Source organism: Myodes glareolus, chromosome 1 (genome assembly GCF_982192425.1).
Source record: "Myodes glareolus chromosome 1, mMyoGla1.1, whole genome shotgun sequence".
Classification (NCBI taxonomy): Eukaryota; Metazoa; Chordata; class Mammalia; order Rodentia; family Cricetidae; genus Myodes; species Myodes glareolus.
The window spans coordinates 67,477,514-67,601,426 of record NC_142026.1 but is presented as its reverse complement, the minus strand read 5'-3'; the positions used below and the strand labels follow the sequence as shown (position 1 = coordinate 67,601,426).

Sequence of the window (123,913 nt, the reverse complement as noted above, 5' to 3'; positions counted from 1 at the left end):
CAGGGGCTGAGCAATGCCCACAGGTGGAGACCTTAGTTCTCTCCTGCCGAGAGGGGGAGCAACAGTCTGTGTTGCTGGAGTTTATCTTTATTCTTCCATTGCTGGTGCAAACTCTGATTTTCTTCCAATTTCCTTGGTCCTTCCCTTTCAGCGTCCACCCTAAAGGCTTCCCACAGGCCTGACCTTCTCAGAGTGCAACTAAGGGCCGCCCTAAACCTTTCCATGTCTGCCCTGTCTTCCTGATGTACTCATGTGCGGGGAAGGACCATGAAAACTTGCTCCATTGAAACTGTGCTCAGAGAGCTGGAGAGATGGCTGAGTGGATGCTCTTTCAGAGGACTGGGGTTTGATTCCCAGCACCCATATGATAACTCCATAACTCCAGCTCCAGGGGTTCTGACGTCCTTTCTGACTGCTACAGGAACTATGTACACATATTATACATATAAGCACAACTATCATACATGTGAAAGGAAGAAACAAATTTTAAAAAATTTAAAGAGAAACAAACCAAAGAAACAATACTCAGGGAAAACCGGGAATGTCATTCAACTGGTGGAGTGGTTCCCTAACATGCACGATGTCCCAAGTTCCATTCCCAGTACCACACAAAGTGGTCTGGTGTTGCAAACCTGAAATCCTAGCACTGGGGAAGTGGAGGAGGTCAAAGTCATCCTCCTACTTAATGAGTTTGAGGCCAACCTGAACTACACAAGACTGACTCAGAAAAAAAAATGCCCAGCGTGAGGTGGGTTCTATGACACAGGTCTGTCCTCATCACACACAGGAAAACTGAGGCATGGGGCTGAAAATCAGAGACTGGCTTGGGATACGTGGTGAGCGGAAGGAAGACCTGGACATGGTGTGTTGTATGGGTCACTTTTGTATCATGTGACAAAATATGTAACTGAAATCAAATAAGAGGAGAGTAAATTTGGGATCACAGTTTCAGAGGTGTCTCTTCCCACCACGGTGGGTAAAGCAGGGCACAGACAGAATGGCTGTGCCCACCGGAACATATGTAGACAGTTCACATCATGGTGGACTAGAGAGCAGAGAAGGACTGTAACTAGGGGTATGTATAACCTGCATAGGCCTGCCTCCCAATGACTTACTTGAGACATACAGCTGTTTCCTCCAAGTGTCAGCACCTTCCCCAAACAGCACCACCTGCTGGGGAGAAAGTGCATTTTCAGAGAACCATTTTAAATGCGAATGCTAATGGGTGTATATATTCAATAAAACCACAGATGGGGATGGTGAGATGGATCATGGGTAAAGGTGCTTGCTGTCAAGCCCGATGACCTGAGTTCAATCCCTGGGACCCACATGGTAGAAGGAGAGGGCTGGCACAAGTTGTCCTCCACACATATGGTGTGGTATGCGGGAGCTCCTCCAAAATAAATGTGATTTTAAAAACACAGAGCAACATCTGGGCATGGTGGCTCATGCCCTTAATTCCAGCACTCGAGAAGAAGAGGCAGGCAAATCTCTGTGAGTTGGGGGCCAGCCAGGTCTACAGAGCGAGTTCCAGGACGGCTAGGGCTACACAGAGAGACCTAGAAGTCAGAGACACATGCCCGTTGTCTTCCTCAGTCACTCTCCACTTTACTAATCTATTTTTTTGTATTGATGGGGATTGAGCTCAGGGTCTCTGAATGAGAGACCATCACTCTAGTACCGAGCTATATCCCCTTTATTCTGCCTTATGTATCGACACAGTCTCTCTCTGAACCTGGACATTGCTTACTGGCCAAAGAGCTTCAGGGAGCCAGCTGTGTCTGCCTTCCCAGAGCTAGGATTACAAACACCAGTAGCTGTGCCTGGCTTCTTACATGGCTACTAGGAATCTGAGCCCAGAGCTTCACACTTATCAGCAGGTTCTTTAACCACTGAGGCATCTCTTGGATCAGTACATATTGTCTGGACTAATATGTCTGGGACCAGCCTTGACAAAAATACCTGTTGCCTGGGTAGGGGCACTGGAATTTAGAAATACAGTAAAGAATAGAAAGACATGTTTAAAAAGAATAAAACAGAAACATGTAGAATAGTACCAGGAGGAAGTTTCAGTGTATACTGAAATTGCCGTGTTTAATTTCCAATTGCTTAAAATACTCTTGACCCCAAGAGGTAGAAGACAAAAACAAAAAACAAAAAACAAAAAACAAAAAACAAAAAAAAACTGCATTGACCTGATACAAGGAAATGAACAGACCAGTGGAAGGCTACACCCACAGTTAAACATTCTGTTGTTAGAACAAAACAAGTCACGCTCACACCCGAGACCAAAACATTCTGTAAACAAACCACTCCTTGGGTGGAATCCAAGTGGTAAAAGGGAATTTAGTTGAATCCTTAAACTTTTGTTTGAGGTAGAAACACATCTACTTCTTTAGTCCTGAAATACAAGACCTGAATATTAGCCACACCTGTTGACAATAACTTTGAGCGAGCAGAACTCTCGGGTTTGAAGCTAGGTGGGACCTTTGTTGGAGGTAGAAACAATAACCTTGAAGGAGTAGAGGTAAGTTCCAACTCTCTGACCTTTGGTCAATGTGGAAATGGGCTGACATTTTTGGGCTTCCACACTGATAGTTTCATTTTCCTATGTTCTTAGATGTGTTTATTTACTTTATAAGAGTTTCTTATGCAGTTATGTGTGTGCACCAATGCATCATGTCTAGTGCCCCAGAAAGTCAGAAGAGGGCACCCTTCTTTTGAAGAAGAGGGTAGTTTTGGATCCCCTAAAACTGGAGTTACAGAATGTGAGCCACCGTGCGGAGGATGGGAACTTAACTTAGGTCTTCTGCAAGAGCAACAAGTGCTCTTAGCTGCTGAGCCATCTCTTTTAGCCTGTGAGTTATTTTTTGTTTGTTTGTTTGTTTGTTTTCGTTTCTTTTTTTTTTTTTTTTTTGGTTTTTGAGACAGTGTTTCTCTGTAGCTTTAAAGCCTGTCCTGGAAGTAGCTCCTGTAGACCAGGCTGGCCTTGAACTCACAGAGATCCACCTGCTTCTGCCTCCCGAGTGCTGGGATTGAAGGCGTGCGCCACCACCACCCAGCGCATTTTTTGGTTTTTTGAGACAGGATTTCTGTGTGTAACAGCTGTCCTAGAACTTGTTTTGTAGACCAAACTGGTTTTGAATTTACAGAGATCCACCTACCTCTGCCTCCAGATGCTGGGATTAAAGACGTGTGACACCAGTTCCCGTCCAGCCCCCAGGGATTTATGTTAAATGGATTTCAATTCTGGTCAAACCTAAGTGTCAATTTCATCATGGAAGTTCTGAGCAAGATGGGCCAGTGAGATGGCTCATCAGGTAAAGGGGCTTGCTGACTAAGTTTGATTCCTGAAACTCACATGGTGGAAGAAGAGAACTGTGGAAAGTTATCCTCTGTCCACATACTCTGTGAAATTTAGTGACACACACTAAATGAATGAAAGAATAATGATTTTTTTAATAAAAGATGCCTCTGCTTAGCTAAGCTGTGAAGCAGAGACAGGTCCAGAGGGACACATGTGTGAGCACTTGTCAGGTTATCTATCCTCTGTGTCTGACCCTCTTACCCCTTATCAGGGCCCCTCGGCTTAGGGCAGCACTGGACACACATTGGAGTCCTAGAAAATACTGGTGAATTTTTGACTTGTTCAGAGCTGGATACCAATTAACACAGAACAAAATTCTTTGGAGAAAGGGACCTCAATTTTTAACGAGTATCTCTATTCATTTCCACAGTAAGTGCACAGATTTATGTTTTTAAAGAAAGGTTTTATTTTGTGTGGGGGTTTTTTTTAATGGTTTTTTTTTGAGACAGGGTTTCTTGGTAGCTTTGGAGCCTGTCCTGGAACTACCTCTTGTAGACCATGCTGGCCTCGAACTCACAGAGATCTGCCTGCCTCTGCTTCTTGAATGCTGGGATTAAAGGTGTGTGCCACCACAGCCTGGCATGTTTTATTTTTGTTTTGAGGGCTGATTTTTACTGGGGCTGGAGAGATGGCTTAGAGAGGACTAAAAGACTTGAGTTCAGTTCCCAGCACCTACAACCACCTGTAACTCAAGCTCCAGGGGATCTGACAATTACACACATGAGCTTACACATAAATATACAAACATAAAAGTTTTATTTTTAAATTGTGTGTGTGCATACACGTGTATGTGTGTGCGCAGTGTCCATGGAAGCCAGAAGAGGACATAAGATGCATGGGAGCTAGAGTTACAGGCCATTATGAGCTGCCTAATATGGGTGCTGTAAACTGAACCCTGGTCTTCTATAAGAGTAATAAGCTCTTTTAACCACTAAGCCATAAATATTGCAACTTTAATTTTTGCTTGATACCTGTTTTGCTATATGTAATTTTTCTATGTTAAAGTTAAAACCTTATTTTTTATTTAAACAGAAAAGGGGAAATGATGTGGGAAGTTCCTCTCTATATATGTTGTTTTTATTGGTTAATAAGAAAGTTGTTTTTGACCAATGGCTTAAGAATATAGACAGGCTAGAAGAGATATATATGGAGAGAGCATTCAGAGTCAGGGAGAAGCCATGTAGCTGCCACTGGAGACAGACGCCTCCGTCAGAGCCCTCCAGAAGCTTGCCAGTAAACCACAGTCACGTGGTGATACACAGTTTAACAGAAATGGCTTAATTTAAGATATAAGAGTTAGCCAGAAATATGCTTAAGCTATTGGCCAAGCCGTATTGCAATTAATACAGATTTCTGTGTGATTATTTCAGGAGTCTGGGCAGCCAGGAAATTAACAAGTAGCCTTCCCCCAACAAAGCCATCTTTCCAGCACCAAGTTTTCATTTTAGAACATTTTTTAAAAATTTGTTGATGTATGTGTTTATACATGTGTGCCAGAGTATATGTGGAGGTCAGAGAATTTGAGAGTTAGTTGTCTTCTTCCAAGTAATTCAGAGAAGGAACTCGTGTTGCCATCTAGTGCTTTTACTTGATACCTGGCTTGTTTTGTTTTTAGAGAAGGACTCACACTACAGCCCAGGCTATCCTCAAACATGTGGTATTTCTCCTGCCACAGAATCCCAAGGCTGAATGGGAAGTATTTTTCACATAGCCATTAGTATGAAGTCTATTTATTTGTCTCCATATTTGTAAAATTACCAAAGATAGAAAAACTGAATGTAGCTGGGTGGTGGTGGCACATGCCTTTAATCCCAGCACTCAGGAGGTAGAAACAGGTGGATCTCTGTGAGTTCGAGGCCAGCCTGGTCTACAAGAGCTAGCTAGTTCCAGGACAGGCTCCAAAGCTACAGAGAAACCTTGTCTCAAAAAAACAAAACAAACAAACAAAAAGACTGAATGCAGTAAAATGTAGATTCCCGAATTTGCTGTGAGACATAAGGATAATAAATAGATCAAGGTAAAAAAAAAAATTGATCAAGAACAAAGGGGAAGGCCTAGAAACTACTTCGGGAGCTGAGGCACGAAGTTCACTGGTTTGAGGGCTGCCTGGGCTACAGATATGTCTCAAAAATGTATTAAAGGGAGCTAGGGATGTAGCTCGGTGGTAAAGCAACAGGGTAGAATTTACCACTAAGGACCTGGAAGTATGGATCAACAGCAAAGAACTTTCCTAGACTCTGCAAGTGAGGGGCTAGGGATGTGGCTCAGTGGTAGACCCTCCTGCCTAGAATCTCTGAGGTGATGGGGACGCGTCTCAATGCAAAAGCACTTGTATAATAATGCACAGGTCCTGGATTCAGACCATGGTATTGTTTAAAATTAAATAAAATACTTTAAAAAAAAAAAGTGAGTCTCGCAACTCCTGCAGCCAGGCCCTTGGCTTCCAAGAAGCAGCCTGCCCGTGAGCATGCGCAGAGTGGCTTTGCTAGTCTCCATCATCCAGGGAACACTGCTGAATCTATACGGGAGGGTGGCTAGGGCACATAGGCGTTGTTTTATGAGGACTCAGTCCCTCTGTCTCGCCCCTCCCCCTGCAGTCCTTTCAGGGCCTTGCCTTCCCTCTCCCACCTTCCAACCGCCCGCCTCCCAAAATGGCGACCAACCGCCTTCTTTCCCGCCCGGTGTCGGGTCATTGCAGAAGCCACGCCCCCTTTCTCTAAGCCTCGGGGAGTCTGGCCCAGGGGCACGCGCCACGAGCCCGGACCGCGCGTGGCACGCTCGCGACGACGCCGGGCCATGCATGCGCGCACACACAGTGGCAGGCGCACGCGCCCAGGGCCGGGACCGGGCTGCGCGTGCGCGCCGGGCGTCGTCCAGGAGCCTCGCGGCTGACGGGGGCGGCCGCTGGGAAGGCCCCGCGAGGCGCGAGGCACGAGGCCCGGCGCGCGAGCCCCCGGGGGCGGGTAAAACCCGGTTGCTGCTGCCCTTGCCCCTTTCCCCTCTCTCCCTATCCCTGTCTGCCCACTCTTTCCTCTCACCTCGACCCCTCTTCACCCTCTCCTTGGCTTCATCTTCCTCCCCAAGCGCAGGCCTCTGTGGCCCCTGTCTAAGGACGCCGCTCAGCTCCGCGTCGCGCACGCTCCTTCTGCACCCCCGCAGCCCCTTCCTTCTTGGAGAAGACTCTTGGGGTGCCCCCAGCCCACTGCACCCACCTTTATTTTCTACCCGGTTCCTGCCAGGTCCCCCAACTGCCCCCTCGCAGTGCCCCAGCTCGCGCCGCGGGCCCTACCCGACCTCTGTGCCTTCTGCACCGCGGCCTTGCATTCGCAGGCCCCTCTGCTGACTGCCCCCTTCCTCCTCAGGTGTTCTGTTTTTGGGAACCCGGATGTATCTCTTTTTGAGACTCTTCCAACAGGAGCAACAAACTCTCTTCTCTTTCTTGATCATGCCTCTGCCTCTCCTTATGCTTTTTCTAGCAAAATTACTATTTTTTTTCAACCAAGATCTCCCAGTTTCGAGCAAAAAATAGAATAATAGTAATACTATCTGGACTACAATCCCCCATTTTGGAATATTTTTCCAGTTACAAGAAACCAACTCATTTCTTCCAGTTTCTCATCTAATGTGTTTGCTCCTCCAAACCTTCCCTGCCCCCCAAATTCCTTTTCATCATCAATTCTCCCACAATTAGATTTTGCCCCCACAAAACCCTCTAGGTTCCTCTTACCTGGCTGGAGTGGTGGGAAAGAAATAAGGTTAAGAAAAGAAAAAGTAATTTCCTCCATCTTTATCTCTCCAGCTTAGTATTGCTTCACTTCCTCCCCAAATGGTCTTTCTCCTCAATTTCATACCTGTTTCCCTGCTTGTTTGGGGATCCAAGTTCTGATTGTCCCTTCCTTTTCACTCCCTGTTTTCAGGGCAAACGATATTGGATGAGTTTTCAAAAATTACCACCTCACCTTTCCAGGAGGAGATAGTGAAGGTCTGATTCCACCTGAACCCCCTTTCCTGTGGGACCTAAGCCAGGCCCTCCTGTTCCCTGGAGAGTCACTCACTTGCTTTTGGGGTGAGTTTCCTTCTTTCCTTCTTTATTTTTTGTTTTTTTTGAAACAGAGTTTCACTATAACTTTAGAGCCTATCCTGGAACTTGCTCTGTAGACAAGGCTGGCCTCAAACTCACAGAGATCCGCCTGTCTCTGCCTCCTGAGTACTGGGATCAAGGCGAGCGCCACTGCCCAGACCGAGTTTCCTTCCTTTGCACCTATTCAAAGACCACCTGCTGTGTCCTGTGGATCACTTTCCAGCATTTCTGAGCATCTCTACACCAGTGTGAAGACCATACACATTTCTGACAAAATCAGCAGAAGGATAAGTATAAGCATAAGGGAGTCATTGAAAGATATCTCAGGTCGCACGCCTGCTGATGTCTTCTGAGGAAGGTAGATTGAAGTATGTTTTCGTTGTTGATGTTCATTGCAAAACAAAAAACAAAAACCTTTTACCTTTTCTTCTGGTTCAGGGTAGCAACTCAGATCCCGACAAGAACAAGCAAGTGAGGGATCATAGTAGGAAAGATTATGGTAATCCAAATTATGTTCTCTTCATTGAGTGATGGCAGCTAGTGCAGGTAGCCAATCAAAAATACCAGTACAAAAAAAAATACCAGTACAGGGGGACTGGAGAGATGGCTCAGTGATTAAAAAGCACAGGTTTCCCTTCCAAAAGTCTTGAGTTCAACTCTTACCAACCAAATGGCTACTCACAACCATTTCTAATAGAATCTGATGCCCTCTTCTGTCATGCAAGCATTCATGCAAATAGAGCATTCATATATAATATATATATTTTTTTAAAAAAAAAAGAAATGCCAGGCCAGGTTTGCAAGAGTTTTTTTGTTTTTTGTTTGTTTGTTTGTTTTATTTTTTTTTAAGACAAGGCTTTTGTCTTATAAACTGTCTTTATGTGAAAGTTAAATTACCAATGCTAACAATGAATTTAATAGTTTTAAAATGGCAGAGCAGGGACTGGAGAAATGCCTTTTTTTTTCTTTTTGTCTGAGACAGGGTTTCTCTGTAGTTTTGGAGCCTGTCCTAGAACTAGCTCTTGTAGACCAGGCTGGCCTTGAACTCACAGAGATCCATCTGCCTTTGCCTCCTGAGTGCTGGGATTAAAGGCATGCGCCACCACCACCCTACTGGAGAGGTGTCTTATTGGTTAAGAATATTGGCTGCTTTTCCAAAGAATCTGGGGTCAATTCCTAGCATTCATATGATGACTGATAACCATCTATTAACCCAGTCCCAGGAGCCAGGACCCTCATCTGGCTTTCCTGCATGTGGTACAAAGACATACATACAGGCAAAACATACTCATGATTTTTTAAATTGGTAGGGCAGGAGATGTAGATCAGTTGTGAGTGTACTTGCCTAACATGAATGAAGCCCTAATGTGATCTTCAGCACTGTATAAAACCCAGTGTGGAGTACACACCTATCCTGCCAACACTTGAGAGATGGAGACCAGAGGATCAGAAGTTTAAGGTCATTCTCTTCTATGAGTTTGAAGCATGCAAATGGGATGCATATAACCCTGTCTCAAGAAAACAGTAAAAACAAAAAAACTTAAAGAGTATTGATCACACTAATAACCCCAACACTCAGAAAGCTGAGGTAGAAGGATTGTTAGAGTTCAAGTCTCAAAAAAAAAAATGAAGACAATGTGAAAATATATTTTTGAGTTAGTTGTGGTGGTGCTTACTTTTAATCCCAGCACTTGGGAGGCAAAGGCAGGCAGATCTCTGAGTTCTAGGTCAGCCTGGTCTACAAATTGAGTTCCAGGACAGCCAAGGATACACAGAGTAACCCTGTCTTGGCTGGGGCAGGGGAGTTGAAGGACTAGTGAGACGGAGATGGCCCAGCATTAAGGATAATGGCTGCTCTTCCAGAAGACTAGAATTCAATTCCCAGCACCCACATGGCAGCTCACACCTACCTGTGACTCCAGCTACAGGGCTTCTGACACCCTCACACAGACATACATGCAGGCAAAACACCAATGAACATAAAATAAATTATATATTTTTTAAAAAGAAAAAAAATGGGGGGCTGGAGAGATGGCTCAGAGGTTAAGAGCATTGCCTGCTCTTCCAAAGGTCCTGAGTTCAATTCCCAGCAACCACATGGTGACTCACAACCATCTGTAATGAGGTCTGGTGCCCTCTTCTGGCCTGCAGGCATACACACAGACAGAATATTGTATACATAATAAATAAATAAATAAATATTTTAAAAAAAAAAAGAAAAAAGAAAAAAATGGTTTTCTAGATTTTATTTTGTGTTTTCCTCTTTTTTTCAAAAAGGGTTCCAGGCTTAAACTCACTGTGTACTCGTGAGGATAACCTTGAACTCCTGGTGGTCCTGCTTTCACTCCCACCCCAGTGACTGGAATTGAGGTGTATGCCACCATGTCCTGATTGATATTCTAGATGTCAGTGTTTCTTTTCATTGCTAGGACAGCTTGTGGGAAGGAAGGAACTTTTCGGAGTCTCTTTTCCTCTTTTTTTTTTTTTTCCCCGAGACAGGGTTTTTCTGTAGCTTTGGAGCCTGTCCTAGAACTAGCTCTTGTAGACCAGGCTGGCCTCAAACTCACAAAGATCCACCTGCCTCTGCCTCCTGAGTGCTGGGATTAAAGGTGTGCACCACCACCGCCCTGCTTCCTTTCCTCCTTTAGTTGACAGGTGCCAGAGTTTTTCTTCTTGAATGTCCTTCAGATTCCTCTGTCTCTCTCTCTCTCTCTCTCTCTCTCTCTCTCTCTCTCTCTCTCTCTCTCTCTCTCTTTAAAATATGGCAGAACTTTGCTATATAATCCACACTGGCCTCAAACTCTCAATTCCCTGCCTCAGTTTCCCATGTGCTAGAATATAGTCATATGCTGCTGCTACACAAGACAAATCCAGTCTTTAAATAAGTGATCAGAGGAAATGAATCAGTTCTCTGGTTAAAGCCATATGGCTAGAGCAGGAGGTCTTCCTGGATTATTCAACTTCAGAATGAGATATAGAGTGCAAGGCAGGAGTCCAGTGCCACATGTGGGATAATAGCAGAGTAGAGTGCTTAAGTGTGAAGGCTTCCAGATCAGACTGCATAGGGCAGGATTCTAACCATAGGGCAGGATTCTAACTCTGAGTTGGAACAAGCTATTTATCTAGGTTTTCTTTATGTCACCCATGGCAAGGTTAATAATGTAGCACATGCCTCAGAGAGAGAGGAGCTGAGAAAACTAAAAATGGCGTGTGATTGATCCCGGCAGTGCTTGGCATGTAATTAAACCTCAATAATGGTCACGCTGTTAGCGTAAATGTGATTATTACAACGGTCTGCCAGGGAGACAAGTGGAGGCTATGGGCAGAAGAGGGCATGAGCCCTTGTTAGAGAGGACAGTTATCTCTGGCTCTGTCCTGTTGTTCACTGTCAGGGAATATCAAACCTAAAAGTTTTCAAGAGATGATAGAAATGTGCATATGTAGAGGAAAGACTCTAATTTTGCTGGGATAGAACAAGGGTTGTGCCTTTACACAGTGGTTTACCACTGAGATCTCTCTCCAGCCCTTGATTTTTGAGACAGAATCTAACTATGTAGCTCAGACTGGCCTTGATTGTCTTATGACCTTGGCACCCAAGTACTGGGAGTGTAGGCAAGTGCCACTGTAGCTAAAAATAAAAATCTCTTCATTAAAAAAAATGTTGTTGATTAATTCAATTTGTGAAAATTCTGTATAGGCCAAAGAAAATGGGTCTATAGTTTATAATAGACCCTATTTATTCATTTATTAGTATGTAGTTTGAGAGAGACAAGGTTTCATGTTGTCTTGCTATATAATAACTGAGACTGGCCTGAACTTCTGATCCTTCTACCTAAGTGCTGGGTTTGCAAACATCTGTCCCATGCTCAACTTTATTTTATTATAATTAATTTGTTTTGAGATAGTTTCTTACTGTGTCACCCTGGTTGGCCTTAAACTAACAGTGATCTTTTATGCTCTGCTTAGAGCACTGTCTCTCATATCGAGCAATGATATGAGCCACCATGTTTGGCTTGATTAGCCTTTATTTTTGTGTTATATTTCTTAATGTAAGTGTGTGCACATGTGTGTGTGTTACGTTGCATGATATGGCAAAGATACATCTCTTTTCAATTGTTCCACCTTTATTTTTGAGACAGGATCTCTCACAGAACTTGAAACTCATCCCTTCAGCTAGACTAACTGGCTAATGAGATTTAGGAACCTGGTCTCTGCCCCACCCCAGCCCCTTCAGTCATAGGGTTACAGGCACATGCCACTGTGCCCATCATTTTACGTTCATTTCAAGGATCCACACTCAGGTTGGCATGCATGCACAACAAGCATTTTACCAACTAAGCCCTCTCCTTAACTTGTGATGGGACTTTTTTTAAAAAAAAAAGGAAAAAAAGAAAAGAAAACATAATAGCATTGCTTCGGATCCCCACTGTTGAATTAAATTGTTTCCTAAACTATTCAGCAAGGCATCCATGATAATAAACAAGGCATAAGGTTCTAAAACTCACAGCCTTTATGCAACTAGAAAGCTAAAATTAACTTGGAAATGAAATGCAAACAAGGCAGTCCAGTCAGTTTAATCAAATTGCAAACATTAATGAGAGAACGGCTAGCTCACTGCCATCTTTAATGTTCCTAGAACATTAAGATGACTGACTGTCTTACTGGTCCTTTTTGGCTTTAGGCAAAACCTTGTGGTGTCTCAATTCTCTAACCACTTTTTGCATTTTTTTAAAAAAAGATTTATCTTGGCAGGGCAATGGTGGTGTATGTCTTTAATCATAGCACTCAGGAGGCAGAGGCAAGCAGATCTCTGAGTTTGAGGCAGCCTGGTCTACAGAGTGAGTTCAGGGACATCCAGGGCTACACAGAGAAATCCTGTCTCAAAAAAACAAAACAACAGATTTATCTTTGTACATATCTGTATTGGTTCCTGAGAGGCCAAAAAAAGGTCATTGTATCACTTGGACCTCAGTTAGCTGAATCTACCTGTATGTATTCTCCTCTCTCATTAGCCTGCAATAGTCAAAGTAGTACTTTCTGGCAGAAAACAAAAACAGACTGCCTCCTTAGTGCTTCCTTCCAAAGGGTCATTAGATGATCCACATATTCCTGGGCTTTTTCTTTTAGATTGTCTTCAGAGTAAAAAAAAAGTTATATGCATTGCCTCATTTCTTGCACTTGGGAGATGGAGGCAGGAGGATTAGGAGTTCCAGGTCTAATCCAGTTCCCTCTACTCCATATCAAATTCAAGGTCTCAAATTTCTTAGAAGGCATGACCTGTAGCTAGTGATAAAGCACCTGCCTGGAGTGTACAAGGCCCTCCATTCAATCATCAGTACTACCATCCTGACTAAAACACCTGTTGGATTAATTTATTTGTTGACAGAGCAAATCAGATGTGCACTACTGCCTGAGGCTCCGAGCAGGCTGAAGGTTCTGAACTCAGAAGTATGTTGAAAAGCAAATGTCAGCTGGGGGTTGGGGTGGGGGTGGTGGTGGCATATGCCTTTAATCCCAGCACTTGGGAGACAGAGGCAGGCAGATCTCTGTGAGTTTGAGGCCTTGTAGCCTGGTCTACAAGAGCTAGTTCCAGGACAGGCTCCAAAGCCACAGAGAAAGAAAGAAAGAAAGAAAGAAAGAAAGAAAGAAAGAAAGAAAGAAAGAAAGAAAGAAAGAAAGAAAGAAAGAAAGAAAGGAAAGAGAAAAGAAAAGAATGGCAAATGTCATCATGCCCCATGCCCCAACCCTGGAGATCTTATAGGTCTGCTTAGGTTATTGGTGTTGTTCTGGAATTCTCTGTGCAGACCAAACCAACCTTGCCCTTGCTGTGATTCCACTGTCTCCGCCTCCTAAGTGTTGTCACTACAGTCATGTTGTCATGTTTTTCTGTCTGGCTTTTACGCCTTCTAGTTTAATCGGAGCACTGTGGTGGCTGGGTTTTGTTTTGTTTTGTTTTGTTTTTAGGAATGCAGGCCCTAAAATCAGATGTCTAGGTTTCAAGTCTGGCTTTCCCACCTGTTCCCTAACGACTCCTGGTTTGATCATTTAATCCTTTACTTCCTCAAACTGTTCCTGAAGGAGTGATAACAGAATTACTTGTTGGTTGCTGTAATTTCTTATTGATGAGTTAAATGCTCAGAAAGCCCTTGGTTCCAAATCTGACTCAGAGAAAGTGCTTAACAGAAGTGATTTTTAAAAAATAATTTATTTTTATTTTATGTGCATTGGTGTTTTGCATGTATGTATAGCTAGCTGTGTGAGGGTGTCAGATCTCAGAATTATAGACTTGTGAGCTGCAGTGTGGATGCTGGGTCCTGTCGAAGAGCAGCCAGTGCTCTTAACCTCTGAGCCATTTTTCCAATCCCCAACAGGAGTGATTATTATGAGCTCATTTTTACTGGTTGATGAAGGGGATAGGGCCTTTTCTCGGCAGCTAGTAGCAGTGCTCTGTAGAAGCTGCTCTGCAAAGGTAGAGAGATCCTTTTTGCTTATAGGCGCACCCCCACTCTGCTTATCAGAAACCCAGGAAACTGAGAATCTGGAGGCATCTCAAGACTTATTTAGTTTCCAAACCTGAACTACATGGTGCTGTGTACATGTGTGTATATGTGTTTATGTGTGTTCAAGTGTGTGTGTCAGAGGTGTGTGGACATTTGTGTGCGTGTAGAGGCCTAAGGGTGACTATGGTATCCTCCTCAATCACTCTTCACCTTAAATTTTTTATTATGTGTGGGTGTACATTTGTACCTGTGTGAGGTCACAGGACAGTTTGTGGGAACTGATTCTATCCTTTTACCAGGTGGGTCCCAAAGACTTAACTCAGGTCCTCAGGCTTAGTAGTAAGTGTTTTTCCTTCTGAGCCATCTTGTTGGTCCATTTTTTTATATCACCTATTTTATCTATTTTATGTATTGGGGTGCATATGTGTGCTGTCATGTATACATATGTATGTGCTGTGGAGGCCAAAGGTTGATGCTGAGTATCTTCCTCCATCACTCTGCATTTTATTTGCCAAGGCCCTTGAATTGGAGCTCAGTGATTCAGCTAGTCTAGTCAGTGGAGTTGTCCCAGGGATTCCCCATCTTTGTCTCTGAGCCCTGGAATTACAAGTAGGCTACTAGCTCAGCTTTTTATGTGGGTGATGGGGATCTAAACTCTCTACGGTAAGCACTTTATCCACTAAGTCATATCCCTAGCCTTTCTACACCTTAATTTTAAAGCAGGGTCTCTTTCTGAACTTGGAGCTTATCAATTTGGTTAGACTAGTGGAGCAACAAGCCCTAGATCCTCCTGACCCCACACTCAGCACTGTGGTTTCAGATGTGTAATCACACTGCCACACCTGGCTTTTTACATGGGGGCTAGACATTAAAGTCAGGTCCTCATGCTTGATAAATTAAATCTAGAAGTGAGGCAGTGACAAAGATGTCAGTAAATGGCCCAACAATAACCAAACCAAATCAACTGGTGCTTGTAGCATACCTTGTTAGAGTATGAAACAGCCATCAGCACTGCTAGGCAGAGCTCTGCCTTAGCCTTACTTACTGCTTAAGTAGAGCAAAGCTTAGTTAGAGGGAACACTTGGAATCTTGCCAGGTCTTTTCGGAGTATGTACTCACCTTCTATAAGATTCCCAGGATTATGTCGAGCTGCCTCGGGAGTGAACGTGACTAAGTCCATGTTTACACTAGTACCGCCCCCCCCCCCTCGTGTGGTGTGATTCTGTGGTTTCTGGCTAAAATGTGTGGTGGTTTCACCATTATTACTATTTATTTTACATAAGTATTTTGCTTTCGTGTATGTATGTCTAGGCATGCCTGGTGCCCATGAAGGTCACAAGAGGGCATCAGATCCCCTGAAACTAGAGTTGTGGATGGTTGTGATCTATCATGTGGGTGCTGAGAATCAAACCTAGTTCCTCTGGAACAGTGATTCTTAACCAGTGGGTTATGACCCCTTTGGGGGTGAAATATCAGTTATTTACATTTCAATTATTGTGTTTTGTTTTGTTTGTTTTGAGACAGGTTCTCTCTACATAGCCTGGATTGTTCAGGAACTCACTAGACCACGCTGGTCTAGAACTCACTGAGATATGCCTTACATCACATTTTTTTTTGGTTTTTCAAGACAGGGTTTCTCAGTAGCTCTGGAGTCAGTCCTGGAACTTGCTCTGTAGGCCAGGCTGGCCTCGAACGTGCAGAGATCCTCCTGCCTCTGCCTCTGCCTCTGGAGTACTGAAATTAAAGGTGTGTACCACCACTGCCTGGCACATTACAATTTATAATAGTAGCAAAATTACAGTTATGAAGTGGCAACAAAATAATTTTATGGTTGGAGGGGTCATTACAACATGAGGAATTCTATTAAAGGGTTGCAGATTAGGAAGGTTGAGAACCAGTGATCTGGAAGAACAGCCAGTGCTCTAAACTGCAGAGCCATCTCCAGCCCTGCTTTTTTTTTTTAAAGATTTATTTTATTATATATATAGTGTTCTGCCTGCATATATTCCTGCACACCAGAAGAGGGCACCAGACCTCATTATAGATGGCTGTGAGCCACCATGTGGTTGCTGGGAATTGAACTCAGGACCTCTGAAAGAACAGCCAGTGCTCTTAACCTCTGAGCCATCTCTCCAGCCCTCCAGCCCTGCTTTTTGCTCATTTTTTTGTCTGATTTTGAGAGAGGGTTTCACTATGTCACCCTGGCTGGCTTGGAACTTGCTAGGTAGAGCAGGCCTCAAATTCATAGAGATCCGCCTGCCTCTGCCTCCTAAGTGCTGAGATTAAAGGCGTGCATCAGTATGCACAGCATTCACTTACTGCCTTTTTACTACTGTTCTCAATATGCAGCACAGTACACTGTCCATTCCCATCTGGGAGACCCTTGGTAGCTTCCAGGTTTGACTTGTGATTAGAAGTGCCATGAGCATGCGCATGCACGTTTGTGTGTAGTGATGACTTTGAGCTACATAGACTAGTTCCTGGGAAAGCAGTTGCTGGGTGGTGTGATATGATTGTGCCCAACTCTGTAAGAAACCTAAGGATGAAAGCTTCTCAGTCCTTATCCTGTGGGGCACCATCACCCCAGCTTTCTCACTTGCTTTACCAAGTCAGTTCTTTGCTGCAGGCTTCAACAGCTGTTCTCTCAAAACCAGTTTTTACCCTGAGGAATTTCCAAATTAGGCAAAAGAAGATCAAGACTTTTGCCATGGACTTTCAGGAGCCATTACACGTCAGATGGGAGGCTGTGGTTCTTTAAGAACAAATTCTACTCTTTTCCTTCCAGCACCAGGAACCCACACCAGATACACAACTGCCTCTTCAAGAACATTGCTGAGCCAGGGAGTGGGATGGGCTAGGGTAAGTTAGAGTATCCCAAGAACTCTGCTCCATCCAGTGGGTCACCTTTTCCTTCAGAGGCATACTAGGGGCTGCAAAACTTTCACCGTTACTGAGAGTTTTGATAAAGTTAATTTTTGTTAGTATTTCTGTGATGGGATTGATGGGATAGATGGGTAGTATTTGAATTACTAATTTAATATTTTCCTTCTTCCCCCTTTCTTTTCTGTACCTGTCCTCTTCTTACCTTTCCTTCCCCTCCCCATTCTCTCCTCTCTCTATCCTTCTCTTCCTTTCCCCCTGTTCTCTTTTCTTCTCCACCCACTTGTGTTTCCTAGGCCAGTCTTGAACTCCTGGATTCAAGGGCTCTTTCCATTCAGCCTCCGGAGTGCTAGGAGTATAGGTGGGCACCATGGCACATTTCCTAACTTTTTTATTTGCTAGGATCATTTATATGTTTTCTTCTTTTTGAGTGAGTTTTAGTGTTTGTCTATTTTGAGGAATTTGCTCATTGAACTTTTTGTGTTTGAGATGGATGACTTGGGTAATGGGTGTGCCTTGTAGCTGATCTACTGTGTGGACACACTGTCTAAACACAGTTCTTCATAGTACTTATTATGATCCTTTTTATTTTGTCACTAGCAGTGGTTAGTGATACCTCCTCTCTTACTCCTTTTATAGAGAGCAGGACGGGAGATGGCTAAGACTGTCTCAGCCTCAAATTGTCTATGTAGCCAAGGATGTCTTGCCTCCATCTCCCAAGTGCTGGGATTACAGGCATGCCCAGTTTATGTGATGCTGGGGGTGGAACCTCTAGAACTTTGTGCTAGACAAGCATTCTACTAACTGAGCCACATTCCCAGCTTAATTTCAACATTTAATCTATATCAAAATTCTTTTTTTTGTACCAGACTTTGCCAGTCTACGTTGTTTTACATAGACATCATGTCTCTATTTGGTCAGTGGTATTTCATGTGTCTCTTGGCCACATAGAACAAATGGATAAGCAGTCCCAAGCTTAAACCCAGGCATGAATTTTTCAATGTTCTGACTTGTGCCTCACATCTAGCTTTGCGTTTTTTTGTTTCTAGCACTTGGAGTTTCCTCACTTGCCTTTTCTGCCTGGACACACATTAAAGTCTATCTGATCTCTCCTGTGCTTATAGCAGGAGGGAAAGGACTCTACAGTTCACCATGTGCTGTTCTGTCCAGTTGACAGATAAGGAAATGGGGCTCATAGGACCTGCCCAAGGTCAGACAGCCAAGAATGGCCAAGAACAAACCCCTTTGGGCTGCTCCATTTCCAAGTCTACACTCTGCCTACCACACCTACCATCTCTTAATTCTGATTCATCCTTGTTCATTTTTCAGAAGCTAGCTGCCAGCAAGTGCTCTCTCCTTTCTGACTCTGAACACACCCTTGCTTGTCTGGAGACAGGCTCTGGCCAGGACTTGGCTGTGGAAAACTATGGAGTCATATAGCCTTGGGGAAGAGGGGGCCCTTCCATCAGAAGGGCACCTCTCTTCCTTCTCTGAGAGTCAAGGGCTCAACTGCAGTGACACACTCAACCGGGACCTGGGCCCCAACACACGGGACCTGCTCTATGCTGGCCTAAGCGGTTTGGATCTTGATCCCAGTCTCTCCACATCAGATATGCCCAGCGAGGTGCTGGAGGACAATCTGGACACCTTATCTCTGTATTCAGGGAAGGACAGCGACTCTGTAAAGCTGTTGGAAGAATATGCAGACTCCGAATCCCAGACCTCCTTACAAGGTGAGGCTCTTCACGGACAGAGCACCAATAGTTTCTGCAGCCAGCCAGGGATCAAATCTGCTGGCATTAGCTAGGAAAATTCTCCTCCTTAACTGGGGATGGTGGTACATGCTCATAATTTCAGCATGTAGAAGACAAATGCAGGAAAAAAAAACCTACAAATTTAAGGCCAGCCAGAGCTACATACACAGTCTCCAAAAACAGACATCCTAAACAAAAGGGAAGGAAGGAAAAAAAAGCAAAACAAAAATCTCTGCTTCTTTGGGAGCTTTTTTGCCTACTGTGGAATTGTTGCCAACTTCTGAAGGAAAGGGAACCCTAACCCTAGGGACCAAGATCGAGAAATGGGTGTGTAGGCAGACCATCAGGTTTGTAGGAGACCTTCCCATCATTGCTGTACCCTTCATTCTTGCAGAATGAACTGGGATCCTATCCATTAAGTTCTGTGCTTGTTTAACTTTTTCAGGCCTCATGTACTCATCTGTAAAGTAAGGGGGGGACCCCAATTCTCTCATGTCCCCTGTCCCAAAACAACCGTGGTGAGAAGTGAAAAAGACTGCAAAAGCCTTCCATAGACCATAATGTACCAGACAGGTATTAGGAGCTTGATTTGTTTCTGTTTTGTCTTTTTTTTTTTTTTAGACCGGATTTCTCTGTGTATCTCTAGCTGTCCTGGAGCTCACTCTGTAGATCAGGCTGGCCTCCAACTCATAGAGATCCACCTGCCTCCGCCTCCTTGAGTGCTGGGATTAAAGGCTTGCACCTTCACCACCCGACTTTGCTTTGTCTCTTTAAAAGAGGTCTTGCCATCTTTTCAGAACACCAAGGTTCCTGCAGACCTCTTGCCTCAGTCTGTCCAGGAGCCAAGGAGCCAAGACTATATACTTTATAGGTTGTGCCACCATTCCCAGCTAGCTGTTTGTTCAACCGATACTAGATGCTATCAGTAATACTTCATCTCAAAAGTATTCAGTTCCAAACTTTTCTCTTCAGCCATGGAAGAACAAGGGGAGAATTAGTAAAATAATTGAAATCTTGGGTAAGTCTCAGTTTGGTTTGCTGTTGTCCTCCTGTAGAAGTAAATTCTTTTGTTTGGCTTGGTTTGGTTTTGACCCTCTTTATTGATTCCTGGCAAGTTGCTTCAATGGGTTAACAGGGCTAGAGTTCCTGGGAGTTTATAGTCACACCTTTCACAGGGAAATCCACATGCAAATGCCAGTCTACACTGCTAGTAATCTGTTGGAATTGTGTCTGAGGAAGTGCTAAAAAAATTTGCTACCATGAAAGATTCTGAAAGTCCCACTCCACAAAAAAAAAAAAAAAATGACCAAGCACTGTCAGGCCTGAGTCTGTGTTGGAATGATGGCAAAACAGGACTTAGAATTGTGAGTGTTCACATGGGGAGATTTCTGCGGCACTAACCAGGCCCAGGGCTGTGGTATAGCACTCATCTTTGGACACACACTACTGAAAAACACTAGTGGTGGGGATGTGTACATTTTGCTGGGCACAAGAACCCTAATTGTAATCAGTTATTCTTAGAGTTCTGCTTAGTTTAGCCTTTCTTAATATCCAACTGTTATTCTGCCCCCCCCCCCATATTAAATTTTAATTCCATGCTTTTGAAATTAAATTTAGGTCCACATAAATGTATATGTTTGTGCCATTTTCCTCATTTTTGTGTTTGAGAAGGGGATCTCACTATGCTATTGACCAAGCTGGCCCTAACTTTCTGGGCTCCAGCAGTTTTCTTGCCTTGGCCTCCTGAGTACTTGGGACTACATGCCCAAATTTCATTTATTTTTACTTGTTTTTTTTTGAGACAGATTCTCACTGTGTTGTCCAGGATGTCCTCAGACTCTGAGTAATCCTCCTATCTCAGTTTCCCAAGTGCTGATAACTACTGGCATGAGCCACAACTCCTGTTTATATTAATTTTTTAAATTAGAGAAGTAAAATGTTCTAGGGTGGTTGCACATGCCTTTGATCCCAGCACTTGGGAGGTAGAGGCAGGTGGATCTCTTGAGTTTGAGGTCACCCTGACCTATAGATGAGTTCCAGGACAACCAGGGTAACACAGAAAAACCCTGCCTCAAAAACTAACCAACCAACCAAATGAACAAAGTAAAATATATTTATTATAGAAAATATTGTTATAAACAAGAGAAAAACACCTTTCAGTCATACACTGCACACATAGTTTGCTTTTGTTTTTTGTTTTGTTTTGGGGTGTGTGTGTGTGTGTGTGTGTGCGTGTGTGCAGGAGGTGGGGTACTATCCACTGTGTCTTCCAGACTGGTTTGAACTCAGCAGTTCTCCTGCTTTAGCTGGAACTACAGGTATGCACCAATAGGTCTAACTTATAAGTCTTCAAATGCATCATGGGTGAAACTGCCCAGATATATGTTGTTTCATAGAGTTAATTCATATGAAAGGCCCCGTATCCAGCAATATATTCATCCACTTAAATAATGTGATGGTGTTTGATGGTTTAAAAGCTTGGTGTTTTTGAGCCAGACAGTAGTGGTGCACATCTTTAATCCCAACACTCAGGAGACAGAGACAAGTGGATCTCTGTGAGTTCGAGGCTAGCCTGGTCTACAGAGTGAGTTCCAGAACAAGCAGGGCTACAGAGAGAGACCCTGTCTCAACCACCCTCCAAAAAAGTTTGATGTATTTGGATTCCTATGTAAGATTGAATTGATCATTATTGTCATAGGTGTTCTAGTGTGTTGTCAGATCACAGTCATGTTGGACTATTAAAGTGTTTCTATGAACTGCTTTAAAAATATTTTATTTATGTGTATGTGTTAATGGTGAGTGTGTATTCCACATGTATGTAGGTACCTGTGGAAGACAGAACAGGATATTGAATCCCCCAGAGCTGTAGTTACAAGCAATAGTGGATTGCCTGCCATGGGTGCTGGGATCTGGAATCTGTCTGGTCCTTTGCAAGAGCAGCCAGTACTCTCTCTTTCTCTCCAGCGCTTGTGAACAACTTTACATACTGAATCTTCTTTTGAGTTAGTTCGCTGAACATTCTTCTCACAATTTTCAACTTCATGACACTGCTTTCTAGAAAGCTCAAGTGACTGTTTAGGCCATGACTTTACCTGGTTTGGTGTCCTTAGCAGCTTTGTTTTGCTGTAGTTTTTTAGTTTTACAGTTGCTTTAATGTGTACTTAAAGCACCCCAGCAAGGCTAAGAACTGTATCCTGAGGGAGCCTGGTTTTCTTATTTATACTTTTAGAGTTGTTCAGTTTCTCACCACAGTGATTTTTCTCCCTTCAGTCTTGTCCCAAATCTCTCTCTGCCCCACCTGAAACAGGATAGAGGCAAGCTGCTCTTTCTCCATGTGCTGGTCTTTCCAGTACTTGATTATACCTCCCTTTCCCACCTGAGTGTCCCCAGTTCCTCATGAGACAGAATTCATAAAAATATCAGCTGTCATTTTACCAAGAGATACAGAAAATGTGGGTAATTAAGACACATACAAGGAGGGGGCTAAAACAAGCCCGTCTCTCTGCCGATAAACTCCAGTCTGACTGTTTCTACTTAAATTAACTTTTGTTTTGTTTTTGTTTGTTTGTTTTGTTTTGTTTTTGAGACAGGATTTCTCTGTGTTGCTTTGGAGCCTGTCCTGGAACTCACTCTGTAGACCAGGCTGGCCTCGAACTCACAGAGATCCACCTGCCTCAGCCTCCTGAGTGCTAGGATTAAAGGCATGTGCCACTACCACCCAGTTTAAATTTACTTTTTAGTTTTCACACCTAGGGTCATTCTATTTTCAAAAAGTTTGCTTTCTTTCTTTCTTTCTTTCTTTCTTTCTTTCTTTCTACTTAGTAGTATGATTGGAATACTTCCATGTTCTTGAATATTTCTACAACTTTGGCTTGGAATGCTGTTTCATAGGTCATAATACAGAGCTGGTGTATAGCCCACTTGTAGAGTACCTGCCAAGCATTAGCATGTCAGACCCTTGGTTCAGTCCCCAGTGAGTTCAAGAACACACACACAGAAAGAGAGCAAGAACAAATGATGTGTTCACCTCTAAATTCCCTTTTCAGATATAAGGTTGTTTTAACATTTTCTAGAAAAAGCAGATCGATTTTTGTAAAAAGTCGAAAACTCAGGAGCAGAGCCAAAGGGGTGAGTGCACAGTTGCACTATTTTCTTAGGTTTGGATAATGTAGCTCCAGATAGACCTTGTGTGAATATCAGTAACAGGGTAGATCAGCTTCCAGCTCTGCTTGTCTTGTCATGCTGCTGCCCTAAAAGTTCAGCCTTGTGCCATCCCTGCCCTCCACATCTTGCACCAAGACCAGGTGCAGTTCTATAGATATGGCCTGTTCTGGACCTTGGTTCCCTTTCAGCCACAACTTGTCTTCTGCCCATGCAGAGCTGCTGAGGTGGAGGGGTCTCAGGCAACCTGGACAGGGCTCTGTACTAAGAATCTATATTGCTTTTGGACTCCCAAACCCTAGCTTGACATAATCTGTACTTTCTCCCTTTGTTTAGACCTGGGTCTGGGAGCACTCAAGGTGCCTAAAGAGACTGATGAAGGAGGCAGGGCCACTGGGAGTACAAGGAAAGGCAAGCGGCAGCACAGTTCCCCTCAGAACCCACTCCTGGACTGCAGCCTGTGTGGGAAGGTGTTCAGCAGCGCCAGTTCCCTGAGCAAGCACTATCTGACGCACAGCCAGGAGAGGAAACATGTGTGCAAAGTCTGCAGCAAGGCCTTCAAGCGCCAGGACCACCTGTATGTCAAGAGTCTGGTCAGGAGGAGGGCAGGGGGCATGCACCTGTCTTTCCCTTATGCTCTTATCCACCCATCTTGTCCTGTCCTTTGTTGAGCTCCCACCTCTGTGGTACTCAGATGTGTGTTCCCCATCCTCTGGTATGGATTCTGTTCTCTTCATACTGCTATTGTCTGGGGCAGGTGTCTTCACTGAGCCCCCAAATTTATACCAGTGAGGAAATCCCTGCCTCTATTTGCAGACATGACTCTTGTGGTTTATAAATGTGATCAATTACCAGGCATGATGGCACACTGGGGAGGTGGAGCAGGAGAAGCAAGAGTCCAAGGGCAACCTCAATTTCATATATACCAAGTTTGCAGTCCACCTGGACTATATGAGAAAAAAAAACAATCAAATGAGTTTGGCTAACTTGGTGAAGAGATGCCCCAAGTCCCTGGCAGGTGTCTGAGGACTCTCGGTCTGCAACCCCTGAGAATTTTCTAAAATTAAAAAAAAAGCCTGTATAAAAGCTTAAGAGAGATCATGTGGGGGTGGTGGTAGTGATACACACCTTTAATTACAGCACCTGTGAGCCAGAGGAAGGCAGACCTCTGTGAGTTTGAGGCCAGCCTGATCTACAGAGCGAGTTCTAGAACAGCCAGAGCTACACAGAGAAACCCTGTCTTGAAAAACCAGGAAGAAAGAAAAAAAAGCTTAGAGCAATGCCCCCTTGTAGTTAATGTCTTGAGAATAACAAGTTTTTGCTATGAGGCTCGAGAATGGGAGGGGATGATGCCTAGCTAAGGTTCTGGGTGGAGGAAGGGGCTTTCTCTTCATCCTCTGGTTCAGCCTCACTTAAGGCAAAGGAGGTAGCTTTCTCCTGAGCCTAGTGCTTAGATCTTCTGAGTCCTCACAAGACATGGACATTCTTTGTAGAAAGTCATTAAAATGTCTCAGCCATATAACACTGGGATTTTCCAAAACTAGACTGTCAGGACCCCGAGGGTAAGGGCTCATTGTTGGTTATATCATTGTCCACAAAGACAGGAGTAGACACGACACACTTAGCATACATTTACACTTGCACAGCTTATTGACATACTGGCTTTTTGGCCCTAGGAAGGTTTTGTTGACTATTAGTAAGCTGATTTCTTGGCTGGAGTTGATGTGAGGGGGCATTTCAGGAAGCTGTCCCCATAGACAGTCCTGTGGTAGTTCCAGACTGGCATCTCCTCAAATGTATTCTGCAGAGCTCTGCTTCTCAGGAATGCTGGTGGAACTATATGAAAGCAAAAGTTAAACATACCTCCAACCCTGCATGCTTTGTTAACCTTCAAAGAGTAAAGTGGGGGTGGGTGGGGTGGGTGGTACATGCATTAACATATCCCAGCTGTGCCTGGGTCCCCAGAGTTCACCTTTAGAGAACTGCTGTCCCTTGTGATCCCACTTTGGGGAAACCTGATCTGGCTCTTGTGGGATTTATTTTTCCCCCAGTGTTTCTTAGTGATGAGGGCAGGGAAGTGAGTCCATCCCAGTTGGTTAGACAGAGTAAGGGGCCCAAACAGTTCCTGTATCAGTGTTTGGGGCCTGCCTGGTGACCTCCCTCCCATGTCTCACTGCAGGACCGGGCACATGCTCACCCACCAGAAGACCAAGCCCTTTGTGTGCATCGAGCAGGGATGCAGCAAAAGCTACTGTGACTACCGCTCCCTGCGCCGCCACTATGAGGTCCAGCATGGAGTTTGCATCCTGAAGGAGGCCCCACCAGAAGAAGAGGGCTATGGGGACCCGACCCACAACCATGATGTGGCCAACCAGCCTCCACCCAGTGGTCTGAGGTCCCTGGGGCCCCCAGAAGCTAGGTCCCCTAGCTCTGTCTTGCCCAACCGAGACCTCCTTCGCTGTATTGTAAGCAGCATCGTCCACCAGAAGATTCCCTCTCCTGGCCCAGCAGTGGGGCCTTCTGACACCGAAGCAAGGAGCTCAGCCTGTGCCTGCCCCACTTCACTAGGGTCATCATCCTGTACACCGGCCAGTGCCCCAGTGGCCTCAGGAACCCTGGGCTCTGAGGTTCCTGAGGAAACTCATCCTCCACGGAAGGAACCTGCCACTGAAGTGTTCACAGCTGTCCAGTCAAGGGTGTCTGAGAACGGTGCCCCTGAACCGTCAGAGTCAGAGTTGGAGTCAGAGTCTCCACGGCTTCAACGACCATCCTCCCTGGAGGGCTGGCCAGAGAGCAGCTCCCTGCCTGCCTGCCTGCCTCTCTTCCGAGGCCATTCAGTTCCCTCAGGATCCCAGCCACCCAGCCACAATTTCCAATGGCTCAGGAACCTGCCTGGCTGTCCCAAGAACAAAGGCAGCAATGTGTTTATGGTTCACAAGCCTCCTGCAGTGCCATCCCGGGAGGGCTCTGAGGGTGGCCCTGGGCCCAGCAGCATCCCCACTACAGTGGAGCCTTCACCCAGTCTGGGCACCAGCCAGGAGGAGCTGCTACCATTACCTCCTGCACTCCTGAAGGCACCTGGTGAGACTTCCAGTGATGTTCGACAGGCAGCTGGGGAAGATGATGGCTGGGCTCCCAAGAAGAGCAAATCTGACTGTGAATCATTCCCGTGGCAGAGCCCCACAGAGCTTGGGCTCCAAGACACACAGAACCCAGGTGGACTCCCTTCAGATGCCACACCCCTCTTCCGGCAGCTGTTCATGAAGTCTCAGGAGTCTCTGGTAAGCCACGAGCAGATGCAGGTGCTCCAGATGATTGCCAAGTCCCAGCGGATCTTCTCCCACACCCAGGTGGCTACAGCCTCAGTCCAGAGACCAGGGCCGGAGAGCAAGCAGTCAGCACTAAAGCCATTGCAGGGGCCATGGCCACCACAGACCCTGCCACCAGTACCCACTGTGGACTCTTTCCAGATAGGCCCTGGGCACTCAGAACCAGAGGGATCCCCAGTCCGCAGGAGGAAAACCATGCCAGCAGTGTCCAGAGAAACATCCCCTGGTGGCCCTAGGCGAGACACAAAAGGAGGACCCAAAGTGGCCTCTGCACCACCATCCCTCACAGGGCCAGCTCTGCACACCTCCCGGAATCCAGACAGCTCGTCTCTGGCCAAAGGGACCTTGGACCTGGGGGACATTCTCCCCAGTGCAGGCTCACGGCAGTCCCAGTTAGGTGGAGATGAGCCAGCTGGAACTCAGCTGGTTGGGAAACAGGGGCAAGGTGAGAATGCCCTGGCTTCAGGGGCCATGAGAGGTGAGAAGGGTCCAGCTTGCTCCCGAGGTGGAGGCTACAGGCTCTTCTCAGGCCACCCCAGGGCCCAGAGATTCTCTGGTTTCAGGAAGGAGAAAATAAAGATGGATGTGTGCTGTGCAGCTTCTCCCAGCCAGGTGGCCATGGCCTCCTTTGCATCGGCTGGGCCTCTGGCAGATCCCCCCCGAGACATGAAGTCCAAGCTGACAATCTTCAACAGAATCCAGGTATTTGTACCCCTCTGTCATGGTCTGTGTTGTGGCAGGGCTTTGTGTATGTCCTTGCATGTATAGCATTGGTTAACTGTCCAGGCACTTCCCCACAGCAGTGGGTCCTTAGATGTGATTTTTTTCAGGAAAATCACTGGTCATTGTTGTTCACTGAGCTCTCTTCCCTGCTTTCCTTTGCCTCCTGCTTTCCTAGATTTGCCTCCTTCAACTCTTGAGAGGAGATCAAGGTACAGGCCTCCTCCCTTAACTGTTAACTTCATGTGATGGCTGTGCCTTCCATATGCATACAGAACCTGAGTCCTTTGTGCATTATGCAGTGACCAAATGCTTTGAGTACTTAGCTACTCTTCTTAGTGAGAGCAGCATCTTTCCCACTATCTCACAGCTACTACTTTGTAAACATTTACATCTTTGTTAGCCAAATGTTGTTTGGAATTTTATGCTTTAGCAGATTTTGGTTTAGTTGCAGGTTCTGACACAACTATTACTGTTGGCTGGAACACTTCATCACTCAGAAAAGATACTCTGCATGCCTTAGTTGGCACCCCAGTCTTTTGGTCCCTTTACCATTATCCTTCCAGCCCTAGGCACTCACAAACCTGTCTCCATGGCTTAATTGCTCTGGGCATTTTATGTCAGCAGAGTCACGCATTGTGTGGTGGTTTGTGTCTAGCATTGTCTGCTTACATCACATGATCAAGGTCCATCCATGTGACAGCATCTCTCTCAGTGCTTCATTTTCTTCTGTAGAAATTAAAAGCTCTGGGTGGTAGTGGCACACGCCTTTAATCCCAGCATTCGTGAAGCAGAGGCAGGCAGATCTTTTTGAGTTGAGGACAACAAGAGCTAGTTCCAGGAGAGGCTCCAAAGCTACAGAGAAACCCTGTCTTGAAAAAACAAAAAAAAAAGGAAATTAAAAGCAATTTTTAATACGCTTATTTAGAGTAAGGGCATCAATATGTAGTATTAGCTGGCTTGGGACTTGCTATGTAGACCAGGCTGGCCTTGAACTCAAAGAGCTCAGCCTACCTCTGCCTCCTGAGTGCTGGGATTTTAAAGACCTGTGTCACCACACTTGGCATAGTGTGTGTGGAGGGATGTGGCTGTGATCATGAGAATGCCACAGAGCTCACGTGGAAGTCAGAGGACAGCTTGTGGAAGCTTGTTTTCTCCTTCTACCATGTGGATTGCAAAGATTAAACTCAGATCATCAAACTTGGCAGCAAGCCTCTACTTCCTGAGCTATCTTACAACCTTCCTCCATTCCTTTTTCTGGCTGAGCAATAGTCCAGTGGATAGACAAGTCAGATTTTTTTTTATTTTTTATTGGTATTTATTGAGCTCTATACTTTTCTCTGCTCCCCTCCCTGCCTCTCTCCTCCCCCCTTCAATCCTCCCACAAGGTCCCCATGCTCCCAATTTACTCAGGAGATCTTGTCTTTTTCTACTTTCTACTTCCCATGTAGATTGGATCTATGTAACTCTCTCCTAGTGTCCTCGTTGTTGTCTAAGTTCTCTGGGATTGTGGTTTGTAGGATGGCTTTCTTTGCTTTATGTTTTAAAACCACCTATGAATGAGTACATGTCTTTCTGTGTCTGGGTTACCTCACTCAAAATAATGTTTTCTAGCTCCATCCATTTTCCTGCAAAATTCAAGATGTCGTCATTATTTTCTGCTGTGTAAATGTACCACATTTTCCTTATTAATTCTTCAGTCAAGGGGCATTTAGGTTGTTTCCAGGTTCTGGCTATGACAAACAAAGCTACTATGAACATAGTTGAGCACGTGTCCTTGTGGTACGATTGAGCATCCTTTGGATATATACTCAAAAGTGGTATTATCAGGTCTTAAGGAAGGTTGTTTCCTAATTTTCTGTGAAATCACTACACTGACACCCAAAGGTGCTGTACCAGCTTGCATTCTCACCAGCAATGCAGAAGTGTTTCCTTTTCCCCACAACCTCTCCAGCATACGTTGTCATCAGTGTTTTTGATCTTGGCCATTTTTACAGGTGTAAGATGGAATCTCAGAGTTGTTTTGATTTGCATTTCTCTGATGACTAAGGATGTTGAACATTTCCTTAAGTGTCTTCAGCCATTTTAGATTTCTCTGTTGAGAGTTCTCTGTTTAGGTCTGTACTCCATTTTTTTTTTATTCAAAGTTTATTAAATTATAAAAGTTTCCATTTCCGCCCCTCCTCCCAACACCCTCCCACTCCCCCCACTCCCTTTCCTCCTTCCTCTCCATCCCAAAGAGTGTACTCCATTTTTTTATTGGATTATGTGATCTTTTGGTGTCCAATTTCTTGAGTTCTTTGTATATTTTGGAGATCAGACCTCTGTCTGATGTGGAGTTAGAAAAATCTTTTCCCATTCTGTAGGCTATCGTTTTGTCTTGTTGATGGTGTCCTTTGCTTTACAGAAGCTTTTCAGTTTCAGGTGGTCCTGTTTATTGTTTTTCTCAGTGTCTGTGCTGCTGGGGTTTTATTTAGGAAGTGGTTTCCTGTGCCAATGTGTTCAAGTGTACTTCCCACTTTCTCTTCTATAAGGTTCAGTGTGACTGGTTTTATGTTGAGGTTTGATCCATTTGGACTTGAGTTTTGTGCATGGTCATAGATATGGGTCTATTTTCATTCTTCTACATGTTGGTATCCAGTTATGCCAGCACCACTTGTTAAATATGCTTTCTTTTTTCCATTTGATATTTTTTGCTTCTTTATCAAAGATCACATGTTCGAAGATGTGTGGATTGATATCTGGGTCTTCTATTCTGTTCTATTGGTCCTCCTGTCTGCTTTTATGCCAATACCAGGCTGTTTTCAGTACTGGAGCTCTGTAGTAGAGTTTGAAGTCAGGGATTGTGATGCCTCCAGAAGTTCTTTTATTGTACAGGATTGTTTTGGCTATCCTAGATTTTTTGCTTTTCCATATGAAGTTGAGTACCATTCTTGACAAGTCAGATTGTATTTGGTCAGTCATCAGTGGATTACTTTCACTCTTTGGCTCTTGTAAGTGAGCTGCCAGGAAGGCTGTGTACAGCTTTTGTATAGGTGCATGTTCTCGTTTCTCTTGGGTAGTTTCTAGGACTGGAATTACCAGATCCTACAGAGTTTCAGCTCAGTGTCTAAGTAGTGGCCAGACTGTTTTTAGGGAGCAGCACTGTTTTTCAGCACCTCTGCCATGCACAAGTGCCCTGGCTTCTCCTTGCTCTTTGCTCTCATGGTCACTCTCGGGTGTACTGTAGTGTCTGCCTGTGCTGCCACTATCAAGCCCTGGCACTGCTGGAGTTTACATCCTCCTGTGTGCTTATAGGCCACTTGTGAACTGTTGTCTTACTAACTCGCAAAAATTGTGTGTGTGTGTCATTCATATATATATACTGTATGTACATCAGACATGTAACTTGCAAGTGCTTTCTCCCCTTATGTAGGTGTCTTTATATCTTTTGTGTGAATAGTTGTGGGTACAAAACTTTCAGTTTTAATGAATCCAGTGTGTGTTTGTTGGGTTTTCTGTTTTGCTTTGGTGTCAAACTTATGACACCATTGCCCAATCACCATCATGCAGGCTTCCCCAACACAATCTTCCTTGTTCCCTTGTCTGGGCTTTGCTGGCTCAGATATCCTCTCATCTCCAGGGTGGAAACATCTACAGGCTTCCCCATCCAGTGAAGGAAGAGAGCTTGACAGGCGGATGGTAAGTTCAGAAGCCCTCATGACCCACCATGGCAAGTCCTCTGGCTTCTCTGTACTGTCTTGGGTGAAGGAACCAGATGCCTCCAGCTCTGCAGAGGACTCTTCAGCCCTTGGAAAGTTGAATATGGTCTTACATTTTCATTGTTTAGATGAGTTGTCAGTGGACTGGTGTCACATACAAGAAACAAAACAAAAACAAACTAAAAAGCAAAAACAACAAAAGCAGCTGTCAGTAGACTAGAATCTCATTCTCCCATTCTTCCCCCCACCTTTTCTACCCACAGCCATCAGCCAAATGGGGGTCCCACAGACTGGATGGAGTCAAAGAGTACTTTTGTGTGCAAGAATTGCAGCCAGATGTTTTACACTGAAAAAGGGCTGAGCAGCCACATGTGTTTCCACAGTGACCAGTGGCCATCACCTCGGGGGAAGCAGGAGCAGCAGGTGAAGGGGCAAGATGTGGCTTCTGTGGTACAGGGTTGGACACTTTGGTGAATGGAGGAAGGAACAGTGTCATCCATCTCAGGTTAAAGGCAGCATTCTTGCAGGGATGACGGGGGTGGCCTGAGTGCTAGGACCATCTGTGCAGGCCCTTGCACCAGCCTCCCGGCCTTTCTGTGTCATCAGGAGCAGTTTCTTCTCCCTGGCTGCCCTTTCTCTTATAGCTGCCAACTCTCTATGCTCAGGTATTTTGCACTGTTTTTCACGGAGGCCTGATGGGTATAGAGGGCCCCAGGAGCCATAGCCAGAACATGGCTTAGGTAGGTGCTTCTCCAGCTGTTGTTTCCTACCTTCTGTGGAAGTTCTGGGGAAAACCCCAAACCAGAAGCACTCAGAAGTTCTTACTCTAGGAGTCTTGGTTTGCACCCACAGTTAACACTGGTTGAGCCCACATCAGGCCTAATGATGTGAGTGCTGGCAACAGCAATGACCTTGACAGGCCAGACCCTGACCCCAGATAGCAGTGACTCAGAGTTCACAGGACTGGAATATGGGGGAAGAAGGAACTGAGGAAAACTGAGGGAGCTGGCAGGGAGGAAGGAGCAATAGATGATGTGAGGAGTCACTGTGATGGGTCTGGGAAACTCATCTCTTTATTACTGGACCCTGAACTGAAGTTCCCATGGCAGTGCTAGGCTGCTGTTGTCTCATAAGAGCCACTGGCATCTGGGAAAATACATTTTTATTTTGTCACACCATAATAATACTATGTCTCTGGCTCCCTCTCTTCTTTTTCTTTTTACACATATTTTTGTTTTCTGCTTTTTGTTTTTTTGAGACAGCGTTGAACTCACAGAGATCCACTTGCCTCTGCACCAATATGCCCTGTAATTGTATATTACACTCTTGTAATGCGTGTCACTTGAACACTGCACTATCCTCATGCATCCCTGTGTGAGTGTATGAGGATACTGGGCTCCTGTATGAGAAAGTTCTGGGCTCAGGATGTCGCCATACTCAGTATATTAGTCAGCTCTGGTTCAGGTGGGGTTGGGCTGTGAGCAGAAAGTTCTGCTCAGCCTTCTGTGCTAAGGCCTGGGTATGGCCATGACAGGCATAAGTATCCTGCTTCCCTCTGTCACCATGACTAGCCCCATTTTTCCTAACCCTGAACAAGCTGAAGAATGATTTTGTAGGGCAGGTAGCCTCTGGTGACACCTGTGATTCTCTCCTCTCTTCTTCAGGGACAAGAGAAAGATGGGGAAGAAAGAGACAGCAAGGAGAGCAGCCAGTACAGAAAGCGGAAGAAGCGGCCCCAGCCTAAGGCCCTGTTTGCCCCTCCTGCACCCTCTGCCCTTGGGGAGTCAGGCCCAGGAGGGTGCCACCAGAGCTGCCTACGCTCTCCTGTGTTCCTGGTCGACCACCTCCTGAAGGGCTTGTTTCAGTGTTCTCCTTACACACCACCACCCATGCTCAGCCCCATTCGTGAGGGCTCTGGGCTGTACTTCAACACCCTCTGCTCCACATCCCGGGCTGGACCCCATCTCATCAGCCCTATGCTTGGTGAGTGAGGCCAGACCATGATTCTGACCCAGACTAGATGCACCTCCTATGACCCATAATCACTTCATTTTGTGGTGCCTGGTCCAGCCAATTTTTCCAGTGTTGTATGTGCTTGCTCTGGGGACTCAGTACAGAAACACAAGACCATTCTTGGACCAGAACCTTCTAGATGTTTTTTTAACAGCCAGAAAGAACACATAGATGCCATTTAGCTTAATCACCCTTCTGTTTGTTGTTATAGCCACCCAGCTCCCAAATAAATACACACATGGAGACTCATTCTTACTTATGAATGGCTGGCTTTAAGTTGGTTTATTTCTAGCCAACTTTTTTTTTAACTTAAATTATTCCATCTATCTTTGCCTCTGGGCTTTTATCTTTCTCTAGTCTGTATACTTTTCTTTACTTCTTACTCCATGACTTGCTGTGTAGTTGAGTGGCTGGTCCCTGATGTCCTCTCCTTTTTTTTTCTGGCTCCTTGATCTTTTCTTTCCAGATTTCTCCTCCTATTTATTCTCTTTGCCAGGTAGCCCCGCCTATCTTTTCTCCTACCTCACTACTGGCTGTTCAGCTCTTTATTAGACCAATCAGGTTTTTAGATAAGCAAAGTAACACAACTTCATAGAGTTACACAAATGCAACCTAAAAGAATGAAACACATCTTTGTATCATTAAACAAATGTTCCACACATAAATGAATGTAACATCTTAAAATAGTATTTTACAACACTTACCTACATAGATTTGCACTTGCATGCACAAATACACACCTCCATTAATCAGCAGTGCCTGGGTTTGCCTATTGGTCTGCATGCTTATTCTTATACTAGTACCACAGTGTTTTGACCACTGGAGCTTTGTGGTCAGCTTTCAAATAGGTGTATTTGAGTTCTCCTATGTTGTTCCGTCTTCCAGGATTGTTTTAGCTGCTATGGGTTCATTGCATTGCTGCAGAATTTTAGGATCAATGGTGATTTTGATAGTTACCCTGTTTAATATGTAGATAAGTTGGGAAGTTTTTACCATACTAAATAATTTAGCCCTTTCTATCTATGATGGACCATCTTCCTATTTATTTAGATCTTGATGCACTTTGTCTCAATCATTTTTGCCAGCATGTGTCTCTCATATCTTTGCTTGTTTTTTTTTGTTTTGTTTTGTTTTTGTTTGTTAGTTTGGTTGGTTGGTTTTTTTATTTTTTTGTTTTGTTTTGTTTTTGCTTGTTGCCTTTTTCAAATAGGATCTATATACATCCCAGGTTGGCCTAGCACTCACCATCCTCCTACCTATGTCTTCAAAGTTGTGGAGTCACAGGTACATTCCACCATATGCTGTGCAATAGACATCTTTTCTTAGTAGTCCATTCAGATTTGTGCTCATGTAGTAAAGGTGAAGAGCAGAGACACCGTGTTCTCCATCTGATGAGCTTTTCCTGCTCCAGCTGTTTCCTAAGCAGGTGTGTCAGCAGACCCCATTCTTCACTGTTGTCCTTACTACTTTACACACAATATTATAGATATGGCCACAGGAAGTCAGGGAAATAGAATAAAGCAAGCACTGCCTGCAGCGTTTGCTTTACCCTTCATTGCCATTCCATGTCTTTTCCATAATTCCTGTGAGCCCATTACCATCAGGTGCTATTCTTTGTTTGTATGCATGCATGCACTTTCATATATATACAGGTGCACATGTGTGTAGAGGCTAGAAGACACCCTGGCTGGCATGCCTCTTTCTTTAGAGAAAGGGTCTTTCACTGGCCTGGAGCTCACCCAGCAGAATAGATTGGGTGTCAGTGAGCCTTGGGACTTTGTTTTGCCTCTCCAGCACTGGGACTGCAAATATGCACCATGACATGTGGGGTTTTTGTTTTGTTTTGTTTTCTGTTGTTTTACTATAGGTGTTCTGGGGATTGAGCTGACTACACCACTTTCACAGAAGCACAGTTTTGCTCCTTTGTGCTGTTACTGTAACATATATTTCTAGATATTTTAGGCCCATAATATACATTACCTTATGCAGCTGATCTTTAAATTAATTAGGAAAAGAAAATAAATTGCAATGATTACAGTGTCTTTTATAATTAATTACCTGAACAATCATTTCTGCCAGCACTTAACTTTAGAGTATAGAGCCACACCATTGCCTGAGCACTCTTTACAATCCCTTTTTAAAGGTAATAATAGCTTTAATGGCATACAACTCTCATACTCCGCAATTTATTCTTGTTTGTTTTAAGGAAAAAATCTCACTATGCAGTGTTGGCTAGCCTGGAACTCACTGTTCCAGTCCAGTGTAGAGCAGGCTGGTCTCACATTCGAAGAGATCTGCCTACCTCTGCCTCCTGAGAGCTGAGATTAAAAGTGTTCACTACCATGCCTAGCTTAATTTTTTAAATTATGTGGTTGTGTATGTATGTTTCGGGATATTATATGCATATATGAGTGCAGGTGCCTGTATAGTTTAGTTAGGAGCATTGGTTCCCCTGGGGCTGAAGTTATAGGTGGGTGTGAGCTATTTCATGTGAGTGCTGGGAACTGAATTTGGACCCTCTGCAAGAATAAACTGTACTTTTAACCACCGAGCCACCTCTGCAGCCCTACAACTTATCATTTTAAACTGCATAATGGCTAAGTGGTTCTTAGTAATAATACAGGACTATGCACCATCATCCCATACTTGCTTTTCAGGTATTTTTCTCACCCAAGAAAGAAACTCTATTCTCTGCCACCATTTTTTTCTCATCTTCTTGCCCAGGTTTGGGCTAAGCTCATCCACTTTCTGTCTCTGTAGGGCTGACTGCTTAAAAGGTTTCAAACACATGGAGTCACACAGTATGTGGTTCCTTATGCTTGGTTTCCCTCACTCTGTCGTGTTCAGATTCCATCTGTGCTGTGGGATGTCTCAGTTTTTCTCCCAAGGGTGAAGAATATCCCCACTGTAGTATTTCTCATAAGCCAAGATTGGTAGCAACAGATTTTTCTCAATTTTCCTTAAATCTGGGAATCTTTTTCATTTTACTTTTTAAGGTTAACTTTCCGGCATAAGACTTGTTTGACATTTATTTTCAGCACAGTGTTATGTCCCTACCTTCTGACCTCCAATTTCACGAGAAATTAACTATGAGTCTTATTGGAGTTCCCTTGCATAGGGTGAGGTGGTTTCGTTTTTATTTTGTTTTGTTTTCCCATTTTGCTTTTGAGATTTGAATCTTTGTCTTTGCACCCTTTGCCTTTGTGTTTGTCCTATTTAGAATCACGGATTCTTGGATGTGCATATGTTTCTCACTAAATCTAGGAGACCTTCTACCATTTTCTCTTTAAATATCTGTCCATTCCCTTCTCTACTGTCCAGTACATCTATCACATGTGGTTTCAGCATTCAGTTGTATCTACCATTGTCCATTCTTTTTCCTCTGCAGGTTCTTTATTCATTCTCCTCCAGGTTTGCTGATCATTTCTTTCTACCAACTCAGTCAAACCTGTTGACTTTAACATTGGTCATTGTACTTTTAAAATCTAGAATTTCTACCTCTTAAAAGTCATTCCTTGGTGAGAATTCATCATTCTAGTTTCCTTACTTTTGATAATTGTACAGTTTTTAAAATTCATTTTCTTAAATTACATCCATTTGTGGTGGGGCACATGTGGATGTCAGAGAATAACTTGTAAGAGTCAGTGCTCCCCTTCCACAACATAGGTCCTAGGGATCAAACTCAGGTCATCAGGCTGGGCAGCGAACATCTTCACCCACTGAGCTATCTAACAGGCCCTTTTGCAATTTCGTTAAGCCTGTGAGATACGTGTTGTGGGGTGGCCTCATCTTCATGTGGAGTATTTGGGAGAGAGTTTCAGTTACCCAAGCCAGGAGCTTATGGGGAAGAAAGTCAAGCTTGCTTGGGAGTCACGGGCTCTCAATCTTATCAAGAGGAAGTCAAGTTGTTTTTAATTTTTAAAAATATCTATTTATTTTATGTGCTTTGGTGCTTTGCCTGTTATATATATCCATGTGAGAGCATCAGATACCTTGGAACTGGAGCCACAGATGGCTATGAGTTGCCATGTGGGTGCTGGGAATTGAACCCAAATCCTCTGGAAGAGTAACTAATGTTCTTAACCATCAAGCCATCTCTCCAGCCACTCCTTTTAATTTTTAAGGCTTACATTTATTGGTTGACTGTATGTGTTTGTGCATATGTTCATGAGTGCCACGTGTGGAGGTCAAAAGGCAATTTGTGAGAGTCAGTTCTCTTCTTCCATTATATGGGTCCTCGGAGTTGCATCAAAGTTGTCAGGGTCTAGAGCAAGTGTCTTTATTCCCTGAGCAATCCCACTCCTGTTAACTTACTGGTTTAATGCCTGTATGTGGTTTTTATAATTTTTTACATTTATTTGTGTCTGTCTGTCTGTCTGTCTCTCTGTGGGTCTGTCTGTCTGTCGGTAGATACGTGAAGTGAGAAGGCAACGTACAGCAGTCAGTTCTATTTCCACCATGTGGGCCCCAAAGATTGTTCTAAGCTCTTCAGACCCAGTGGCATCTTCTCAGCTAAGCCTTCTCACCAGCCTCATTAGGTTTTTTGTTTGTTTCATTGCTTTTCCCAAGACAGTGTCTATGAATCATGGCTATCCTGTAACTCGCTATGTAGACCAGACTGGCCTTCAGCTCACAGAGATTGCCCGTCTTTGTCCCCTATGCACCACCATGCCAGGCAAATAGTTTTTGTTTTGTTTTAAATTACTGAGTTTCTTCCTCTGCTTTTTTCAGAAATATTTCTCCTCTTCTGTGCCTTACAACTTATTTTTCACCTATGTCCACAAAGGCAGATAGAAAGTCCTGAGAGTCCTGTCTTGTTGAGGCTCTTCCCTGTGTGTTTTCTAGACCAAGTGGACGGCTCCCTTAGCATCTGTGTGGTGAAGGATGACACTAAAATCAGCATCGAACCGTGAGTTGGGACACTTAGTGCCAAAGTCCTTCTAGTGAGGGTATTTTTTTTTACCAGACTGGGCTCCAAAGCCTCTTTTTCCAGACTTGTCTTCCCAGGGAGGGTAGGCCAGATGCAGATATTCACTAGAGAATCTGTGGGCTTCTTCTGTAGTGGGTCAAAAGTGCCCACTGTGTTACTTCTGTCTAAACTTAGACAGATGGGCTTGGGGTAGGGGCAGAGCTTCTTCTATGGACTTGGGTTTCTGGACAGAAGTGGTGACAATGTAGTGCAGGAGGATAGAACATTTGTGGGATGTGGCTGGAACAGATGGTCAGTATCACCATGTAGCTCCTTTTCCTGGACCCCAGGAGAGGCACCAAGAAATCAGAAATGAATAAGAGTATTCTGAAATGCCTGTGTCTGTTGGGTAATAAAGGTAATGAACAGCCACCATGTCTGAGAGATGGCAGTAAGCTGTCATGGAGCAGGCAGTGACTTTAAGCAGGGTACATGGTACATCTCTGCTGTTTCCTGGCTTAGTCATTTGAATCCCCATATGTTTATGTGGCCTCATTTCAGACATATCAACGTTGGAAGCAGATTTCAGGCGGAGATCCCAGAACTGCAGGAGAGGCTGCTGGCCAGAGTGGATGAGAATATAGCTTCTCTGGTCTGGAAGCCATGGGGAGATGTGATGACCAACCCAGAGACCCAGGACAGAGGTGTCTGAGGCTTTGAGTCAGATCCCAAGGCTCCTCCTTCCCCATCCAACTCCAGGAATTGTGCCCTTGGCCTGGCAGCTTTCTCCATGTTTCATGGCCCTGCCCCACCTCTGACTTACCAGTGCACGTGGCAGGCCTGAGTTCTATGGTTCCTCCTTGTTCCCTTTACTAACCTGCCCTTACATGGGGATGTAAGGAAAGGGAAGTTGACTAGGAACTCCTGTGCTATGGAGAAGGCTACTTCCCTGGCATATCCTGACTCCATTTCTTCTTCCTAATGCTCTTGGACTTTGCTGGAACTACAGTGATGGAGCTCTGCAATGTGGCATGCTCCAGTGTGATGCCAGGAGGGGGCACCAACCTAGAGCTTGCCCTCCACTGCCTTCATGAAGCCCAGGGCAGTGTTCAAGTAAGACCCTCTGCATCCTGCACTCCTGGGGCTGGGCATTCTGGGCCTTAGATTGCCTGGATGAGGGAAGGTGAAGGTCGGTGTCTGTAGTCATTTGAGGCTGGTATAGCAGAGTGGGGGAGTGGAAGCTTTTCAGTTATAGGATTTGTCTGTCAATTATTGAGTCTCCAGGATAGTGGTTCTCAACCTATGCGTCAGGACCCCTTTGTGTGTGTGGGGGGGGGGGGGTGTCAAACAACCCTCTTCTAGGAGTCACTTAAGATCATTGGAAAACACAATTATTTACATTACAATTCATAACAGTAACAAAATAAAGTAATAAGAAAACTAATTTTATGGTTGGGGGATGGTCACCACAAGGGGAACTGTATTAAAGGGTTGAAACATTAGGAAGGTTGAGAGCCACTGCTCCAAGAGAAGGGATTCTGGAGCAATGCAGGAGGACCAATGTTCAAGACCTGAGACTCAGTCCTGGGCCATGCTTTTTGCCAAGTTGAGGGGCAGTACCTGGCATATGAATATTGAGTACTCACTGGATGTCAATCAAGTCAAGGCACTTTTTTTGATTTAACACTTCATTGTCCTCTTCTGGGGACTATGAGTGGAAATTCTGTTTTGTTTTTATTTTGTATTGTTTTTATGGTTTTTCAAGACAGGGTTTCTCTATGTAACCTTGGCTGTCCTGGAACTTGCTCTATAGACCAGTTTGGCCCTGAACTCAGAACTCTACCTACCTCTGCTTCTTGAGTGCTGGGATTAAAGGTGTGTGCCACCCAGTGGAAATCCTCGTTTTCATTTTGTACCAGACTCTAGAAAGTCCATGTCTGGTAGTTCGTATTCTCACAGGGCTTATAAGAGAGACAAATTTTGTTTATAAATGTATTGGTTGAGGGGTGTGGTCACGCACACCTGTACTTCCAGCACTTGGAAGGCTTAAGGCAGGAGGATAATAACTTTGAGACCAGCCTGGCCTACAGTATGGGGTTCTGTCTCAAAAAGTCAAAGGCTAGTGGTATAGCTCATATGTGAGGCCCAGACTCCATCTCCATCACAGCTGAAAGGTAAAAGTACTCCAATAAGGAGTTGTAGTGAGGAGGCAAGCAGGCCTGATTTTCGTCCCGCCTGGCTCCCACACGGCTAGCTTTACACCCGAAATAACAGCACAAATTCTTCTGTCTACTCCACCTATCTAAGCTGCTGTCCTATCAAAAGTCAAGGCAGTTTCTCTATTAATTAACCAATGAAAGCAACACATAGAAAGAAGACCCACCTACATCAAGGAGTGTAGGAGAATAAAATGTAGTGTTTTGTGGATGGCACTCTTCTAGGCTCTGGTGGGGCAAGAGTATGTGCCTCACAAACCCACATACTGTTCCCTTCATGGAAAAGTCATATTTTGAAGGCAAAGATGATATTCATAGGGGTGCTTAGTGAGGTTATCATGGGCTGACACACTGCCCACCAGCCCAAGAACCAAGCACTTGTAGGTAGCCTTGAACCAGATAACTCTAGAGACATTTGTTCTTCAATGAAAGAAGAATGGAGACAGCCCCATTTCCCATACCTTATGAGTGACCCACGTTTGCTGTCCTTCCAGGTTGCTCTGGAGACTCTGTTACTCAGAGGACCCCAGAAGCCCCGGACTCACCCGTTAGCTGACTATCGCTACACAGGTAACTGGAGAAAGGGTTGTTTGATACTGAGGCCTGGCTGATACCTCCCAGGCCTAATGGTAAAGTGCACCTCTACCTCTATCCCTCAGCCTTCTTTTCAGGGCCTCTGCCTGACTTCCTAAAGGGGCCTGTTCTTTCCAGAGGGACTCTGCAGGCACTGCCTTGAATTCTCTAGACCCCCATCAGCCCTGTTCCATCGTTCCCTCAGAGTTCTTCCCAGCAAGACTAGTGTTCCTGACAGGGGCAGGAAATATGGACTCAGTTTGAGCAGCTGAGCACAGAAAAGCCTGGCAGCTTGACCCACCCATCCTTGGTCACCAAAGCCCCAGCCAGTTGCACACATCTATAACATGTGGATAGTGAGACCCCAGCTTTGTGAGATTTGGGAAGACTGTCTGAGGTTAATACATTATTGATGTTCATAATGGCAGTGCTAAAAAGTATGGTCCATATGTCAGTCAGGCTATGGTCCCTTGAGAAAAACATCTTCCCTGGCTGTGTTCCCGGCAGGTTCAGACATCTGGACTCCCATGGAGAAGAGGCTCTTCAAGAAGGCATTCTGTGCCCACAAGAAGGACTTTTACCTGATACACAAAACAGTAAGATGACAGAGGGTGGGCAGCAAGCCCTGCCTCACATACCTGTCCCTCACCTGCCGACAGCAAAACCAATTACTGCTGCCTTGCTTCTCATCAGTCAGTGTTGATCACTCCAGCTCAGCACTTGCTGCCTTCATCTGTCCTGGTTTACTCATGCGTGCATGTGCTGAAACACACATGAATGTACAACCTAATGCTCTCCTGGTTTTGTTTTTTGGTGGTGGTGGTGATTTTTTTGGTTTTTGGGTTTTTTGGTTTGGTTTGGTTTGGTTTGTTGGTTAGTTGGGAGTTTTTGTCGTTGTTGGTTTTTGTTTGTTTATTTTCTTGGTTTTTTGGGTCAGGGTCTTTTTGTGTAGCTTTGGAGCCTGTCCTGGAACTTGTTTTATAGAACAGACTGTCCTTGAACTCACAGAGATCCACCTGCCTCTGCCTCTCAAGGGCTCTCTCTTCTATTCTTACATAAACTATACCTAAACAAGGTGCAAGGCTGAGTATGTTTTACACATGTATGTTCCCATAGGACTCTCAAGACAGCAAACTTCTCTGTGATGTCCAGTACCTCCTCCATCCCTGGCAGCCTATTATACATGTCATTGTACCTTTCCCCATATCCCTGGTCAGCCTGGTCTGTAAGAAAGTTTGTGCTTGGAGTTTTGTATCACTAGGGCAGTCAGACAGCATATGCTCTGCTCTTCATCTAGCTGCTTATACCCAGCATTCTTACTTGGAAGTTCCTATGTGTTGCACTTATTAATAATTCATCCTTTCTGCTGCTAAATAATAGTCTACTGCATGGATGTACCACAGTTGTATTTAATCATTTATCAGTTGATGGACATTTGAGTGGTTTCCGGTTTGGGCAATTATAAAATAAAGCTGTTGTGAGTGTCATGTACAAAGTCAGCTCTCAGAGTTGTTCCCTGCACTGTTTGTTTGTTTGTTTTGTTTTGTTTGCTGGAAGGTGGATCTGCTCCTGTTACTCTATTGTGTTCAGGAGCAGAAGTCAGCTGTCTTTTTTTAAACTTGGTATTGTTTCCTACACAGAAGGCATGCTGCCTTGACTCCTAGTTTCTGACAACACGCAAGCAGTTTCAGATTCTTGTGGAGAAAGTGTGCTCTGGCGCTCACTGACAGTTAATTTCTTGGGAAAGTTTCCTTTTAGGCAGCTCGACTTTCCCTTCCTTCTACCTCCCTTCATCCTCCCATCTTCTTGGTGCTGGGAAGGGGATCCACATCCTCTTTCATAGCAAGAAATCTCTCTACCACTAGGTCCAACTTCTAGCTCTCTGTTTTGTTAGGTGTTTTTGCAGAGGTTCTTTCTTTCTTGAGATAAGGCATCATCACTGTATAGCACAGGCTGGCCTCATACTCTTCAGTCCTCCTGCTGGAATTACAGTCCTATATCACTCACAGTCCTGGCTCCAGAAGTCATGCTTATTTGTTGAGACAGGGTCGCTCTACATACTCCTGGTTGTCCTGGAACTCACTATCAGAGATCATGCTGCCTCTGCCTCCAGAGGATTAAAGACATGCACCACCACATTCAGCCCAGGAGTCATATTTTACAAGAGCAAGTGGCTGGGCCTGAGTACTCTCAACTCCATTGCACTCAGAGCTGTCCTTCTCATGTGGCCACTTCCCTGAAGGATTTTTGAGGCTTTGTTTACTTTGATGGCTGTGTACTAACCACAGAGGAAGGACATTCTGTGTCACTCCCAATCTCACCAAGTGTGGCTATTGCCCGCTGTAACATGGCAGTGAGCCTCTTCACTTGTGGATCTTTATGTGCCTTCCTACATGGAAGAAGCATGCTGCACTTAGTGCTGGTGACTAATATATGGCTTCAATTTGGACCCTTCACCACCTAGAAGGACCAAGATCCTTACCTTTGCCCAGCCATGGGCGGAGGTGTTGGAGAAGGGATTTCCAAGGTGGAGTTCACATGTGAGGTACTGCCCACATTCTGCTTCTGTGTCTTCCTTCCCACTAGATCCAGACTAAGAGTGTAGCACAGTGCGTTGAATACTACTACATCTGGAAAAAGATGGTCAAGTTTGACTGTGGCCGAGCTCCTGGACTGGAGAAGAGAGGCAGGAGAGAGCTGGATGAGGTAGAAAGGACTGAAGACAAGGTAGAGGATGCATGAAGGAGTGGCCTGGGTGCATCTTTGGTCTAGCCAGAGGCTGTGGGAAGCTCCTAAGGGAAGGTCTCCCTGCAGAGGACATGTTTCCACACAAGTGTCTTAAGTCATCTTTACCCCTTCTGCAGATCACGTGCAGCCCTCGGGAGAGACCCACCCACCGTCCAACTCCTGAGTTAAAGATAAAGACCAAGAGTTACAGGAGGGAGTCTATTCTTCACTCCAGCCCAAGTGCAGCCCCTAAGCGTACCCCTGAGCCTCCAGGGAGTGTGGAGAGCCAGGGCGTGTTCCCTTGCAGAGAGTGTGAGAGGTACTAGCCTTCCCTCTGGACCTCCACCCTCTTGTTTGACTTGCCTCCCAAGCTCCTCCAGCTCTGACCCATATCCTTGTGACTCCTTAGAGTGTTCGACAAGATCAAGAGTCGGAATGCCCACATGAAGCGCCACCGCCTCCAGGAGCACGTGGAACCCGTCAGGGTGAAGTGGCCTGTGAAGCCTTACCCTCTGAAGGAGGAAGAGGAGGAGGAAGAGGAAGAGCTGGGAGCTGACATGGGTCCCCTGCAGTGGTGACTCCTTGCTGGAAGCTGGTTTGCAAGAGGGGATCCAGCCCTTTGCCAGTACCCTGGGCCTCTCAGAATGTTTGGGGCACCCTTCCCTCTATCCTCTCAATGTCCAGCTTTGCTAGCAAGCTTGGCTGGCATTTGGACATGAACAGGAGAAGCTGTCACAAGCAGCTCTGAAGTCATGTGGGTGACCAGAGGCTCCATTCTTTCCTGGTTAATAGTTGCGTATTTGTAGTCCCATTCACTTGGAGCAGGGGATCCTGGGAGGCAGGTTTGGTCTAGGTGGCTTTTAGATCTGAGCTGTAGGCATGGGACTAACATTGGTTAGAGAGAATCAGTGAGGACACCTGAGATTCAATGAGCTGGGCCCTCCTCTAGGTGGGGCCTCCCTGCATTCCCATCATCCCTAGTCTTGCAATGATTGTATATTGTTAGGTGTGTTTTTTATGTGTCTGCTTGTATCTTATTAAATTGGGTTCTTAAACAGCTGTTTTCCAACTTCCCAGCCTGTGTGCTCTGCCAAAGCTTCAGGGCCACAGCTGGGGCCAAGAGGTGAGCAGGGAGAAGGTGGGCATAGTTGTTAGCTGTGCTCTGTTAAGCAGCACACACCAGCAGTTCCCAGTCTGTAGGTGGGGGACATACACACAGAAACAAAAACCCCTTCCTCATAGAGCTTTGTTTTAGGAGAAGACTTGTTAGCAGTTGTGAATGAGCACACAACCTCAACTTGCAAGAGAATAGAGAAGAGCCCTCTGCTTCACCTCCTGTGTCCCAGGGCCCCATCCCAGAACTACAGAGGTCTCACCAAGGGACTACATCTCAGCTAAAGATTAAAGGCAGCGAGGGAATTAATTTTGGAGCTGTTGAGATGCCTTGTTTGAGGGAGGTAGTGCAGGGCAGCCCAGGAACCAGAATTGGCCCTTTCTTCTTAATAATCTACAAATTGATTTCCTGCTTGAACATGCTTTCCTAAGGCATGTAAGCTGGTAAATGAGGAAATACACTTTGTTTGCTGGGTGTTCCCAGTGACCTGAGCATGGCTATGAAGTGTGCATTCCACTGCTATGCCCTAAGTAGCCCAACTCCATGAGTGGAAATGCAAGTCTGACCATATGGGTGAGGATATATAGTCATCTATTGCTGCTCCAAAAATATGATACCTTATAGCAAACGGAAGTGGAACCAAAACTGATTGTGGTCATCCAAACTCACCAGCTCTGTGGTCAGAATACAGTGGTGAGCGTAGGGACATTCAAACAAGTATTCAATGAGAAACAGGGGGAGCTGTCTTTTGCCTTTTTCTGTCTCCAACACCCAACTCACACAACACTTTCCTCAAATGTTCTCTGCTAGCTAACCAGTAAAGTGCAGTGTGGATACAGATCCCTGCACCACACCGCTGTTGGGACTGGAATCATTGTGGGTCTGGCCCTGGAGGCTGTTCTTCTAGATGAGACTTTGAGAAACCTACAGAAACCTTACAGAAACCTAACATAGTACCAAAAATTTGAACATACCCAGTTTCCCCCATCAACATCTTACTATACTTTTTCATTAATTTTTAAAAATTTATTTTTTGTGTGTATGTGTTCTGTCTCTCTCTGTAGGCCAGTAGTTGATATCGGAAATCTTTCTCAAATGTTCATCTTTTTCTTTTCTTTTCTTTCCTTTTCTTTTTTTTTTTTTTTTGAGACAAGGTCTTTCACTGACCCTGGAACTCAGGAATATGCCTGTCTCCCACCCACCCACTGCTGTTATAGATACACGCTAACATACCCAGCTTTTTACGCCGGTCGAGGTATCCAAACCCAGGTGCTCCTGTATGTCAGTTGAGCGACTGAGTCATCTCCCCAGCTCGTCCTGTGCCCCTCTGACATGCCCATGCCATTCTATGTGTGGTACTGAAAGATCCCCTAACTGAGTGTGAGTGTGAGTATGTGTGTGTTGTGTGTGTAGGTTAGAGAACAACTTGGCAGGAGTCAGGTCTCACCTTCCACCATGTTGGTCCCAGGAATCGAACTGTGGTCGTTAAATTTGCTAGATAGTGTTTTTACCAGCTGAGCATCTCATCAGTCCTTTAGCTAGAAATGGAGACCTTCTGGACTCCCAAGCCAATTCCGGCGATGATCACCAGAGGGCGTAAGAAGTTTTCTTTTTTTCTTTTCTTTTTTTTTTTTTTTTTAAACTACCAAGCCTTTCCCAAGAGACTGAAATGAGGTAAAGCAGGAGGCGGAGCTAAACTGATGGATCTGTCAAACCCGGAGCGTGAACATTGAGGCATCACGTGAGCGTTGTGTCACTAGTCAGCTGATTAGTTCGTCCCAATTCCGCAGAGGCGTGGCAGAACGAGTCACTAGCGCCTGCTGATTGGTTGGAGGAAGTCAAAGGTCGTGCTGGAGGGGTGTATTTAGCAGTACGGAATCATGATTGGCTTGTGTGGCGTCACGTGGCAGTACGCGTCTGGGCTCTTAGGAAGCTAGTGGTGTCAGTCCGCGGGCGTGTGCTCGTGTTGCGGGTCAAGTGGTGAAGTGCTGTGGCAGGAGGGGGCGTAGCTAGAGAGGCGCCCTCCGCAGCGCGAGCCCGCTGGTTGGCCTGCACGGGTCACGTGGCGCAACAAGGCCGGGCGACGTCAACGCAGCGGGCGGAGCTCTTCCGAGTGCGCGGTGTCCGGGGCCTGTAAGTAATCGCCCGGCTGTGTCGGGCCTGAGCCGAGAAGCTTCGTGGCATCATGGACAACTCCGGGAAGCAGGCTGAGGCAATGGCGCTGCTGGCTGAGGCGGAGCGCAAGGTGAAGAACTCGCAGTCCTTCTTCTCCGGCCTCTTCGGGTAAGCGGCGGGCGAAGCTAGGCCGGAGGAGGGGGACAAGTGGGCTCGCATGCCCTCTGCACTGTGGAAGCCTCTCTACGGCCTTGCAGACCCTGCCCGGGGTCCTGTGGCCGACGACACCCGCTGAAGGTGGCCGCTCCTTTCCCAGGCTGGTGCCCATGGATCTGTGCGTTGCCCAGGCTGCCGGGGTGAGGATACTAGCCCCGGGGGACCCGGGCTGGGGCGACTCCTGGGCGTGATGAGCCGGAGTATGAGGTATGAGTGGGGCTCTGAGTAAGAGTGACTGATGGCAAAGAAGCCTGGCCTAAGACACGGAGACCCTCACCCCTCCCACCCCTGGGCGGGGCGTGAACGGACACTGACACTGTTTTGGCCACGGAAATGCCTGGTGATGGGAGCATGAGGCACCCAAGAGAACCAGAGGAAGGTAGAGGCCTACTGGGTGGTTCTCAAGTTTGGGGTCTGAACACATCCAGCTCATACAAAGTTCATGAAAGTTGGCCCTTTTCAGCCATTTTAACTTAGGAACAACAGAGCCCAAGCTTGACATGTAATTCAGAGGCTTCTTATCTCAGTGGAAATATATTTTCCTGAAAGGGCTTATTAGTTAAAAACTAACTGCAGGAGGTTTTTTTTTTTTTGGTTTTGTTATTGTTGTTAGTGTGGACTATGTATAATGCGCTCTCACTAGCCAGGAGGAAGCAGAGTACAAAGCTGATGGGAAGACTGGAGAGCTTAAGAGGATCTGGAGAAAGGCTATGAAGGGGAGAGGGCCCCAAGTGTTGGGGTATAGGATGGGTAAGGGGAGAGGACAGTACAAGGAGCAAGCACAGTTCCTGAAGAAACATCAGAGAGGCATTGGGAAAGGGGCCAGGCAGGTGGTGGTGAGGAAGATCCGTGCTATGGAGTGGGGCACAGAATCAGAAGCCTCCAAAGTAAGGACTGGAGAAGAAGGAAGAGCTTGCCAGAAAGCTGGGGAAAGGCTGGAAGAAAGGCCTGGGTTCTGGCAGAGACTGTCAGGAGCTGAATGGAGAACAGAAAGAAATGAAGGGGAGGGAGAATATGACGCCACCCTTGTTATTTGAGGTCAGATAATGTTTAGCAAAGGAACTTGCCTGTAGTTTGTACCTGCTGCAGAGTTATCCAGATTCTGATGGGCTGTGTCAGTTAGACAAGGAATGTTTCCCCTGAAAGGGGTGTGTGTGTGTGTGTGTGTATTTCTTCAATCCTCACAAGTTCGGGCGTGGTGTTGGAGTGTTGCCTCAGGCTCAGTTTTCAGCAGTAGGTTTCCTGAAGTCTGGTCTCTTTGGCGTAGAGAGATAAGTGTATAGTTGAGCTACACCCAAAGGAGCAGCTGTGAGTGTAAGTCCTACACTCACAAGTCTGACAGAGCAGAACTGTAAAGGCCAGCTTGTATCATTCACATAGTTCCAGAGTTGAAAGGAAAGCTTGAGGGAGGCTCTTGGTAAGGAATGAGGCAGGGAGCTGAAGCCTAGGAGGGCAGTCTAGACAGCAGGGATGGTGGGAACAGAGGTCTGGTTTGGGAGGAGTTTTTCCTGCCCAGGAAGGGACGGGGCAGAGATGGCTTCCTAAAGGAAGCTTACATCCACTGGCTGAGTAGGAGATCTAGGAGTTCTCTCTTTTGGTGAGCAGCAGAAGGAACAAGCTTGAGAAAAGGCCCAGAGCCTGCCTGCTGAAAAGTTAGTACAGGCTGAGTTCCAAGTCAGGCTGAGATCTTAAAAGGGAAGAAGTGGGAGGGGAGGCTGGTGATCGATGAGACCTGTGAGCAGGATTTTACAGGGGTCCTGTTCTGGTGGGTTCCTCTTTACCCTTTAAAAGGGAAGAGCTGCAGTGATGGGTTGGGGGACAGTGGTGTGGGAAGCTGTTACAGTATTGGTGGGTAAGGTCTGCTCACTCTGCTGTTCAGGCCTGCCTGGGTCAGGCAGTTAACCGTTTAGTGCCCACAAAATCACTGTGGAGATGGGTAAAGGATGAAGAGGGCAGCCTAAACTTGATTTGCCTAGCAGCACGGGAAGTAGAGGAGGTACCAGACAGTCATACCTGGTCCATGACGTTCTCCAGCCCACTCCATTAGCCTGGTGCTATGCCTCTGAAACTCAGATACTCCCAGACACTCACGCCTGCTTGTGGACACTGCAGGTAGGAAGGGCGTTGACAGACTAGTTTGGCAGGCTGCCTCCCTTAGACTGCTGCCTGTCCCCACAGCAGTTTTCTACAAACATTTGAAAGAACAGGTGAGTTTCTTCTGGTCCTCCAGGAAAAGTAGAGGAGGCATTGTAGGGAAGTGAAGGCTCACTGTAACTGGGTGGGGGTGGGGAGGGTTGGATATACCCTGCTATCTCCTGGAGAGAAACCACTCCACCACTAGATGTGCACTGCTCTGGCCCCTCCTCTTGGAGCTGGAGCTGCCAGGAAACATTTGACAAGTGGCCTTCACTCAGCCACTCCCTAAGGCTTCTTCTGCTCTTGGGAGTGTCAGTGGTGACAGCTTCTCTAGTTAAGAGGTCTCTGCTCAGGCTACGCGTGTCCTGTAGGCTGTCCTCAACTGGAGTGTGGTAGTCTTGTTGCTCACCCATTCACTTTTCTGGATTTCTGGGGTGATAGACACTAGGGGGTTTTGAAACACCAGTCAGTTTACCATCAAAGCCTTTTTAGCACCTTCCCTGGGTGATGGGCATTCCTGCCTGAGAGTCTGGGCATTCTCTATCTCTTTCCTGCTCCTCTGCTGTGCACCATGGGTACTGAACAGGTCCTGAAAGGCAGTTCTGTTCTTAGGGCTCTTCTTGATCCCTACCTTCTCCCTGTAGCCTTCCCTTCAAAAACAAACCCGGGTGGGAAGCAGAGGCTGGCAGATCTCTGTAAGTTTGAGGCCGATCTGGTCTATATAGGGAGACCCTTTCCTGTGGGATGCCATTGTTGTTAGGGGGTTTCTTCCTCTAGGAAACAAGGTCAGAGTGACCCCCTCTCCCACTGTTTTTCTATGGAGTAGGCAGGTTGATTTGGAGTATGATGAGTACTGTTGACTTTGAGTGTAAGTACGAAATGCTCGCCGGTGTGATTCTTAGTATCACTGCTGCAAATTGAGCTGGAGGCTCTGGAAAACTGGAGGAGGTGGCAGAATGTTCTGTATACACAAACAGCCAGTTTCTCAACTTGACTTGTTGACAAGTTGGTTCCGTTTGAACTGCCTGAGGGCACCAAGAGTCTCAAGGCCAGCTTTGGACGTAAGCTGGACTCCTTGGGGAGGGAGGACCTCCAACTGGGCCCACAGGCATTCTGCAGAGCTTAAGACAGGTTCTTCTTTGTATCTGCTCCCCTGCCATCTGCAGAAGCCCCAGTATCCTTCCAAGAAGGAACCACAGTGTTCACCAGCTGCCAGGATACACAGCTGAAAACTTGGCACCTCCTGTCCGGTCTGTAGGGCAGGTGAGGTTTCTGGGGGAATCCCAGAGCTCCTGACTTGATAGTAGGGTCCCTGCTGACTGGTTGCACAGATTTTTTTGTTTGTTTGTTTCTCCTGTGCAGAAGTTGCTGAGGGCCAGGGATTTATTAAATAAAGCAAATGTTGGCATTCTGGGACGTGATGAGTGAGATCCTGTCAGGGGCACAGAAAGGAGACCTTCCAGGCTGTGTGAGTGACATCTGTGACTATTCCCTGGGCTGGCAGTTTTGTGGGACAGCAGACTCGCTGTTAAGTACAATGTTGTCCCAGTGTGTCCTCCCTTAACCACCCTCCACCCCTCCCCAGCCCCACAGACACCAGCACCTGCTCAGATCCCTCCCATGAGAGGGTGTGGCATTTACATAAACCTACACACAGCCCCACTCCTGTACCCTTTGAGTCACCTGCAGGTTACTTCTTTATGCAATGTCAGTATGGTAGAATTGCCTGATATATGACGGGGGGGGGGGAAGCTAGGATATGTTGAAAGCAGGTATAGGTTTTTGGAATATTTGTGATCCTGATGGGTTTACTCCATGGGTACAGACCCAGAGACATCGCCCATTGCCTTGTCAGCACTGGGATATTGGTGCAGGAAGGGGAGACCTGGGACTCTGGAAACAGAGGAGGAGTGCACAGCTCACCGGAAGTGGGAGGCCTCAGAGCCCACGCTGAGCTGTTGAAGTGGGGAAACATTCCTGAGTCTGAGCTCTGTGAAGTCTGATGACAGTGACACCCTCACCAGCAAGGTGCAGAGCCCTATCCCTATGACAGGGAAGGCAAGGGTACAGTGCCCATTGGGAGGGGGATTGTTTCCTCTGTTTTGTGGCCATCTGAGTACCTGCTGGACACTGTGCCCAGGCAAGATGCTGGGTGTGTGTTGTCTCTCAGATTTCTCTCGGGTCAGGTTCAGTTTCCACTGTGCAGCTGAGGAGAGGCAGGCTCTTGGGTACTAATCCGAGGTCACAAACACAGCAAAGTACCTGAAACATATCCTGCCCATCACTGTCTTACACTTGTGAGAGGGTTCCAAGAGAACTTGAGGACAGAGTGATGAGCTGGTGATCCTTTCCCTTTGGGTCCTTTTGCATGTAGTGACCCCATAAGGGCTGGCTAAATGATGTGTCCGCTACCTAGAGGATGCTTAGCAGCTCCATCGGGGAGCAGGGTCCTCCTTCAGCAGCCTAGCAGTGCATACTGTTCTCTGGTAGACACTCAAGGCCAGCATGCTCATGGCATTTTGCAGAAGATTCTGGGGTGCTAAGCAAGGGACAAGCAGTGTAAGCTTAGACATACTCCTACAGGTCTCCCAGTATCATCACCAATTGAGAGCCATGCTGTGGAAGCCATGGGTGATTGTGATAGGCCCTATGTCCATCAGCTTAGTCAAAACCAAGAACCCTGGTTGGATAATCTGGCCAGTGAGCCTTGAGTCCTGGGAGAGAACTGGGGACCGACCAATGGCTGTGACTACCAGAGGGGCAGGAGGGAGTCTCAGACATGAACTGGGGGACTGCAGGAGCAGTGAAATGGTATGCTTCTGGGAGCCAGAAAATACCCAGAGGATGGAGACAGGAGGTAGGCAGGCTAGCCTGTCCTGCAGAAGCCCCTGGTCACTACCAACAACGCCTGCACTTTCCTGGCACCATTCAACACTCCATATGGCAGCTTCGCCTGGGAGGCCTGAAGCTGCTTCCTCCGCGCCTCTTGGGGGAGCAAAGCTGAGCAGTAATTATAGACAGCCTGCACCAGGCCAGCCCCAACCAGTTCCCTCTATTCCCAGTGAGGCACGGAGCTGTGGGCTGAAGAGTGCAACCGAGGCAGCTCGGAGGAGGTCAGTGGGGGAGGCCTGTCAGCTGTCACATGCAGCGCTACCCAGGCCCTTCAAGAGGCAGTGAGCTTGTGGTGCATCATGCAGGAGGCCTCCTTTCAGGGTCAGGGTCAAGGTGACTGAAGCAGCTTCCCCCAGCTGGGATGGGAAGCCTCAGTGAGCCAGCAGAGGATCAGCATGGATGTTGGCTCTGAGGGCATCTTCCATCTGGTCACTCTCTCTCATGTCAGAGCAAGGCCTCCACTCTTCCATGCATGTCCTGTCTGCTCCATCCTTGTTGTACCATGCCCTGCCCTATCCAGCTGACCCACTTCCCTTCCTCAGTTCCTCAAGCATGTTTCTGACTCAGTCTTTGCACATGGCATAAATCTCACCTCCAGTGCTCTTCTCTCCTCTGGGATAGCTTCTTGGCCACTGAGAGCTGAGCCCTGGCCTCACACCATCAGGTACAGCCCTCATGCCAAGCGTCTGTGAGCAAGCATGCTGATAATGTGGAGAGCAGGCTCTGTGAACAGCTGTCATCAAATCCTCAGATACTTGTTTCACAGCTAAGGAAATTGTACATGGCTTCTTCAGGATTTGCTGGGTAAACTGCACAAGTGGCTTTGCCCCTTGGGGACTTTTTTCCCATCTGTAAAAGGAGCTGGGACTCTGGAGATCTTCTGTTGACACCTCACAGAGGCACGGCAAGGACCAGGTTATCAAGACAGGAGGCAGCAGGAGGCAGCCTGGGGCCAGAGCAGGCAGTAATCCCTCTGGCTTTCACTGCAGTAGACAGGTCAGCCCAGCTTAGCCTGGGATCAGAGAGCTGCAGCCAGCAGCTGACAGACTTTGTGCTGAGCTGAGTCAAACCTAGCCAGCAGTGACTGCTCTCATTGCCACTCTGCCTCAGGCTTCTTGATAACACTAGACTCGTCTACTCTGCCAGGAGCGTCTGGGGCTACTTGGGGCTTAGTTCCACCCATCAAGAAGGGATGAACTGAGGGATCGCTGGGATGGAAAGATCTTTTTTTAATGTCTGTGAGCATGACTTGTTCAGACAATGTTCCAAAGAATGGAGAGATGCAGTTAAGAGCAGTTGTTGCTCTTGCAGAGGACCCTAGTTCGATTTCTGGCACCTCCTGGCACCCACATGGTAATTCACAACTGTCTGTAACTACAGTTCCAGTGTACCTGATGCCCTCTGCTGATCTCCTTGGGCATCAGGCACCAAAGTGGTGCACATCCATACAGGCAAAACACTTATACACATAAAATAAATGTAAAAATAGACATTGCAGGGACATAGTTCAGTTGGTAGTGAGTTTGCCTAACGTACTCAAAGTCCCAAATTCAGTCCCAGGCATAAAGGCTAGCCTCAGCATGTGGCAAGGGTCAAGGCGAGCCTGGGTATTGGGGTACATGAGACCCTGTCAGAGATAGAATATTCCTGGGGCTGGGGCTGTCAGTGGCAGATAAGACTCGTATCCAGAGACAATTTTCATGGGGGTGCTTTCCATCCATGACCAAGGGGCCCTCCTGATTTAATCTATGCCAACAGCAACATGGACATTTCTGACCTCATTATAATAGGGAGTGCCTAAAGGGAAACCGGGTCCCAGTAATGTGGGGGAGGGGCATGATGCCAGGGCAGCAGAGGGTGACTCTGACTGACGAAGCACTTCACTTGATGCTGTTTGGATTTAGGAGTCTTCCTTCAGGCCATTTGCTGGCTTGGCACAGCAGTCAGACTTGACTGGTCACCAAATCACCTGGTCTCCAAACTGTAGTAATTAAAAAGCCCAATCCATGCCCACCCACCTGCTGAGCAAGTGTGCAGGCATGTGGTTGTTGGTGCTGCCTCACAATGATCTGTGGTCTGGCTCAGGTCACACATGAACAGAATGACCTTCAGGGCCATGTAACTGATAGATAATGCCAAACTCCCAAGCATTATCCATGCTGGGTCCATTGACATGGAGTGTAGGACAGGTGGTGAGGACGGTGTTTGTGCCTTTTCATGGGGAAATGTCCCTTTCTGGTTTTTAAACACTGCCAGTGTAGGAAGGGTTTGAAATCCATTTGAGGATGCTGGGGTGTTAAATTTTGTTGACTGCTTGTGTGGGGGATGAGAGTTTTGAACAGTTGCTGGTCACAGACCCTACAGGAAGACAAAATCTGGAAGGGACTTAGGAGTTTGAACTAATAAGAAAGCCCCCTGTCCTCTGGCCAAGGAGGAGGCTCATATGAACCTCTTTGAGGTTGAGAAGCCAGGGTAAAGCCCAAAGAGGTGCCCTTTATTTTAAAATAACCACAAGCTACTGGGGCAGGAGATGTAGCTCAGTGGTAGAGTACTTGCTTGTTAAGTCAAAGCCCAGTGTGATGGTGCAAGCCTATAACTTCAGCACTGGGAGATGAGACAGTGGGATTAGGAGTCCCAGGTCACCTTCCTCAGTGTGCTATAAATTTGAGACCAGTCTGGACTGTATAAGACTCAGCAAACAGACTAAAATGTCCCCTCCACTTGTGTGTCTCTCAGGCTGCTACCCTGGTGGGTTTCCATTTTCAGAATGCTGTGCCAAATGTCTGGTTGTGTCTTCGGATTCATTGCTGAACTGCAGGTCAAATATAAATTCTGATATTAAAACATAGGGCTAGAGGTAGAACTGAGTTGGTGAAGCACTTGCCTATCATGCACAAGGCCCTGAGTTCCATCCCTAGCGCCACATAGTGCACACCTGTAATCCCAGCATGTAGAAGGTGGCAGGCAGTGGGAAGATTCAAGAGTTTGAGGCCAGCCTGAGCTATACAAGAGCCATGTAAAAATAAAATAATGAAATACATAAATTTTCTGAAAGAGATAAAATGTGCAGATGGTACAAAACAAACTAACAGAGCAAACATGTACAGTGAATGTCGCCCCCCACCAGTCCTGATGCTGTAGGCTCTATGTCAGGAAACAATGCTATTACTAGGTTTGGGTATATTATTCCAGAAACAGTGTTTATATAAATGTGTGTTTCTTTTCTTCTCACTCTCTTAATTTTTTTATGTAAACAGGAGCATTTTATATTTATGTCTTGTGATAATATTTCTCCGTATGGCTGGCATGTGCCTTGTCTGCCCTGTTCTGAAGTGTGACAGCATGCTCTGTAGTGAGGTCTTTTCATGGAACCATGGCCATATGCAAAGCACAGGTTCAGGATCGGGGGTCCTGGGGATCCCCCAGAATGCATTGCAGCCTCCTGTGAATTCACTGGGTCCATGTGATCACCTACGATCTAGGCAGGAAGTAGAAAAGGGAAGTCAGGCTGTGGAGGAGGGGAGATCAGGAACCACCACCATTATCATGGGCACCCACACTCCCTCCAGGAACAGTAGTAGCAGCCTTCCACCTGCAGACTGCCTGTTATGCAGGGGTCAAGGTGCAGTTTAGCTGTTGGCAGGGCAGAGTGTGGGTTTGCTTTCTGACTGGATAACTCTTTACTTCTTAAAGATAACAGGAGACTGGATGATCTCTTTACTTCTTACCTTCCCTTCTCCCCAGAGGTTCATCCAAAATAGAGGAAGCATGCGAGATCTATGCCAGAGCGGCGAACATGTTCAAGATGGCCAAGAACTGGAGCGGTGCGTGCACTCAGCCCACAGGCCCGGCCCTGACTATGGCCTTGAAGTCCCCTCTCCAGCATCAGGAGTACACAACATGAGACCAGTGGGATGCTTTGCCCCCTAAGTGGGGGGTAAATGTTGGGGGAAGGGGTTTCTTTCTGAGGAAAGGAGGCAGGGAGGGCATCCACTAGGCCTCCAGATGAGATCTGTTGGGGCAGCCCATCACTTCATTTCATAGTATGGCTTCCTCTGTCTGCAAGGTTGGTCCAAGGAACCAAAGCAAGCTCAGTTTGGGAGCTCAAGGAGGAGCTTTCTGGACATGGTGGGGATGACAGTGGGTACAGAGGTTCAAGACAGACTCATTTATTACCACATCCTGAGTGCAGTTACCAAAGTTCAGTTCTCCGGGGACTGTTACTTAATCACAGGTTGCTCTCCTGCCCTTCCCCATGTTCAACAGAAGTCTTAGGTCATCTGTCCCCTGCTCAAACTATTTGGAGTTCTTAAAAATAATTCGGGAACCTAGCATGGTATCCCAGCACTCCAGAGGTAGGGCAGGAGGGTCAGTGGTTCAAGGTCCTCAGGGAGTTTGGAATCATTCTGCAATAAAAGCAAGCCTGTCTCAAAACCAGAACACTACTGTGACAATGAAGAATAGTGCTACTGTAACTAAGGATAGGACAGTGTTTGGGCAGAGTGTTAGCCCAGTGTTTGTGAGGCTGTGGTTTCAATCCCGGGGCCCACAAGGTGACCATAATGATCAGATAATGGTAGAGCAAAGCCTTTGCAGGCTTTGTGTGTCCTGTTGTGCTCAGGAGAGAGGACAAGCCAGGCCTTCCACAGTTTGGAGGCTCCACTCAACTGGGACTGGAGGAGCATTCTCGGTAGCACTTTAGCTGAGGTGGTGTTGGAGTACTGCCCACTGCAAGGAAGACCCTGCTGCCTCTCCTTAGCCAGGCTAGGGGAGATAGGTGAACAAAACGGTGTGGGGCCTATGGGTGTTGACCAAGCACAGAATGACCTGGGCCTCAGGCATGAGCACTGTTCACATGGACTCTAGCTCTTGATGTCCATATCCTGTTTCCATTTCTAGGCAAGGACTCATAGCAGGGGTACACCTGAGAGCTTTGGGGAGTTGTGGAGGAAAGAAATGGGCTAGGGTAGGGAGCAAATGGGAAATGTCACGAGTTAATCATATCTGTAACTTCCCAGAGCACCCCTCCCACCCTGCCCCATCTCCACCTTCTGTTCAGTTTCTGGGCTTCTCGTTCAAAGGGAGAGCTCTAAGCCCAAGAGTCTAGGAGTCGTGTTTCATGTATTTCAGCCCTCAGTTCTCCCTGCCTTTCCTTCCTCTCTGTGGAAATGGTGGTTCTGGAGGTTCTGGCAAAGACTGGGTGAAGGACATGGGCTTGACACTGGGTTTACCCTGCCTGTTTCTGTGCACCTGGCTCAGCTCCCCCTGAGGCAGCTTCCTGATGTCGTCATTCTACCAGGTGCACCATCAGGAAGCTCCGCAAGGGGTTCAGGCTGCCGGTGGGCTGGAGTGGGCTGGACTCTGGCTATATTCTTGTGAGCCTGATGTACCTCTGGAGGCAGTGACTGCAACTGCATTAAAGCTGGGACAATCTGTTCTATTCTAGCTGCTGGGAATGCTTTCTGCCAGGCTGCCCAGCTGCACCTACAGCTCCAGAGCAAACATGATGCAGCCACCTGCTTCGTGGACGCAGGCAATGCTTTCAAAAAAGCTGACCCTCAAGGTAAGAACCACTGTGAACCACAAATGGCAGAGCAGCTGAGCACTGTCCCCTTATTCTTAGGTGTCTACACAGATCTGGATTTTTCCATTGACTGACACATGATAGACCAGGAGCAAAGCAAGCCCTAACTTCAGAATTGGCTGGTCCTTGGCTGGCATTGGCATCCTGCCCTATATCCCTACCTCCCCCACCCTGGTGTGCAGTTCTCACCCCCTCCTGGGCTTCAAACATTTGGGAGTGGGAGTTCCATTTCAGACCCACTGCTTGCCAGGGAGCCAGGCAAAGCTGTTCAGTTGTCAGAATTAGCATGCAGGAGGGAGCAGGGCAGTCCAAGATGAACCAGGTAGAGCGGAAATCAGCCTGATTTGCCTTCCCTGCACCCCAGAGAGGAAACATTGGATGAGTTGCCAGAGCCCAGCTCTTTAAAGCAGAGCCTATGGGGACAGGAGCCTGGTTCGGCCAAAGTACAGCCCATGGACCTCAGACTTGGATTTCCTGGGCTGGGAAATTTGCTTTCGTTAATTTTGTTCACTTATTTTTGTGATGCTAGGGATGGAGCCTGAACCTCTTGTGTGCTGAGAATGTCCCTAGTCTTTAGTATGGTTCTTTTTTAAACCTTAGAGCCACATAGATTACTAACTTTAAATTTTAGCAAGCAAAGATATTTGTTTTTTTAATTGACCATCTAAGCCAGTCATGGCAGTCCATGCCTGTCATCCCAGCATTTGGGAGATAGAGACAGAAAGCTCAGACACTCAAAGCCACCCTCAGCTTTTGGCTACATATTGAATTGGAGGCCAGCCTGGACTACATGCTACTGAACCTCATAGATAAATTTTTTAAATATCTAGGATTTTTCTCTAAGGAGAATGGGAAAGAAGTAAATATTCTTTCCCAGAGGAGATGCTCAGTATTTGTCTAAAGGCACACCTCTGGGGAGAAAGAAAACATCTCCTGCCCTCCCCAGAATCAGTGGATAGCTGCCATCATTGTGACAGGACCATTCCCAGTTAGAGAGATGACTGTTGACTCTTTCCCTGGACTGACTGGTCACTCCTGTTTGTTTAGCTGTGATGTTGTGGGGCTCAGGCCTGACAAGCAGAGAGGGATGGATGGCCTCTTGGCAAGGGAGGCCTTAGTTACACCCAGTGACTCAGGGCAGTCCTCTCCTTCACAGAGCCCTCCCCACAGTTTCCTTTCTGCTCCCCTGGGAAACAGATTGACCTAAAGATGCTGCCTGGCATCTGTGCCCTTCAGCAGCTGCTCCATCTAAAGTGGCTGGGGGCACTCATTCTTAGGTGGTAGTAGCTGCTAACCTGCAGGATGCCATAGCATCATGAGCTCTTTGAACAGAACTGTACCTCCCAGCTTGTGGTCATGTCCTTTTTCCCTGGGGACCCATGCATGGGCCCCAGCTTCAGCAAGTGAAAGCTAATATGAAAGTGTATTGGGGATGCTGTAGCCAAGGGTGTGCCGGCGGGGAGGGCAAACTTGCCTTACATGGTAGGAAAAGCACAGTTGTGAGAGGAGCACTTGTGATGTTAGGGCTAGGGACTCATGCGCTGGGCAGGGAAGGATAGCAGCTATGTGGCATCCAGCCCTACTGCCTGGGTGCCCTCCCCAGTCACAGTTCCACAGATGAGGGGAGTGCATTTGCATAAGTGACTGCGGTTCTGTCTAGGTCCAGTCAGGGCTCATAGAGAAGAGTGACCAAGCACAGGAGGTCATGTCCCGGTAGCCTGAGCAGATCACTCCCCAACCCCAGGAAACCCAGGGCCTTGTACTGCACCACTAAGCTGCAGCCCAGCCCATCACTGTTCTTGTTCTCTCCCTGGTGATAGCACAGACTACTGTGAGGTGAGCACCGCAGCTCCAGGCATCCCCGAAGGGGGGTAGCCTTGTGCTCCAGAGTCTCCCTGCATGCCTGGGTGTCCTGGGAAACAGCTGGATGGCCAGTGGAGGCTTAAACACCCAGTTTCTCCAGGAGGGACCTTCCTTAGCTGTCTGATCACCTGCCTGTAGTCTGGTACATCAGCTCTTTAGGAATCTCACCTAAGACTTTCCATTAGCAGCAGCTGCCTGCCTGAGGCCTGGGAGTTTCACCCTTTTATAGCAGGAGCTTGCTGTAAATGTACATGGGCAGAGAAGTAGTCTAGCCCCACATGTCCTCTCTACCCCCACACCGACTATTGTTTCCTGGGAGCCTACTTTCCACCCATCCCACCTCCTCATTGGAGCCTGCAGTCTGTCCCTAGTTTATTGTGGACAGTGCTTGCTTAGATCTGCCTGTGATCAGGGCCTTCAGGGTAATGCAGAGATGATCTGGGCTCTGTAACTCCCCACCTGCTCTAGACAGGCTGAGCACCCAGTAGGGCAGGAACAGACCAAAGACCCTACTACTTACCTTCAAGGATTCACTGAGGCCTGTGGAATCAGATAAACCTGTGGTGAGAGCAGCTCAGGGTGTCAGTTGGCAGCCTACCACTTTCCAAGCTGTTCTAGAGCAAGAAGCCAGCATGAGAGGACTAGGCTCTGTGAATCCATGTTCCTCCCCTGCTGCTGTGGGAGGGGGCTGTCTCATTAATAGAGTCTATGCCAGTGGGGCTTAACTACTGAAGTGCCCTCAGGAAGCAACCTTAGCATCCTTATCCCAAGAGAGTGCAGTCCACTGTCAGCCCAGTGGGCAGCCCTGGAGCCTTCCCAGCATATGCCCTATGGTTCACCTAGACCCTTGACCGTCAACTCTGTGACCACCCCAACTCTCTGCCTGAGGTACATTAAAGTACTTAAAAGATACTGAGAGTTTATTTCCATCTGCTGGAAAATGCCTCCCACTCACGCCTCTCTCCTTCAAATAACTTGTCCAAAAAAAAAAAAAAAAAAAAGCATCTTTCCCCAATTTAAAATCATGGAAGAGATGGTACAACATAGGTAGCCTAGTACCATCCTGGTGTTGGGTACAGCTTGCTATTTGAGCAGCCAGTAGGACTGGTGCCTTTTGGGGGCACTGGTGGGGGTGCAGAGCCCCCACAGAGAGGTTGCAGTGCTTGTGGCATCCAGCCTTCTCTGCCAAAGAGGCTAGTCAGACCAGTAACAAGGTTGGTACCTACTCAAGGTAGAGCCTCCAGGACAGGTGGTGGGCGTAGTAGCCTCTGCCCAGCTCAGCCCTGGTTATCAGTTTGCCCTTGACAGCTGTGCTAGTCTGATTCAAACTCCAGGAGTCTGGCAATGCCATTATACCCTGATCCTAACAGAAAGAAAGAAGTGTGGCTGCCTAAGGGAGAGGGCCTCCCTGGAAAGATGTGCCCATCATGTCTCTGTATGCAGACACCCAGTCTGACCAGATTGCCTGGGGCCTAGGGCTTCCGCCCTCTCCTTTCCAGTTGCTCTGAGATAGCCCAAGAGCCTTGAAACCAAGGCAGCTGTGTGCCTGTCATCTCCCTTGGGGAGAACATTCTACCTCCTGGCTCCAGGACCTGCTGTAATGACCTCTCCATCCTCTCTTTCCTCCCTAGAGGCCATTAACTGTCTGATGAGAGCAATTGAGATCTATACAGACATGGTAAGTGTTGCTTGCTGGTCCTGTCTTACTCAGTGTCCCACCCTGTTTGTGCTGTGCTGTAGAAGACAGGATTTGTCGCAGAGCTGGGCTACAGAATGGGGTGTCTGCTGTAGCAGACACAGCACCCCTCATATGCTGCCTCTGCCCCCTTGACCACCCTTTGTCCATGCAGGTGCTCCCCCTTGCCTAGCCCTTCCCTGGGGTCCCTAGGAACCTGAGGAATGCTCACCCTCTCCCTGTTCTAGGGATATTGTCCTGAAAGACAGCTGCTAGGTAGTAGCCCACACTAGGCCACTGCTCCTGTCAGTTCGTTACTGTCCACCCCTTCACATGGCACCTCCATCTTGTGGTCAGATCCTTTACTGAGGTGGAAACCCAAGGATGCTGGACGGGATGGCATGAGAGACTGATCATAGGCATTCCTTTCCTGTGTCCCCCAGGGAAGATTCACAATTGCGGCCAAGCACCACATCTCCATTGCTGAGATCTATGAGACGGAACTGGTGGATGTGGAGAAGGTAAGCTGGTATCAGGCTGGGTGTACTGGGTCCTCTGGTGTTCCCGTTCCCACCCACCATGATGCTCAGAGTAGGAGGAGGGGTCCCTGCGGGGTGCTTGCAGAAGGCAGATGCTGCTCCATGCTGTCCTCCACTCCAGTTGTCCCATTCTCCTGTCTCCCCAGGCCATCGCCCACTATGAGCAGTCTGCAGACTACTACAAAGGCGAAGAGTCCAACAGGTAGCCCCTCTCTAGCCTACCCCTCCTTGTGGGACCTGCCACTGTCCCTTCATGCTCCTCCTCCCCACAGCTCAGCCAACAAGTGTCTACTGAAGGTGGCTGGCTATGCTGCACAGCTGGAGCAGTACCAGAAAGCTATCGACATCTATGAGCAGGTGGGCTTCGCCTGGCTATCAGCTTCTGCCACCACCCCCTCTGCCCGCCCCACTCAGTCTTCACTCTCCCAGGCCACCTTCACCAAATGCTCTTCACCAGCGGCCTGTGCATGTCACCACCTTGTCCTAGATGGGTCCTGCCACTGCTCATAGGATCTGCCTCCAGAGCTGGGTGTCCTCTCCAGAAAAATTGGGGCAGAGGGAGAAGACCCAGCAGAGCAGGGATTCTGCTCCATGGGAAATAGCAGGTGTCATATGCCCCTGGGACACTGCTTGTGGGGAAGACCAGGGTGTGGCCTGAAGGCAGGCAGGCAGCTGGCCCTGGGAAAAGGGTGTGCACAGCTTCTCATACTCCCACAACTGCCACCCCTCTGCCCACCAAGTGCCAATTTCCTGTATGGCTGACAATGGTGCCTCCTCCCCCACTAACTTGGGCTGCCTGCGAGGCCTACAGACACCTGGCTTCCCCTATTCCACCCACACCCTCATTGTGTTCTGGTCATTCTGGCAACACTTGGTGACCCTGCTGAGCTGTCCCTGATCGCTGTCATCCTGAGGTCCCCGGACCTCCCCCTAGGGTACAAACTTAGCACCTAGCAGACTTTAGAGCTACAGTGACCTTCACCCTTGAGTTGCCTGCCTGAGCTCATGGTGATATGTGGCTACAGGTAGGGACCAGTGCCATGGACAGTCCCCTCCTCAAGTACAGCGCCAAAGACTACTTCTTCAAGGCGGCCCTCTGCCACTTTTGCATCGATATGCTCAACGCCAAGGTGAGCGCACACCAGCCAGGCTACCCCTGAAGGCTGCCATTGTTTGTTACCAGGCCAGATCACTTCTTGGTATTAGAGGACAGTTTCTCTACTTGGCCCTTGTGCCTTGGTTAGAATGGAAGATAATTTGGCATTGGTGTTATTCACCCTGGTGTCCCTGCCTAGAACTGGATGCTTTTGTGAGTTCCCAGCTGCTGGCTGGCTCCTTGCTGGCCTCTCTCCTTCATGGGTTACTGTTAAATCCTGACTGTCCCATCCAGTTGTATTGTGGAAGCTGCTGAGGCCAAGGCACAGTTCCTGCTAGATCCTGTGATCCCTGGTGGCATGTCTTTAACTTTGGCTCTATGCCTACTCTTGCTTCCTGGCAAGAGAGGTCAGGGATAGGGAGGTGGAAGGATCTGGAAACTGGCTGTTGGATTTCAATCCTCTGGTGCTTCCTGATCTGACCACTGGGGCTACATGGTGTCTGGCTGCCCCACAGTCTTCCCCACTTGTCTGAGGACAGCTGGCAGCTTTGCATTTGGGAAGGTGGAACAGTTTGCTGTTTTTACTTTTTGTGGTGGGGATGGAACTTGAGGCCTCATGCTTACTATGCAAGTGATCTTCTAGGGATGTGAGCCACATCCCTAGCCCTCACTGAAGAATTATGGTTGGGTTTTGTCAGGACAGGTCCATACCCCCCCACACACACATACCCTTAGCAATCCCAGTGTGTGTTTTCCCACTGTCAGTTAACTCACCCAAGGTACTCAGAAGGATTCTGTGTGTGAAGGCCCAGCTGTAGGCCTGGCGTGTGGGGTGGCCTCTTTTGTCTCCTTTCCCACCCTCTGCCTGGGAAGCCTGCAGCCTCTCTTGTGAGCTGGATTGAGTTGAGTTAGGGATGGTACCATCAGTCATGAGTCAGGTGACCCTGGCAGGGCCTAGAGCACCAAATCAGAACTGCCAATGAATGTTTCCAGTGCCCTTAGCTTTTCTCACCCTCTCCCATTGCTCAGCTTGCTGTTCAGAAGTATGAGGAGCTGTTCCCAGCCTTCTCTGATTCCCGGGAATGCAAGCTTATGAAAGTGAGTGCTGATCTGGCTCGCCCTGACATGGGGATGAGATGTGCCTGGAGGCCTGGGTCTCAGCTGGGGTAACCACATTTTCAAAGGGCTGTGTTTGGTTTGGTTTTCTCCTGCCATCTGCTCTCTTTTCTACATGAGACAAGTTAATACAGTGACAGCAGAGGGAAGTGGGTGTGGTCAGGAGCCTGCGCCCCCCCCCCCCCCAGCATCTGCTGGGTCTAGCTGACCCTGACTCTGTTTGCAGAAGCTGCTGGAAGCCCATGAGGAACAGAATGTGGACAGTTACACAGAATCGGTGAGTGACTGGCACAGGGGTTCTGACTGGTGGATCTTCAATGTGTTCTCATAAATCCTGCCCTACTTGAGCTCTAGACCCTAGGTCCTGGCTGTAGTTTCCCTCCCTGTGACTCACCCTGGAACACTCTGTGTTTGCCCCACTTTATAGATAGTGGCACAAAAGCTGAGGAGAGTCCAGTACTTGCCCCGATCCTTTGGGATTACAGTCCATCTCCGCCCCCCAAATCAAGGTTTTCATAATTCCTCAGAGCCCCTGGGGGCAGCGAGGCTATCTAAACTCTTTCTCTGCTCCTCAGCACCCAGCTGCCTTGGAGGATCGGGTCCCACTCCCACTCTGCTCTGAACATTCTGGAAAGCTATTTGTTTCCAATTATGTCCTATCCTGGCTCTCTAGCCAGTCTTGTCAGTGACATCTCTCACTGGGTGCCCCCAGTCATTTAGGTCCCTGAGGGAAGAGGTCAGACTGGCCATTTCCCACCAGTGTTTTCATGGCTTCAGGCCTCAGTTCCACCCACAAAGCCAAGATGCTGGGAGGGACTTTTAAACTACAAAATCTTTACTGCCCGCTCATGCTCCATGCTTTGCAGACCAAGAAGACAGGGTACCCTCTTGGAAACCTTGGAACTGGGGTCAGGGAGGGTGCCAGGAAGGAGTAGAGAGTGTCATGGATCACCCTCCCTGTGTTACAGGTGAAGGAATATGACTCCATCTCAAGGCTGGACCAGTGGCTCACCACCATGCTGCTGCGCATCAAGAAGACCATCCAGGGTGACGAGGAGGACCTGCGCTAGGCCTCCAGCCACTGCCTTCCACCCATCTGTCAGTAGAGAGGTGGGGCCCAATACCTCCTACCAGGAGTTTGAAGGCCGAGTGGGTGCAACGCGGGCCACATCCTCCAGGGCACCAGGCAGGCTCTGCTGGCTGGATGATCACCCTGTGCCCGTTGCATCCCTCACCCTGCCATTTATTTAAGCCCCCAAAGGTGTCCTCCTGCCCTGGAAACCACCTGGACAGAATCTCCAATACAGACCTCTCTGTGTGTGGCAGGAACCTGGGGTCAAGCATCCGGTCCCATCTTCTTACCAGCTGTGTGCTAAGGCTTTTTCTATCTTTCCTACCCTGTCCCCCAACAGAGATAAGAACACAGGTAGCCCTGAGACTTGCTTTTCCTGGCTGGTGGTGACCTCTACCCCTGGAGCCTTCCCCTGCCCCCCTACAATGGCAGCCTCTCAGGTTAGATCCAGCCTTGGAACTCAACAGGGTTACCTGGGCCCTGCCCTACGCCTGCTTTTTTTCCTGCATCCAGGTCTGTCTATCGACCTGAAGCTGCAGCTGGCCCAAAAAGGACAATAAAACCTGCCACTTTTGCATGAGTCTCTTCTGGTGTCCCTTTTGCCGTGGTGTCGTTCCCCTCGGGCCCTGGCTGTCCAGTGGGGAGTTAGTGGTTTCTCCAGCTGACCTTCAGACTCCGTTAAAGAGCAGACTGACATGCAGTCTGTAAGCTGTGGGCGGGCCCTGATTGCTCTCCCCACTCCCCTCCTTCTACACTGCCAGGAGAGATGGTGGGAGCCTCATACCCACTCCACCCCCACTTTGGGTCTGCCAGGGCTGGGTCCTTCCCTTTGGGATTGCCCTGGCCAAAGCAGGACCAGTAGAAAATGTTGGCCTTCCAGACATCCTGCTCTGCTCAACTATCAACTTCGGTCAGTTGATAACTGAGTGGTCCTCAGCTCTAGAGAAATCTGAGGCTGGAGACTGACCATTCATTGTCCACCATAAGCATTGCTAAGGAGACTTGTGAGAATCGGCTGTCCATTCCTAAGTCCGAGTCTCAGCCCTTCTCTGCTTCCAAACCACTGACCCATCTACAAGCCAGGGCCACATCCTGCTGCTCTGTGCTTAGATCAAAGTCACCACCCTTCTGGTGTTTTAGAAGCTTCATAAGTGGCTCAGATACACAGTAGGGTTTGAAATTAAGTGAACATAGATTATAAATTGTCACTTGAGTCAGAAACAGCCTGATGAGAATAAACTGCACAGCTTGGAGAGATGGCTCAGTGGGTAAAAGCACTTAACGCATCCACGTTAAAAAGCACTGGCATGGCTGAGCATGGTGGTGCACACCCTTAGTTCCAGCACTCAGGAGGCAGAGGCAGGTGGATCTATGTGAGTTCAAGGACAGCCTGGTCTATAGAATGAGTTCCAGGACAGCCAGGGCTACACAGCAAAACCCTGTCTAAAAAACAACAAACTGGAATGATCGCACGTACCTGTAACCCAGGAAGTTGGGGCACTGACAGGATTGCTGGAGCTTAGTAGCCAGAAGCATAGGCATCAGGTTCAGCAAGAGACCCTGTCTCAAAGGACTGTGAGTAATAGATCAAGATAACTGATATCCCATCTTCCCATGTATGTGAACTGTACATGATGCACTCATTACATACACATAAACACAAAACTTGAGGCCATGCCACCTTCACATCCCATTCACTCTGGGTGATTCAGAAAACAGCTGCTGGGTGCACAGTACTAGGCCCACCTGCCAGGAGCCTCTTCCTCACTAAACGAGGCGGCTGGGATGCTCCAGCTTCTCCATATCCACACTACCTCTGAAGACTGCCCATATAAGGTCTCAGTACTAACAACATTGGCCAAGGTCCTACCACATAGTTGGAGGTATCTAAATACATGTATACACAGGTGCCATGGCCCTCTTGTGGGGGTTAAAGGACATTGTCGGTCAACCCTCTTTCCTCTTTGTTGAAGCAGGGTCTTTTTGCTTTGTATTGTTTTGAAACAGGGTCTCAAAACAAGTTACTATGTAACTTTAGCTGTATTCCAAGCTGGCCTCCATGTTCTACATACTGGAATTAAAGATGTGGGCAAGTCAGGGTCTTTATGCTGTGCTGAGTACTCCAAGGTAACTGGGCAATGAGCTTCCAGCTCCACCACTCCAAAGGAGTCCTGGGTTACAGATATGCACCCCCTTGACTGGCTTCTTTTCAATCTGGATTCCACGCATTCAACTTGGGTTGTTGTGAGGCTTGCATCGCAAACACCTTTAACATCTGAGCCATCTTCCTGGCCCATAGTTGGCGGGGTTTTTTAAAACATGTTTACTGAGCCTGCTTTGTATCGGGCCATGTATTCCAGGTGCTGAGGTTTGATTGTGACAATGAAGTTGCAAATCCAGGCCCTCTGAAGGCCTCAAAATTGGGAGCATTTGGCTTGCAACTCTTCTCCATCATCGAACAGCATCCCTGCTCTCCTTGGGCTTTGGGCTCATCCTCTGTAAAGCCTCTGCATAGTTCTGGTGAGGAATTTGTGAGGGCCTCTGTAAAGGGTGTGATGGCCAGGTGTAGTCTGAATGGTTCTGCAGACTCACTATGAATGTTCAATAAAGCAGGTGATCCATCTGCCATCGGGATGGATAGGTTAATCTTTCACCTGGGATCAGAGTACACTTTACACCAGGTGGTAGTGGCGCACGCCTTTAATCCCAGCACTTAGAGGCAGAGACAGGTGGATCTCTGAGTTCGAGGCCAACCTGACCTACAAGAGCTAGTTCCAGGACAGGCTCCAAAGCTACACAGAGAAACCCTGTCTTGAAACTAACAAGAAAACAAAACAAAAGGTACACTTTACTGTTTTAAAGGTGATGTTGCTTAAGTATGAAGTTATAATTTATTTGGGTTTAATCCTAGCTGCTGCTTACTATCTGTGTGCTCTTAAGAACTTACTTACCTCACCGAGCGTTGGTGGCGCACACTTTTAATCCCAGCACTCAAGAGGCAGAGGCAGGTGGATCTCTGTGAGTTCGAGGCCAGCCTAGTCTACAAGAGCTAGTTCCAGGACAACTAGTACTGTTGCACAGAGAAACCCTGTCTCAAGGAAAAAAACAACAACAAAAAGAGTACCTTAGGGCCAGCTAGGTGGCTCAGCAGGTAAAGGCACTTGCCACCAAGCTTGATTACCTGAGTTTAATGCTTGGGACTCACATAATGGAGAGAACTGACTCCCACAGCTGTTCTCTGATCACATGACACGGTACACAAATGGTAAAGATGAATAAATAGTAAGAGTACCTACTTTAGAAAGATGTGTTTATGCTCTCAGCACTCAGCAGACAGAGGTAAGAAGATTGTCACAAGTTTGAGCCCAACCTGATCTGTAAATTACAGGTTCAGTCAGGGCTGTGAAGCAAGATCCTGTCTCTAAAAAGAAAAAAGACAAGGTATGTCCTTCAGCCTCAGCTTGATTATGAGTTTTAATTAAATTGACAGATGAAATGTACTTATACAAAAGGGTTATAATTAGGTTTTATTGTTCTTTTGTTCTGGTACTTTTTGTTGGAGAGTGAGTATATTTTTAGGTGTGTGTGTGTGTGTGTGTGTGTGAGAGAGAGAGAGAGAGAGAGAGAGAGAGAGAGAGAGAGACAGGGAGGGAGGGAGGGAGGAGGAGGATGGGGGTGTCTCATGTAGGCAGGCTGGCCTGGAAACTACCTATATACTCAAAGCGGGCCTCAAACTCTATGTAGCAGAGAATGATCTTGAACTCCTGATCCACCTGCCTCCACTTTCCAAGTGCTGGAATCACAGACGTACACCTCACTCACACACACTCACACACACACACACACACACACACACACACACACGGTGATGATCATGGTGATTCTTATTCTATTTTCCACAACGCTTACAAAAATGGCCAGAAGCGGTTCCCTTCTCCCATGTCAAATCCTATAAGAGCCTTTCCTTAGCTAGGAAATGGGGAGAAAACAGAGCACGCAGGCGCAGAAAGACAACGTTGTCTGGGCCGCCCAGGAAGGAAGCCGGGCTCCCGCTTAGGAGAGGGCAGCGATGGCGGCTTCTTGACGTCATCAGTGTGCGCGAGTGGCAGTTCCCGGGCAGGTTGGGGAGCAACAAGCCAGCTGGGACTAACCACGGAAGATCGGGATGGGGGAGGCGGCCGTGGCGGCGGGACCCTGTCCACTCCGCGAGGACAGCTTCACACGGTTCTCGTCGCAGAGCAACGTGTACGGGCTTGCAGGAGGAGCAGACGGTCGTGGGGAGTTGCTAGCCGCCACACTTAAAGGCAAGGTCCTCGGCTTCCGCTACCAAGACCTCCGACAGAAAATCAGGCCTGTGGCCAAAGAACTGCAATTCAACTATATCCCCGGTGCGTGGCGCTGTGGTGTCGGGGGCGGGACTGGAGTCTGGTGTTGCAGGGGAGTCTGAGACTGTCTTTGGTCACTGTGATGCGAGGTCAGGGTTAAAACTGGTAATCAAAAGCCCAGCGGTAGTGACACACGCCTTTAATCCCAGCACTCAGGAGGCAGAGGCAGTCAGATCTCTGAGTTCGAGGCCAGCCTTGTTTACAGAACAAGTTCCAGGACAGCCAGGGCTACACAGAGTTACCCTGTCTCAAGAGAGGGGAAAAAAAAAAGAAAAAGAGAAAAAAAAAAAAACTAAACTAAACCCTGGTAATCATTAGGTTACGATACAGGGGTCGTCAGGGTCTGAAGTAATTAGGGTCCAGGATTCCGCAAATATAAAGGTTAACAGCCTGGTACTTGGTGATCATAGGTCACGGTAATTAAAAGTGGTTAAGACTCTCGCAGACCCAAAGGTTTTACTACAATGTAGGAAGTCAGTGTGATTCAGGAGCGATCGGTGAACTTTGAACTCCTCTCGTAGTGGATGCTGAGATCGTCTCCATCGACACTTTCAACAAGTCACCCCCAAAGCGAGGACTGGTTGTGGGCATCACATTTATAAAGGTACCACAGCGCCCTCCACCTGTCCACACCCTCTTCCTTAGTCACAGTGAATCCCACCAAGTCTCCCCCGAGTGCCCTGAATCTGCTCCAAATGCCTCTCACCTCCTCTACCTCTCCTGAGGGCAGTTTCCACCCCTAGGACTCAGGAGACAAGGGCAGTCCTTTTCTTAACATTTACTGTGACTATGAACCTGGCTCAGAATACAACCTGGACTCTATTGCAGGTGAGTAGAGCCTTGGGGAGAGGGTGAACTGGGCTGGCAGGTGCTTCTGGGTTCAGCTTGTGTCCTTTCTGCAGAGAGCTGCCTGAATTTGGAACTCCAGTTCACCCCTTTCCAGCTGTGCCACGCAGAGTGAGTGACCATGGGCACCCCTGCTTTCCCACCTTCCTCTGAGGCTTTTGCCCTATCTGAAAGACAAAAGAGTTTTAACAGACTAAGGGTTGGGTGGAAACAGGTATTGTTAGGGGCCCAAGAAGTGATGGAAAGTATAATCAAGAAGTGGGGTTTCATAGTTCGATAGCAGACTGGAACCCATATACCTGCCATCACCAGTCTGGTTCTGATGGTGCTTTTTGGAGTGAATGCAGCCAGGATGACTAGAGAGCCACCACATTGTCACCTGTCAGGTAGCTCATGTCAGAGAGTTAATTGAGCACCTAGAACTCAACTCCAAAGGCTGTGGATCTCTACTTCCCTGACCTGGGATCATTCTCAAGAGTCATAAGCCCTGAGGTCTCCAGACTTAAAAGGTGCAGTTGAAGACGAGGGATGAAGCTCAGGCAGCTGAACACTTGCCTAGCACACACAAAACTCTAGGTTCCATCCCCAGCACCATATAAGCCAGTCATGGTCGGTGCATGCCTCTGGTTCCAGCATTCAGGAGATGGGGACAGAAGGATCAGATTTTGTTCAAGGTCATCTTGGGCTGCATAATGAGTTTAAAGCTAGCCTGAGTTATATAGACCCTGTCTCAAACAAAGATTCTATCAAACCCAGCAACTCCTGAGAATCTGTAGACGGACTTGTAAGGAGGTAGACTACAGAACATCTAGAATATTTAGGTTCCCATTTAGAATCCCAGAGCATGTGGATTCTACTCCAGGACTTCAGAAATCCACTAGGATTGGCAACATTTTTTTTACAAGTTTTTTTCTGTCAAAGCCGTTAGTAAATGCTAAGTTTGGAGGGTCAAACAATTAGTATCACAGCTGCACAGTTCTGTCACTGGAGCAAACAAACAGCAGGACACTGTGGATGAATGGCTGGGGTTATGCCAAAAAACTTTATTTACAAAAAGCACTTAGTGGGTGGGTTGGATTTGGTCTATAGGTCCTATTGGCCAGATCTTTGGTCTAGTAAGTTAGAATTATAAAAATGAAGTTTTTGGGGGGATAAGGGGTGCATGCATGTGCTTGTGTAAGTATATACTGGTGTGCATGCATGTATGTGAATACCTTATTATGAATCAAAGCCTCAATGTGTAGACCAGGCCAGCCTTGGACTTGAAATTCTCCTACTTCAGCCTTCCCAGTGCTGGGATTTCAGACAAGCATTACCCTGCCAGATTTGGAATCTAGAAGATTCAAGATACCGGGCTTTGCATGATTCAAGATAGTCAGGGTAGAGATTTCTAACAGTTCTGGTCTAGCAGAGGAGACAAGAAATAGGGCTTCAGAATCATGGGGTTCCAGAGGGAAGAGGTTCTGGTGGTGTGGCTCTCTGTTCCTATTTGTTCACTGGGTTTTTGTTTTGACTTTGTGCCCTGGCTGTCTTGGAACTCACTGTGTAAATCAGGATGGCTTGAACTCACAGAGATCCATCTACCTCTGCCTTCTGAGCCCTGAGATAGATTCCTTTATATTTACTTGTTTGCAAGAGGGTCCCACAGCATGCGGGTGGAAGTCCGAGAACAGCCATCAAGAGTCAGGGCTCTCCTTCCTCTTTGTGGTCCTGGGGATCGAATCTAGGCCATCCCGAATGGTGGCAGTTGCCTTTACCCAATGAACCATCTCATCGACCCTTACGGCGAGATTTTGCAGACTCATTCTTGAGGACCCTCTCCTATTCCTGGAGTGAGGCTTCTAGCAGTCAGGGTCTGTCAGCAGGCTCCCAGCACCTGCGCTGGCTGCTCTGAGATCTCAAAGTCATGAACTCAAGGGTTGGCGTACATAGTCTGCAGAGTACTAGGTCATGCGGCTCTCAACTGAGTCTCTGAATGGTAGGGTTCTTGCCAGCAAAGGTTATTGGGTTTTGTATTTTTATTCAGTCTGGGTGTGGGAAGTGCAGGCGGGAAGATCAGGTGTTCAAGGTCAGCTATAACTACACCATGAGTTCAACACCAGCCTGGGGCACATGAAACCGTATCTCAAAATAAATTGACAGTGGCATTTCTAAATCCTTGGAGGAATTCAACCCCACACACGTCCCAGTAGATTTCTCTGCTTTCAGAGTCCAGGTTGGGAGCCAACTGGAGACTGTCTTTCTCCTGAGCGGGAATGACCCAGCCATCCATCTCTACAAGGAGGTGAGGCGGGCAGGCCGGGCACAGGCCGGTAGGGAATCCCCGCTGCGGTGGTGGCCTGTGTGCAGGAGCCCTGATGACTCACTCAGAGCCCGGCTCTCGTTCCCCCAGAATGAGGAGCTACACCAGTTTGAGGAGCAGCCCGTGGAAAATCTCTTCCCAGAGCTCACGAACCTGACCAGTAGGTAGGAGGGGACCCTTCCCAATCACCCAGTGTGCACCCAAACAAGGGCCCAGAACCCTGACTGCAGAGAAGCCTGGTTGAGCAGGCTGCCACCTAGTACAATACACAGTAGAGGCGACCTTAGAGAAACTAGGAAGCATGTTGGGGTGTCACTCCGTTGGTAGAATATTTACCTACCGTGCTCAAAAGCCCTCGGTTCCATTGCATAACCTGGAGCACCATAAAATCCAGGCACAATAGTACACACCTGTAACCTCAGCCTTCAGGTGGTAGGGAGAGGAGGATCAGGGTTCAAATTCATCCTTGACTGTGTCATGACTTTGAAGCTAGCTTGGTCTGTGTGAGACCCTACCTTTTAAAAAAAAATGCAGCTAGGTAGCATGTTCTCTGGTTGCGGAATGGGGCTCAGTGAGCATTTGTGGCAATGCCTGGCCCCTTAGAGTATCAGGCTGCAGGGTCCCGATGCTTCAGGATGGGTGCTCCTGGGAAGCAGAAATCGGGCTGGGGCTCTGGGCTGTCTACCCATCTGTCCACCCATCCATCACCCTCTCGCCAGTGTCCTGTGGCTCGATGTCCACAACCTGCCTGGCTCGTCTCGGCGGCTCTCAGCTCTGGGCTGCCAGAGTGGCTATGTGCGTGTGGCTCACGTTGACCAGAAGAATCAAGGTGAGGGTCAGGCCTGGGGCGGGGACAAACCCAGGAATGGGGACAGGTTCCTGAGTCCCTCCCTGCTCTCCACGCAGAGATTTTGCAGACATGGACAATCCTGCAGGATGGGCCCATCTCCCGAGTGATCGTGTTCCGCCTCTCCAGCCCCGATGGTGAGCTCTTTGCTCTCAGCCTGGAATCTGGAGAGTGGGCTCTGCAGACTCAGCTGTCCCCACCCTCGGAACCCACACTCATGCTCCCCCTGTCCCCCTCCAACCCATAAGCTGTGCCACAGATTGGACTCCCATCATTTCTTTTAGCATCCAACCTCATTCTTCCCATTGTGTTCTCGCCTTGAGCTTTGTCCCTACGTTCACCATTCCCTTAGTGGTCTAAGCCTTCATTTCTCATGTTATCTTACACTGACTCACCCCACCCCAGCCTTCTCACTCCCTCTGGACTGACAACTCTTCTGTCAATCATGGTCTCACCCCATCCCCAGGTGCTAGTTTCTTCCTGTTCCTTGATCAGTCTTGGTCTGTCCTATATTGACAGTCACCTTGACCTGCCCTGTGCCTTCTAAACAGGGTTCCCCCATCCTCACAGTGTGGTCTAACCTTAGACTTCAACTCTAATCTAACCTTTGTCTCTCCTATTGTGTTCTAACCTTAGCCTTTTTGTATTTTTTTAAATAGTCATCTAACACCTGTATAATGTCTGGCCACAGTCATTTCTTAGTCTAACCTCTAATCTTTGTCCTGAGGTCTAGCTTCACTCTTCACTGCAGGAGGGAAAGGGAAAAGAAAGAGCCTGTCCCCATAGGCTCTCCGACTCCTATCTCTTCCCTAGCAACCGAGGACAACCCACAGCAGGAAGGATACAGTCTGCTTGTTGCCAGCATGTTAGAGCCAGCTGTGGTGTACTGGTAAGGGCACCTGAGGCTTCTGGTGTAGTTCAACCTCATATCTATGTGGTGTGGTCTAACCTTGTCAATCCTTTGGGGTGGTTAGGATCAGAAATTCTGTGATCAGGGAAGAGGTGAGTGCACATCTGGATCTTGTAGAGAATTTGCTAAGGGTGGTTATGTCTTCCTACCCTTAGAGAAACTCATACCCCTGGCATGAGTGGACCAGAGGTGCCAGCAGACGCTCAGGTGTGAAGGCCTAGACATGTAGTCCTTGGCAATTTCCGTGGGGTCACTGCTCCCACCATCTTGGATTTTAAGCCACTCAAAATTGTGACATTGTAATGCTAAAATAGACAGTCAGCTTTGTGTGTGCTGGGGATGAGGGGAGACAGTATCTCATGAAGTCAAGGCTGCCCTCCAACTACGCTGCTAAGAATGACTGAACTCTCAGTTTCCCTGCCTCTACCTCTGCTGGGATTGCAGGCATGCACCACCATGCTGGATTAAACCCAGGGCTTCATTCATGCTACAGTCTACCAACTAAACTACATCCCCAGCCCCCACACCCCCACTCTCCCACTCCACCTTCCCCCTCACTCAAGTGCAAACGTGTACACACACACACACTCCCATCATCAGCTCCTATGAGCTAGCTCCGCCCAGCTCTGACACACTCTGGGTTGAGAGTGAAAATATCAACGCAAGTACAGAGTGCTCCGTGCTCTGTAAGCACCAAGCACTTGGGTGAAGGACCAGGGCACTGTGTCTCCAGGAGCCACTATGGGGGAGCACAGTGGGGCATCCAGGATGGAATCCACAGGATGAACACGAGGCCATCCACTGGAGTGACAGGTTGGCCCTGTGTAGGGACTTCAGAGTTTCTTACTTTAAAACCAAGGTGCATGTCTCAAAAAAAGTGGATCTGGACCTCAGGGGAAGCCAGTTGGGCATCACCTACAGTCTGGAACCAAAGGCAGCAGGGCCCTGCCATATGACCTTCCCTTACACCCATATTGGGGACCCTCAGGGACCTTCTGAACCAGGGCCTGGAAGACCAACTTCTCCTGCCCAGCAGTGACCAGTTTGACAGTGTCCTCTGTGGCCTGGTCACTGACGTGGACCTAGATGGACAACCAGAAGTCCTGGTGGCCACCTATGGACAGGTGGGTCTTGAGATGAGCCTGTCATCTGTTCCTGCAGTGAACATCCTCAGCCTGCATGACCTTGACCCCTCTGCCCACAGGAGCTGCTCTGCTACAAGTACCACGGGGTGCCTGAGGCCAGCAGAGGCTTCCGTCTGCTCTGGCGAAGGACTTTTGCCAGCCCCCTGCTTGCCATGGCCCATGTGGACCTGACTGGGGATGGACTGCGGGAGCTGGCCGTGGTATCCCTGAAAGGGGTGCACATCCTCCAGGTACTAACTGTTATTCATTTATTTGTAGGGGAGAAGCTCTACCACTGAGCCACACCCCAGCCCCTCACTGGGGGATTCTAGGCAGGGGCTCTACCACTGAGCCACGCCCCTAGCTCTTGGTTTTTTGAGACAGGCTCTCACTCTCGCCCAGGAAGGCCTTGAATTTATAGTCCTCCTGCCTCAGCCCCTGGAGTATCCGAGCCTACAGACCTATGCCATCTGGCAATGCTACATGCTCTAATCTTTACTCTTACCTGAGTACCATAGTCTCTAGGCATTTCTTCCAAATTCTGTTGGACAGTCATGCCTTGCAGTGTCTACGCCATCCCAAGGACTAGCCGCAGATCTGCCCACCATTGGGCTGGTCCTGATCTCCTTCAGTTTACTAGGTGTCTCTGTTTGGATACAGCCTACCCTTTCCCCCCCATAGCCTGCTTATATATGTAAGGCTAGGGAGGATTTCAGGTGTGTGTATGTACGTGTGTGTGTGTGTGTATGTAAGGCCAGGGAGGATTTCAGGGGTCTGTGTGTGTGTATGTGTTTGGTGTTTGTGTATGTAAGACCAGGGAGGATTTTATGTGTGTGTGTACGTGTGTGTGTGTGTGAGAGAGAGAGACAGACAGACAGACAGACAGACAGACCAAGAAGGATTTCGGGTGTCCCCGCTGTCCTCTCTCTTATTCTAAAATGGAATCTCTTGCTGGACCCTGTCAGCTGGTAGGTAGCTCACAAGCCCCAGGGGAGCTTCTCTGAGGTCTAACCTCAATTTCTGCTTTCCACTTCTATGTGGTCCTTGCTCTGCTGACCTCTCATTTGCTGCCAGCATCTCACCTTTGTCCTTCCCACTGTGGTCTAACCTCAGCTTCTCTGGAACCTCAGATAGTCTCTAATGTCCTTTGTCATTTTGCACCATCTGTCTCTTCCACCAATTCCTTTTGCATTCCCTCTCTTCCCATTTATTTGTTCATGTGTGTGGTACTTGATGTCAAACCCACTGTGCTGTGTCCTCTCAGCTTGTGGGTCTGGGAGATTGAGTCATGCTGTGTAGCCAAGGTTATCCCAAAACTCACAGTTCTGCTTCGGCTACTCTCACAATGTGTCCAAGCGCTTCTACTAATTTCCAATCTCAGTTCCTTCCACTTAGGTCTAAGCTTTGCCCCTCCCACAGGAAATTAATCCAAACCCCTCTGCCATGTTTGGCCTCCACTCCCATCTGGGAGACCCATTCTCAGCCAACACCCTGGGTCTCCTCTCTGCCCTCCCACTGTGGCTGAGCCTCTGACCTCCCAGTGTGGTCTGATGTGTGCCCCTCTCTGTCTCCACTTACCCTTCTTCTTTTGTTCCCACAGTACAGCCTGATCCAGGCTTCTGAGCTGGTCTTGACCCGGCTTCGTCGTCAAGTGGAGCAGAGGAAACATCAGCAGGGCCTTGGAGACAAAGTGGCTCCCAGGCCTATGGAACCCCTAGCCTCCTGAGCACTCCCTCTTCTCAGGCCTGGGCATCTCATGTCTGTCACTGATGCAGGGAAAGCATCTCAGAAAAGGACTTCTTCCCTGAGACTCCCCCAGAGGGGCATGCTGGGAGTCCCTGAGCCACTCTGCTGTGTGTGTGAGACCTTAGCTGATCACCCCTCTCTGAGCCATTTGAAGAGGGACAGTCTCAGCAACCCCCTGCAGTCCCATCAGGTTTTGTTCATACATGCAGAGCAACAAAGCTGCCCTCACTTCCTCGTTTCCTTTGTCCAGCAAGCATCTATTGAGCACTTACTGTATGCCAAAGTTCTGCTGAATTCACTCCCAAAGAACTGAGGAGGGGAACTCTACAGAGAGAGTTCAACATTAGACCCAGAGGAAAGGAAAGGAAAGAAGTTACGTGGAGGGTGTGGGGTTGGTTTGCAGTTTTGAGAGCTATGGAGCCTTTCTCTGCACTGGTGAAATAAACTCGGGAAGAATAATGCCAGACAAATGCCACTGAGGCCACCCTGAGCAGAGGCTTCTGGGTTCATTGTCTCCACCTAGGAAGGGTAAGGAACCCCAGATGTAACATCGACCGTGAAGGGGACGTGAGAACTTGGACCAGGAAGGGTCCGTATCTCCAGTATGCAGTAAGGGGTCTGCAGATTCCCTCAGCCCAGAGACAGAAGTGATCGTGTTACTGGTCCAATCAGGGGGCGGTCTCAAATGATAAGTGATTAGACTCTGCAAGAGCCAAGGCTAGCTTCTAGCAGAATAGAATTGAGCATAGACTGTGGTGGGGAGTGTCAAAGTCAGACCTGTGTAGACAGAGATACCATACTAAGGTGGGTATTGGGTACAACTCAGCTAAATAACCCAGGAGGGGCGAGACAAGGGCAGTTATCACCCGATGATTCCATCAGAGTCTCCAGCCCAGGGCTCAGAAGAAGGTAGCTCAGCAGGATTGTTGCCTTCCCAACCCCAGACCAGGAATAGAATTAGAGTCAGTGGGGTTGGTGAGTTTCAGAGCAAATTAGTCTGAAGGTGGGGCTTAAGTGTGACGCCTGCTTCCTCGGCACATGTGTTTGTGGTGTTGGGTAGGTACCAGTTACTCCATCAGGACGTCCACCTGTAAATCTGATCCCCCCCTCCTCACTGTAAAGGCGCAGCTTACAGGTCTTGGAAGACCAGATACTGACTTCCCAGGCTCCAAGCTCTAGAAGCCAGACCCAGGCGTGGGAAGCTGCAGGGAGCTGGAACTTCCCCCTCCTGGCAGCAGGCCCAAGAGTGCCCCGCCAGAGCTGGCAGTGGGCACAGGCTCCTCCTGGCAGGGGCAGCCTTCTTTCCCTGTTGTACCATTTTGTGCCCAGCGTCCAGCACCTGCCACCTGTCCTGTGGAGGGAGGGAGCCCGGAGAGGGATTGTGAGGGTGTGTGATGCATGCATTCTGAGGAGGTGTGTGCATGTATGCACTTGCGGGTGTGTGTGTTTGCACGAGTGCAACTTGTGTTCAGCAACCTGTAGGCTTGGGAACTTGTCTTCTGAATCCTAGGACACTTGACTCAAGACTTTGCAGTTTGATAGGGAAGTTGAGACAGGGTCTCATGTAGCTCAGGCTGCCCTCTAGCTAAGAGTGACATTCAACCCCTGATCCTCCCACCACTACCTCTTGATGGCTGGAATTGCAGGCATGCACCACCATGCCTAGTTTTTACAGTACTGAGGGCAGAACTGAGCTACATGAGACCCTGTCTCAACTTCCCTATGAAACTACTTGGTGCGTGTTAGGCAACCATTCTACCAACTGATCCACATCTTCAACCCCCACCCACAAATTGTTTTCTCTTAGCTAGGTCTTGCTATGAGGATGGCTTGAAACATAATCATCCTCCTGCCTCAGCCTCCTGAGTGCTGGGATCAGAGATATGTTTCATCACACTGGGTGGCCTTGATCCTTCCTTGCCCTCAGCCCAGTGGCAGTGGTTTAAGGATACAGTCTGGAACTGCACTCTTAATACCTGCTGCCTCAGTTTCCCCACCTTTGAAACGTTAAAATGGAGCTAATAATGTTTACCTCTGAGGGTTGTGAGAGTGTTTTGGCAGTGTAGAGGCCTTGGGAGTGGTTCTCAATGGTACCTGGGCACTCTGTGACAGTTCTCTGCCTTCAGTGAGGTATCCTGAGCAGACTGAGCCTGTGAACTTGGAAGAGCTGCCGCCCAACATTCCTGCCCCCCTTCCCCCAGGTCTGCCAGCCTGTGGCTATTTGTAGCGATGACTGCATCCTTGTATGGACGAGATGCTGCCCATGTGTGATGGGGGGGGGGGTAACAGGGTTGACACAGGTGCACGCACTTGAGCCCTCCGTCGCTGTCCTTGGCATCTAGTGCTGAACCCCGATACTGGGGCAACCTGCAGCCCCACTGTCAGGCCCCTCCCCCGCCCCCTAGCTCCCTTGGCCACTCCCCTTCGCGGGCTCTTTCCTCATGCTCTCTTGCAAGGCCTCCTCCCATCTCTGTGGCTCCGCCCCCAGCGTCTATGGCCACGCCTCCTTTCAGTGGCTCCTCCCTCAACAGTTTCACTAACTGGAGCTCCGGCCCCCCCTCCGCTCCCTCCCATAAGCCCAGCCTCCACTGGCTCCTCCCTCTTTTCCTCTGGCCTCTCTTCCTTTTGGTGGTCCTTTCCCCAAATCCCCTGTGCCCACCCTCTCTCCTCCTTCAGTTCCTCCCTCCTCCAGTCTGTCCCTGTCCTCCAACCCATAGCTACCCTGTCCCCACCCCATCCTTCCTTAATCTCCTCCCTTCCACCTCCTGGTGGTCCTTTCCCCTGTTCCCTTGTCCCATCCCCTCCCCTCAGCGGCTTCTTCCTCCTTCAATCTAGTCCCTCTTCTCCGCTGATTCCCCCCCCCCCGCCCCATTTCCTCTGTCCCCGCCCCCTCCCCTACCTCTCCGTCTAGCCCCCCTCCCCGGACTCCTCCCTCCGCCCCCTAGCTCCTCTGTCCCCGCCCCCTCCCCTGGGCTCCGCCCTCCTCCCGGCCCCTCCCCGGCTCCCCTCTTCGCATCCCCTCTCCTCCCTCCTCCCTGTTCTCCCTCAGTCCCCGGCTCCTCTTCCTCTTTCTCCCTCTCTTTCTCGGGTGGAGGCGCCCACCGCGGCGGCCCAGCAGGGACCGGCCCGGCCGCAAGGCAGGTAAGAGCCCAACGCGGCCGCCCGGAGCCCCAGGGCTGCGGGAACCCAGGCTGTGCCGCGTTTTCAAGTGCAGGGGCTTCCTGAGCCCTGGCTCCGAGTCCTAGCTGCCCAGCTTTCCCCGTGCGCCATGTGTATGGTATGTGTGTGTGTGTGTATGTCTGTCTGTCCGTTTCTGGGCACCTGGGTCTCTGTCTCTCCCCTTTTCTCCCTCTGCCTGCAGTCAATTCACACCCACACACCTCTGTCTTTGCCCCTGATGCACAGGGACCTGGAGGAGGCTGATCCCCCGCAGTGTGGACTCCCACGAAGGCCTGGAGTGCCCCCCAAATCCTCCTCACCCCTCCTTAGTTCAGGTCTCCCCATCCTCCCAAACCTGACATTCTGAGGCTGGTCCTGCTTACAGCCTAACCTGTATAGTAACATTAAACCAGTCCTTCTAAAGTCTGACTCCCATACCTCTCACAGTTTGTCCATTCATTCTTTGGACAACTCTGAGACACTCTCATACTGCTGGGCACTGCTCTAAGGTCAGGCTAGACAGGTCCTTCCTACAGTCTCACTTCCATCCCTCCAGCTTCACACTTACGAGGCTGGGTGGGAAAGCAGACCTCCTGGGGGCTCAGAGGGACTCAGCCTGATGCTTCCCTTCCTTCATGAAGGTCTCTGGGGAAGGTGGGCGAGGTGCTGGCCAACACCTGGGCCAGAGCTGGGGTGAGCTTTTGCGCGCCCACAAGGTCCCCGCCCTATGTGGCAGGCGTGTGGGAACTCCAGATGGCTTAAAAGATCACTGGGTTAGGAGTCCCACTCCTTAACATATTTCTGTTCCACCTCTGACTTGACCAAGTCCTTTCTCCCCCTCTACCAGCCTCAATTTACCTGTCTGCAGTTTGCAACCCTGTGTATGCTGTGTGGCTAATGGAGGGACAGACGGTGTGTGTGTGTTCTGAATTCTGTGTTCCTATTCTGCATTGCACCCCCCGCCCCTGCAGTCAGGATACACCCCAGGCCCTCACTCTACTGTGGTTGCATTGAGGGGGAATTCTTCCCAGAATCCCCCAGAGGCAGGACAGAACACTCACCACTAACCCAGCTGGCCACCAGCCCACCAGGTTGGGGATACCACTGCCTCCGAGCCTTGAGATGTTACCACCTTCCCACCCACCCCCCACCCCGCTCCTCCTGGACTCAACCTGATCCTTTTGCCACTGAGTCTACACCCAGATTAGCTTTCAAGGCTCGGAGGAGGAAGCCTGGAGCAGAAAGTGTGGCTGTCCCGGCCACAGACAATGTTCAGGCCTCTTGTCCATGAGTTTCACAAATATTTATCTAGTGCTTTCTCTCCTGGGTCCCTCTTCCAAGACCCAGAAAGAGAGGAGGGAAATCTGGATGACAGCAAAGGGACTGAATAGACTGGATGACCCCGCCCCTGGCAGGCAAACACTAGTCCACTGACCCTGGTCTTCCTGGATGACTTCCCAGGTTTTTCACCCTCCCCAAAAGCAGCAGTCAGATGTGACTAGATGGATTCTTGACTTTCTGGGTCTTCCCTGTTTCCCAAAAGCCAAAGAGGGAGGAGGGAGGAGCAAAGGGGAGTCTGCTTGGGATCCTGGTGGGTTCATAATTACGCCTGAGAGTTTGCTAATTAGGGGCTGCTAATTAAATATATCATTAGGGGCCTTGCCTGGGGGCCTAACTGTGCAGTGGCCCTTTAAAAGAGTCACCCCTCCCCCGCACAGCACACACACACACACACACACACACACACACACACACACACACACGCGCGCACACACTGCTCACTCCTTTTCGGGAAGTTCTGCCAACATGCTGCCTCCCTCCCCCAGAGAAGCCTGCTCCTGGTCTGTGGGTGTGAGCCAAGGGCAGGCTGTGGGTTAGACTTCCAGAGGAACTTTTCAGACTGCCATGGAAGGTGGAAATTCTTGGACACTTGAGGCTGGAGGAACCCCAAGCAGCTGGCTTAGGTGACAGTTCCTCTGGCCCGCCTTTTCTCTATAATAGGCAACTGTGTTACCATAGCAACATGAGGGCGGGCCTGGAAGCTCAGACCTTGGGCACTCTTGTGGGGAGAGCGGATGCTGGGTCACCTGCACAAATTGCTTCACTTCTCTGAGTCTTGATCCTCTACTTTGTGAACTGAGTGGAAGACTCCTCTCCAAAGGGCAGGTGTGTCATCTTGGCGAGGATAGCCAGAGACAGTGACAATAATGAAGGCCAAGACTTGAAGCCCCCAGGGAGAAACTTGCCTGGTGTGTGCAAGGAACAGCAGAGGGTAGAATGGCTGGGAGAGAGGCAAGGAAGGGGGCCTCAGTCCTCTGACACTGGAGCTGCGGAGCGTTCGGATGGGAGCTGATGGGTGCTTATTATCAACTTACCCTTGTGTACATGTGTGAGGTCAGAGAACAACTTTGCACAATCATTTCCCTCTTCACGCCTCTTCTTTGACCATGGCACACTCACCACCACCCCCTCCCAAATCAATAAAATGTAATAAAACATAAACACAGAAAGACAAAAATAGCCACTCAGACCCAGAACCTACCACAGCCCCCTCAAGGGCCAAGGTGAAATGAATAGAACTGCCCAGTGCACTCCTGTGCCCCAGCTCTGGACTCCCACAGAGGCCTCATGGTGTTCTTTGTGCCTGGCATCCTTCACTCAGCCCCCTGTCTCAGGATCCAGTCCCTCTGTCATCACCTCCCGCCATAGCTCTCACCCTCCGTACGGCAGTATACTACTCCATTGCTGTTTCTGCAGTTGAGGGACCTCTGGGTTGTTTCAAGGTTGGCCCTGTTATAGATAAAGCTGATGTGGACATTCTCCTGGGGACCTTTGGTGAGACAGGCTTATAAGCCTGTCCTAGGAGGAGAGCTGCTGAATCATAGAGTATGTGATGGTTGGCTGCAGGCTCCCAAACTATTTGGATTCAGTTATGTTTCTAGCATTTTACGAGGCCCCTCTGTCCTGGCATTCCTGTGTCTTTTCCTCTGGGTACCCATGTGATGATCTCTCTGTGTTTCCCTGAGTCTCCTTGTCTCCTGAGCTGGTTCCCAGTTCACCCCTGTGTTGTGGCCTAACAAGATGGGACTTTATTGTTTGACAGTGCTGGTGATGAGACCCAGAGCCTTCTACATGCTAGGTAGGTGGACTATCAGTGAGTCCAATCCCAAGTCCCTCACTGGGGGATACTAGGCAGGTGCTCTGTCTCTGAGCCACACCCCAGCCCCTCAGTGGGGGATTCTAGGCAGGGGCTCTGCACCTGAGTCACGCCCCTAGCCCACATGGGGCCGTTTAAGTGACAGGGAGCTATCTGATCCACTCTGATCTTCTACTCCTTCCCTCAGGACTCTACCACCCCCATGGCTGCTTTGGCCTTGGTGGGGGTTGTGCTCCTTCTGGGGGCACCCCACTGTTTGGGGGAGGCCACTCCAACCCCTTCCTTGCCACCTCCCCCTGCTAACGACAGTGATGCCAGCTCAGGCGGCTGCCAGGGTTCCTACCGCTGCCAGCCAGGGGTGCTGCTGCCTGTGTGGGAACCCGACGACCCATCGCTGGGAGACAAGGCCGCAAGGGCCGTGGTGTACTTTGTGGCCATGGTCTACATGTTCCTCGGCGTATCCATCATTGCCGACCGCTTTATGGCATCTATTGAGGTCATCACATCTAAGGAGAAGGAGATTACCATCACCAAGGCCAACGGGGAGACCAGCGTGGGCACCGTGCGCATCTGGAATGAAACAGTGTCCAACCTCACACTCATGGCCCTGGGCTCCTCGGCGCCTGAGATTCTGCTGTCTGTCATCGAGGTCTGTGGCCACAACTTCCAGGCGGGTGAACTGGGTCCCGGCACCATCGTGGGCAGTGCAGCCTTCAACATGTTTGTGGTCATTGCTGTGTGTGTCTATGTCATCCCGGCTGGCGAGAGCCGTAAGATCAAGCATCTGAGGGTCTTCTTCGTCACAGCCTCCTGGAGCATCTTTGCCTACGTCTGGCTTTATCTCATCCTAGCAGTTTTCTCCCCAGGTGTGGTCCAGGTGAGTAAAGACCAACACCCCAGGGGAGCTGGTGGCTTGGAGTGTCTGCGAGTGCAAGTTTGTGTGTGTGTGTGTGTGTGCGCGCGCGCGCACTGTGACAGATACAGCTGTGTCAGTCACACTTTGCACCAAGGGGCTGAGCTGAAGACAACAAGTCAGAGATACAGGTGCAAATAGAGAGTGCTGTGCCCACCCAGAAGGTAATTCCCAAAGCCATGCATGGGCTAACAGAGCCCAAGGTCCATAGAAGACATGCCTCAGCTTGCCACATAGTTACCTGAGAGCACTTCTTTTACATAATTTATTCCTGACTTTGCAATAAGACATCGTTATTTGCATAATTCACACTACACTTGCATAGGCCAGCCCCTCCCCCGCCCCCTGTGTTCTGACAGCGCTAATCGATCTGAGTAACTTGGTACATTTACATAATATATCCACGGACTGGCATCTGCGGTACCCGCATCTGCATAATTTATCTCTCTCCGTAGGGCCAGAGAGACGGGCAGTTTGCATGGCTCATTTATTATTCATCTTCAGTTCAGATTCATTGTAGTTTATACTCCCATCCAATTGGCAGGGGCACCGGCAGAGGCTGGTGTCCACTTTGCATAATTTATTTCCTCAATGAGACAAACTTGAAACTCACAGCTGCCTGGCTCACACCCAGATTCCCACAATTCTCCACCTCTTTCGCGTCCAGTGTCTTTACCTGCACCCCTACCTGTCCTCAGCTTCTTTTACAACATTTAGTTAATTTATTTCCCACAATTCTATGACAGCTGCCTCTATTTGCATAATTTATTCATGAGTCTGTCCTAATTCATTCCCGCACATGCATAATTTATTTGCGGTACCCAGGGCTCACTCATTCACGCTGTGCATGATCTGGTAACTCCTGTACTTAATAGATCCTGCTCAAGAAGGCCCCAGACATAAAAGTGCTTTAGGGTTGGCATCAAAGTGGAGACTGCAGGGATTATCTGGGCACCAGGATTTATGCCTGTAATCCTAGCACTAGGAAACCTGAGGCAGGAGGATTGCTGTGAGTTTGAATTCAGCCTGGGTAACACAGTGAGAACGCTTCAGAAAAACAAAAAGGGGGCGGAGATGTAGTTAAGGGGTAAAGTATGTCCCTAGCTCTCATGAAGTCTTGGATTCCATCCCCAGTAGAGGAAGGAAAAGGAAAGGGAGGGAGAGAGGGGAGGAAAAGAGGGAGGAAAAAGGAGAAAAAAGACACTACAGAATCAAGGCTTCAGAGGGAGTTTACACCTAAACCGTGGCTGTAACACTGAGCTTCCTAGCATCCCTGGCAAAAAGTATAGGATAGTGTATCAGACAGTTGTCAGATTCTCTTAAAAAGGATGGCATCCCGGCTTAGGGTCCAAAATAGTCTGTGTGAGCATGTGTGATATAGGTTTTCCTGTGCATGTGCATGTGTGTGCAGATACTGAGGTCAATGTCGGGACCTTCCTTAGTTGTTCTCCTCCTTATTCTGTGAGTCAGGGTCGCTTTCTGCACCTGGACATCGCTGTTTGGCTAGACTTGCTGGCTCTTGAGCTCAGGCGTCCTGCCTCCACCTTCCCAGCACTGGAGTTCTGAGGTTCAAACTCAGGTCCTCACACCTGCATGGCAAGCCTGTTAGCGATGGAGTCACCTCTCGAGCCCTCAAAGTGGTTTTGAGAGGGGGATATATATATATTGAGAGCTGTGAAGAAGGAATTTTAGACACTGTAGGTGAGAGATGGGGAGGGGCAGCGTGGAGGAGATGTAAAAGCTAAACGTGACCTAGAGGGCAGAGGAAAGACGGAGGATGGCAGAGTGGTGGCCAGAGTCCCTCCAGGAGCATCAAGGAGTCCGGGTTTCAGTTAAGATCAGCCTGGCTCTAGATGTCCCCACAATTGTTATGTGACTTCAGGCAAAACCCATATCCTCTCTGGGTGGTTTTCACATCTGAACTATGAAAAGGGGATGTCCTGGGTCACCATAGAAAAAGAGGGTTGGGGCTGATCAGTGGTGACACACACCTTTAATCCCAACACTCAGGAGGCAGAAACTGGGGGATCCCTGTGAGTTTGAGACCAGCTTGGTCTACAGAGTGAGTTCCAGGACAAACTCCAAAGCTACACAGAGAAACCCTGTCTTGAAAACCCATAAAAAAGAAAGGAAGGAAGGGAGGGAGGGAGGGAGGAAGGGAAGGAGGGAGGGAGGGAGGGAGGGAAAGAAGGAAGGAAGGGAAGAAGAAAGGAAGGGAGGAAGGAAGGAAGGAAAGAAGGAAGGAAGGAAGAAAGGAAGGAAGGAAGGAAGGAAGGAAGGAAGGAAGGAAGGAAGGAAGGAAGGAAGAAAGGAAAAGAGAAAAAGAGGCTTTGGTTTGTAGACCCTGAAGCCAAGTGCCTGGGTTCAAATCCAATCTCTGCTAAAACCCTCTATGACCTTGGACAAGGTCTTTTGTACACGGGTCTTTCCAGTATTGAGTTCCTAGAGCTGCTGTAAGGATAACTTAAATCATTCTGTGAGGAGGCAGACCTTGAATGGGTGTGCCTGGAACAGAGTAAATGGAGCTCTGCGTCCCATAAATGAAGCTGTTGACACAACTGGCTTCTCGAAAAGTCAGTATTGAGTATACACTGAGAGGCTGGGATGCTCTCCCAGAGCCAAATAAAAGTGTGTGCTGTGGTACATCCATCCCGATCAGAGGCCTCCCAAGGGCCTGGCACATCCATCCCGATCAGAGGCCTCACAAGGGCCTGTGTAGATAAATAAGCTGGGCTAAAAAGAAAGAAAAAAATCAGACACCTTTCCATTCGAGAGGCAGAGGAGCCTGGAAATGAAACATAAATGTGACTTATGTCTGCAAAATCTCAAGGGAAAATAGAAAACACATAAAAGAGGGTTGAGCATGCACACCTGTGATCCCAACACTTAGGAAGATCAGGAGTTCAAAACCACCCTGGACTACATGAGCTCTTGAGTCAAAAAAGAAAAAGAAAAGGAACAAACAAAAGTCAGAATTGAACTCTGTGCTCCAACGATCATAAGTAGTATCTTTAGGGACAGGAGTACCTGGTGTTCTGAAGGGATGTGGCCTATTCCTTATGGTATGGGACTGTCCCTAGGCTTTCTTGAAACCACCAAATTGGGGATGACACCCTATTCCTTATGGTATGGGACTGTCCCTAGGCTTTCTTGAAACCACCAAATTGGGGATGACACCCTCCTCCCCAACTGATGACACCCTGGGGTTTCTCATACGCCCTCTGAAGGGCACCCCTTCTCCTAGGGGTTAACTAGATAGGGCCTTAGTCCCGAGGTGGCCACCTCGTCACACCTGTTCACAGTGGCACCTCTAACAGGTGAGAACCTTCCAGAAGAACCTTTTATTTACACTCAGGGAGGGACATGAAGTGGGAGAGGCTGAGGTTTTCTGCTGATTAATGGAAAAACTCCAACTTTGGTGAACACAGACAGGGGAGTGGGATGGCATGCGTGGCGTGAGTGTTCTGCCTAACCTGTGCCCCAGAAGAGCTGTGAGGTCTCAGAGCCTTCAGGAGACACAGCCAGACAGGAGACACAGGTCTTTTAGAGGACCCAGCTTGGGTTCCCAGCGCCCAAGTCTGTGACTCACAACTGCCTGTAAATCCAGTTCCAGGGGATGTGATACCATTTTCTGGTCTCCTTCGGCAACTGCACAGACATACTCTCTCTCTCTCTCTCTCAATTAAAAATAAACTTTCAAAAACTAGGACGAAGCTGGGCAGTGGTAGCACACATCTTTAATCCCAGCACTCGGGAGGCAGAGGCAGGTAGATCTCTGTGAGTTTGAGGCCAGCCTGATCTACAGAGCAAGTTCTAGGACAGCCAGGGCTACACAGAAACCCTGTCTAGAAATACACACACACACACACACACACACACACACACAGAGAGAGAGAGAGAGAGAGAGAGAGAGAGAGAGAGAGAGAGAGAGAGAGAGAGGAGAGAGATCTTCACACTTAGCTGGTTACTGCCTCTGTGTGTGTGTGTGTGTGTGTGTCCAGGGGACAGACAGGCTGAGCCTATACCCTCAGTCAGCCCAAGATCATTGGACTAGTGATGGTAGTGAACAGAAAATACTTCTATTGCTTCTTCTCTTTTCTTCTTTTCACCAGAAATTGAGCCTATGGCCTTACATATACTAGGCAGGTGCCCTGTTACTGAGCCACGTCCTCAGTCCTTCAGTGATTCTAGGCAAACACTCTACCACAAAGCCATTTTATTTATTTATTTTTGATGGAGGAGGGTTATCTGTCTATTGTGTTATTTTCATTGGTCAATAAAGATCCCTGAGCTAACTCCCTAGAAGTGGAGCTATGGATGGTTGCAAAGCTCCCTGGGGTGCTGAGAGCTGAATCTGGGTCTTCTGAAAGAACAGCCACTGAGCCATCTTTCCTGCTCTGCCCATCTCTTTCTTAAAACTTAAAAATAAAAATATTTTTGAGGGGCTGGAGAGATGTTTCAGGGGTTAACACTGGCTACTCTTCCAGAGGTCCTGAGTTCAATTCTCAGCAACTAGCTCTTGTAGACTAGGCTGGGCTCGAACTCACAGAGATCTGCCTGCCTCTGCCTCCCAGTGGCTAAACCCGGTGTTTATTTGTAGGAGATAAATGGATGCCAAGGTAGTAGGCAGAGGACAACTTGAAAGAATTGGTTCTCTCTTTCTGCTGTATGGGTCCAGGGAATCGACCTCCGGGTGTCAGGCTTGAAAAAGATTTCACACGTTTCCCAGGCTAGCCTAGAACTCGCTGTCTTCCTGCCTCAGCCTCCCATGTTGCTACAATCACCAAATTGTGCCACTGTGACCAGATCATTTTACGTCTTGAGCGTTCCTCATGTGCCAGGGGCTGACGATGCTGAGTGTTGGGGGCACATATGTCAGCTCCAGCTTAGAGGTGGCCCTCATTTTCTGCCCCCATGGCTGTTGGATTCTTCAGAGCTGTTTCTCACTTGGCATGCATGGTGCAGCTTCTCAGGAATGGAAAGTAAATGAGGGCTACAGATCTGGAGCTTTGGGGCATGAGCCCTGAGAGTCAGCCTTGCCCTTCAGAGCCGCTCACGCTCTGAGGATGGAGAGTCCAGCTAGGCTGTGGTCCCCAGTGGGTATGGGGAGATGGAGGGATAGTGGTGACTGGAAAGCAGGCCTTCAAGATGAGAAGGAGAGAAATGGAAGGGAGAGGGAGGAAGAGATGCAGGCTCTGACCCTGAGAATCTGGGACCACAAGTTGGAACATCTGTCACCTGGTGGTGGCTAAGAATGTCTCAGAGTCTAGCGCACACAGCAAGGTGTAGCACTCAGCAGGTAGATGGATAAGAAGACCCAGAGTGAGCCGGGCAAAGAGCATGCACACACACAGTGCCATTTGGAGAGGCACGCTTCCTGCGAGGACAAAGGAGGAAAACTTTAAAGACTCTTCAAGGGTGTCTACAAAGAAAAAAAAAGATTTAAAAAAAGACACAGAGACAAGGGGACCTAGGTAACAAGCTCAAATGAAAGGGAGGAAGGGAAGATTAGAAACACCAGCTGGAGGAGAGGCAGCCAGAGAGGCAGAGATGGAGAGTTAAGCAGGTTGAAGATGGCATAATGTGGGGAAAGGGGAGAAAGTAAAGGAAGGGAGGAGGAATCAACAATAGGGACGGATGTGTGCTTGGTGAGGAGTGGGGAAATGGATGGTGTGTGAATGTTTGAGTTGGTAGAGGAATGGATGTGTGAATGAAGGAAGGTTTTGTAGGTAGATGGGTGTGTGAGTGGTGGATGTTTGGGTAGAAGGAAGATGGATGAGTTGGAGGATGGGTGGGTGGCTAAATGAAGGATGGATGGATGGGTAGGTGGGAGGGATGGATGGGTGGGTGGGTGGGAGGGATGGATAGGTGGGAAGGATGGATAGGTGGGTGGATGTATGGGTGGATTCATGCACACATGGATGGATGGATGGATGGATGGATGGACGGACGGATGGACGGACAGACGGGAATGGTGGATAGGTGTGTGGACACATGGACAGATAAATGGAGGATGTATGTATGTATGGATGACTATATACATATATGGATGGGATGGTTGGATGCATAGAATAGATGGGTGTATGTGTAGGTGGGTGGATATGGATAGATGGATGGATGAATGAATAGGTGGGTAGACACATGGATGGATGTAATAGATGGGTATATGTGTGGAGAAACGTGAGCATAGGAAAAACAGAAGTGAACAGAGATGAACAGGAGAGAGAGAGACAGTGTGTAGAGTGCTCACTGCCTGCCACCCGCAGGTGTGGGAGGCTCTGCTGACACTGGTCTTCTTCCCGGTGTGCGTGGTGTTCGCCTGGATGGCTGACAAGCGACTGCTCTTCTACAAGTACGTGTACAAGCGCTACCGCACTGACCCTCGCAGTGGAATCATCATCGGGGCAGAGGGCGACCCACCCAAGAGCATCGAGCTGGACGGTACGTTCGTGGGCACCGAGGTCCCAGGTGAGCTGGGTGTGCTGGGCACAGGTCCTGTCGAGGCACGTGAGTTGGACGCCAGCCGGCGCGAGGTCATCCAGATTCTTAAGGACCTGAAGCAGAAGCACCCAGACAAGGACCTGGAGCAGCTGGTAGGCATCGCCAAGTACTACGCACTGCTGCACCAGCAGAAGAGCCGCGCCTTCTACCGCATCCAAGCCACACGGCTGATGACGGGCGCAGGCAACGTACTTCGAAGACACGCTGCAGATGCAGCCCGCCGGCCCGGGGCCAACGATGGCGCAGCCGACGACGAGGATGATGGCGCCAGTCGCATCTTCTTTGAGCCCAGCCTCTACCACTGCCTGGAGAACTGCGGGTCTGTGCTGCTGTCAGTGGCCTGCCAGGGCGGTGAGGGCAACAGTACCTTCTATGTGGACTACCGCACAGAGGACGGCTCTGCCAAGGCGGGGTCAGACTATGAGTACAGGTGAGTCCCAGTACACAGGAGTCTCAGGTCCACAAGGGGACTAACTACAAGTGGGACCCAGGTCAAAGTGAGTCCTGGTCCAGATGGCTCTCAGGCCTAGGTGGATCCTGAATGCAGTTGTGTCCTGGGCCCATGTAGGTCCCAACAGGTGTGTCCCAGGGCCAGGTGAGTCCAGGTATATAGGTGGGTCCTGAGCAAGTCACATGAGAAGGTTCCAGGAGATATGGTGCCTCCTTGGGCTGAGCTTCAGAAATGCCTGTAGTGCTTCCTTTCCCTACTATATACAGATCCAAGCATCCGTGTATGAATGTATTCACTCATCATTCATTCATTTATGATCCAGTCATCATTCATTCCTTCACTCTACTGAGCCATGCCCCCAGCCTAGCACTGGGGGATTCTAGGCAGGGGCTCTACCACTGAGTCACACAGCCCCTCACTGGGAGATTCTAGGCAGGGGTTCTGTTGCTAAGCCACACTTCAGGCCCTCACTGGGGGATTCTAGGCAGGGGCTCTACTGCTGAGTCACGCCCCCAGGCCCTCACTGGGAGATTCTAGGCAGGGGCTCTACCGCTGAGCCATACCCAAACTCTAGTATGGGAGGAAATGACTCCCTGCTGCTTAAATACATTTACAGAATACCTATCACATATGCCATTATTGGTGACATGTTGATAGAGCCACATCATACTGCTTCCCACCTCGCTCCAGTTACCTGTAGTTCTTGGCATGTAGGCACACCTTTGTAGCGCCCACAACTTTATCAAGTTCTTGGCCACCTGGAGGACATGTGTTGGTCAAATCACAATTTTCCTGCTCCCTAAATGTACCAGACACTGTTCTGGAGAAGACAAAGTTGCTTTTGAGATTTTCCCTTCAACATTTACAAGTTATCTATACCTCTTATTTCCAAACTAGGTTGGGTTTGTTTTTGTTTTTATTTTGTTTATTTGTTTGTTAAAACAGGGCTTCTCTGTGTAGTCCTGGCTGTCCTAGAAATAGCTCTGTAGACCAGACTGGCCTCAAACTCAGAGATCTGCCTGACTCTGACTCTGCCTCCTGAGTGCTGGGATTAAAGGCATGCACTACCACCTCCCAGCTTGCTGTTTTGTTTTGTTTTATTTTATTTTACTAAAATAAAATAAAATGCCCTCTTCCCTCTCCTCCCATGAATCCAGAAGTACACCGGCACTTCATTGCCGCACCTCAACGGCTTCCTTCATTCCGCATGTTTCCCAAACTTCCCGTGACTCTTGTGTCCCCATTTCTCTTCTCCCATTTGCATGTGTATGAGTGAGTGGTGTATGCATATGTGCATATATGAATGTTTGAATGTGTTTCGGTGTGTCTGTGTAGGGTGCATGTGGTGTCGGGAGTCATCCTTGACTCCTCCTCCACCTCATTCATGAGGCAAGCTCTCATCAAACTCAGTTTCTCTCACCAGCCTGCTGCAGGGATTCTGCTTCCACCTTCTGAGGATGGAATTCCATGCTGGCCACCATGCATGCTTGGCATTTATGGGGTGTCCTCATGCTTGTGTAGGAAGCGTGTTTGCCACTGAGCTTCCTCCTCCTGCCCACCCCCTATGGCAGTTGAAGCTAGGCCAGGTCCTAGAACCATATGAAATTTTTGTTTGTTTGGTTAGTTTGGTTTCTCACGACAGGGTTTCTCCGTGTAGCTTTAGAGCCTGTCCTGGAACTCACTCTCTAGATCAGGCTGGCCTCGAACTCACAGAGATCCTCCTGCCTCTACCTCCTGAGTGCTGGGGTTAAAGACATGCGCCACCACCGTCTGGCCCATCTGCAATTTGAGTTTGCCTCATAATTCCTCCAAACGAGATGGAGTTGTGTGCACTTCCTGCCTTCCGCTGGAGGTCAGAGAAGGAGAACTGCAACTTGGTGCACTTTACAGGCACACAATGTCTGCTCCTTCATTGCTGGTTGCTCCAGTTTGACAAAGATGCAGCTATTCCCATGCCCTACTACCCCCTTTGTTGGATTTTCAGATATCTTGTTTAGAATCTCCAGATCTTTGTTTCTAGATAAAAATCTTTCTGTTGCTCAGCCCAGTCTGGAGCTGTCTATATAATCCAGGGTGCTCCTGAGCGCCTCATCCTCCTGCCTCTCCTGAGTGGCAGGATCACAGGCATGCACCACTGCACCTGGTTCATGCAGTCCTGGGGATGGAACCTGGGGCGTCATGACTGCCAGGCAAGTGCTCTAACTGACTGAGCCACAGCCGCAGCTTGCAGAATTCCATGATTCTAATGTTATTGTGCAGACATCACTAGAAAATTTGTTTTATTTTCCTTGAGACCACCACGGCTATATAGCCCAGGCAAGCTTCAAACTGGTGATCCTCCTGCCTCCACCTCCCAAGTGCTAAGATTATAGCTGTGAACTACCTCATCCAGCTAAATTTCACTGAGTGCTTGTGTATGAACTCAGCGTCCCACCTCAAACAATGAGATACCTGCTGCTATTTGCTCTAGTATACATTGGAGACACTGAGGTTGGAGGTCACCCAGCTGGCTCTGTGGTTGAGCTGAGTTCACAGCTGATCAGCCCAGTTGGCTGGGAGCCACCAAGGACAGTGTCTGTCAATGCAAGGGAGTGTCGGCAGTAACCGGGAGCCCCTGCCCCTCTGTTCCTGATCTTGCCAATTAGTTCTAGGACACTAGAACTAATGTTCTAGACACAGGATGCCCTGTGTCCCTCCCTCAGGACCAGGATACTCCTGGGGAACCTTTATATAAAGCTGGTCATAGTGATGGTGGCTACCACTTTCCAGGCCCAGAGCCCCAATCCAGGGTGGTACTGAGGCCCTCATCTGGAGGGCTTAGGATCGGTTAACATCTCTCTCAGTCTGCATGGCGTGTGACATACCCATAGAGCACCTGTGTAGAATATCCGGGGGCTGGGGTGTGGCTGCACCACCATGCTCAGTTTCTGTGGTTTTATGTTTGCTTGTCTGTTTTACTTTTCTTTAATTTTTAGGTTACATTTTTAAAGTTATTTTTGTTTGATTTTATATGTATGAGTGTTTTGCCTGCATGGATGTCCGCACACTCCGTGTATGCTTGGTGTCCACAAAAGTCAAAAGAGGGCGTCAGGTTACCTAGTACTGGAGTTATATAGTTATGATCCACCGTGTGTGTGCTGGGAATCAAACTCAGGTTCTCTGAAAGAGCAGTCAGTGCCCTTAACCACTGATCCAGCCCCTAAATTACATTTATTTGTATCTGTGTACATGCTATGTGTACTCATACCTAGAGGTCAGAGGATGATTTATGGGTGGAGCTAGTGTTCTCCTTCCACATGTGAGTCCCAGAAATCAAACTCAGGTCATCAAGCTTGGTGGCAATCACCTTTACCCACTTAATCATCTTGCCCAGTCCTGTTTTTATTATTTACTATTTATTTACTTGTTCGTTTGTTTACTGTAATCAGAGGAACAAGGTGTATTCCAAAGTCCCCAAATCCCCGCTATTCAACTTTTGGTATCAGCACCACCCACAGTCGCTAGAGCCAGTTACAAATACGGAACCTAGACGCTGAGGGACTCTCTTCTCATGCGACGCACTCCCACCTCAGCGGATGTTAAGGCGACCTGAGAGCTGAGTAGGACCCTAAGGCCCATCCTCCAGGCTAGGGAAAAGACTCTGAGGTTAAAAGCACTGGCTGCTCCTCCACAGGATCCGAATTGGAGTGCCAATACCCATGCAGGGAGGTGCACAACCTCCAGCTCCAGGGGATCTTCTGGCCTCTGCGGGCACTGAACACACACGTGCTCACAACAGGGGTGGCACCCTCTGGTTTTCTTCTGCAGCGAGGGCACGCTGGTATTCAAGCCTGGAGAGACGCAGAAGGAGCTGCGCATCGGCATCATCGACGACGACATCTTCGAGGAGGACGAGCACTTCTTCGTGCGGCTGCTGAACCTGCGTGTGGGCGATGCGCAGGGCATGTTTGAGCCCGACGGCGGCGGGCGGCCCAAGGGGAGGCTAGTGGCGCCGCTGCTGGCCACCGTCACCATCCTGGACGACGACCACGCAGGCATCTTCTCCTTCCAGGACCGCCTGCTGCACGTGAGCGAATGCATGGGCACCGTGGACGTGCGCGTAGTGCGCAGCTCAGGCGCCCGCGGTACTGTGCGCCTCCCCTATCGCACAGTGGATGGCACGGCTCGTGGCGGTGGCGTGCACTACGAGGACGCTTGTGGAGAGCTGGAGTTCGGCGATGACGAGACCATGTGAGCGCGGGTGGGAGAGAGTCAGAGCCTTAGGGAGGGGGCGGGCGGGCCTGAAGAAGGGCCCTGGCTGAGAGTGGGGTGGGGCCAGGGTAAACCTGACCTGAAGAACTGCTCTAAATCGGGCCGCCGTTGTGTTGCACGCCTTTAGCCCCAGGAAAGCAGAGGAAGGCGGATCTCTGTCAGTTCGAGACCAGCTTGGTCTACAGAGTGAGTTCCAGATCAGCTAGGGCTACACAGAGAAACCCTGTCTCGAAAACAAACAAAAAAAGAACAACCCTGACAGGCAATGGGATGGTGCCAAGGTGAGGCCGGGAGGGTGCTGAGGAATGGCAACCTTGGCTTGGTACTAAAGGACTACGGTAGGCAGGGTGTAGGAAGTAGTTTTTACTGGAGATGGGCTGCGCCAACACGAGTGGGGTCTGAGAAATGACCCTGGCTGGAGGAGGGGTTAAGGTGGGGCAGGGCCTGAGAAACGGACTTGACTGGGAGGTAGTGCGGGACAGTGTAGACGGAGTGACAGTAAGGGGTTTCCTAGAATTTCGTGGGGCTGTGCAGAGAAAGCGAACCTGACTGGGTCAAGAGGTGAAACCCAAGCTCAGGTAGATAGAGACAAGAGTCTTGACGGTGGGAGGTGCCATACAGATACAAAGTTTGATGTGACCGAGGGGAACAACCTGAGAAAGGATCCTGGCTGATCTATGGATGGTAGGAGACAGGGGGAGGGGGTGAGAAGTCTGAGAATGGGCGTGATCTGGGTGGACCTTGGTAGGGAGAGTCAATTGGGCTGTGGAAGCAAAGACGGGCCTCGGGGGAAGAGGATCTTTAGAAAGGGGCATACTTGTGTGTGGGCGTGGCTTACTGGGGCCAAGCTAGAGAAATGGGCTTGGCTGAGTTGAGAGAGCGTGATCGAGTGGTGGGCGTGGCCTTAGGTGCGAGGGGGTCTGAGGTGAGACTTGAGAAATCCAGGAAAAACCTGGGAAACCGTGGGAGATCAGGGAAGAGACACAGGATTCCGGGGGCCTAGGGCACGGGATTCTTAATATTGGTAGGTGCCTGGGCGCAACGTATACCCAGGAGATGCGCAGACAGACAAGGCATTGCAAACTCTGCGCCCTGGCACCGCCTCAGAGTCCCTGGAGGCCCGAGCTCACCTCCCCCGCGCCTGCCCGGCGCAGCTAGCACCGCTCCGCGCCCGCCGCCCCCGCAGCGGCTGGCTCCCTCCTCCTGCCACCCACGCGCTCCCTCCAGCCTTGGAGCTTCCGCCTCGCCTTCATCTGGCCGGTGACGGCTCTCCATCCCTGGACCTCTGACCTCCCAGGCCATGGCTCTCTGGGATCCTGGCGTCGTCAGTCTCTCGCTCTCTGCCTCGGGTTATGCTTTAGTCATAGGCCCTGCACAGCTGTCCACATTTCTCTTTGGAGCTGGGGGGAGGGTCATGTGACAACTGCTTGGTGTGACCAACTCTACCGTCATCCCTAGCCTCATCTCCCCAAACTCAAGAGGCAGAAAGAAAAGAATGTCGGTTCTGGTCCTTCTGATTGTCTAACCTACCTCCTTCCTGCTGCTGCAATCCCATGGGCCTTTCCTCCCCCACACGGCTTCCCCAGCCTGGGACACCCCCTGTCCTCCCCCACCTCCCGCCTCCTCCCAAGCTTCCAGCTGTGGCTACAGGAGACGAGAGAACAGGAGGCTAATTAGCGTTTAGGGAAACACATCCTTCCTCTGACGGGCAGGCGCTAATTAGAGGAGCTCTGAAGCAACCAGGCTGGTGTGGAGGCCTGGGTAGGATCAACACAGACACTGGAAGAGTCAGAGACTTAACAGGGAGACACAAGGAGAAGGAAGCAGAGAGAGAAAGGGCAAAGTAAGGAAGAGACTCAGACCCAGAGAACCAGGGTCATCGAGAAACAAGGGGTGTCTAGAAGGCAGAGAGACTGGAATCTTAGAGGAATGAGGGCTGAGGGAGAGTGGTTGGGGAGATAGGCTGTTTCCTAAGATTTCAGGAGTCTCTCTCGACGCCCGTTGGAATTCTCCTGGGTTGCCTGTTAGAGCAAATTTGACATACCAAGCATCAGTTGTGTGCTAGTGATTTGTGGGGTACTAGGAGAGCGCACGACAAAGTATGCGCCACCGTGTCAGCGTGTCCCTGAGTCTGTGTATGGGTTTGATGAGCCCGTGTGTCTTGGGAGACCTCCTCACCCGACCCCCACTCCCAGTTGTGGTGTTTCAGCACCGCGGACAGCGCCCAGCCCGCTCCCGCTGCTTGGGCTGCCTCTGCACAGTATTTTGAAATCCAGCTGGGTTTGGTGTTGCTTGCCTATAATCCCAGCAGGTGAAGCTGGAGACTGGAGGATTGTGATGAGCTACAGGCCAACCTGGGCTACAGTGAAGAAACTTGTTTAACAGACAGATGAGGATGTTGCCCAGTTAGTAGTAGCATTTCTGGGCTCCAGTCTCAGTAGCATGGTAGCCCACATCTCTAATCCCAGCACTCAGGAGGTGGAGAAGTAAGATCAGGTGTTCAAATTAATCTTTGCTGTACCTTAATTTTGAGTTTTTATTTATTTGTTAGTGCATGCATGGTGTCTGTTGAGGTGTGCTTGCAATAGCCTACATGTGGACATGTAGAGGACAACTCTGGGGAGTCCCTTTTCTCCTTCAACCTTTTACACGGGTTCTATGGATCAAATATAGGCCATCGGGATTTCAAGGCAAGTGCCTCTACCCACTGAGCCATCTGGCCAACCCTTCACATAGAGTTTGAGGCCAAGCTGGGCTCCATGAGACCATATCTCAAATAAGTAATTTGCAAACCCAGAGAGTAGAGGTGGGTGTCTGTCCCTACATGACAGTGTCTCTGTGTGCTGTGTGAGTTCACTTGAGGAGATGTGTTTATTGAATTATTGCCTGATTAGTACTCTTCTGCCTGATTGTGTTAACTTTATTTCATTTGGGCACCACTGAGAGAGAAAGACAAAGAGGAAAGAATACAGTCAGAGAAGGGCCAAGAGAGGAGAGAGAGAGAGGATGGCAGGGAGATGATGGTGGACAAGAGAGACTGACATGCAGAGGAATATATGCAGGCAGCAAGGAGCATCAAGAGAGGAGTCTAAGCCTGGAATAATGTCACCTGCCTGCCATCCCAGAATTTTAGAGGCAAGCGGTTAGTGAATTCAAGCCCGTGTGGGTTATCTAATGAGTTCCAGGTCAGCCTGAGCTACACAGTGACACAGTGTCTCACAAAGTCAAAAAGTAATTAAATAACAAAAGAGCAAGATCCATAGAGGAGCATTAGGAGGGTCCCACGGGGCGACGGTGTTTGTCTCGGGCTGTGCTGGGGGTGTCTCTCAAACGAACAGGCATCTGTTCCCTGAGATCATGCGCTGCAGGGGGATGGCTGTGTGGATGGCTGTGCATGTGGGCGGGTGACTGGTGGAGCTTCCTCTATTGGTGACTGCGTGGGTGGGGTGTTTGTGTGGCTGGGATCTGGGGCCAGGCCTTATGGGGCTGGCTACATACACCGTTCCTCTAGCCAAGAGTTGCTGGCACCCAATCTGTGAGCATCCCTTGCTGTGGGGCTTGGAGATTGCAAGAAGGGGTAGGAGGTATGTGGGTTCAGTGACTTAAGGGGACAGGTAACATTGGGATATTCCCTGCCTCACCCTGGTAACCATGGGAACAGAGAACCTGGATAGGGGAGAAACTGGGCACATTAGGCTGATTTTCCAAATGTGGTCAGGATGGAGGGCGGGAAGCTGTGAATATTTTGTACTGATAGATTTCACTAGTTCTTCCCTTTCCTTCCTTTCTTCCTTCCTTCCTTCCTTCCTTTCTTTTTCCTTATTTTCTTTCTGTAGCTCAGACTGGATTTGATCTCATAGTAATTCTCCTGTCTCAAACTCTCAAGTGGTTGGGATTACAGATCTAGCTTTTTTTTTCCTGTGCACATGTGTGTATGCACATGTCAAGTGTGCTCAAATGTGTGGAGGGCAGAGGACAGCTTCAAGTATCATCCTCAGAAACACTATCCACCGCTTTTGTAACAAATCTCATGTGTTCATCCCCACAGACATGCCACCCTGCCGGGTTTTCTTACATGGGTGCTGGGCATTACCCCTGGGTCCTCCTGCCGTCATAATGAGTGTTTTATCAACTGAGCCATCTTCCCAGCTTCTCCCAGAGCCCAGCTTCATTCACACATGCTATAGGATTCTCTTCAACAAATGGGGACAAAGTCATGACTCTGCCCTTGGATGATTACTTTTTGATAGAGCCCCTCCTAAATTCCACCAAGGGCCATTAGATCATCCTGAGGTGGCTTCGGGGTGGGAGGAACTTTATGCTTTCTGCCTGCGCCTTCCCCAGGAAGACCCTTCAGGTCAAGATAGTGGATGACGAAGAGTATGAGAAGAAGGACAACTTCTTCATCGAGCTCGGCCAGCCCCAGTGGCTAAAGAGGGGCATCTCAGGTGAGGGGTGAAGAGGTGGCTATGGGAGAAACAGGGGGCCCAGGGTTGGGGGCCCCGGGGGACTCGCGAGCCTGAGCTTTGAGGAGAAGCGACTCTCTCATTGTGTCCCTGTCTCTGTCTCTCCCCAGCTCTGCTGCTCAACCAAGGTGAGTGAAGGGACCTCTGGGTGCGGAGGGGAGGAGCCACCGGAGCCACAGGGGTGGGCTGGGGCAGCTTGGAGGTGAGAGGTGGATTCGGGATGGGTGATGATTGGAGCCAGCTGGGCCTGGGGAGGGAGGGGACTGTGGAGTTCAGGATGACATTTATAATCAAAGTTGGAAGAAACTGAGTTATGAAATCAGATCTGAGCTTGTGGCACAGTCTGTATGAATCAGGTTTGGCATTAGTTGGGACGGGGTGGAACAAGTTTGGATTATGAGATTCGTCTTCCCACTAGGTCAAGACAAGAATTGAAATAGAGGTTGTTGTCAGGGTTTGAGATAGGGTTAGATTGGAACTGGAGTCAAGTGTTTATGCTAAAACTGAGGCTGGGGGCTGAAGAGATGGTTCCGCTGCTTAAAAAAAACGCTTGCTATTTTCCCAGAGGACTCGAGTTCAGTTCTAGCACCCATGCTGGGTTGCTTCCAACTACCTGTAACTCCAGCTCCAGGGTACCTGACGCCCCCTTCTGGTCTCCTTAGACAGCTGCAGGCACACAAGTGCACAAGCATGTGTGAACACATACACACATACACACATGCACACACACGCACACACATACACAACACACGCACACATGTGCGTGCACATACACATGCATGCACATACATACACATACACGCGCACACACATTCACACGCACACATACACATGCACACACACATATGCATACACACGTATGCACATACACGCACATACACACATATACGCACATATATGCATACACACACACACACACTTTTAGAAATTTAAAGCTAAAGTTGGAATTTGAGGACTTTGCGTTAGAAATGAGGTCAGGAAGGCTGAGGACAACTCAGTCAATGGAGTGCCTGCCCAGGATACACAAAGCCCTTGGTCCCATCCCAGCACTGGGGTGAGGAAGGCCTGTAATTCCTGCACTTGGGAGATGAAGGCAGGAGACTCAGAAGCTCGAGGCCATCCCCAACAATGTAGGGAGATTGAGTTCAGCCTGGGCTATGAAAACAAAACTAAAACTAAACTAAACTAAACTAAACTAAAAACCCAAAGTAAATAAACAAACAAAACCAACAGACTTGGTAAACCAAGCCTTTAATCCCAGCACTTGGGAAGGAGGCAGAGGCAGGCAGATCTCTATGATCGCAGGACAGCCAGGGACACATAACAGCTTGTCTCAAAACTGTCATCCCAACCCCTCCCCCAAAATTGGTGCCAAGGTTAAAAGCTGGGTGTCAGAATTGAGGTTAGAGCCAGTAGCTTGGATATAGTGACAGTTTAGAAGCAATATCTACACTGTAGCTAACATATAGTTAGGGTTAGCCTGAGACTAAGATGCATTGAGAAGTCACACAAGCTTCTGCAACAAACTAGCCTAAGGATGCCTGTTTGCTACAATAGGTAGCAATTGCTGCAGTACTTTGTTGCTTAGGCAAAGTTTGCGAGCAGGTGGTTTTCTTTTCTGATGTGGCCTTCAAATCCTGTGCCTCCACCTGCCATTGAACTTTGTTTAGTGTTGTCTCTGAACCCCCTGCTGCCTCCAGGCAAATGGGTGAGAAAATCCCCAGGATCACAGGGGAGGTCCTGGAGGCTCACCATGCCATCACTTCTCCATCCCCATTCTATTGGCTCTAATTCAATCTCATGGCCATACCCAGCTGCAAGGAATGTTGGGAAATGTAGTCCACCTATTTGCCCACAGACTTGGGCGTAGCTGTCTCTACCACAGAGCTACGTTTGTTGCTAGCGATGTTGTCCAGGAGTGGAACTGGGAATGAGGCCTAGGGTTGGGTTCAGGGTGCAGAGTGCAGGGTGCAGGAGCTGCATTTGGGACCAGGCTTAACTCAGTTATCCTATGAGGTAGATACGATTACTGTACCCATCAGATGTAGAAAATATGGGGCAAAGAGGCCAAGGCACTGCCTGAGGTCACACAGCCTCCACCATGTGAACCCAGAGTCCACTACTAGAACTTCATGGGCTGAGGGAACAGGTGGCCAGAGGGAGCTGAACGAGTTCACTGATGTCCCAGAGAGAGCAGATAGTAAAGTCTTTGCCAACCCTGTTAGGCATGGCTCCTGGATAGTTAATCTCCACCCCTCATGCTGTAGGAGATGGGGACAGGAAGCTGACTGCCGAGGAGGAGGAGGCTCGGAGGATAGCAGAGATGGGCAAGCCAGTTCTTGGGGAGAACTGTCGTCTCGAGGTCATCATCGAAGAGTCTTACGACTTTAAGGTGATTTCCCTTCCCTAGATCCTGTCCTGAGCTATGTTGGGGAGGGGTACAGCTCAAGAAAGGAAGAGCATGCCAACCTTAAAGTTGGGAACCACGATGGGGGAGGGCGGTCTCTGAGGAGTCTCCAGGGCCAGCTTCAGCACTGTGGACAGCACAGAACCCCCTTTCTGGACTGGGCATGTGGGTGTGGTTCCAAGCCCCAGAGCCCCCCCCTCCCCATCGCACCACCCTGGGGACACTCGTGGGTAGCAGTTCCTCCCTTCACTCTCTCTTCCCTCAGAACACGGTGGATAAACTCATAAAGAAAACAAACCTGGCCTTGGTGATTGGGACTCATTCATGGAGGGAGCAGTTTTTAGAGGCAGTTACGGTGAGCGCAGGTAAGTTAAGGGGGCAGTGAGAACTAAGGGAGGTGATGGAGAGACAAAGACCCAAAAGTACACAGGCTGGGAGGTGATGGAGAAGACGGATGGGAATCAGCTGACAGGCAGAGAGCAAGCATCCCCTCCCACCACGGAGGGCCAGAGATGGAGAGTCAGATGAAAACAGAAAGGAGAAAGTTGAGAACACTGTGCAGTGGTCCCAGCTGCTGGGGAGCCCACAGCTGGAAGGCTCAACTTTGAGTTTCACTCGAGATAGGTAGGAGGCCAGTCCGGGTTTTACCCTAGTAGCATCAGGAAGTTAGAAGATAGGTGAAATGGCACCGGGCCTCCCCCAGACAGCCCTGGGCTCCTCTGTTGTCATGGAGACAGTCACCAGGGCACCGGGTTCTTTCCCACTTGCTGTGGTCCTCACCCGTCTTAGCTCTCCCGCGGACCCGCAGCGCCCTCGTGTGGTCAGAGGCACAGTGGCGACCGGATCCACAGACCTGATCTTGGAAATTTACACGGGGTCCTTTGCGACACAGATGGGGAAACTGAACTTCAGATAAAGGACACAGTGGCCTAAAGTTTCTAAAAGAATTTATAATGCTATCTGGGGCTACAATTCAGGGCTTCCTCCCATACATAATATCAGGTTTCCTTCGGGGTGGCCTCAACTGGAGGAACTAATAGGTAATGAATTACGGTTAAAGAAAATGTCGGGCAGAGAAGATGGCTCAGCAAGTAAAGGCGATTACTGCCATGTCTGACAATCTAAGTTCGATTCCCAGGATTTATGCGTTAGGAGAGAACTGATTCCTACAAATTTTCCTTTTATCCCCCGCTCCCACCACACACACACAACTATCAGACAAATAAATAAATAAATGTAAAAAAGAAAAAAAGAAACTGTTTAGTGCAATTCAAAGTCCGGACTGTGGAGATATGAGGCCAACCTAGAGAGGCCCATGCAGTTGGCACAGCCCTCTGAAGCCACAACTTTTAATGTATCTGAGGGAGGTGGAGAAATAGCTCCAACAGCACTGTCCCCGTCCCCATGGGGTTCACAGCACAGTGGAGAAGGTAGACATGTCAAAAAAAAATGGTGACAAGCCAGGGGTGACAGAGGTAGGAGGAGAGACCCCAAGAGTCCTGTCCCAGCCTGAGGTAAGGGGAAGGCTTCCTAAAGGGACTGTTCTAAAGCCTTGGCTGGGGACAGTGCTGTACAAGGAGGGGAGGACAGCATGACCCTCCTGGGTAGACGGAGCGCCAAGAATGGAAGCCTTTGAGTGTTTGGAGATGGCCATTTAACTTGGGGTATGAGGAAGGGGTTGGTTTGGACATGAGAGCAGTAGTGAGCCACAGTGCCATCTGGGGCAGAGAAGAAGCCTTGAGTCCCCGCCTGCGCCTGTCTGCACTGGCCGCAGCTGTCTCAGTACATTACAGTTCAGGAACCAGGAGTTCAGCAGAAAACCCAGTCACAGGTGACCGAAGCTCCCCATGGACTGGTCCATTTACTTGTTTGTTTGCTTGTTTACTGAGACACGGTCTCATTGTGCAGTTCTTGTTGGCCTGGAACTCTTCCTGGAGACCAGGCTGGCTGGGGACACACAGATATCCTCCTGCTTCTGTCTCCCAAGTGCTGAGACTAAACACACACCCCACCACGCCAGGATCTGGCTCCTCTTTTGCCTTCCCATCCTCAGCTTTTGCCCTTCTGGTTGCTGAATGGCTGCTGCACCTCCAGGTATCAAGTCCTAACAGGAACAACAAGAAATTAGGAGTCCAGAAAGGGCAGGGTGTCTGCTGAGTTTCCAATTTTCTATTTCTAATTCCATGTTACTTGTGGTTGATGCTAAAAGTTTGGTTCTTACAGAACCAAGAAACCACAAAACCCACTTGGATAAGTACAAATTCAAGCATTTCTTTCTTTGGCAAGCCTGTGGTTAAGTAAGTTAGAAAAGACAGAACAACGGGATGTGACTGGAGTCCTCCAGCTGGGTGGGGGGAGCACACTATGCCCCAACCATTGCAGGTGTCCTGTTTCTTAGAGGAAAAGTCTGGGGACTTATAGTTGGCTCTGGCAGGCGGTTTCAGGATTCGGCAGCTGGCCTAGCCTCGCCGCGTCGCCCTGCCCACTGCCTGCTGGCCACTGGCCACTTCCCTTATCAGCATCCTTCCAGATATAATACTTGGCACACAAGAGCCTGCTCTTTTTTTTCCCACTCATCGCCTCCTGCTTATCAGCTCAGGATGAGGAGGGTTCCAAACACTTCAGTGCTTTTCAAATCACACAAATCACTGGGTGCTAAAAGCTGATCAGGTCACAGTAAGGGATAGGTTGGACCTTTCTACAAAGCTCAAAAAATAAACACGTACAGGGCGCCCCTGTACCAAGGGAGTTAGGACATTTCAGAACCTCTCCTTTTTGTCTCCAGAGATGGGGGGTGGGTGTCCCACTGTTGCAAGGGATTATGGGAAAGAATGTATTTTATAGCATTGCTAGAAGTGGGAGATTCTGGGAGAGAGCATATTTTTATCCGAGGATGTGGCTGTTGCTAACCTCAAGGGATTCTGGGAACTTGGCTAATTTTAGCTGGGTGTTTGTCTCTGTCTTGCTCCTGGAGACTCTGGGAAAGCCAGTGTGTTTAGCTGACTGTGGAATCTTGGCCTTTGGTTGGTTGGTGGTGCTGGGGATGGAACTCAGAACCTCTCACATGCTAGGCAGGCATTCTACCTCTGAGCGGAAGCCCCGCACCACTGCAGTGACTTCCTCCCAAAAGTGAATATTTCTAGCTGCTCATGGCTGTGAGGACTTTGGGGAAAATGACTATTTTTAGCTCGAGACATGGTCATCTCTAGCAGCCAGGGTTTGTGAGACACTGAGTGCTTCTAGCAAGGGATATATGGCCTCCTCTAGTTTGAGGAGTCCTGGAAAAGTAAATGGACTTACCTGTGCCCAACAGTCCCTTGAATGAATGCCAGGAAAGTAAGTATTTTTTATCTGTATCCAACTCTCTTAGCTGCAAGGGATTCTGGAAAGTAAGGTGTTTACCTGTTTACCTGTTCCCAACACTGCTAGGGATGCTGGGAAAGTAAGTATATTTACCTGTATTCAACATTCTCAGCTGCAAGGGATTTGGGGAAACTGAATTTACTTAAGCCCAATATTTATTCTTTTAGTTGAAATCTGAGAAAGCAAATCAGCTTCCCTCAGTCCAATACTCTCAGCTGTTAGGAACTCTGGGAAATTACATTTACCTGGGCTCAACACTCTCTTAGCTGCAAGGGATTCTGAGAAAATAAATATATTCCTCTCAGACCAACATTCTTTTAGTTACAAGGCATGCTGGGAAAGCAATTCATTCGGAACTGTCTGGAAGTCTAATACAATGGAGCTGGGTCATGTGCCCACAGGAGATGAGGAGGAAGAAGAGGATGGGTCCCGGGAGGAGCGGCTGCCATCCTGCTTTGACTATGTGATGCACTTCCTGACGGTGTTCTGGAAGGTTCTGTTCGCTTGCGTTCCTCCCACGGAGTACTGCCACGGCTGGGCCTGCTTCGGTGTCTGCATCCTGGTTATTGGTCTACTCACCGCGCTCATAGGAGATCTGGCCTCCCACTTTGGGTGCACCGTGGGTCTTAAGGACTCAGTCAACGCCGTGGTCTTCGTGGCCCTGGGCACCTCTATCCCTGGTAACACCCCGGGAGGCGGCCCTTCAGGAAAATATGAGAGGGCCAGGGAGGAGCCCTGTGGGTGCAGTGTGTGGGCTGACCCTGCCCCAGAACAAGCAGGGCAGAGTAACAGGGGACCAATATGACAGGAAATGGTAGGAAGCAGATATAGGTTCCTTAGGAAGAAGGGGAGGCCACCATGGGGGTTGGAGGTGGGCTCAGGGTTCCTGGAAAACACAAAATTCATTGTTGGGGACAGATCCTTAGAGACAGGTCCTCCCCAGATGATTTCACAGACCATGTGGTAGGTGGGGAGAACCGGGCAATGATTCTCAGAGGTAGGTGTATGTAGATCTGAGAGCAGCCTAAGTCGTTTCTTCTTCAACCGTGTGAGCTTCAGGGGTCAGACTCAGATCATCAAGCCTGACGCAAGTGCATTTACCCACTGAACCATCTAGCCAGCCCAACACCCGGCCTTTTACATGAGCACTGGGATCCATCCAAGTGTGTGTTCTCATGCTATACCCTGGGAACCATTCTGACAGCTCGTTGTTGTGGTTTTTGTAGTGGGTCTCAGATAGCCGGGTCTGGTCTCAAAATCACTGTGTAGAGCAGTTGGCCTCAAACCCTGATCCTCTTGCCTCCACCTCCGAGAACTTGGATTGCAGGCATGTGCCACCACATCTTTTTTGTCGTTTTATTTTTTGAGATAGGTCCTTAATCTATAGTCTCAGTTGCCCTGGATTTGTCTATGTAGCCCAGGCTGGCCCCAAACTCATGGTGCTCCTCTTGCTTAAGCTCCCAAGAGCTAGGACTACAGGTATGCACACCATCCTGGCTGAATCTCTGAGTTTTAACTCAGACGTGGGTAAAGTCTGCCCAGTGAGGGTGAACATGCCACAGAAACAGGGCTGTGCAGTGTCCTGTGTCCTGTTGTAAGGCCGAGGCCACAATCAAACCAACCCCAGCAAACCTGGGGGAGGAAGGCAACCTCTGGCCAAGATGGGGGAGACTTTGTTCCTTCATCAGCAGGGAGTTCACATGTGGGGCAAACACAGCCAGTCTGTTGGGGAAAGGGCTGGGCCCTCAAAAGTTGAAAAGTGAACCCCATTAGGGCAGCGCAATACCAGCCTCACAGAAGGAAGATGAAACTAGGGAGTGGAGCCTCCTGCATGCAGACAGATCCCACAGGAAGTAGGTGAGGGCCCGGGGAGCGGTAAGAAACCCCTCTTGACCCCTGTATCTTGTCCTTGTAGACACGTTCGCCAGCAAGGTGGCCGCGCTGCAGGACCAGTGTGCGGACGCGTCCATCGGCAATGTGACTGGTTCCAACGCCGTGAACGTGTTCCTGGGGCTGGGTGTGGCCTGGTCAGTGGCTGCGGTGTACTGGGCGGTGCAGGGCCGCCCCTTCGAGGTGCGTACAGGCACGCTGGCCTTCTCGGTCACACTCTTCACCGTCTTCGCCTTCGTGGGCATCGCAGTGCTGTTGTACCGGCGCCGGCCACACATCGGTGGCGAGCTGGGCGGTCCGCGGGGACCCAAGCTGGCCACCACCGCTCTCTTCTTGGGTCTCTGGTTCCTTTACATTCTCTTCGCCAGCCTCGAGGCATACTGCCATATCCGGGGCTTCTAGGGCCCTAGCCACTGCCCTGAAGGTGGGGACTCGATGGCATTTGCTCTTGGGCCCACCCCTGTCTCTCTGTCCAGACTCACCCTGGGCTCCCTGGGACTCCTCTCCTAGGCTCCTTCTTCGCCAGCCCTCTTCCTGGGATCAGCCTCCCTTTCCGCCTGGATTCCATCCCTCGATCTCCCTTCTCAGCGGCACCCCCTCCAGCCCATCCCTTGTAAATTACATCTGAAATCCCAAGCCAGGCACCAACCCACCAGACACCACCTTCTCTGCCTCCCTGGACACCCAGCTTAACTCTGTTCCTTCTCCCAGCTACAACCCTCTATCTGGGCCTCTGGGCCTTAGAAGATCTCCCCAGGTACCTCAGAGGGAGGCTGTGCCATCTCCTCCCTTACCCCAACCCTCAGGGAGCTCCCTGCAGTCCCCAGGGGAATGAATAAGTGGGTGTGTACAAGGGGGGGAGGGCACGCACTTTTTCTGACTTCTTCACTCAGAGGCTTGGAGAGGGAGGAGGGACGTTTGGAGTTTCTGTCCCCCAGGCTCAGCCGGAGGAGGCACATCTTGAACCCACCACTTCAGACATTCCAGCACCCTGCTTGCCCTCCACTACCTCTGAGAGCCCAGCCACGCCTTGGAGGGAGGGGCCTGTGTGTGTGTATATATTTAGTGTGTTTGGGGGAGGGGGGCCATGGGAGGGTGCATGTCTTGGGGGAAGGGGCGTCGACAGACTTTCCCTTTTCGAGAGGGCAGCACGACTCACTCAGCCTTGAGAATCTGCGTAGTGGAGGAGACTGAGAACCAAAGGGAGTCCAGCCGACCTCCCCTGACAATATTCTAGAAGGCTTGACGAAAATAACTCTAGAAGGTTCATTTTGCCCTCAGTGCCAGCCAACTCGGGCAGGACCCTCGAAGAGGAGACCGAGGGTCCCAGAGGACCAATGCTACAAGCCAGCAAATGCTGCCACATCTCTGCCTGTTGGGGGGCGGGGGTGGAAGGGAGGGTGGGTGGGGATCTGGGTGGGCATTTTTAACTTTGTGGGCCGCAATCTGTTGGTAGGCCACCTGCATTTTCTTACTATTGATGTTTCCTGCCCATTCCTGGAGGAATGGGGAGTACTGCCCACTCCTTGTGACCCTGCCACCTCATAACCTCCCGCTTCCCCTAAGTTATTATTATTATTATTTTTGCATTTTCTCGTCCAGTTGTGCATCAGACCCATTACCCACTGCCCTTCTCACCCCTGACTCATCAGAATCACTCGCTGTCCCTTCTCTGTGATTTCTGTAAAAATTGCCATAAAACTTTGAAATTCTGCCTGAACAGTCCTCCCATGGGAAACTGGGGTGCAAGAGAAGCTGGGGTGCCGCTCCAACATCTAGGCAATAGGAGACAGACTACGCTTCAGAGTATGGCTGGGTAGCAGGACTCCAGCATGTACTAGCCACGCTCAAGGGTTATCAGAGCATCCACTAGTCACGCCCCTGCCCATCACCCTCTAGTCACGCCCCTGCCCATCACCCACTAGTCACGCCCCTGCCCGTTATCCACTAGTCACGCCCCTGCCCGTTATCCACTAGTCACGCCCCTGCCCGTTATCCACTAGTCACGCTCCTGCCCATCACCCTCTAGTCACGCCCCTACCCATCATCCACTAGTCATGCCCCTGCCCATCATTCACAGGCTTCTAGTACCAAGCCCCACCCATCATGAGTCTAACCCTGACTGCCACGCCCCCTCTTGAATTTCACCAGCCTTGAGTTTCTGCTGGCCACGCCCTGCTCACCAGCCACACACTTTCTCTCTTAGTAGGATGTTGTGGGACCACAAAAGAAGAGGACCTTAATTTGCCTGAGCCAGAAAATGCTGAGGTTGATGGAGTTTCCTAAATAAAACAGGCCACTTTCTCAGAAACTGGAACAGGAGAGATGTGTGTGCACGTGCACAAGGGTGGGTTCCAGAGAATGAGCACAGCCAAGGATAAGGGGTGTGGACTTGTGAGGTAGTCGCTTTTTCAGGTTGTCACAAAGGACGCACAGGGACAGGAGACATGCTTCCTGAGTTGGGTGAGGAGCAGAGGACCAATTATAAGAGACGTTAGCAATCACACTAAGAAGTCTTAGCATTTAAAAAACAAAAGGTTGCTTTAGAAGAGATTTTAAAAGAGCAGGCCAGCAATTCCGATGTCAGCTGATTTATATATTTTTTATGTGTAGTGTACTTGAGTGTATGTTTGTGCACTACGTGCATGCAGGGCCTGCCAAGGCCAGAAGGGGGCTTTGAATCCCTGGAACTAGATTTACAGGCAGTTGTGAGCTACGATACGGACGCTGGGAAACCTGGTCCCTCTATAAGAGCAACCAGAGCTCTTAGGCTCCAGCCCCTGATTCATATTTTCAAGCATTCCTCATGGCCTCCCGTGTCTCCAGAGGCTGGAAACCACGGAGTGAGGCAGAAGAAAGGGATGGACGTTGGGCTGGGGGATGAGAAACGGGTAACTAAGATGGCAAATTAGGGCGGTGAGAAGGCACAGGATGACCAGGAAAAGAAGATTGGAAAGAGGTGGCGATTGAAACAGGGGCAGGGGAAGAATTTAGGGGAAAGAGCTTGAAATGACCAGGTTAGGGACAGCGAAGGTGAGGCGCCACTGAGCTGGGACGTGGTGCGTGAGAGGTGAGCAGAAGCTGCAGCGATCTGGCCCGCAGCTGCGCCGAGTGTAGCATAGGTGATGCATACGGGGTCTCCAGCCCAAGAGGAGTACGGCGGCGGAGACCTAGTACACTACCCTTCACCTCCGAGACCCACCATCTTCTGCCACCACTGACTGAGCCCAACAGGAAGCCCAAGACCAAAGCTGATGCTGGTCAGTCTAGGGTGCAGAGGGCAGATCTAAGGATGCGGGCTTGTCAAATGTAGAAAAAACAGGAGGGAGATTCAGGACCCCGTGACCCTGAGGAGAGGGAACTGACTGCTAGGAAGGGAAACTTGGAAGTCGTCAGCAAGCCAGGGCTGACATAGACTGCCCAGAGAGTAATAGAAATAGTGCCTCGAGGAGACACCAGAGGGCTAGAGGGAAACCCAGCTGACAAGGGGGCTTCTGAGATTGTGATCATGCTCATCGGGAAAAGTCTAGCTTTAAGGGTTTGCCAGGGCTCAGGAAGACTTCAGCATTAGGATGTGACCATTAACACACATCTGCAATGTCAGCACTCTGCAGACAGAGCAGCAGGACTGAGTTCTGGGCCAGCCTGAGCTACGGAGTGAGGAAGACCTTATCTCAGAATCGCAATGGGCTGGGACTGCGGCTCAGGTGGTACAGGGCTTGGCTCACATTTGTGAAGTCCTGAGTTCAATCCCCAGCATCACACAAAAACGGTTGTTGTCAGGCATGCCAGTAATCCCAGCACTAGGGAGGTTGAGGGAAGAAAGTCAGGAGATTCTGTCTAACCTGGGCTACATGAGAATCTCTCCATTTGTTTCTTTGTGTTTGTTTGTCTGGTTTGTTGGTGGTGGTGGTTTTTTGAAACACCGTTTCTCTGTGAGGCCCTGGCCATCCTGGAACTCACTCTGTAGACCAGGCTGGCCTCGAACTCAGGGATCTGCCAGGCTCTACCCTAAGCACTGGGATTAAGGGCATGGGCCACCACCACCGACAAGAATCTCTTTTTTAAGAAAAGAAAACATTTGAGCTTTGACCTTGCTGGAAGAAGTTCAGCGAGGTCTGAGTCAGGGTAGAAAGCCTGGAGGTAGAATTGGCCTAATTGGGAGTGAGTAAAACTGGGAAACTGAGTCAAAGTATGGAGGGGGAGTGGAAAATGGCTGGGGTTGGAGAGCCCTGAACCAGAACTTGTGTCAAGATGTGCCCCCAACACACACACAGTCTCTGTAAACCCAGCAGCAGCCATTCCACAGGAAAGAAAACCGAGACAGAGAGGTGCTGCACTTTAGCCAAGGTCTCACAGCGAGGAAGGGTGGGATTGAGGCCTGGGGTGCGGACAACAAGGAGCAGCTCCAAGTTAGCAAGAACGACTGAGTGTGGTGGAAATGTGCCAGAGGGACAGGTGAGCAGGTTGTTCAGGCTTCTAGGAGGGAATGAGGACGGGCAGGCTGGCTTGGGTCCAAAACAAAGAGCTTTGAGTGTAACTCAATGGTAGAGCCCCTGCTTAGAATCCCCCAGTGAGGGGTTGGGGTGTGGCTCAAAGGCAGAGCACCTGCCTAGTATGCCACAGGTTCCACCCCTAGCGCCCCAAATAGAGCTGATCGTCCATACCCTTTCATCTTGCTGGGAGGCAATGTCATTGCTCTCAAGTTTCTTCTCGCATTGATGTTTCCTTTCTCACTGTCCTCTCAGATGGACTCCAGTGAGTTCCACCGGGGGCCCCTTCTGCTAGGTGCAGGTACCCTGCAGAGCTCAGTACCTCACTGGGGTCTGAGTCATGTGCCAGACACAGCGGAGGCTGGGAGAGTGAGTCTTAGGGGTACTCTCGGGAAAGAACGCTCCCCTCGGGCGTTCTGAGTGTGTGTAAAAGGCAGCTGGACACAGGACAACAAGTAGCTATGTGCTCCCATTCCAGATGGAGAGACTCAGTCAGGATCAGAAACCTTCCAAGAGTCTGCTTCCCACAGGCTCTCCAGTTTAAAGCAACACAGACTTTCTTCAAAGTCTGATGCCAGATTAAATCATGATGTCAACTGGATTGCACTCCCAAGGGACTGGACAGGGTGGGGGAGGATCTGTTTCAAAGATTCCAGAAGCTTCCATTTCCATCTCCCCTGACTCCAGCCCCCCCCCCCCCCGCCCACGTCATGGCATCTGTCAGGACCAGTCAGTCTTCTTGCGACACTCTCTTGATTAAAAAGTCGCTGGTGATGGTGCTTATGCTCCACCTGGGTGGTTAATGTTTTTCCTTGCCCCTCAAATTTTAATTGAACATAACTACAGATTCTTTGGGGCTCACATTTGGTAACAGTCTCAGGTTCTGAGGACTGTTGAGTGGAGATTTGAAGGCCATTATTCAGCCTGCCACTGTCTCCACTTGAACTTAATGGGATGCATCTAAGGGTCCACTCCTGCAGAGCTCAGCCAAGCCAGACACCAGTAGCTGTTTCCTGGGATCGAAACATGCACTCGTGGAGGGAGCAAGGTGGCTCATGAGACTCACATGAGGGACTGGAGAGAAGGCTCAGCAGTTAAGAGCATGCAGTGCTCTTGCAGAGAACCCAGGTCTGGTTCCCAGTACCTACGTCAAAAGGCTCACAACCACCTTTTGACATACTTTCCAGCTCAAGGGGAACTTACCGCCCTCTTCTGGCCTCCACAGGCACCTGCACTCAGATGCTCATAACCACACACAGACACAAACACGCATAATTTAAAACACAATATGTTTTTAATTGGGGGCTGGAGGGATGGCTCTGTGGTTAAGAGCATTTGCTGCTCTTGCGGAGGACTTCCCAGAACCCACATGGTGACTCACAACAATCCATAGTTCCTACTCCAGGTGATCCAATGCCCTCTCCTGACCTTCCTGGGCACTAAGCTTGCACATGGTGCACATACATATAGGCAAAACACTCATACATATAAAAATAAAATAAATATATTTAATTTTGTTTTTCAAGACAGGGTCTCTCTGTATACCCCTGACTGTTCTAGAACTCAGTATATAGACCAGTCTGGCCTTGAACTCACAGAGATCCACCTCTGCCTCCTAAGTGCTGGGATTAAAGGCGTGCACCACCATCTCCTGGCTAATAATTTTTTTTTTAAAGAAGGACTCATGAAACACAAGAATCAGAAAGCTCACAAGGCAGATGCCTCCCCTAATCAGGGGAGCGAACAGTTGCTGGGGAGAGCTGGGACTCTTCAGGTGGGGCTGCCTGCATGTTGCACGGCGTGGGGTAGGGGGCGCTCCAGGGAGTCATTACCAATTCTGGGGTGAGCTGTTTGGTGAGGCATCCACACTTCTGGAAGTCACCCCTAAATGTCTTGGTTTACCAAGCTGCATGTAGATGAGCTGCTTTCTGTGGGCTGGCAACGCCTTCTGTCTGTGGTGAATAGAAACGGTCTGCCCTGCAAAAGTCCTTAAACCGAGTGCCCTGTGCCTGGCCTCAGATGGGCCGGTCTGTGCCTCCCGCTGTGCTACATTAAAAGGGCATGCCACTGCACCCAGCTCACAGTGTTCAACGTGCTCCTTTTCTGGCCCGACTACACACTTTTCAAGTCTTTCTACTCGGTTGTTTGCTCCACATCCCTATGGAAGTCTGTCTAAACGCAGCCAGCGATAACTGCAGCGCAGCCTGAATGTTATGTCGACTTGGAATCCCTCTGCCCAATTGCTTAGTCTGCCACTGCTGTCCCCAGTTCGCTTTCTACTCTTGTAATAAACACTATTGCCAGGGGGAAAGGGTTTGTTTGACTTCCACATTCTGATCTCCGTCCTTGACTGAAGGGAGTCAAGGCAGGAATCTGGAGGCAGGAACTGGAGCAGAGGCCATGAAGAAGCAATGCTTCCTGGCTTACTCAGCTTCTTCTTCCTTCCTTCCTTCCTTCCTTCCTTCCTTCCTTCCTTCCTTCCTTCCTTCCTTCCTTTGTTTTCTTTTTCCCTTTCTTTCTTCTCTTTCTTCTTTCTTTCTTTCCTCCTTTCTTTCTTTCTTCCTATCTTTCATTCTTACCTTTTTTTCTTTGGTTTTTCAAGACAGGATTTTTCTATGTAGCCCCTGTTCTTCTGGAACTTGCTCTGTAAACCAGGATAGCCTCGAACTCACAGAAATCTGCCTGCCTCTGCCTCCCGAGTGCTGGGATTAAAGGTGTGTGCCACCACTGCCCGGTTTCCTTTCTTTTTAAATCTATTTATTTATTTTATGTATACAGTATTCTCAGTATTCTGTCTGCATGTATGCCTGCAGGCCAGAAGAGGGCACCAGATCTCATTACAGATGGTTGTGAGCCACCATGTGGTTGCTGGGAACTGAACTCAGGACCTTCGGAAGGGCAGGCAGTGCTCTTAACACTGAACCATCTCTCCAGCACCCCCCTCCCAGCTTCCTTTCTTATATATTTCAGGACCCTCTGTCTGGGGAATGTGCAGCCCACATCCAGGGCAGACCATCCCACTTCAAATAGTAGTAAAGACAACACCCCATAGACATACCACAACCAACATCATCTAGATAACTACTCATTTCAGACTCTTAAAATTATTTAGATTTAACTAGGTGGTGGTGGTGATGCAAGTCTTTAATCCCAGCACTCAGGAGACAGAGGCAGGTGGATCTCTGAGTTCAAGGACAGCCTGATCTACAAGAGCTAGTTCCAGGACAGGCTCCAAACTACAGAGAAACCCTGTCTTGAAAAACCAAAAAAAATAAAAATGCTTAGATTTATTTAATTATTGTATGTGTATGAATAAATGTTCTGTATGTATGTATGTATGTGCACCATGTGCATTCTGATACCCTTGAAGGTCAGAAGAAAGCTCTGGATCCCTGGAACTGGGGTTACAGATAGTTGGGAGTCACCATGTGGGTGCTGAGAATCGAACCCAGGACCTCTACAAGATCAACGAGTGCTCTTAACCACAGATCCAAATCTCCTCGAAGCTCTATCTATCTATCTATCTATCTATCTATCTATCTATCTATCTACTGATTTTTCAAGACAGGGCTTCTCTGTGTATCCCTAGCTGACCTGGAATTCACTCTGTAGACTAGGCTGGCCTTAAAAACTTCTTTATTTTTTTTTAAAAAAAGGACCAAGTTCACTTCCCACTTTCTATCCAATTCCTCTTCTGTCTTTCCCACCACTCTTCCTTCCCAAATTCATGTGTTCTTTTGTTCACTCCCATTCAATACTTCCTGTCTATTGGAGCACAGATGGCCTCTCAGGGGCCCCATCACTGAAGAAATCTGACTGTCTTTCTGTCTCTAGTGCTGCCTATTTCTGTCTCTCTGTCTCTCTCGCTCTGTCTCTGTCTCTGTCTGTCTGTCTTTCTGTCTGTCTGTCTGTCTGTCTCTTCCTCTTCACCAGAAGCCATCGGTGGCCAGTGCCTCCTCAGCTAGGAGTGTGTGTCATGGCCACCTCCTCTCTCCTTGCTGGGATTTTGTTCGGCCAGATCTTGTGCAGGCCTTGTGTGTGCTGTCACACCCCCGTGAGTTCACGAGTGCAACTCTCCTGCTGTGTCCGGAAGACACCACCTCAGGCTCTTAGAGTCATTCCCAACCCCTCTTCCGAAAGGATCCCTTGGGTGCTCTTCTCGAGTGGTCCTAGGTCATGACAAACGGATAATTAAAAATTAACCAATTCTGGGTGGTGGTGAAACATTCCTTTAATTCCAGCACTGGCGAGGCAGAGGCAGGTGGATCTCTGTGAGTTTGAAGCCAGCCTGGTCTACAGAGCGAGTTCCAGGACAACCAGAGCTACACAGTGAAATTCTGTCTCAAAAACAAACAAAATAAAAATTAGCCATCATGGCCTCCCACAAAACCTCGGGACACGGAGAGAAAGTGGCCCAGCTCTTCCCCAGAATGGGGCACAAGCCGGTTCTAGTCCAGCTCCCAAGTCCACATTTGTCCCGGCATTCTGGTCCTCGGAGTGTCCTCCCAAGTCACCCGCTGACCGGGGCCTACAGCACCCTCTCCAAACCCTTCCCAATTCATACTCTAATTCTCTTCCGAAGGCTTAAGAACCGCATGCTCAGGCTTGCCCACAGCATTCTCTGGTGCCAAGTCTCCGTATTAGTTACTTATACATGCACACACATAAAACTAGATAATAAAATACTGCAATGCTGGGGATCTGAACTCAGATCTTCGGGTTTTGCAGCAAGTTCATTTTTTTATGGAGTAATTTTCCTAGACCGTCTGTCTCTTTCTATTATGGCCTTCAACTTCTTGGACACAGTCCACACAACCAATCTGTTTTAACTGGTCGACTGACTTAAACATTCATCTCATTTTCAATGCCAGCACCATCGAGGCTGGCATTTAGCCCCCAGCTAGGTACCCAGGCACTGCTGAGTCGACACCTTCAGTGAGCCATCACAAGACTCGGTGTCTGTCTTCTTGTCTCCTCTCTTCTCAGTATCTGGTCACTGTCATCAGCTGAGCTCACCACAGGCCGGCCTGAGGCAAGGATAGAAGCTGATGGGACCTGGCAGGAACATTAAGGAAGGGAAGGGAAAGGAAGGGTTAAAGGTCATGTTGGCGAAGAGGCAGCTGTGTGGACCACGGGGTCTCCCTTCTGCTGGAGCCCTCTTGGGGAGTGTGTGAAATGTTCTCCAAGTTCCCCACCAGAGGATGAGGACACTGAGGTGCCACATGACACCTCTCTGGGGCAGTGACAGGGGTGATGTGGGGTCCGTGGGGGTTCATGGAGGGCCTCCATCATGGCTGCCTTGCAGAGTAGAGAGGACTTCCCAGTCCTCCTTCCTGTAGAACTATGGGTATGGGAAAGGAGAGGCACCACTGTTGGGGTCTGGTGCCAACCGGCACACCACTCTCAGAGGATTAGACATCCTCATGGCAAGTCCCATCCCCCAGCTTCTGGTCTCTCCAAGGAGCCGCCTCATCCCCTGAGGACTGAAGTCAGACTCCAGGGAGGACTTCAGAGAAGGTAGGAGGAACAGGATAGGGTTCCCAGGTTCAAGGCACATCAGTCCTCAGATCATCTCCAAGGTGCCCAAGGCATTGTTCTGGCCCCACCTCCCTCCTGTCCCCTTCCCTGCTCTCTTTTCCCTTCCCTCTGTGCCCCCTGTGGGATGGGGGAGGTGGAAGATGACAGATGGGAATGGAAGTTGGAGTCAGAAGAGGAGGGACCTCTCAGGCAGGCGATGAGACTCAGAAAGAAAAGGGAGGCTGAGACAGCGGGGGTGGACACAGAGCTAGGTAGTCACAGGGGCACAGAGAAGAGGGAGGAAGAGGAAGGAAGAGGAAGAGAAGGAAGGGGAGGAGGGAAGAGGAGAGGGAAGAGAAAGGAGGACATTGAGCCCTGAGACCAAGGGAGGGAGTCTCAGCTGGCAGAGGGAGGAGACTTAAAAGGGGGGCAGGGGAAAATAGAGTTGAAAAGGGTGGGGGTGGGGATGGGCGCCTGGGGCAGACAGCCACAGCCTCCTGCCCCCTCCCCAGGGGTCAAGCAGTGTTCCCCGGGACTGCACAGCCATGGCTAATGGAATGATTGCTTGGTGGGGCGGGAGGGGAGGCCAGCAGGCTGCAGGTGACAAACGAGCTGCCCCAGTCACCGCTGCTGTGATGGATGGCCAGGCCTGTACTGAGGAGGGCTCTTGAGATGAATGATTCCTTTTGCTGCAGCCACAGGCTGGGAGGACACGGAGTGTGGAAAGAATCAGAGAGGCAGATGGCGGATCTCAGAGATAGAGGGAGAGACACACACAGGGAGAGATAGAAACAGTGAGAGGGAGAGGGAGAGGGAGAGGGAGAGGGAGAGAGAGAGAGAGAGAGAGAGCACTAGGATTCCCTGAGGATCCTTGGGGGTTGTGGTTGCTCCATAGCCACAGCCTCCAGGGTTTGAGCCCAGGTCGGGGAGGCTGAGCTGGGAAGATCTACAAAGTTCCATGCATTCGGTGGGGGCTGGCAATGGATGTAGTGTGGGACGTTCCCCGGGTGAAATGGAATCACACAGTCCCAAGCAGAGGCCAGCACAGATCCCCAGCTCCATCCAGACGCATGCTCACTTCTCTCCCAGCGGGGACAGCAGCCACACGACACTGGCTGCTAACAGATGAGCCTGGCCCAGAGACAGGGTCCCAACCTCACGGTAGGAAGGCAGCCATATCAAGCTCAGGGGAGAACAGATGTGCATGTGTGTGTTTGTACACGTGCATGTTAGACAGACTGGGGGCGTGTGAGCGTTCTTCCCACAGCCACCCACCTCTCCCATCAATTTATCACCCAGACTCCCTCATTCTTTCTTTTACCAACATCTAGTCCCTTTCATTAATTAAAAAGATTTATACCCACGAGCCCCAGCCGCTGCTTTTTGCTCAGAGCTGAGAGATCCCTCTGTACGCAGAGTAACAGCAGCCAGCTCTGGATTTTTTGTGGGCATACACCCTCTTATTTCTGTCACCCACCCCCTCCCTGCCGTATTCTGTCCACTTCTTTCCTCCCTCCACCCTGGACTGAGTGAGGCTGAACCTTGGCTCAGACTCAGCTTCTGAACCAGGCATAGCAATGCATGCTGGTCATCCCAGCATTTGGGAAGCTGAGGCAGGAGGGTCACGGCTTTGAGGACAGCTTGAACTTCAAAGACCTTGTCTCAGAAGATGGAGGTGGGGGTGGGGAACAGAAGAATCAAGCCAAATGTGGTATTTTCTGCTTGTGACCTCAAAGAGTCTGAGGCAGAAGGATTATGCCTCAAGGTCATCCTCCAATGTGTAGCGAGCTAAAGGTTAGTCTTTGTGACCTGATGCCCCGTCACCATCGTCCCCACCCAAAATCAGCTCCCACGAGGACAAAAGTGATTCCACAAAGACAAAGATCACGGCTGTGGCCTCGGCCCTGGGTCCCACTCCCCGAATCCCCGCTAAGGGTAGTGGGGGAGGGGAGCATCGTGGCGCGAGCAGAGCAGAGGGGATAAATTTACACATTTAATTGAAAGTTATGTAATTTTCTACCCACCGTATACCTGTGTCAGGAGTGGGTATGTGTGACCAGACCCCTTACCCCGGTCACAACTTTAAAGGGCCAAAGTGGGGTGAGCTGAAGGGGGGGACCCCATTGGTTGTGAAAAGCCCACACTCAGGCGAGGTCCCCTGAAACCGGAAGCCCTGGCTTGTTGCAGAAAGAAAAAGGCATGTTTGAGGAAGGTCTGAACTCCAGAACATAGGCATTCATCAGGGCCTGTGGGTGTCTGGGGTGACAGAGCAGTCGAGAGGGGGAGGAGTGGACTCTGGAGGCTAAGAAGAACCGGAGACCTGTCCCTGTTGGTCCTCCCTCCACAGCCTGCCATCCTCTCTCCATCCCAGTTCCCCCATCCCTCATCATATCATCCCTCGAGCCTCAGGCCCACCCCACCTGTCACCCCTTCCCTGCTTTAGTTTTATTTCCAGGAGAGAAGATGAAGGAGCGCCTGGCGCTGTTTATGAGAGTCATAAACCGCACCTCCAGCCAGCCCAGCAGGGCTCACACCACCTACTGCGAGGGAAGAGGCTCTCAGCTGCCTCTGCTCTCTGGGTCATCTCTCTCTGGGATTCGGTCCCTGGGTCTCCAAGTATCTGTCTTTTTTTTCAGGTTCCCGCCTCCATTTCTTTCCTTTCTTCCTCTTCCTCCTCCAACCCCCATCCTCCTCTTTCCAAACTCTGGTTTTGGAGAAAGAATCTTCTTACATAGCCAGCCTTGTATCCAGCCTGTGAACTTCCTGCCACACAGCCCTGGCACGATTACTTTTTGTCACTGGAACCCCATTCCAAAGCTTGTCTTGCAGTTCGGATAGCCGCTCATTAGTGGCCAGACCCACGATTTACATACACACACACACACACACACACACACACACACGCACACACAGACACACACACAGACACACAGGCTTGGAGATCCTACCCATTCCCTGAGAGCAGCAACTGAGGGGGCTTCATTTAGGATAAGGACTTTCCTGAGGGCAGGGTTCAGAAGGACCACAACACATGTCCCTGAGGGATGCTCCACCAACCTAATTCTTTGCCACTTCGGGGCACAGAGACACACACTGGTGCCTCTGCCGACAGCACCCTTGTCGCCCCAGGGGAGGCAAGGGACTGAACCAGAGCAAAAAGACAAACTAAAATCAAAGTTTAGTTCTTCCCTGAACCTCGTTTGCTCGAATCCTGTCTCACAGATAGGGGAGACAGACCGAGGATGACAAGGGAGAAGGAGGGGCAGAAAGCTACAGCAGACCCCTGGCGGCCAGGCAGGGAGAGAGCAACGAGGAGCAGAGAGGACCAAGAGGAAGGGAGGGTGGGGACCCGGGGAAGCTCCAGACGCAGGACCCCGCGAATCTGACATACAAAGGCCACGGCCAAGGTGGGTTGGGGAGGCCTGGAACCCAAAACGGGGAGAGAAGAGAGGGGGCAGCACAGGGGAAGAAAAGGGGGGCAGGGGAGGAGAGCTAGGAGGGAACTCAAAGGAGAAGGGAGGGACAAGACAGGGGAGGGGACGCTCGGGAGGAGGCCCAGCTCCGGCGGACAGCGGGTTAAGCGTCTTCGCGTGAACTTCCGGATGTGACACAGGCCCGGCCCGCGCGAGCGGAGGAGCCGCCGCCGTCCTCGGCCGCGATCAGCGGGTCTTGGCCGCTCGGAGACCCCGGTACCCGGCGGGGACCTCGGGGACCTCCGGCCGCGATGAGCCCCAGGCCGTGACCGCCGGAGTCCAGAACAGGCGGCGCCGGCCCATGGCCCGGAGGGTAGGTGGCCGCGCCCGTCCTGCCCCCAAACCCCTCTCTACCCCTAAATGTTCCTTTTTGCCCCCCCCCAGAGTCCCCTCTGCCCCTCCTTCTATTCCTCTGTGTTGCTCTCTCTCCCCGTCACTGACCTCCCCCCCACACCCTGACTCTCTGTCTCTTGGGTCTTCTCCACCCCGACCCCCTCCACTCCATCCTTTTCCCTCTGCCTTCCCCCAGGTTTCCGTTGTCTCAGACCCACCCTAGGGTTAGGGGTGGGACGTCTTACTGGGTTGCTAGACAAGGGACTCTCCTTTGGTCCTAGAGAGGGGAGAGACTGGAGCCCGGAGGGCAGGGAGGGTTGGAGACAGACCTGGCAGGAGGTGAGGACCCCATCTTCTGGGTTCTTGACGAGCAACAGGGAGCAGGTGAATTCACTTCAGGGTACTAGAGAAGTTCACCAGGACGCAAAAGAGGAGTGAAGGCCACACAAGGGGTCCAGTGCACCCGGGTTGGTTGGAGCACACAGAACCTCATACCAGGGAGCCTTTCGCCTCTTGGAGCCCAGGGTCTCTCCACGACTAAGCACAATCGACCTGGAGATTAAAGGTCCTGCTGCCCCACTGGTGATTCTGTGACAAGAGAACCCAGAATTCTAGCCCCCATACTCTTATTTCTGGTTGGAACTGTTTGTACAGTGGAATGGGGTTACCCTTCCCCCAAACATATTTATTGACTCTTGTCAGTGTCAACTGTCTTCCATTTTCTGTTCATTCGATTCCTACTTGGTGTGTCTGTCTGTCTGTCTGTCTCTCTGTGTGTGTATAGGGTTATTTCTGGCAACCGGGTGTGTGGTGTTCTAAGCCTGCATGCTGTGGAGAACATACCCTATAGCATATATGTGCACTATGTCACATGAGTGTGTACTAACTGTGTGTGCATATGGGTATGGTAGATTTACATGTTGGTTGTGATAAGTTGTCAAGACATTCTAAGGTGTGTGATTAGCTGTGTGGTGACTCACATCTGTAATCTTGGCACTCCAAAGGCTAAAGCAGGAGAATTGCTCTGAGTTCCAGGCCAGCATGGGCTACAAAGTAAGACACTCTCAAAAATAAACAAGGCTGGGAGAGCACTGGCCTAGACTCCCTCAGTGAGGGGCTGAGGAAGTGATTTAGTGTAGAGACGCTGCCTAGAATCCCCCAGTGAGGGGCTGGGGGTGTGGTTCAGTGGTAGAGTCCCTGCCTAGGATGCAGCAGGCAAAGGAACCCAGTACTCCATAAATAAAAGTGTATTGTCACATTTGTGAAATGACCAGGAAAAGGCTGTACATAAACAGGTGAATTTTGTGAATTTTCTGGGTTGTGCCTCCTGTCATACCATGCCCGCCTCTCCATGCTCTCCCTCCTTGGCTGGCTCCCCCTACAGCTCTGGCTCTACGCCTCTTTGCCCTTTTCTCTACCCGGGTTACCAGCCATGAGTTCCTTCCTAAACATCTCTTGACCTGGGTGCCTTCTTTTGGGTCCTGAGTGGATTCTCATACCCACTTGGACAGTTCTGTGAGACTCTTGGAACTTAAGAGGACAGCAGCTGGGATCCTTGGAGACCAGAGTGCACCTTGTGTGATCTGGGGTAAGGAGGCTCCTGAGGATACGGACCTCCAGTTTGTTCCTTCTCCCGTAGTATGATGAGCTGCGCCACTACCACGGCATTTCGGAGCACACCCTGGCCAGCTTCTCAGAGGCAGCACCTTCAGTACCCCGAGCCCCTGGGCCCTTTGGCCCACACCGACCTCCCCAGCCCCAAGCCCCAGGCTTGGACAGCGACAGCTTGAAGAGAGAGAAGGATGACATCTATGGGTGAGTGAGTCTAGAGACAGGGCAGGGGCTGCCCAGTGTCCTTTGTGTCTCTTGGGGTCTGTTTCTCTCTTTGTGTCTATCTCCGAGCACTCCATACTTCCCCTCATTCATGCTCACTTTCCTGCCCCTCTCCCAGACACCCCCTCTTCCCTCTCTTGGCCCTGGTCTTTGAGAAGTGCGAGCTGGCCACATGCTCACCCCGCGATGGAGCCTCGGCTGGACTGGGCTCATCCCCAGGTGGCGACGTCTGCTCCTCCGATTCCTTCAATGAGGACATTGCTGCCTTTGCTAAGCAGGTGGGCAGCCCCAAAACGAGGCACCAGGGGAGGCGGTAGGAAGGGTGAGCGGGAGGCAGACCGCCTTGCCTGGCCTCTCTTCTCCCTCCCAGATCCGCTCCGAGAGGCCGCTGTTCTCTTCCAACCCGGAGCTGGACAACCTGGTGAGGCCCAGGCCTTCCCGCGCACCCCGCGCACCCCGCGCACCCCGCGCACCCCGCGTGCGCCCTCAGTAGCCAGTCCTCCATTCCTCGTCCTTCCCCGCCTGTGTGTTCCTGGGGTTGACTGAGGGGTGAGGACAGGAAACCACTGACCCACATTCCCAAACACACGAGTGCTGCCCAGCGTGAGAACTCCCGGTGGTTAGAGCTGAATCCTGCCTCTGCAACTCTAGATCCGTGAACCAGGGAGCTAGGGCAAGTGGTACTACCTCCCGACGCATCTATCTGTAAAGTGCAGGGGCGAAACGGGAGAAAGAGAGCTAGTGAGAAAGACACTTTCTTAGCACCCCAGTACATCCTTGGGCAAAGGTCTCTAGGAAATGTAGTTCACAAGGTGGAGGTGGGAACAGAGCAGAGGGCTGGTCAGCTCCTGTAGTGATGGGCTCTGTTTCTGTCGCTTCTCTTTCTACCTCAGCCTTCAGCCAAACTCTTCCTAACGTTGACTTTTTCTCCTTTGGCATAGTTGGTGCCTCTGCGCCTCTGTCCCTATCCTTTTCTTGCTGTTGTTTCAAGGATATTTCTGTCTTTTTTTTTTTTTGAGACAGGGTCTCACTTATTGGTCAGGAACCCACTATGTAGCTCAGACTTGAATTGTCCTTGTGCCTTGTTGGCAATCCTCCTGCCTCAGCCCCTCCAGATGCCGGGATCCCATGTGTGTACCTCCACACCTAGCTGCTCTTCCTTCCTCCTCTGTTTGCAGATGGTCCAGGCCATCCAGG

At 49.3% G+C, this 123,913-nt stretch overlaps 5 protein-coding genes across 15 annotated transcripts in view; all 5 read left to right on the top strand.

Annotated features, from left to right (window-relative positions):
- Window positions 1-6,656: 6,656 nt before the first annotated feature.
- Znf541 (zinc finger protein 541) lies at window positions 6,657-43,988 on the top strand. Of its 6 annotated transcripts, none has more exons than XM_048431718.3 (18): window positions 6,657-7,122; window positions 7,285-7,433; window positions 16,734-16,807; window positions 17,125-17,189; window positions 18,158-18,561; window positions 23,080-23,320; window positions 24,923-26,774; window positions 30,397-30,473; window positions 30,757-30,916; window positions 32,158-32,476; window positions 37,352-37,415; window positions 37,977-38,119; window positions 38,425-38,528; window positions 40,126-40,201; window positions 40,712-40,800; window positions 42,791-42,931; window positions 43,069-43,250; window positions 43,341-43,988. In XM_048431718.3, the coding sequence occupies exons 5-18, from the start codon at window positions 18,255-18,257 to the stop codon at window positions 43,507-43,509; spliced, it is 3,924 nt and encodes a 1,307-aa protein (XP_048287675.1). In that variant the 5' UTR covers window positions 6,657-7,122; window positions 7,285-7,433; window positions 16,734-16,807; window positions 17,125-17,189; window positions 18,158-18,254; the 3' UTR covers window positions 43,510-43,988. The 6 variants fall into 6 exon arrangements, with proteins under 6 accessions (XP_048287675.1, XP_048287673.1, XP_048287677.1 ...); XM_048431716.3 differs by having other exon boundaries at window positions 6,657-7,138; XM_048431720.3 differs by having other exon boundaries at window positions 6,657-7,433; window positions 17,130-17,189.
- A 2,119-nt stretch (window positions 43,989-46,107) lies between these two features.
- Window positions 46,108-64,929, top strand: Napa (NSF attachment protein alpha). 2 transcript variants are annotated; one of them, XM_048431713.3, is made up of 11 exons: window positions 46,120-46,328; window positions 55,149-55,228; window positions 56,851-56,967; window positions 60,483-60,529; window positions 60,970-61,047; window positions 61,212-61,267; window positions 61,338-61,422; window positions 62,091-62,195; window positions 63,191-63,259; window positions 63,504-63,554; window positions 64,246-64,929. In XM_048431713.3, the coding sequence occupies exons 1-11, from the start codon at window positions 46,231-46,233 to the stop codon at window positions 64,345-64,347; spliced, it is 888 nt and encodes a 295-aa protein (XP_048287670.1). In that variant the 5' UTR covers window positions 46,120-46,230; the 3' UTR covers window positions 64,348-64,929. The 2 variants fall into 2 exon arrangements, with proteins under 2 accessions (XP_048287671.1, XP_048287670.1); XM_048431714.3 differs by lacking the exon at window positions 63,191-63,259 and having other exon boundaries at window positions 46,108-46,328.
- Window positions 64,930-68,434: 3,505 nt separating this feature from the next.
- Window positions 68,435-76,999, top strand: Kptn (kaptin, actin binding protein). The gene is made up of 12 exons (XM_048431712.3): window positions 68,435-68,737; window positions 69,256-69,338; window positions 69,478-69,562; window positions 69,637-69,691; window positions 71,789-71,864; window positions 71,973-72,046; window positions 72,602-72,711; window positions 72,789-72,866; window positions 73,543-73,618; window positions 74,628-74,763; window positions 74,844-75,014; window positions 76,364-76,999. The coding sequence occupies exons 1-12, from the start codon at window positions 68,515-68,517 to the stop codon at window positions 76,487-76,489; spliced, it is 1,293 nt and encodes a 430-aa protein (XP_048287669.2). The 5' UTR covers window positions 68,435-68,514; the 3' UTR covers window positions 76,490-76,999.
- A 2,510-nt stretch (window positions 77,000-79,509) lies between these two features.
- Slc8a2 (solute carrier family 8 member A2) lies at window positions 79,510-108,461 on the top strand. Of its 2 annotated transcripts, XM_048431710.3 has the most exons (10): window positions 79,512-79,650; window positions 83,013-83,702; window positions 90,005-90,669; window positions 94,498-94,920; window positions 99,286-99,389; window positions 99,518-99,535; window positions 101,675-101,799; window positions 102,080-102,179; window positions 105,579-105,857; window positions 107,093-108,461. In XM_048431710.3, the coding sequence occupies exons 2-10, from the start codon at window positions 83,028-83,030 to the stop codon at window positions 107,467-107,469; spliced, it is 2,766 nt and encodes a 921-aa protein (XP_048287667.1). In that variant the 5' UTR covers window positions 79,512-79,650; window positions 83,013-83,027; the 3' UTR covers window positions 107,470-108,461. The 2 variants fall into 2 exon arrangements, with proteins under 2 accessions (XP_048287668.1, XP_048287667.1); XM_048431711.3 differs by lacking the exon at window positions 99,518-99,535 and having other exon boundaries at window positions 79,510-79,650.
- Window positions 108,462-120,396: 11,935 nt separating this feature from the next.
- Window positions 120,397-123,913, top strand: part of Meis3 (Meis homeobox 3) — a 10,997-nt gene continuing 7,480 nt past the window's right edge. For 2 of the 4 annotated variants that reach the window (XM_087908814.1, XM_087908813.1), the window contains exons 1-6: window positions 120,398-120,484; window positions 120,691-120,863; window positions 122,523-122,698; window positions 122,835-122,994; window positions 123,087-123,137; window positions 123,895-123,913. The exon at window positions 123,895-123,913 is cut by the window's right edge and continues 32 nt beyond it. In XM_087908814.1, coding sequence (XP_087764940.1) covers window positions 120,852-120,863; window positions 122,523-122,698; window positions 122,835-122,994; window positions 123,087-123,137; window positions 123,895-123,913 — 418 coding nt within the window. In that variant the 5' untranslated portion in view covers window positions 120,398-120,484; window positions 120,691-120,851. Of the gene's footprint in view, window positions 120,485-120,690; window positions 120,864-122,522; window positions 122,699-122,834; window positions 122,995-123,086; window positions 123,138-123,894 lie in introns of all 4 variants that reach the window. The other 2 variants (XM_087908821.1, XM_087908819.1) reach the window with 1 other exon arrangement.

Coding starts and splice junctions, on each gene's coding strand:
- Napa (XM_048431713.3), top strand. CDS start 46,231: ATGGACAACTCCGGGAAGCAGGCTGAGGCAATGGCGCTGCTGGCTGAG. Junction 55,229..56,850: donor GATGGCCAAGAACTGGAGCG/GTGCGTGCACTC, acceptor GTTCTATTCTAG/CTGCTGGGAATGCTTTCTGC. Junction 61,268..61,337: donor AAAGGCGAAGAGTCCAACAG/GTAGCCCCTCTC, acceptor TCCTCCCCACAG/CTCAGCCAACAAGTGTCTAC.
- Slc8a2 (XM_048431710.3), top strand. CDS start 83,028: ATGGCTGCTTTGGCCTTGGTGGGGGTTGTGCTCCTTCTGGGGGCACCC. Junction 83,703..90,004: donor TCTCCCCAGGTGTGGTCCAG/GTGAGTAAAGAC, acceptor TGCCACCCGCAG/GTGTGGGAGGCTCTGCTGAC. Junction 105,858..107,092: donor CCTGGGCACCTCTATCCCTG/GTAACACCCCGG, acceptor TTGTCCTTGTAG/ACACGTTCGCCAGCAAGGTG.
- Znf541 (XM_048431718.3), top strand. CDS start 18,255: ATGGAGTCATATAGCCTTGGGGAAGAGGGGGCCCTTCCATCAGAAGGG. Junction 38,529..40,125: donor AAGCCCAGGGCAGTGTTCAA/GTAAGACCCTCT, acceptor CTGTCCTTCCAG/GTTGCTCTGGAGACTCTGTT. Junction 40,202..40,711: donor AGCTGACTATCGCTACACAG/GTAACTGGAGAA, acceptor TGTTCCCGGCAG/GTTCAGACATCTGGACTCCC.
- Kptn (XM_048431712.3), top strand. CDS start 68,515: ATGGGGGAGGCGGCCGTGGCGGCGGGACCCTGTCCACTCCGCGAGGAC. Junction 72,047..72,601: donor CTCACGAACCTGACCAGTAG/GTAGGAGGGGAC, acceptor CCCTCTCGCCAG/TGTCCTGTGGCTCGATGTCC. Junction 73,619..74,627: donor GAGCCAGCTGTGGTGTACTG/GTAAGGGCACCT, acceptor GGGGACCCTCAG/GGACCTTCTGAACCAGGGCC.